The 144,179-nt window shown below is 42.2% G+C and overlaps 5 protein-coding genes across 6 annotated transcripts; 2 read left to right on the forward strand and 3 right to left on the reverse strand.

The window, feature by feature from the left end:
• The first annotated feature begins 1,332 nt into the window (after positions 1-1,332).
• Positions 1,333-2,064, forward strand: LOC139465598 (cysteine-rich, acidic integral membrane protein-like). Its single transcript, XM_071247307.1, has one exon. The coding sequence runs from the start codon at positions 1,333-1,335 to the stop codon at positions 2,062-2,064; it is 732 nt and encodes a 243-aa protein (XP_071103408.1).
• A 36,252-nt stretch (positions 2,065-38,316) lies between these two features.
• LOC139465496 (nociceptin receptor-like) lies at positions 38,317-89,153 on the forward strand. 2 transcript variants are annotated; one of them, XM_071247219.1, is made up of 3 exons: positions 38,317-38,396; positions 65,498-65,599; positions 85,982-89,153. In XM_071247219.1, exon 3 carries the CDS (start codon positions 86,216-86,218, stop codon positions 87,392-87,394), a length of 1,179 nt encoding a protein of 392 aa, XP_071103320.1. In that variant the 5' UTR covers positions 38,317-38,396; positions 65,498-65,599; positions 85,982-86,215; the 3' UTR covers positions 87,395-89,153. The 2 variants fall into 2 exon arrangements, with proteins under 2 accessions (XP_071103320.1, XP_071103321.1); XM_071247220.1 differs by lacking the exons at positions 38,317-38,396; positions 65,498-65,599 and adding an exon at positions 78,231-78,302.
• Positions 44,493-45,212, reverse strand: LOC139465599 (protein LIAT1-like). Its single transcript, XM_071247308.1, has one exon. It carries the CDS (start codon positions 45,210-45,212, stop codon positions 44,493-44,495), a length of 720 nt encoding a protein of 239 aa, XP_071103409.1.
• LOC139465600 (axoneme-associated protein mst101(1)-like) lies at positions 58,027-59,532 on the reverse strand. The gene is made up of 2 exons (XM_071247309.1): positions 59,149-59,532; positions 58,027-58,704 (listed from the first exon to the last, which is right to left on the reverse strand). Exons 1-2 carry the CDS (start codon positions 59,530-59,532, stop codon positions 58,027-58,029), a joined length of 1,062 nt encoding a protein of 353 aa, XP_071103410.1.
• On the reverse strand, positions 59,877-60,284 carry LOC139465602 (axoneme-associated protein mst101(1)-like). The gene has a single exon (XM_071247310.1). It carries the CDS (start codon positions 60,282-60,284, stop codon positions 59,877-59,879), a length of 408 nt encoding a protein of 135 aa, XP_071103411.1.
• Positions 89,154-144,179: the final 55,026 nt, after the last annotated feature.

Raw genomic sequence — 144,179 nt, forward strand, 5'->3', positions numbered from 1 at the left:
TACAATGCGGAAAATACAGACGTTCACGACGTTCAAGATAAGCTCCACAATTCCCTGGAGGTGCGTGGACTAATAGACTAAAAACGCGAAAACTTATTGGCGAGATTTTGCTATTCGTTAAGTAATAGCTATTAAGTTTTATATTGATTGAGCGTCGTTGAAATTAAATTGCTTTTTGCACTTGTTATTGCTTGGCATGGAATCCCGACCCGCGGCATGGGAAGCCGGGCACCGCACTGCCTCTTTCTGTGGAGCGCCGTGCAGCGAGGAATTCACATCTACGGATCATGTCAAACACCTTGTATCAGATGTGTAATGAAGACATGGTGGTTCGTCCGTGCTTTTCAGATGAGCCAGGCGTTTGAAGTTTGATATTTGAAACGGCTTCTTGTTATTGCTTTTGTCTCAACTTTAATCAAAAGTATAATGAATTATGTTTATCTTGGTGATGTCAATAATGACATGTTGTTGTTTTTGATTTACCACTGTATTTTGATTCATAATGAATGAGTGAGTGAGTGAGTGAGTGAGTGAGTGGGTATAGTTTTACGCGGATGACACCAGAAATGTGCTTCACACATTGTACCGATGTCGGGAATCGAACCCGGATCTTCGGCGAGACGAGCGAACGCTTTAACCACTAGGCTACCCGACTGCCCCTTTGATTCATAGCATGATGTATATTGATATATAAGCTTAAAGCTCTGTGACATCAAACTGCAGTGTGGAACTAGCAGGTACTACGGGAAACAGGTAAACAACGTGGACCGAAAACCAATTTGTTTCAACCTGATGTATATCTATGTCTTAATCGTCATCGTCGTCATTGTCTTCATCGTCGTTGTCTTCATGGTCGTCGTCCTCCTCCTCCTCCTTATTATTACTAAAGAAATAAGGACTGTAGGCTGTGTGTTTTGTTGGTGTCCGAGATAACACGGCCCCCATTCTCTCGGTATTATTCCTGCAAAAGTCTGCTCCGTCAACTCGCCATGAACTCTGAATGCCCCTTTATAATGGTTGAAATAAAACCCTACAACAACACTGAAGTAATGGATCCCTACAACAACACTGAAGTAATGGATCCCTGCAACAACACTGAAGTAATGGATCCCTGCAACAACAGTGATGTTATGGATCCCTGCAACAACACTAAAGTGATGGATCCCTACAACAACACTGAAGTAATGGATCCCTGCAACAACATTGAAAGGGTTGGTGAGAGTGCCGTCAGCAGCATGTGTAGCGAGGCCGTGGATCTGGCGTCAGCTAGTTGTTTCCACGTTGGTATTGGATAATGGGGGCTGGTAAACCCATTCAAACCCAACTAAAGTAATGGATCCCTGCAACAACAGTGAGGTTATGGATCCCTGCAACAACACTAAAGTGATGGATCCCTACAACAACACTGAAGTAATGGATCCCTGCAACAACACTGAAGTAATGGATCCCTGCAACAACACTGAAGTAATAGATCCCTGCAACAACCGTGATGTTATGGATCCCTGCAACAACACTAAAGTGATGGATCCCTGCAACAACACTGAAGTAATGGATCCCTGCAACAACACTGAAGTAATGGATCCCTGCAACAACACTGAAGTAATGGATCCCTACAACAACACTGAAGCAATGGATTCCTGCAACAACACTGAAGTAATGGATCCCTGCAACAACAGTGAAGTAATGGATCCCTACAACAACGCTGAAGTAATGGATCCCTGCAACAACACTGAAGTAATGGATCCCTACAACAACGCTGAAGTAATGGATCCCTACAACAACACTGAAGCAATGGATTCCTGCAACAACACTGAAGTAATGGATCCCTGCAACAACAGTGAAGTAATGGATCCCTACAACAACGCTGAAGTAATGGATCCCTGCAACAACACTGAAGTAATGGATCCCTACAACAACGCTGAAGTAATGGATCCCTGCAACAACACTGAAGTAATGGATCCCTGCAACAACATTGAAAGGGTTGGTGAGAGTGCCGTCAGCAGCATGTGCAGCGAGGCCGTGGATCTGGCGTCAGCTAGTTGTTTCCACGTTGGTATTGGATAATGGGGGCTGGTAAACCCATTCATTAAGACATCATGTCCTTTTGTGACACAACGTGTGCTGCGTAGTCACAGTCATGTAGGTCAAGGACAGTCGCACTGTGAAACATTCTGTAGATGACGTTACAGAGTCTCATGGTGGCAGTTTTCAAAAGTAATAACTTCGTATATTCTTATACCTCAAACTCCAATTACACACAACCCGGATAAGTTCTGACAGATGTTAAAGCAACTGCTATCAGTCATTCGTGTCATATATATCGTCGGTATCCACTGATGCCATTACTGGGATTGTTCATGTCGCTGTAACAGAGTGATAATGTCGCTGTAACAGAGAGATACCGTCGCTGTAACAGAGTGATACTGTCGCTATAATTGAGAGACAATGTCGCTGTAACAGAGTGATAATGTCGCTGTATCAGAGTATTACTGTCGCTGTAACAGAGTGATACTGTCGCTGTAATAGAGAGACAATGTCGCTATAACAGAGTGATAATGTCGCTGTATCAGAGTATTACTGTCGCTGTAACAGAGTGATAATGTCGCTGTAATAGAGAGACAATGTCGCTGTAACAGAGTCGTCCTGTTTGTGTCGAACTATCACACTATCAGTACACACCAAGTGTTGATTACGTCGTCCTGTTTGTGTCGAACTATCACATTATCAGTACACGTTAAGTGTTGATTACGTCGTCCTGTTTGTGTCGAACTATCACACTATCAGTACACGTCAAGTGTTGATTACGTCGTCCTGTTTGTGTCGAACTATCACACTATCAGTACTCGTCAAGTGTTGATTACGTCGTCCTGTTTGTGTCGAACTATCACACTATCAGTACACATCAAGTGTTGATTACGTCGTCCTGTTTGTGTCGAACTATCACATTATCAATAAACATCAAGTGTTAATTACGTTGTCCTGTTTGTGTCGAACTATCACACTATCAATAAACATCAAGTGTTAATTACGTTGTCCTGTTTGTGTCGAACTATCACGCTATCAGTACACATCCAGTGTTAATTACGTCGTCCTGTTTGTGTCGAACTACCACATTATCAGTACACGTCAAGTGTTGATTACGTCGTCCTGTTTGTGTCGAACTATCACACTATCAGTACACAAATGCTTCTTGTATTCCATTGTGGCAAATTTAGAGGTAACTTTGTTGGTCTGTGTAGGTCGAACCATCACACTATCAATGCACAAAATATTTCCGGTATTTTATTGTGGCACATATATCTAATATCTAATCGATCGTAATGAATTATTCTGCTTCCAGTATCTGCGCAAGCATTGATGACCCATGTCCTTGTGTGTGTCCTATTGAGGCCAGCGTGGAGCAATGTGATGCCACTTTTAACATCACTTTCAATTATCTCGAAATGGACGCGCTGTAACATACATGCACATTTACCTTCACACAAGCCGGTTTCGTTCAAAGTACTCGGAATCAGATTACCGTTTGTATTTTTAGCCAATCGGAGGGCCACAAAGTAGGTCTTCTAATGACCCTGTATACACAAGTTAAATCAAAAGGCATCCGATGAAGCTTGAAGTACCAGTGGCGTATGGTGAACAATGATACATTAATTCAGGCTTAATGTCTTTGAGAGGCCGTAACTGACATAGCGCTTAGCTTGTTCGCTGACATCGACATAAAAGGGAAAATCATACGCGATGACAGGTAAACCAAGTCCTAAATAGAATCAGTGTTATCTAACCAATGAGCGATTATTCTGGGCTAAATGGAAACATGAAATTTCCCACACTATTCCGTGTGTATTTGTCCTGCTAACCAGCAGAACAGAGTTAATCGAGATGTCTAGACACCGACATTTACACACTAATATGCATACTTCACCCTTGACCAAATAGAAGTTCATGTAATTAAGCCTGGTTTCGCGAGAATGTGTCCGTGGTGTGATGCAGTGTTCGGTGTGAGATGCTGGGGATTCGACCCCACCCACACCCTACCCCTACCCCTACCCCTACCCCTACCCCTACCCCCACCAATACCCACCCCCACCCCCACCCCCACCCCCAACCCCACCAACTACACCAACTGCAACCTGGCATCGGAATATTAAGATCCCTGGACCACCTGAGGACACTAACTGCTCTTTATCAACACACTGACCGGGTTTCTGGACTTCTGGTTGAACCATGCATCACCTCAGTTGACTCGATTCTACAAATCGGGTTGTTGTGCCTATTTCTAAATGAAATAGATATCGGTGAACCCGCTTCATGAATACATCGTAAATTTGACTGCAGCTTGAAAGATGCGGTGATATTGGGTGATGTTGATCTGGCCAATGTAAAGTCGATGGCTTGACGGGATCTCAAGTGAGTTCCCATGTTATCATCCAGGGCTAGTGGGTATACACACAGTGTCGCTTGCAAATTGGCCGGACAGTAACAGATAATGGTCTGTTGTGATGAAAGGCGTCACTGGCCCGTTCTGACAATAAATATACGAGATTTCTTACAATGCAGAATGGCACAGATTGTGAAAACACTGACTATGGCATTCAGTACAAGAAACTGCAAGCTGGATCCCTACAGGCGCGTTGTGGAAACACAAGTTACAGGTTGCTCTATGAGAAAAGTAAATATGTGATAATTGGACAAATGTTTACAATTCGGCAAAAAGTGATTCATGGTCAAATTTGAAATTGAAGACATCTGAAGTTTCCAGTTCACCATGTGTTCTTTTGGTGAAATGCCTGGAAGTACTTTGAATCTAGCCTTGATTAACAACTAAGCATAATTAGGCAACTTCTTGTTAGTATGTAACCTTGTGTAGATACGTAATCTGGTATTGCTAAGTAATGTAGTGCTGGAATGTTATCTTCAGCCCCTTTGGGTGTAGCGTGGTCGTGGGTGGAATCCCAGAGTAGCCCTGATTATGATTCCTTGCCAGAAGGTGCCATACCGCGATTGCACTTTAGTGTGTGAGTGAGTATGATTTTACGCCGCTTTTAGCAATATTCCAGCAATATCACGGCGGGGGATATCAGAAATGTGCTTCACACATTGTGCCCATGTCGGGAATCGAACCCGGGTCTTCGGCGTGACCAGCCGAACGCTTTAACCACTAGGCTACCCGACCGCCCCTGTACTTCTTTAGTAGTTACACTCTAGAACCTGCATCACCGGGAGCCTTCCTCCTCTGACTGTACTCAATTATTGTTCAGATAACGTTAGATGCAACTCACTCACTCACTCACTCACTCACTCACTCACTCCGATGTTCAGGACCTACTCGACGTGTCAAGGATGTTTGTAAACACTGGTCACGACTGCATCGTGAAACCTCCGTCAATCAGTTCTGCTGGCCGGTGTCCCTCCCAGGACATCATGGCCTAATTAGTATTGGTGCGGCGCGTGACTCTGTGTACTGGACACAAATCAAGCGAAAATAAGCAACGTTGGTCGAGGAGGGTAGGTGGATGGGCGACTGTGATCGGCAGCTTGGCGCTTCTGCATTTCTGGGGTTTCGCTCCTGCCCCAGACTGAAGCACGTGTTAAATGTGGTGTTTCCTTAGGCGAGTGACCTTGTTTGAAATGTGACTCTGTTCACCAAGCAGCGTATGGATACCCGGTAAGATGAGATGGTAATGTGACTGTTAACCTTCAAGCGCCTCACAGGCAGCTCGGATTGTATACTCCCCAGGGAGATGAGAATGAAAATTGAGTGCACACAGATCCATTGACCTTGGTTGCGCCATGAACATTCACTTGCTGAACTTTGAACGCTTTTACGTGGATCTGTAACTATAATTATATATTAATTACACTGCTTCCTGCAATGAAAGGGGCGGTGGGGTAGCCTAGTCGTTAAAGCGTTTGCTCGTAAGGCCGGGGTTCGATTCCCCACATGGCAACAATGAGTGAAGCTCATTTCTGGTGTCCCCCGCCGTGATGTTGCTTGAATATTGCTGAACACGGCGCAAAACACAACACACGCACTCTGCAAGACAACAGTAGCATACTTTGGTACAGAATATCCTTTTTTTATCCTATTCTTTTACACGTACTGGTGTAATGTTGTAACTGTTGATTCCGCCATAGTGGTCACGTACTGGTGTAATGTTGTACCTGTTGATTCCGTCACAGTGGTCACGTACTGGTATAATGTTGTAACTGTTGATTCCGTCACAGTGGTCACGTACTGGTGTAATGTTGTACCTGTTGATTCCGTCATAGTGGTCACATACTGGTGTAATGTTGTAACTGTTGATTCCGCCATAGTGGTCACCTACTGGTGTAATGTTGTAACTGTTGATTCCGTCGTAGTGGTCACCTACAGGTGTAATGTTGTAACTGTTGATTCCGCCATAGTGGTCACCTACTGGTGTAATGTTGTACCGAACCGGGACGGAGCGATCCAATTCACGACTGGCTGTGTCAAGTTTGCTTCGTCCAAAGATATTGCGTTTTGCTTATCCTATCGTGGGTAAAGAAGCTTTTGTCAACTGACCTAATTTTCACTACGAGACTAGTTTGACACTGCGATGTTTATTCAGATTCATGTTATGAAATGTCACCGCGCGTCACCGTTATGTGAATTACCATGGTACTAAATTGATAGGATTCTACAGAAATAATACTTACTTATTTATGATATATTGAAGAAATTGGGATGTTAAATGTATCGGACAAAACACTTGTAAAATTGTTAATTCAATTTATTATGCCGTATGAACTATAGATATACTCAAACTTATTACTAGGTTTTCAGTACAAGACTTTGTCTCAGTTTTATCTGCTGGGTTTCACACGCCACTCTGATGAGTCGTTAAGATGAAGTCAACTGCCAATCAACGGGTGAAAGGGACAACAGGTGCACATACTGTTCGTGCAGATCTAGACGCTGGGACAATTGAAAAGCGTGTCAGTTTCATCAAGCTGTGTATTGTCTCTGATGATGTAAATGTTATTTTAGGTGAACGTGATGAATGTACATCAATCGATAGCAACACGTACCTCTAATGTAGCTGAGAGTGTAAATAATCGATTTCTATGATGCTACATCCTCATTTGGTGTTAAAACGGTGATGCCTCACCGCAATGTGGTTTGTCAGACCATGTGAGAATAGTAGGGGGAAATATCACCAGGTAAAAACTATTTTCCCCAGGAACTTTACAAAACAAATTAAATTCTAATAGAGTATCTACGAAAATTGTACTTACAAAGTAAGTTATCCTCCTTGTGGTTAACTGGCACCAAACCTGTTTGGAAAATATTGCGTAAAGATGGTAGAGATACGAGGGCTGGGCAAAAAGTTCTGAACCTGACTAACTTTCAATTATGGGCTATAACAACGTGAAGTAGTCGATGTAGCCAATATACCAACGGAATTCAAGTCTTCAAGATCAGTGAAGAAGGTTGTGGCCACTGTTTTCATGGATGCAAAGCGTGTGATCCTTGTTAATTACTTACATACTTACAAAGTCAAAAGACGATTACCGGTGCCTACTATGCGGATGTGCTTCACTGACTGAGTGCTAACTGCTGCAATTCTGCTATTTCATGACAATGCCTCTTCTCACACCTCTTGACTTGCAAAGGCTGCTGCGCGACAATGTAGATTCGAAATGCTTCATCAGACCTCGCTAGACCTGGTACCGAGTGATTTCCACCTGTTTCCTTAACTGTAAGAACACCTTCGTGGAAACGTTATGACAAAAACGATGAATGGGTGAATGGGTTTTTCAGAAGCTTCACTTTCGATATGAGAAGTGTCTTGAAAAGTAGGGATATTATGTTGAAAAATAATATTAAAACACTTTCACAATTGTTGGTTTTGTTTGTTAGGCTAAAAACCTTTTGACCAGACCCCCTAGTAAAGATTCGCAACAACAACAATTTGATGATTCCTTTTACATATATACTACTCAAAATTTGATAAGGATCACTAGGTGATATGTGTGTAAGTTACCACAAACATAACAAAAGACATGACTCTGACTCAGAAACGTGTTTAATCATGTTATGAATGAAAATGCATGAACGGCATGAACTTGTATCAATATGGAATGTTTGAAATCTGCAAACACCAAAAGGCATTTCATTAAAAAATGTTAACAGCAAACAAGAGAAAGAATTACACAGTTATGAGGGATAGTCCATCATTACACTTAGTCGATGAAGTGTCAATATCGAGTATGACCTCCCCTTGCATCAATGACGGCCTGACAACGTCGAGATATGCTGTCAATAAGCACCCGGATGTTCCCAATGGGAAGGTTGTTCCACTCTTCCACGAGGGCATGTCCGAGCTCTGCCAAAGTCATGGGTTGTGCTCTACGGCGTGAAAGGGCAACCTGCAGCATGTTCCAGACATGCTCAATCGGGTTCAAGTCCGGCGAGCGCGCTGGCCAATCCATGCGGACAATTGTCTCCTGCTCAAGGTACTGCTAAACCATCTTGGCGCGATGAGGACGGGCGTTATCATCCATCAGGATGAACTCAGGGCCAACAGCACCAGCGTAGGGTCTGACGTACACATCGAGGATCTCATCCCGGTACCTCACCCGTCATTGTTCCTCTCTCCAGGACATGAAGATCTGTCCTTCCATCTCTGTTGATTCCACCCCAGACCATGATGGAACCACCACCATAACGGTCATGTTCACTGATGTTGGCATCATGGAAACGTCCACGTTGTCGTCGCCACACCCGCTGCCTCCTGTCTGTAAAGTCCAAACAATACCTGGACTCATCGGTGAACAGAACTGGAACCCAATCGTTCCGTGTCCAAGTGACATGATCTTCAGCCCATTCCAATCGCTCCCGCCGGTGTCGAACAGTCAGGGGGATTCGGACACATGCCCTTCTCGAGTAGAGACCTGCATTGTGAAGACGATTCCGTATCGTCTGAGTGGACACATTCACCCCCGAGGCGTTCAGGAGGTCGTTACGTAGGCTGGTTGCTGTCCAGAAGGGATGACGTCGTGCCTGAAGAGCCACAAAATGATCTTGGCGTTGGGTTGTCGACCTCTGACGACCACCCCCATGTCGGTGTGCTGCTGTACCAAAATTTTGCTGTCGGGACCAGGCCCTGCTTACAACGCTCTGGCTGACGTTTAGTGCATTGGCAACGTCACGTTGTGAATAGCCAGCATCAAGCATTCCAATACATCTGCCCAGTTGTTCTGTCGTCAGGCGACGCCTTACACGTTGAGGGGGCATTGTGTAGATAAACGTAGTGTGAACACTCAATTGAGTTTACAGTTTCACAATGAATCAGACACCGTTGCCTGATTGGAAATCGTGCAATGGTAGCAAAAGCATGCACTGTGATGTGAAACGCATTTCCCATGGCATGAAATGCACGTGCACGTGTGTTGGAGACGTTTTTGATTTCACTTGAACACAATATTGCAGTTATTTTGTTTTTTTTATGAAGAAAAATATCTACGATCCTTATCAAATTTTGAGTAGTATATTTAACACAATTAAAAAGGATGCATATTGATGAGTTCCCCGATGTTCTTCGGAATTCCCTATACATGTGACTAATAGCAACGCATTTAACAAAGAATTTACACCACAAGAAATACAAATTGCTTTTGATAGACTAACAAAATAGGAAATCATACATGAATACATAAAAAACAGCTTGGAAGTTATAATGCCACTATACACGAACTGTTTTGATATGACTATTGACAAATGTTTATTTCCGGAACAGTGGTTAAATGGCATAAATAGACCAATATTAAAGCCGAAAGGAGGTAATCAAAATCCTTAAAATTATCGCCCCATCAGTTTAATATGTTGTTTAAGCAAATTACTCACTAGTGAATTAAGTTTCAGAATTCTAGAGTGTATGGAATATGAAATTATATTTTCATAAGCTCAAGCTGGATTTCAGCCAAATATTCTGCTTGTGATCCTATATTTTCGCAACATTGTTTAATTGATTTATTTAATGCAATGAAAAAAAATGTTTTGTTGTTTAATGGATTTTATGAAAGCGTTTGATAGTATCTGGAGAGTTGCCTTTGGTGCAAATTACTCATTCAGGGAGTTGGTGATTAATGTTTACGGATAATAAAATCGTCGTATAATGGTATTAAATCGTATGTATCTGTAAATGGAGCAACCTAAGACCCATTCCCCTGTTATGTTGGTGTTAGACAAGGAAACACGTGTCTCCAGTTTTATTTTCTATGTACATTAATTGCATTTAATCTTATCTAATTGGACATTTTTGCATTGGTTTACAAATGGATTCGTTCTTTCATGATTTTATAATTGATCTTTCGCTTATATTGTCTGTACTGTCCTGTGCAGATGACTCCGGAGACTTACTCTTTTTGCGATATTGTTGTAAGAATAATTAACCCTACTAATTAACCCTACGTGAAAACAATATCAACTCCGACTTTTCTGGATTAAGATTTAGTTGCCATTTTTCCGCCCCATGTGAGATGTTAACGATAACATACACTGATGTAATCCGCAAAGAGATGTACGTTACTGTTGATACCGTTGATAGTATCATTAATGATTATCATAAATAGTAAGACTGATCCCATGGGAATTCCCGCCCAAACATGTTTTAGAGCTGAGGTATAACCGTCAATACCTCCTTTCCGTTCACTATTTTCGAGTTAGCTACCGTCCATGTAGACTGCCATGGACGCCCCATGCTTCTAATCTTAATAGTATCCATTTTTGTATACTTTATCAGATGCGTTACTGATGTCGCAGGAGACTGTTCTAACCTCCTTTTCATTATCTAATGCATTTGAAATAAAATCAACAGATATGTGAGATGGTATAATCTCTAGGTATGAAGTCAGATTGCAGGTTCGGTAATACATCATTCTAATGAAATTAAACTGTACGTGTTAAAATATACATTTTCAAAACCTTTGGCTAGGCTACATTTAAGTGCTACCGTTCTATAATTTTAACATTAATTTACACTTACCTTTTCATGAATTGGTATCACTGAGGCTTCTTTCCAGATAATGTGAAGATTGCCTTTTGCAAAAAAGACGTGTTACAAGGGAAAGGGCAGGGTGGTTGCAAGTAATATGATAAATCTGTTACTGCGTTTGTCTGACCCTCTGGCATCCGCTGTGTCACCAGACATCAGAATAGCGTTTACTTCTTTTCGAGTAAATCTTATACTACTTTCAATATATTGTTATATTACGAAGTTGTGTATTTTCATTTTACACATTTGCCTGGTCAACAAAATAATCACAAAGTACATTTGCTATTGTTTCGACATCATCGTACAGATACTATTACTGAGTATAGGAGGGAAATATGCTGGGGTTTGCTTTAAAATATTGTTTATCTTATTAGAAGATCTCATCATATTTTTTCATCCAGATTGGATTTATAATTATTCTTAGCCTTTCTCACTTTGTTTCTCTTCAAATATAGATTAACCTGAACATCGTTAGAAATCATGTATAACACTTATGTCACGCCAGTGGTTGTATTATTGTTTATATATGTGGCATAACTGTAATAAAGAACAAGAAACCCGTCTTGAAAATTACATTTAGACGCATTAAGAACTATCTCTCAGAGGCACTCGCCACGTGATGATATACAGGGAGATTAACTTTAAGTCACTAGCTCAAAGAAGAAAGTCTTTATATTATTGCTATGATACAAAATTATTAATAACTTAACTCGGATTCATTTCTATCGGATCTCATAACCGACAGAATTTCAACCTTAAGTACATTGTACTTGCACATTAAGAAATAGTGACAATATTCAGACACCAAGATGTCATCATGAATTTATGGAAAATCGTTCTTACCCGAGACCTTAAAACTCTGGAATCAGCTGTTTGATGACGTTGGTAACGCTGTACATATAGGGACATGTAAAAGCCTAGTACAAATATGCCTTACTTGTTCTTGTGAACATATCTGGGAAAATCCACTTCACTATTTTTGATATGTCCAAAATATAATGAATTATAAAGTCGATTGTTTTATTGTATTGAAGGATTTGTCTAATTAAATTATTTCATTACAAATGTAAACCTTTCTTACGTAAATTCTCCCTAACTAACACACAGGGACGGTTCACCACCCCTTGTATTTCCGACTAAAAAAATAAATATTTAGGGTCACGAACATTCTGTGTCACACATATCGATATGCTTATATACACAATCAAATTGAACAAAATATATTCTTAAATACTACGAGACTGCTGTTGAAGGGAGAAAAGAATACACGCTGGCCAAGTAATAAACATGGCTCTTGGTGAAACGAAGAGTCTCGATTGACGAGTCGAATGACAGTTAACATTTTCAAGAAAATAACAAACGGCATGAAGCGATATTAATTTCAATTAATGGACACTTGTCAGTATTTGGCAATGTGGAACTAACGTAAAAAGGAAGTCAACAGTTTGTGTACGGGCTACTTACGATAAAGGGAGACAATGTTAGGGGAGGTAACTCTTGTATGACAATAGTTCTGTCAAAGTGTTATGGTCACAGCACTGAAATATCAAGTGTTATGTTCACTATCATTTTTCTCAATTTCGGAAAACTCAGTATTTCATACTGAAGAATAGCTATTAAACAGTTCTTTCAACGTTGAGGGAAATGATATCATCATGATGACGCCATAGTGTATGTAGTTACAGTGGGTGAGTGAGTGAGTTTGATTTTACGCCGCTTTTAGCAATATTCAAGCAATATCACGGCGGGGGACACAAGAAATGGGCTTCAAACATTGTACCCATGTCGGGAATCGAACACGGGTCTTCAGCGTGACGAGCGAACGCTTTAACCACTAGGCTACCCGACCGCCCCGTATAATAGACATGTGCTTCGTGAAGACCGGGAGGTCGACAGCTTGAGATTACGCATATTTATGCATTTATTTGTATATTTTTGTAGTCAGATGTCACACAACAGACTACAGTAAACATAAATCACAGAACTATCTGAAACAGTATTGATTTCCAATAATTAAAAACAAAACAAATGTCATCCGAAGTAGGACTATAAAACCAGCGCGTCCAGTAATGGGAATATGATAGATTTGTAATGTTTGTCTTGGCGCTAGATCTGACATTTGTAACGATATCCACCGAACAAATGTTGAATTGTCTCGCATCATCCTGACCACAGGCCTTTCAATTTTCCAAACACAAACATGCACGTTGATTACTAAAAAGACGTGTGTGCAGAAGGAGTGCAACAACGTGATGACTGTAACTTGAATAACATGATAAGATGATGGTTATACGTATCTCATGGACCAGGGCATAACGACGGTATGTGGTCACCAACGCATGCTTTTAGGATTGTTAGTTGTAACATGTGCAGGTCGCAAGAGCTGACTATATTGATTGGATAGTGATTAGAGAATATGTATTATTTGTATACTGAAATTAACACCATCAGGTAATATAATTGAACAAATCTGCACGTGGAAAATGTTACTTTATCGGACATCGTGAGTCGGTGTCTGTTTCAATCAGAGACCTCTACCAGCGGCCGAACAGAGGGCCATGACTCGTCAAGAACGAAAAAGGGACTATGCGTCGCCATTTGAAGGCAGTGGGTCAAATCGTCCACTTGACTTGTGTTTTCTGTTACTGTCCTGTAGAACACCATTTAACTTATTTTCACTGACTTGTCACTTTGCATCGCTCCTGACTATATTCAACAATTGAAATCTGTTCACAAAGCTTAGATTTCTGGTGGCAAAGTTATCACATCCGCAATCACGGGGCGACTTTCTTTTGCCATTCGGTGTATTTTAAATCAGAAGACTGGTAAATTATCTGCTAAAGGAAAGCTTTTTGAGGCATAGATGAATGAGTGATTTTTTTGTTTATGTAGATTGGTCAATTATTTCAAGTCTTGTCTTTGGAGTAATCGGAGGTTTGCCGTTGGATATTTCCCAGGGGCATCTGTTGTTTCTGTATACCAGCTGTTATTAACGTTCCTTAAAGCACAAAATGTCTCAGCATACTACATCGTGAGTCAGCCTCTAAACTGATCTGATTGTTCAACACCAGTTAGCTTACGGCATGGAACAGATATTGTTATCAATTTATCCATGCCTGATGTCATCCAAGTAAGACTCAGTGTAACGTTGTTTATTTATATCTTTCGAAATAAAAAAAGGGGGGTGGTGGTTGCACCCCCCCCCCCCCCCCCCCCCCCCCCCTGTATCCGCCCATGTTAAATAAGCAGACCGATTTATGTAGATGGTAAAGTTTCCTTTGATGCCAGGTTTGATTGTTTCACCGGACTGTGTTGTTGGTCTCTGTGTCATTGGTTGTACTGACCCTGGACACGGCCACTGGTATATCTGTGAGTGAGTGAGTGAGTGTGTTTGGTTTTACACCGCTTTTAGCAATATTCCAGCACTATGACGGCGGGGCCCCCAAAATGGGCTTCACACATTGTACCCAAGTCGGGAAAAGAACCCGGGTCTTCTGCGCGACGAGCGAACGCCTTAGCCACTTGGCTACCAGGCCGCCCCTGTTATATGTGTGGTGGCCAATGCACTGTAGTGTGCTCCACATTCGTTTTATTGACAAAAGAGATATCCCACGTGGTGTTTATTACACATAATTGTATTCATCAACGTTGTACAATTGCGATAATGAAAAGAGCGTGCGTCGCATATTAATGAATCGCTCTACTGACTTCAAATTTAAATAGTGTCAGTAAAATGTGCAACTGATAATTGTGATAATGCACGAAAACATCCCCTTTGGCGTTACTCTATCGAGCAGAATAACGTGTTGTGTGCAGCCCTGACCTCACTGATATTGTGCTGAAACTTATTATGTGATTGTGGGTCAAATTCAGTTTAGTCACGTGCGTTGTTTCGGAAGACATAGGTCAGTCACATCACACGCTGATATCATAGAGGCAGATACATGTATAGCTCACAAGCTATAGCTCAGTGGTAGATATAGCCCAGTGGTAGAAAGGCTCATGTTGGTAGAAATAGCTCACAGTGGTAGATGTAGCTTATAGTGGTAGCCATAGTGTATGAATGAATGAATCGGTAAATTTCTTTTTTGCCCTTGTGTACATCCGAAAACTTACAATATTTCTGATAATTCTCAGATCAAATCCATGGTGCTAGTTTCTACGTAAACAGGTATATGGTCATCATCAGCTTTGTACACAAGTGAGAGGTATTGCGATACAACACATGTAAAGAGGAGGTGAAATAGTGCATGTGTAAATATTTAATAGAATATTTCACAGGAAATTAATGATAGACTTGTCCACAAAGAGTTTCATTACAATGCCAGAGAGTACCTGAGTACGCGTCCTTAGGTTGCTTGAGCATTACTGAGCACAAGGATCTTGTAATGTTAGATTGTACCTTAGTACGAGATCCTTGTAATACTAGAGTGTACCTTAGTACGAGATCCTCGTAATGCCAGAGTGTACCTTACTACTAGACCCTTGTAATGTTAGAGTGTACCTTAGTACGAGGTCCTTGTAATGCTAGCGTGTACCTTAGTCCGAGGTCCTTGTAATGCTAGAGTGTACGTTAGAACACGTGTCCTTGTAATGCTAGCGTGTACCTTAGTACGAGGTCCTTGTTATGCTAGAGTGTACCTTTGTACGAGGTCCTTGTAATGCTAGAGTGTACCTCAGTACGAGGTCCTTGTAATGCTAGAGTGTACCTTAGTACTAGATCCTTGTAATGCTAGAGTGTACCTTAGTATGAGGTCCTTGTAATGCTAGAGTGTACCTTAGTACGAGATCGTTGTAATGCCAGAGTGTACCTTAGTACGAGGTCTTTGTAATGCTAGAGTATACCTTAGTACGAGGTCCTTGTAATGCTAGAGTGTACCTTAGTACTAGATCCTTGTAATGCTAGAGTGTACCCTAGTATGAGGTCCTTGTAATGCTAGAGTGTACCTTAGTACGAGATCGTTGTAATGCCAGAGTGTACCTTAGTACGAGGTCTTTGTAATGCTAGAGTATACCTTAGTACGAGCTCCTTGTAATGCTAGAGTGTACCTCAGTACTAGATCCTTGTAATGCTAGAGTGTACCTTAGTATGAGGTCCTTGTAATTCTAGAGTGTACCTTAGTACGAGGTCCTTGTAATGCTAGAGTGTACCTTAGTACACGTGTCCTTGTAATGTTAAAATACACTTTAGTACAGGAGTACCTGTGATACTTAAGTGTAGCCTTCGATCATTGGGATCCTAGAGGAAAATGTTCCCGGTACAATGTTATCATGACCAATCCTAATTTCCTAATTAGTGTTTCAATAAACAAGATCTTACTGGTTTCCATGGTAGCTTGTCTACTGTCTCTTCCAACTCGGCTGTATTGTCAAGTTTCCTTGTTGTGTTGACTTAATACTCATATAAATAATATAAATATTTCAGTCCATGTATTAAAAGGTGTATGCTTGATGGAAGTTCTGAAAATGCTACACATAATATGGAGAGAAACTTGTACAACTGAAACAAGGCCTGCTACTTGGGTGTGTATTTGCAGGCCGCGCTGATACAGCCGGATACCCGTGAAGATCCGGGGTAGTATAGGCCTCCAGCAACCCATGCCTGCCGTAAAAGGCGACTAACGGTCAGTCTCGCTGTCTTGGTTGATGCCTGTCATCGTTTCCGAATTGCGTGGGTCGATGTTCATGATGTCAATCACTTGATTGTATGGTTCAGACTCGATTATTTACAGACCGCCGTCATATACATGTAGCTAGAATATTGCTGACTGCGGCGTTCAAGAACCTTCACTCACTCACTCACTATTTGAGTAGTACACCATAGGCTGTTAGAACATTAGTTGACATTCACTGAACAACACCAGCTTGTATATTCAAACAAATCAGACGTCTGTCATCTTCCCTTGAGTCACGATTGGTAAACACCTTATCCTCGAATAGAGTAATAATACAAACACATAGCATGAAAGATGAACTAAACAATAAGCAGTTGTAACGCAAGATGCCCATCTCTTCCTTGGACGTCTTCACACACCGGGTCGTTGACAGGACGCTGAAATCAATAGCACATCTCAATAATAAGACATGAAAGACCGCCGACAAAGATGAATTTTTGTCCACGATGACCCTTACTGCATAACGTTCACAACTATCAATTGTGCGTGATTTTATCCGTTTTGTTGGACAGCGATGATGTGAAACGACCAGATGGATGTTCTGATGATCGACGCATGATTGACACGCTATTGATCCTCTTCTTGAGAAAATGTCAGCATCTAAAGCGGCCATTTGATATACTTATTGTATATCGTTGGGCGACAACGGTTCTTAAGCCTGCAGTTACAACTCGGATAAGATGTCTGTCCATTGTATACATTTAAGCATCCGAACGTAGGTAATGACAATGGTTCAGTTTTATGTCTCGCGCCGACGTCAGCCTGTCGTAGTCTCGGTCGGGCTGACGTGAGCTACCAGGAACAGGGGGTTCTGCTTACGTTACTTTAGTAAGATAGACTTAATCCACTGCAAGTACAGATCTTCCTGTGCTGTCAGTACTTGCTACTGAAACTGATGCAGAAGGCTCAACAGAGTCGAGGCTGCTTCTGGGACGGAACCATTGGCGCTAACTTCATTCCACTGTTGATATGTACGTCGACACGTTGACGTGGTCCTGCTGCTACCATTGATATTACAAACACTATTATATATGTTTCTTATATATGTCTATTCGCCGCGAATAACTGCAAAATTGCTGATGCGCCGTCAGTTCATTCATTCATTCTATATATGTGTATGTGTGTGCCTGCTTGATTTTGAAACGGTCACTATTTAGTCAGTAACTTAAACTTTTACGTAAAACGTTTCCGTATGTCCAAGGAATGTGAGGAAAAACCCACTGCCAAAAGGCATGTGTAGTTATTTGACTTACTCAAGATCTTCCCACGCAGAGTCCGACTTCTCTTAAGAGGAGACATTGCAGATCGCATCTGAGAGAACTGCATGTTCACTACACGTAATAAATCATGTTTCTTTCATAGAGTTCCGTTTCCCAAATTTGATGATCACTCAGCGATGTTTAGTATTCAACTTCAGAATCAGTATTTAAAATATTCATTTCCGCGTAAATCTCGTTATCATTTATGTGGAATCCATATTTACAGTTATGTTTCTGTCATTGATAATGTGAAATCTGTAGTCTCAAACGTACTTTCACTATCAGAAATAATCAAAATCATGAATCCTTTACAAGTAGAGGTTCTATGTTTAAATTTGATCTACAGCCAGTCCTATTTTGAAGCAAATCGCAAATGAATGTAACTATAGCAAGTTGGATTTAAGTTGCTGTCAAGGATCCCGCTACCCAGACGGTGGAGGCATGGCCGTGATTGAGTGAAACAATACATCCCTGAAATACATCCCCGACAAATCAATATTAGTTCCATTCGCATCAGTCCTGATACCACAGATGATTGAAGGGAGGAAAGTATCCGCTGATGGGCATCACCTTATAACTGGACATTTACTGATGTATATGGACACTGACTGGTGTAGATGGACACTGACTGATGTAGATGGACACTGACTTAAGTAGAAGGACACTGACTGGTGTAGATAGACACTGACTGATGTAGATGGACACTAACTGGTGTAGATGGACACTTTCTGATGTCGATGGACACTGACCGATGTAGATGGACACCTACTGATGTAGATGGACACTCAATGATGTAGATGGACACTGACTGATGTAGATGGACACTTACTGATGTAGATGGCCACTGACCGATGTAGATGGACACTGACTTAAGTAGATGGACACTTACTGATGTAGATGGACACTAACTGATGTAGATGGACACTTTCTGATGTAGATGGCCACTGACTGATGTAGATGGCCACTGACTGATGTAGATGGACACTGACCGATGTAGATGGACACTTACTGATGTAGATGGACACTGACCGATGTAGATGGACACTTACTGATGTAGATGGACACTTACTGATGTAGATGGACACTTACTGGTGTAGATGGACACTGACTGATGTAGATGGACACTTACTGATGTAGATGGACACTGACTGATGTAGATGGACACTGACTGATGTAGATGGACACTTACAGATGTAGATGGACACTGACTGATGTAGATGGACACTGACTGATGTAGATGGACACTGACCGATGTAGATGGACACTTACTGATGTCGATGGACACTTACTGATGTAGATGGACACTTACTGATGTCGATGGACACTCACTTATGTAGATGGACACTGACTGATGTAGAAGGATACTGACTGATGTAGATGGATACTGACTGATTGAGACACATAACCACATATTACTAAATTCAGTCTACCAGACATAGGATACGAAAGATTTCAAGTGAATCCACAAGTTGTAGCCTTGTATTAAGTGTCGTAATGAGGGAAGCTACTCTATTTTCCCAGCCTGTAACACTGATTTTTGTATAACTATTTTAAAAAAATATAGACACCCACTGAAATGAAAAGAAGTAAGAAACTAAATACCGGTAATACTTGTATTTAAGTCTGTTTGCAGTGAATCTTTCCTGAATTACGAATCCATTACATGGTTGCTGATTTAGGATGGTTTGTGACAACCGCAGATGGATCTCGCCAAGGATGGATAGCTAGAAGTGTTATATCCAGTGCTCCAATACCCCCATGCATCTTCTTGATGTTTCAGATGGAACTATTTGCATTACACCAAGCACAATGTACTTGAGCTTATTAAACCCTTGGGCCCTGTAATTTATTAACAAGGGGAATTGGTAGACACTTGATACACTACAAACACTCGTTTGAGGTTAAGGTCCTAAAAGCCCTTCAATCACTATAAAGTGTTACTTGTCGTTATCACTTCATGTCTACGGTGATGTAATGTCCCCTGAAGTGACAGCTTTAACCAGTGAACTTGGATTGACAACGTGTATTTTGACAACACACAGAAGTTGCAGTACAACTCATCCACTCTTAGAGGATACGTTTATGTCACTGTGAAGAATAAAGAACGATACGTTTCTCCTTACAGAAAGTCTTCAGTGTGCTGTTAGGGGGTCAGTGTTAGGGTTGGATGGAGGGGTCAATGTTAGGGTTGGGTGGTGGGGTCAGTGTGAGGTTGGGGTGGTGGGGTCAGTGTGAGGGTGGGGTGGTGGGGTCAGTGTGAGGGTGGGGTGGTGGGGTCAGTGTGAGGGTGGGGTGGAGGGGTTAGTGTGAGGGTGGGGTGGTGGGGTCAGTGTGAGGTGGGGGTGGAGGGGTCAGTGTGAGGGTGGGGTGGTGGGGTCAGTGTGAGGTGGTGTGGTGGGGTCAGTGTGAGGTGGGGGTGGAGGGGTTAGTGTGAGGGTGGGGTGGGGGTCAGTGTGTGTTGGGGGTGGAGAGGTCAGTGTGAGGGTGGGGTGGGGGTCAGTGTGTGGGGGGTGGTGGGGTGGAGGGGTCAGTGTGAGGGTGGGTTGGGGATCGGTGTGAGGGTGGGGTTGAGGGGTGAGTGAGGGTGGGGTGGAGCGGTTTGTGTGAGGGTGGGATGGAGCGGTGAGTGTGAGGTGGGGTGGAGGGATCAGTGTGAGGGTGGAGCGGTGAGTGTGAGGGTGGGGTGGAGCGGTGAGTGTGAGGGTGGGGTGGAGGGATCAGTGTGAGGGTGGAGCGGTGAGTGTGAGGGTGGGGTGGGGCGGCGAGTCTGAGGATAGGGGGTAGGTGGGGTGGTGATTGTGAAGATGGTGGAGTGGTAGTGTATGAGTGTGTTGGTGTGCAATGGCGAAGGTTGGCGAGGTTTTTTCAGGTGAGGGGGCGATTGATGTGGGGGCGAATCCGTGGCGAATGGGTATGTGCAAGAACGCTGGCGACATCAACATTTCCTGGGACACAGCACCGAGCTTCATGCGTCCATGCGTGATCACAGAGACATGTGTTGAAGTTGTAGAGTTTCTGGTATGAAGTACTTCATGTTAAAGCGGCATCCACTGCAATGAATGGCGTTGTGGGTCGTTGTACAGGGGAAATTAATGGCAGCTGATCCTCTGGTGGCATGATGTACAACCTCCGTTTGATGCGGCAGTTCCCAACAGAATAGGCAGAAGTTAGAAATACCACGTATTCCCATTAAGAAATGGATATGTGACATTGTATCCCATATTTTCCCCCTCGACCTGACAAACTGTGTATGCATGTCAACAACATCCATGGTGCCATCAATATTTTCCTGGAAATAAATTCTGTTTCTGTGACTCAACAAAGCTGTACGTCCTACACTTCGAGCATAATACCATCTTCCCGAGGCAAGGGAGTTAACTGACTATAAAAGTCCAGTTTCCACCCTTGCCGAACTCGGCTGGGATTATTGAGTTACATTTTGGCTGGACTAACGAGTCTTTGCATAGAAATCGAAATCCGGTTCGTAAACTGTCATGCAGAGTTCGATCAATTGCAGAATTTGCAAAGCATGTGCATCGCCAACTCGTTGTCAACAGATATTTTGCAAATCTTTTCATGTTTTTTAATCAAGGTGGTCACGTGATTTGATGTACTTCGCGAAGTAAGAACCGTTTTATCACAAAATAGATCTTGATGGTCGATCAGAACGTCTTGACTGGGAGCCACCATTTTGTTTGAAACAAATGCATGTGATACGAGAGGTGGAATCTGATTGGTACATATGGGAGAGGCATAGAATGGACATAACTCGTAAAAGCCACTGGCAGCGCTACAATCGAGCCCAGGAATTCCAGGCTAGTTCGGCAAGGGTGAAAATTGGACTTGTAAAGACAGTTAACGCTCTTGCCTCGGGAAGATGGTATAATACCTATAGTACCTTGAGGATAATGACTGATACATGTATACACATGAACAAAAGTAAAGCGCCACCCACCATATTTGTGAGCTGTTACTTTTGGCACTTAATGATGACTATTATAACGAGATGTACGATTGTTATAAGCCGTATGTCTAAACCTCATGTGATGCAAAAGTTGTCCCAAAGCAAGTTTATCTTGGTTTCCAAAAGAATATGAGCAGAAAGGAATTTTACCGAAGACCAAAAATTGAAGGATTAGAAAACAGTGAAAAGCTTTTTTTGTCATGTAACTGTCATGATATCAGCAGACCATATCAGGTGTCACATAGACACCCTAGAGAGTGCAGAGTCTATTGCAAGACAGAAACGTCAGTAACGTGTGTATGATCCACGGACATTGACCACAGCTTCAACCCTACGCCTCATACTCATTACAAGTCCTTGAATGCTTCTCTGAGGCAAACGGATCCATTCTTCATGAAGTGCGGCTTCAAGTCCAGCGAGATTTTGAACTAGGGGATCACGATGTCTGATTTTCCGGCCAAGAGATGCTCAATCAGATTAAGATCCGGACTGCAGGCCGGCCAAGGAAGAGTGGCAATAGCTTCTTGACGCAAATAAGCCAAAACTGCCCGAGATCTGTGTGGTCTAGCATCGTCGTCGAAGTAAACAGGTCTTATCTGAAGAGGACGGTTGTCAAAATGATGGACTACCACTGGACGAAGGACGGCATCTTGGTATTGTTGGCCATTCAGGTTTCCACGAATTGTCACCAGTGGAAGTTTGCAGCCGAAGGAAACACAACCCCATATCATGACAGACCCCCCGCCACATGGTAAGGTCTTCTGGATGTTCCTTGGTTCAAAACGAGTGTTACGTTGCCTCCAAACACGTATTCGACCATCAACAGTTCGTAGCAGCATTCGACACCCGTCAGACCAATGGATCCTTCTCCAGTTGGGCAAGTTCAATCGACTACGGGCACGACACCATATCACACCTCTCAGTCAGTTGAGGACGTTTTACTGGCGTTATAACCAGCCGCTCTGAGGCGACGCCTTACGGTCATCGTCGAGAGTCTCTGATGGGTATTCCACTGCAGTCTTAAATCTGTTGAAGTGACAAATGAAAAGACGTCCATCCTCTCTGTTAGAGGTCTTTCTTGGCCTACCAGACCTATGCCTGTCATTGTCATTTGACCATAATTGACAATCAAACGAGGGATTACACTGTGATGACGACCCATTTGTCTTGCAATGGCCCTGCATGACATGCCAGCATTTTCCATGTATATCACTTGCCATCTTTCAGCGTTCGTTAACTTTCTGTTCACCATGGCTGATTTTCAACCTCTATTGGAAGGGGAATCTCACACAGGAGCAAAATGCAAGCACGTGTCTGAAACTTGAATTTCACTATTTATAGGGTAGGGGAACTTCACCAAAAAGGAAAGCACGCTTTCCTTGTGGTATCTGGACAAATTTGGGTTAATGAAACTATGGAAGCCTAATTCAGTCATACATCATCTTATTTCGTATTTCTGATTCCCACGCGTGAAATATGGTGGCGCTTAACTTTTGTGCATGTGTATATATACATATATTGCTCTCGAAAAAAACCATCCCCAAACACACCATCAATACCCTGTGCATTCTGGTAGTCATGTGTCCTCCTTGTTGTGATTTCATTGTATTTTTATTAATAGAATTAATAGAATAGAACTATACCACGCAGTGCCTCTCGGCCTGGTATAACTCCAAGAATACATATGTCAGGTATACGCCTCGGAATCCTAAGAGGGCTCTTAAAAAGTTTCACATTCACATTAAGAAAAAAACATCCCAAAGCAAACCATCAATACCCTGTGCAGTAGTAGTAGTAGTAGTAGTAGTAGTAGTAGTAGTAGTAGTAGTAGTAGTAGTAGTAGTAGAAGAAGTAGTAGTAGTAGTGATAGTAGATAAGTAGCCGTAGTAGTCGTAGTAGTAGGAGTAGTAGTAGTAGTAGTAATAGTAGATTAGTAGCACTAGTAGTCGTAGTAGTAGAAGTAGTAGTAGTAGTGGTGTTGGTGTTGTTGTTGGTGGTGGCGGTAGTAGTAGTAGTAGTAGTAGTAGTGGTGTTGGTGTTGGTGTTGGTGTTGGTGTTGGTGGTGGTAGTAGTAGTAGTAGTAGTAGTAGTAGTAGTAGTAGTAGTAGTAGTAGTAGTAGTAGTAGTAGTAGTAGATTGTAGTCCTTTAGTCGACAGGGGTAGAGTGTCATCGGCAGATGAAATACCTGTACGGTAAAGGACGATTCCGTGCAGTAGAAAACAATCATTTGGTTTATACGTAAACATTTACAATTCTCCAGTTTTTGCCACACATCATTCCGAAAACAAGGAAAGCAGCAGGCGTTAAACCTCACCCTTATTTGCGGGGAAACATTCAGAGGCGGCTGGCGGCACAGAATTGTATATTTATGTAAATGTTTCCGAACCAATTATCCAATATTTAATATTTAATTATTTTTTTCTAAACTGAATCAAAGGATTTTAAAAAATAAAAGCTACAAAACCCTTTTCATGATCGTAAGAAATATGTGCATAGAACATCGTTTTATTTGAAAGTTTTATTTGATTATACAGTGTACAACACATTCTGCTGTAGGAAGCCTTTGCTTCTGACAGGATCTTGTGAATTTAAATAAACCCTGTGCGATGTTAGTCTGTCTATAATAGACGTGTTGACCGATGCAGGTGAGAAGTGGGATGAATGTCGGATGTAAGATTCCTTTATTGGTGTGTATATAGTGATGGTGAGCCTACTTTCAGAATTGAGGAGTACATCAATAAGTGCATTAATAGTTGGGGATATATAATTAGAATAATCACAGTCATTCTAGCTGTTCTGACACGATGGCCAATGCCCTCACATGTTAGAGTACAGATGAATATGCACCACTGCTGGCGCTGTGGACCAGATTTTCCTTGACGAGAAAGTTGGAGTTATCAGGTTTGACGTAACAACGATGTAGCGTTTTGATAGAGTTAATTTTTACAGAGGGACGGGGTTGTTTTCGAAATTTCCTATAAGCTATTACATCATTCTAAACTTTGTACTGATATTATTCTTGTGGATATGGGAGAATTGGATGAATAAAATAATGTCCTTGCATTAGTTAAACATTGTCTTTTTCAAATGGTTTTTTATTTTGTTGAAATACCTTTTGGCCTCAAAACATTTCCGTGAAAAAAAACTTTGTTGACAGCAGGATAATTATACATCAATATTTCACTGGTTGACAAACTATAATGCAGACCTAATCGCTGACGCAAGGCCTGAGCTGGGACAGGTGGCCTGGGGAATTACCGCAATTTATATTGTTTGGGTACATGCATTTGTGTTATTATTTTATATTTTTCTCACATGTTTGTGTTAATTGTGATAGCGCTTTTATGGCCTAGTGCATAGAGCATCTTCCGAAATAGGTTGCAACGTGTACAGGAGTCAGAGTCAGCATAGTGTGTGTGAGTGGGGTATTCCTGTTAAAACTGCGGCATGGTTGGTTTGTTGTTTAACGCCGCACTCATCAATATTCCAGCCATATGACAGCAGTTTGTAAATGATCGAGTCAGACAATCCAGTGACTGACATCATAATGATAATAAGTGCATATATAATGCGCCAGATTCCGATCACCAAGTGGATGCTCATGGCGCTACACTATTATTAGCCCGGTCAATGGAGCAGAGAGTACTCGATTTTCATTCTCAGCTCCCTTGGGAGTATACAACCCAAGCTGCTTGTGAGGCGCTAGAAGGTTAACAGCCATCTCATCCTACCAAGTACCCACTCACTGCTGGGTGAACAGAGGCACATTTCGAAAAGTCACTTGCCTGGTACATGTGCTTCAGTGTGGGGCAAGACCGAAGCCCTAGAAACTCTCAGGGGTCAAGCTGCTGAACGTGGTCACCCATCCAACCACTCTCAGAGACCGACGTTGCTTAACTTCACCTGGTTTGTGATCTGCACGCTGTGCACAGGACCACGTGCCACCACATCATGAGCATCGATCTACGCAATTGGGATACGATGACATGCATCAACCAAGTCAGCGAGACTGACAACCCGATCCAGTTAGTCGCCTCTTACGACAAACATCCTGCGGCATGATATCTCATAGGGATAGCACATGAATCCGGACTAGCACAAACAGACACACGGACACACGGACACACAGACACAGATACTGTACACACACACACACACACACACACACACACACACACACACTTCGCGATATAAGTGAGGAAAAAAACAGGAACGCGATTTTAACCACATTTCACATCACATATGTTTTTTGGTACCTTGCTAAACATTGCGCCACAAAGTGCAAGCTATGTATATTTGATAAGCTGTGTGTTCTGCAAGGTTGGAGCTGATGAGGGATGCTGACTGCTGTAGCTCCATCCCGTCTATGTCCACTTAACGAAAGTACAATGTGTGCTACTTGCTATTCATACATGTATACGCAGATGACACACGGCTTTCATGGTGTTTCATGTATGTTTAACTATTTAACTACACATGTTCTGAATGTGCGACCCTGTGTACCGATTGCCGTAACGCTGCTCCTCGAGACGACGTGCTACTCATCATACCACAACCTCTATGTTCCCGACGCAATGTTGGTCGGCATTCAATGAGACATAATTACATGGTTCATATTAATGTTTCTTAGATTAGAGGAATCGTCAAACTAGGAGGAAAGTGCAAAGGATTCCATTAATATTATAGCTTGATAGCGTGCGTGACTGTTTGTCAAGTGCCACATATACCGCCATGTATTGCCTGGCAGTGCAGCGAAAGACAAATAGTTTAGGGTTGATGAGATACTTACAATTACATCTCACACAAAGAATCCGTTAAAATATCTGATTATAATTATTTGTCCCGAGCCTCCCTCAATGTGTGTCCGTTTTATTGCCACCACACATATTTGTTGTTTGTTCACTCACTAACTGGGAAACCCGATCCCATCGACCCAAGGTGAAACAGTCACACAATTCCAAAGATAGCCACGTAATTCTACAGGTAGCCACAGGCAGACAGACAGACGGACGGACAGACAGACCGACCGACAGACAATATATTTCAGTAACAGGCCACCGGCCCTTAATACATGAATATAGTACGATTAATCGCGCTTGCTTGTAAACGTCATATTGAATCTCATATATGATATAAAGATTACATTGTACATCCTCTCAACAGTCTGTACAGTCGTTGTTGAGGTGTGCTTCACAGCAGATGGAAGAGGACATATATCATTGGCAGCATCGGCGCTTCAAATTACATGCACTCCTTACAGACACTCACACGTAACACACCCAACACACCTGTCCATTTAAGGTAATGCTGAAAGCAGACGACACTTTGTGATGGAAGCTATAGGAACCTTGCTGCAACATCTTAGCGATCAGACGACAGCAACGTGACGCTCGTGGTGCATAACCATGGTTAGCTTCTTAGATACAACATTGCTTCTCCACATGACTGCAGATTAATAATTCAATTAATTCGGCACTGACTGCGAAAATTGCCGTGCAACCAAAAGTACTACATTACCAAGGGTTGACAGAATACAGAGATGAACGTGTTACCAGGTGTATATGATTCCTACAATATGTACATATTTTATTGTGATATTTGTTGTTATGAGAAAACATTGGGTGAGGTCAGAGGTCATTCTGGTATGATCAACTTACAGATGTCATGTTTAAAGAAACTGTTTTTCTGGCTTTAGATGCATCTAAATAAAACTTCCCAGACTGCTAAAAAGTTTCTCCATCTTGGTAATACGTCCTAAATTTATAGGCTATATATACCTTAACATCCCAGAGAATTGTGTCTGATTTCAACAATACACTGACATATTCTTAATTCATTCTGTAATGATGCCTCCTGGTGACTTTGTTTCAGTTTAGACTCAGAGCAGTGAAGTTTAAGAAACGTTGTCTTCTCACTCCCCGTTGGCCTCTATCTGAGTAACAACATTATCGTTCTTGTCAACAGATCGTTGTCTTCTCAATCACCGTTGGTTTCTGTCAGAGTAACTACATTAGCTTTCTTGCCAACCGATCATGAAGAGTGAAAAAACTAAGTTAATTTAGTTTTGGGTGGCAGTTGCTTGGTTAGCGAGGGCCGAGTTAGTTTCTCCGCTCACATTGATTTTAATTCCCGATGGTATGGTTAGAACTGATTTGTCGTGACAATTAACACAATCGTGGTCTTGTTCACTTACCGTTTGATCTAATCTAACTCATGGGAAACACTTCTGTGACATCATGGGTAGCTTGCGATGTTCAGTGTTTTTTTAATTTGTACTTCCGAGGGAAGAGGGTGAGTACTAATTAAATAAGGAACTAGCAGCTGTGAATATCGCACATTGGATGAATTACCAATGTTATTTCGTGACCCGTTGAATGACAACAGTTTTACTCGGTACACGTATTGGAGCAAGGGAGATGGTCACGTATATATGGGTCACTTACACGTGACTAAGTCACCACACCGACAGCAATGCCACATGACGATTTTCGTATAACTTTCTACATTGGTGATTGGTGGTGAGTTGTTTGCGCTTGTTTTCTGATATTGTATTCACCAGGGATGTAGTTATTTGTGTTGCTTTGCGACGCAGTCACCAATATTCCATATCTATATGACGGTGTCCTAAAAATCGATTTCCGACAACAGAGGTTAACACAATGAGCGACGCCTATCTTGTCGGGTGCGAAAACACGACTTCAAACAAGTCACCAAGTCTCGTGCTCAATATGGCCGCCTCTTACGGCAAACAACATAGTGCAGTGGACATAAGCATGACTCTGACAGCATGGGGAAAAGAAGCAGTATCACAATTGTATACACATGGATGCCGACATTGGAATATATGAAATTTTCAATGAATTAAAGTAAACCTGTTGACCGGATCATAGAAATCTCGCTGAAACAGAGTGAGTGTGTATTACAAGGAATCAATTCAAGAATTTCACTGAAGAAGTCGATGTGTTGACGTATTTTGCAAATTAGTATCAACTCAAGAAATTCACTGAAGAGGCCAACGTGTTTTATATATATTGCAAGGTAGAATCAACTCAAGTATTTCACTGAAGAAGTCCATGTGTTCCTTGTATTTTGCAAATAAGTATCAACTCAAGAATTTCACTGAAGAAATCGACGTGTTTCATGTATATTGCAACCTAGTATCAACTCAAGAATTTCACTGAAGAAATCGACGTGTTTCATGTATATTGCAACCTAGTATCAACTCAAGAATTTCACTGAAGAAATCGACGTGTTTCATGTATATTGCAACCTAGTATCAACTCAAGAATTGCACTGAAGAAGACGATGTGTTTCTTGTATTTTGCAAATTAGTATCAACACAAGGATAGAGCTTGCAGGTTCGAGTGTATTAATAAAGCACCATATCACATTAATATACAAAAATAGTAACTTGGCTTGAAATGACATGATATCCACTTTCCTTGATTTCTACGTTCTGATTCTCATAACATACATTATTGTTACCGAAACGACTTCGGTGATGATCCTGTTGTTTCGCTGTACAGAGTTGTGGTTTGTGGATGGGGCAGAATCTGTTGCTCCTGAGTTTGAATCCTCATCAATATTAAACCATTGCGTGTGGGTCTTACCAAAGTCTTCCTGCATGAAGGACCAGCATCATTACGTTCAGGCAGCCAGAGTGCCAGCTCGCAATGAAGGAGGTCATCCCCTACGCAGGTACATGAGGACCACCTTCTGAAATCAAGGAACTTGCTGCTGGAAGCATCAATGAAAATAACACAGGCGTTCTGGGATTCGAACCTAAGAACAGCTGCCCCAGATGCCACTCTGTTGTGCTTCATACAGTTTAACTAAACAGCTCAATCATTGTTACTGTAGTTTTGAAGGCGAGTAAAGCGAGGAAATCTGCCACGTCAACGCTAGACAAAAACCAGGCTCGATTATCCGCCCAATTCGATTCCACTGGGCTGAAAAGGCACAAAAGCGGTAAAATTTATGTGAATGGATCACTGAAAATCAGTGATGACACCAAGTGTTCACAAAAGGGTTAGCATGTCCTGCCCTACCGAAGCACTGTTCAATGATGATGCATGTATCTGATGCAAAAACACCTTATTCACACGACGGCACATCTTAACTCCTACTTTAATACTTCTGAAGCAAACTTTTGTTCTTTAACGAAATCTGCCTCTAAAAAGTGATCATTTACAGCATTACATACAATACAATTTCAGAATATAAAACTGTCCGTCTCATAACACCAGCCTATCACGATGTGACATCCTAGAAAAACCTTCAGCAGTCAAGTGTCATCAATATTCATCACTTGAGCCAATCTTGAAACATCGAGTAGCGTTCCTGGAGGCAGGCCTACAAATGACGTTAGTGTAACCGGATTACGGAACTATCCCCTGATACAAGGAACCTAATAGGGGTGCTCTGATCCGTTGATAACATCGGAACAGGGGCAACGAGCCAGAATAATGCATTTTCAACGGTGGACAGGCCTAGTGTTAGTTACCCAATACTGGATATAACACCACCTTCTCAAGCATGTATTGGTTTATGACTGCTGGGCTACAGTGGCAAGTTTGAGTGCCGTGATTGTATGTAGGCGAAGTGTTGTACGACTGCTGCAAGGCTTGTTGTATTGACTGGAAGAGATGCTAGCAATATTGTGCGGATAACTGATGTGACGGCGTGCTAGTCTGGTATCGCTTATTCAAACAAACCAAGCGATCTCCCATGTGTAGGTACAGAGTCTTCATTCATACGTTGAAGTCAGCGGACGTTCGTGGACAGGTTTTAAGAGTTAAGTATTAACCCTACCTGTATATCGGGAAAGGTATCACATATGTTTTTGCAATGTGAATCCGTAACTCACAATTCTTGTTACAGCGGCAAAGATGTCAGAACATCCACCGCAACATGAACAGCATGTCCACACGCTACATCAACGTCATCAGCCGCCACATTCACCATATTTCGTTAATGCAATATTCATGTGGCTTGTACTGCTTCCAGACATGTTACCAGCTTGCCATTGGGATCTGATTGTCTTCTGTTCACACTGAATGCGTTGATCCGCAGACCGAGCGGTTAGCTGCTTCACGTCCAATAGAGTGGGTACATCTGAGTGTGGAGGAACACAGACCTATGGTGATCATCTAAGCCTTACGAAGACAGGACAACGTAACACTGCCCTATCCGACACACACACACCGACACTGTACTTCATTAATGCGAACTGGCTGTGTTATCAACTACATAGGTTTGGAATATATCTATTCATATAATTTGACCGCTATTTTGCCTCTTTCGCCGAATGGCATCTGATTGAGCGGATAATCTAGATTTTGTTCTCTGGAGTTGACGGTTGAGATCTGTAAGACAAAGATAGCAAACTGTTGACTTGTGTGGCAGTGGCAGGGTGTGTGACATATTTGGTCCACGCTCATGTTGACTTGTGTGCCAGTGGCAGGGTGTGTGACATATTTGGTCCAGGCTCAAGTTGACTTGTGTGGCAGTGGGAGACAATCTAATAATAATGATAAGAAGAAGAAGAAGAAGCTGACACAAACACAGTATCTAAAGCGACATGGTGGTGTGTCTCGATCATTTTGTTGTCGTCTTCGCCATGCTTGTGGTTTTGACACAGAGATCCATCCATGGTACAAACCAGAATATGTAGAGGACGTCATGGAAAATGATAAATACCAACTTCTTTGGAATAGGCCCTTATACAGCCTCAGACACATCCAGGCCAACAAACCTGGTCTTGTCCTTTTTGACGAATCCAATGAAATCATTTATATTATTGAATTTTCTGTCCCTTTTGACACTATTGTGATTGACAAGATTTAGGAAAAACGAGGCAAATATGCGGACCTCGATTTCGAAATGTCACGCTTGCATCCCAAGTACCAAGTTGTCCGCCTCCCCATTGTTCTCGGTGCCCTAGGTTTGGTACCTCCCAATCTGTTGACTGACATTGGGAGAGTACCCTGGTTTGCTACCAGGAATACAGCCCTGACAATCTGGGTAATACTGAAGGCTGCAGTTTTGGGGAGTCTTCACGTGCTCCGAAAAGTTATGGGAGGGTTTGACTAGGCATCACATGCTGGGAGAAATCCCTGGGCTGCGTGTAGAGGGGGCAAGGGCCCTGAGCTGATGATGAACCTTACCAGCCTGACTGCCAGGATCACCCAAACCCCCTTTGCTTCATTTTTTATTTTAATCTGTAAATAATAATAATAATAATAATAATCCGTCAATCCTTTTAGTCCATTATTGCTCTCAGACTAAGAATAGTACGAAACAAATATTAAAAATATTGAGTGAGGGGGGGGGGGGGGGGGGGGGGGGTGATATAAATAACGTACATTATTACAGAGGTATTAATTACCCTTTTAAGCATATTCAGTAAGATACATCTATCATTAACAAGTCAAATACATTAAGCACCAGCTGGATTTAGAGAAGGTATTACAACTATTGATACTATGTTTATGCTACAAACTGTTGTATAAAAGAAGAAAAGGTGGCGAATTCCATATTTTATGTACTTTATGTACGCATGTTCATGATACAGTCGGAATCGTACGACCGACTCCTGTGGCTAAGGAAAGGGTTTTATCGCTTTTATTTGCAAAGGCAGCTGACTCTGTACCACGAAAAGTTATGCTCATTGCTATATTCTCATGGGTGAGTGAGTGAGTGAGTGATTTTGGTTTTACGCCGCTTTAAGCAATATTCAAGCAATATCACGGCGGGGGACACAAGAAATGGACTTTACACATTGTACCCATGTCGGGAATCGAACACGGGTCTTCGGTGTGACGAGCGAACGCTTTAACCACTAGGCTACCCGACCGCCCCTTAATCTCATGAACTTATGTGTGCATTCGATGTGGTATTGATGTAAAGTATGTGTTAGAAACAACCGGGACCTGAGTTGACGTAGAGTAAGGCTGCATGTAAAGGGGTTTTGTTGTCATTCTTTATTAATGAATTAGCAACACAAATTCAAGATAACTGCCTCAGTTGAAATCATTTACATCCTGATATAACGTCATTATTTGGACTTATATTTGCGGACGATATCCTATAACTCCCATATACCATTGGAGGTTTACAGAGACAAATTAATGTATTAGAACAATATTTGGAGGAATGTAAGTTAATTGTTAGCAAAGATAAAACGAAGGCCTTTGTCGTTTTAAAATGGTTGGAAACTTTCTCAAAAAGAACATTGATACTACAAAAAGAAACCCTTGGAAACGATCTCTTTCTCAAATATGTGGGTGCATGTTTTGCAAATCATCTTACTTTGTCTATAAATGCCGAGTATATAAGCATCGGTGCTAGCACAAAAGGTACTAATAGTTGTTTAAAACAAAGGAAATATTGCTAACACATCCCTCTCCAAGATACTTGAGTTCAAGATAAGTCTGAAGCTGTTACATAGAGCGGAGAGTTGGTAAGTTTGATGAAATAGGAAAAGTACATTAATATGTCTGCATGAAATGTCTTGCTTTGAAGGTTAATATACCTAATGTTATGGGATATGGTGATTGTGGCAGATTTCCAAATCACATATTCTCATAAATAAAGGTTTCTAAAAATTGGTAAGATTGTTGAATATGCCGTCGTATATAATGTTATCGTAAGATGGAAGATAAAGATTGCAAACAAAATTGGGCGCCAGATGTAAAAGACTTGCTATATCCCGTTGGTTATGGCTACGTATGGTGGGAACAACAAAGTTTTAAGAAATTACGGGTTTCCTTAGTCGGATTTCAGTGCTGTTCGCATGATCTATAATTTGAAACTGGAAACAACATAGATATCATAAGAGAAGAACGCATTTGACAATCGTGCCCCCTGAATGACATTGTAAATGAATATCACTTTCTTGTTGTTTGTCTATTTCATTATAAATTGAGGACAGGACTATGTCAGAACGATTTTCTTTAAATCTTTAAATTCACAGCTCTGTCAAACAACTTGATTGCTTAATTTCACATATATTGTCGAATAAGTATGTATATTTATCATGCAATGAGATAAAGGGAACATAATATGTTACAGACTCCACTGTTAGGAATGTACTTACGCCTACCTCTTTACGAAAATGTAGAATATCAATTGAGTTCGTTTAAGTGAGGTGAAATGGGGTTTACCGTTGCGTTCAAGATTATTGCAATCATATAGCGTGTGTATGTGTGTGAGGGGGGGGGGGGGGGGGGGGGGGGCTACTTGTACTGGTGCGAACTAATGCCGATTTTATGGTGCTATTCCACTAAAATACCATGCCGCAGTTCAACACCCAGACACAGTATACCCACTGCGAGTCGACCATTCCTTGTTTAAGCCTCGTAATGCCGAGCGCCAGGCATGGTAACAACAAGTACCATATTGTAACGTATTTTGGTCTGACGCGGAGTGAGTTAGGTTGAACTCTGCTTTATATTATGGCGTATCAGTGTTGGGGGAAATCTCAAAGAAATGCTGGGTTTACACGTTGGTCAAACTCTCGGGCAATGGTTCGGTGCTGACAGACTATATGGAAACTAAAAGGAAACTATATGAAAACTAAATAGAAACTAAATGGAAACTACAAGGAAACCATATTCAAACTGAATGAAATCTCTATGAAAACTAAATGGCAACTATATGGAAACTATAGGGAAACTAAATTTCAACAAAATGGAAACTGAATGGAACCTATATGGAAACGCTAAGGAAACTAGACGGAAACTATATGGAAGCTATGCAAAAACTGAAAGGAAACTTAATGATAATTGCATGGAATCGCGAAGGAAACTAGACGGAAACTATATGAAAACTATATGAAAAGTCTACGAAAACTATAAGGAAACTATATGGAAACTAAAAGGAAACCATATGGCAACTAAATGGAAACCATATGGCAACTAAATGGAAACTATATGGAAACTATACCGAAACTGTATGGAAACTATATGAAAATTATATGGAAACTACACGGAAACTGGGTGGAAACTAGATGGAAACTATGTAGAAACGATATGGGAGTGAGATAGTGAGTGAGTTGGATTTAACGCCGCTTTTAGCAGTATTCCAGTTACATCACGGCGTGTCATCTTAATGTGGGAGGAAAGCCCAAGGTGATGCAGGTCTCCGACGAGAAACGATATGGAAACTATAAGAAAACTACATGGAACCGATATGGAAACTATATTGAAACTATATGAAAAGTATACGAAAACTATAAGGAAACTAAATGGAAACTAAAAGGAAACTATATCACAACTAAATGGAAACTATATGGAAACTATACGGAAACTGTATGGAAACTATATGGAAATTATATGGAAACTAGATGGAAACTATATAGAAACGATATGGAAACTACAAGGAAACTATGTAGAAATTATACAAAAACTATATAGAAACTAAATGGAAACTATAAGGAAACGAAATGGAAACTAGATGGAAACGATATGAAAACGATATGGAAACTATAAGGAAACTATATGAAAACAAAATGGAAACTATAAGGAAACTGTATGGAAACTATACGGAAACTATATAGAAACTAAATGGAAACTACATGGAAACGATATGGAAACTACATGGAAACGATATGAAAACGATATGGAAACTATATGAAAAGTCTACGGAAACTATGGAAACTAAAATGAAACTATATGGAAACTATATTGAAACTATATGGCAACTATATGGGATCGATATAGAAACTATAAGTAAACTATAAGGAAACTATATAGAAATTATACGAAAACTATAGAGAAACGTAATGGAAACTATATGGAAACTAAATGGAAACAATAAGGAAACTATACGAAAACTACAAGGAAACTATACGGAATCTATAAGGAAACTACATGGAAACTATATGAAACTATATGGAAACTTAAAGGTAAATATATGGAAACTATACGGAAACTACATGAAAACTAAATGGAAACAATATGGAAACTTTCAGGAAACTATATGGCAACTATATGTAAACTATACAGAAACTATAAGGAAACGATATGGAAACTATATGGAAATTAAACGGAATATTTATTGAAACTATATGAAAACTAAATGGAAACTATATGGGAACTATTTGGAAACTTTATGGCGACTGTTAGAAAACTATATGAAAACTAAATGGAAACTATATGGGAACTTTTTGGAAACTTTATGACGACTGTAAGAAAACTATATGAAAACTAAATGGAAACTATGGAAACTATAAACAAACGATATGGGAACGATATGGAAACTATATGTAGCTGTATGGAAACTATATGAAACTATTTCCAGAAGCTATACGGAAAATATACGGAAACTGTATGGAAGCTAGGATATACATATAGTTGGTGTAAATCCTCACCAAAGCTTTCCCCAAAAAAATATAGCAGACATGTGGAGTTAATTTGACGCATCAGTGACTAATATGATGTCAGATGCAATTCGCCTGTTTGATTTGTGCCATATGTTCCCGTGTTTATCCGGTGAATAATTTACTTGCGTTTAAGCTGTTTGTGACGGGTGACACGAGCTCACCTCGCGAACACCTGGCATCATCACGACTGGATAGTGATTCATAAAAAAACATGCTTCGTTTAGAAATGTGGTCGGAATAGTACAGTAGAGTCTGCTTGTAGCAGAGATTTCCAATGAATATGTAAAGGGTTTTATTGCTTATATGTACACGGACAGACAGAAATACATTTACACCTCAGAAGCGGCGAATGTCCTCATTGATCCATTCCTGACTCCCAGCATGCAGCGTGTCACTGTCATCACGTGTACATCTGTAACGTGTCTCGTTGACATGGTGACAGATCTACGGAAAGTCTATATTATAGTCGGTAAGTATTCATTTCGGCTTTCATTGTTACATTATAGCACATCAAGTCCTTTGTGTACAAGACACACATACAATGTCATGTTTTAACAAGCAGTCTCTTCTCAGATGTAACAGAGACAACCCTTATGTTCTGTGACTTACTTATAAACGGGGTCGTTTTGATGGACAAATCATTTATACGTACCAGCAGAGGCACCATGAAGTGATAACAGCGATCCAGTGCATGCCGTGGGGTGCTCAACACCCCCTGTACTGGAGCGGCTTCCTTGGGACGGCGCTTCATCCTCATCAGGTCGCACTGCACGTGAGCATCCCGTGTACCAGAGAGTTTTTGTTTCCCATTTCTCGGCGATGCATTACAGAGGACTTTAAATTGGGATACCGATACCGTTGTGCTGTACCTGTACGCATGTTGGTATTCGTGGTATTACCATCAGTCAGTTATATGTTTCTTCGTCTAGGTAGCAGTGATGTAAAAAGTAGAACATAATAACACCCGCGTGGTATTGATGTGCTGCCGGGTTTCCAATACCATGACCTCTTCATGACCCTGAACAGTCTCAGCACAACCGGATGATAAACATTCGGTATTTGATGTCATACATGTAGAGATTTGCTACATGTTATGATACAAATATCTGACAAATATACTTGTTTTGATGTATATCTCTTCTTTTTTGTCTGTTTGTTGTTTCACGCCGAACTCAGCAATGTTACAACAATTTGACGGCGGTCTGTTAATAATTGTCTCTGGACCGGACAATCCAGTGATTGACGTCATGAGCATCGAATTACGCAGTTGGTATAGGATGCTATTCATCAACCAAGTCAGCGAGCCTGACCACCCGACCCCGTTAGTCGCCTCTTACGACAACCATGGGTTGCTGAAGACGTATTCTATCCCGGATCTTCATGTATATAGAAGTGCTCAATAGAGTGAAAAGAAGTAGTATGATTACACTTTAATGTTTGTTGTAGTCCACATACTGAACTATGTAAACCACCACTCAAACAAAGAAATACTGTTTGACCAAAACTTTAACTAAATCAAGTAAGCACATCACAAAAATCACATGATATCGGACACAGACATTGCGGCCCCATAGACACGTCAAACATATATAGACATACTAGATAGAAAACGCATCATGTCACACACACACTGGTTAATAAATGCATCAAGGCACACCGACATATTGGTTGTCTGACACACCAAGGCATACAGAAATACAGGTCGATTCACAAGTAAACGTCTTTAGTCACTTCAAAACATTTAGAATAAACGTCCATTAATGATGTCCTACATAAACGATCCATTCATTTACTACACGCAAAATTAATACACACAAACTCACGCAATGTCACATGCTGCCATATATCACCAATCACACACACTAACACACACCAAACAAGTTTGCCCACGAGACAGGTGTTGCTACATAGTTCTCAATCGCGCCAATCACCAGCGGTCTGTGCTCACTGCTCTATGGCTTGCAGGGACTGCACAGATCGCGGCGCGTTCGATTGGACAAGCCTTGCCCGTACGACCACCGCCACCAACATCTCTGTCAGTGCTGTGCAGAAGTCAACGGAGAGAAGGATATTACTTAGAGGCGGGGGTAATAAAGGTAAGGCTTCTTTCTTCCTCATTGACGCACGTTGGGATGAGGGGTCATTGCTGGTATTAAACTTGCCTATCTCGATGCTGTTATAAAACAGGTTATAAAAACCGTACATGTTTTTCTCTAAACCAAAGGTTTTATGACTCCGGTCTCTCTTAACTCCGTTTTATTTTATCATTTGGACTTTGTTTGTATGTGTGGAGTTGACGTAGACATGTTTTATTACTTTCAAGAAACTATTTCTAATGTTCTACATTCCAACTGGAAATATGACGTAGGGCACTGTATGAATCTGTAGAACTCTGTATGAGTCTGAGCAGTGTATTGTTGATAATGTGTCAGGCAATGATTGATTTCCAGTAGCTTTGTCTAGACCAGTAAGTGTTTAAATGCTATAAAAATGACAGAATTGTCTCTCATAATCATAGCCTTTGTCCGGATGTTTGATGATCATAGAGGGCGCGGGACAAACGAAAGCGTTGGTAATCACACATCGGGAATTGAAGAAATATAGTTCATCTGATTTGCTGCAGCCTGGCCCGACATTGAAATGTTTTCCCCTGAGAATCGCGTGAAATACACCTGACTTTTAGTGTTCTTTGGTGAAATTGCTGCTTGTTAGATGCAGTGTGTTGCCGGGTTAACGGTAATTACAAATATATGCCAGTAATAGACGGCCAAAGCAAACACGTTCCAGTAGGCGACAGTAAGCACCTCCCGGGGGGACAAAGTTGGCTTGTTTAATGTTATCATGTTGTTTTATACAGCCGTCTCACGCGATTAACGTAATTGCAGGTGATATCGCTACAGGATCCAGTCTAAACTCTATTGTAGCTGTAACCATGTTTAGGTTAGATCAGTAGAACTAATGAGATTTGTGAGGGTGAAATACGATCCACTGCCAAGCTTCGATCTGTTACATGCCTCGCATACGCCACTGGGTAGTGAGATCGTTCATCATAAAAGTGGTATTTGTATCATGCAGTCCAACTCAGTGTTGGATTCATGTGTAAATTCTAATGAAAAAGAGAACATCTTTTGATGGAAAATATTGATATTTGGTGAAGCTACTATTGAAATATATTAAGCATTTCGTGGAGGAACAAAGAACCTAGATAGAGACATCAATGAAACGTCCCTCAGTCCTACACTTTGTCCTACAAGGGCTGGTCAAAATGTTCTAAGCCTGACTTATGGGCCATAACAAAGTGAGCTGGTCAACCTGGTCCACATTTTGAGAAGTTCATTGCAAGTGCATTTGGTCTGTTGATGCAGTTTGTATATTAGTGATAGCCAGTTGAACTCGATAAGGGTCCAAATGGACACAGAAATGAAAATAGAACGAGTTACGACCAGTCATCAAGTTATTGACTTTAGAGAAAAGTACTCCCTAAGAAATTCATGACCGCATGTCACACGCATGTGGGTATAAGTGCCTAAGCTATTCCAATGTTGCGGCTGAGAGAATAAGCCTGTGTGATGACCCGAGGTCTGGACCTCCCTCAAGTTCCATCAATTAAGATTCAGTCAAGGAGATCGAAAAACCTATCCTGTCAGATAGACGTATTACTATTGCTGAGCTTAAGGAAGACACAGGTCTAAGACATGAATCCTCTGAAACTATTGTTCATAAAACATTTACAGATGAATAGGATATCTGCTCGTTGGGTTACAAAGTTTCTAAATTCGGATGTTAAGGAAAAGAGAACAGTCATTGCCAGAGAAAATGTAGAGCTCATTGAGGAGGATTTCGTCACATTCAAAAAGAGATAAGTTACGGGTGTTGAAACATGGTTCTACCACTATGATCCCGAGTCAAAATGTCAATCCATGGTATGGCACCATTTCATCCCGGCACCAAAGAAGTTTTCAAGATCAGTGTAGAAAGTTATGGCCACTGTTATCTGGGACGCAAAGGGTGTGATCCTCGTTGATTACTTAGAAAATCAAAAGACAATTCCCGGTGCCTACTATGCCGTTTGCTTCATCGACTGAGAGATTCTATCACAGAAAAGTGGGGAGGAATGCTGACAGCTGGATTTCTACTTTTTCATGACAATGCCTCTTCTAACACCCCTCGACTTGACACGGCTGCTGTGCGACAATGTGGGTTCGTTGCGCTTCCTCATCCTCCATACTCGCCAGACATGGCACCAAGAGATTTCCACCTGTTTCTTAAACTGGAAGAACACCTTCGTGGAAAGCACTATGACGACAACGAGGATCTCAAAGCAGCCGTGAATGGGTTTTGCGGGGTGGCTCCAGAAAACTTCTTCCTGGCTGGGATTGAAAAGTTTCACTGAATATTCAACTGCGAGGTACTAATCATCAGCTTTCTTAACCTCAAAGGACAAACATGTTGCGAGTGTTTCACAGGATACTGAAGTCCGCGTACCTGTGTTCCTGGTGACGATTTACAGACACCATCCGTTCTGTCGGCTGCTGCTGGTTGTGCAAGACTAACGCGCACTTTATCACCGCACGTTTTACTCGGCGTTGCGATAAGCAGGAAAATTGCTGAAACACTTTCCTAAATAAAGTGTGATCTTCACATGGCACTAACTCTACATACACATTCTGTGGCATAGGGTTACTTCCCTCGTTATATGATACATTGTATGATGGAGAGAGAGATAACGTTCTGTATTACCACATGCTATATTGTATGAAGGAGAGAGATAACGTTCTGTATTACCACATGATCTATTGTATGATGGAGATAGATAACGTTCTGTATTACCACAAGATATATTGTGTGATGGAGATAGATAGCGTCCTGTATTACCCCATGCTATATCCCGTGATGGAGATTGATAACCTTGTGTATTACCACATTATATATCCCGTGATGGAGACAGATAACGTTCTATATTACCACATGATATATCCCGTGATGGAGATAGATAACCTTCTGTATTACCACAAGATGTTTTGTGTGATGGAGATAGATAACGTTCTGTATTACCACATGATATATTCCGTGATGGGGTTTTATAACGTTCTGTATGACCACATGATATATCCCGTGATTTAGATAAATAACGTTCTGTATTACCACATGATATATTGTGTGATGGAGATAGATAACGTTCTGTATTACCACAAGATATATCCTGTGATGGAGATACATAACGTTATGTATTACCACATGATATATCCCGTGATGGAGATAGATAACCTTCTGTATTACCACAAGATATTTTCCATGATGGAGATAGATAACGTTCTATAAGACCACGTGATACTTTTTGTGATGGGGCTAGATAAAGTTCCATATGACCACTTGAGATATTGTGTGATAAAGATAGATAACGTTCTGTATGACCACAGGATACATTGCGTGATGTTGATAATTAACGTCCTATATGACTACAAGACATTTTAGGTGTTGGAAATAGATAACGTTCGGTATGTCCACAGGATCTATCCGGTGATGGGGATAGATAACGTTCTATATCACAACCTGACACAACACACAATAAACCATTAAACTATAAGCGGTAAACACTTTACTCAATGTGGAATAATTACAAAATAAATGTGCAATGGTAGCAGCTAGTTGGTAGTTGTCGCTCTCCTTGTGGCCGTTGTGTTTGTTGACAATGAGACGGATGGACAAGACACGAATAAATCCCTTTACTGTGTGTGTAATGCAGGGTGTGATGTGAGGAGGACATGGCGTGTGTATTACAGTAGTTATCGATGTATCTTCTCCGAACGCACATTTAACCATTTCAAATTGTCAATGAATCCGATTCCAGAAACTTTTTCCGGCACCGCAGAGACAAGTTTGGGTCCCTCTGACTGCTGTGTCATATAGAAAGTGTCGGTGATTATTCCCTTAGTGCGGGGTTGACGATATGAGTTTAACCTGTGGCTATGTGTCATATACTGCTGTTTAGCATGCATAGGGTGATAACACTGGATTGTGGAATCATGTATTTCAAGTGTGTTGATGAGTCCTGGTACCGTAAAGCAGTTTGGCTTCATGGTCTTTGCATTTCTTCAGAAGATTCAAACGTTTGGAAACTATAACAGTGAATTGCTGAGCTGATGCATTTAGGATGATATGTCGTTAATCGAGTCCATGGAATGCAGTTGAACGATTTTAGTTTCCAATATTATCTAAGGTTTGTATGCTTGGACACGTCGTCAAAATGGCGTCACCTCGTCATCATGGCGTCACATCATCAAGGCGTCATGGCGTTATCATGGCGTCACCCCCAAACCATGCTCCTCCAAATCAATGCTGGTTTTGTTCAAATCTTGCGCGAGGCATTTCTCCCCAAATTGAGGGCATGTTGACGGTGACAGCAAACTATCTGAATCAGTCCAAACATAGGATTATATAGTATGCAGGTTATAGATACGCCATCTACCAAGCTTCATATTAATTGCTGTATATACACGTGGACATTAATTAAGCACCGTCCACGTGCTCGGTTATGTGCAACATTGTTCACACGCCTGACACTACCATCGGTAATGATTTATTGGCTTTATTCGAAGACATCCAAAAACGTTCATTGTAACAACACTGAAATGTATCCCAGCCCACACCACGAATCTGACTGTCACATTATGCAGCGGAAACCCCTGCAATCAGTGTCTGGCTGTATCCCCGTCATGGCTGACATTGGCAAGATGTCTGCTCATGGTGCTGATCAGACGTCTGATTTTCAACACTGAGACCATCTGCTATTCCCGCCGCAGTATCTAGGTCAGTTCATTCAGATTTTGAACTAGGGGGTCTTTAACTCTCAAAAGGTAATCCCAAAAGCGATCAGTTGTGTTCAGATCAGGGTTTGTCATTATGTTTCGGAATTGGATTTTTATCAGGTGGTGCCTAATTAATGCTCACGTGTATATATGAAACATGCAGAAGACGATTAATTGAATATGTTCCTTGGAAACTTGACTTTGACGCTAAAACGTACACCATCGTTGGTGTGAATGTTAAATCTCTGTAAGCCCTTGGGTGAAATGGGAAACATGAGAGACTCCAACTGCAGATGGCATGCTGACAAGCAATTGGACTTTACACCAGAAAAGACCGAAAGGATAAGTGACAGGAGAGAGCTGTTGGGTTTTACAGTCCGTACCCAATTTCATTTGTACAAATGGCAAAAATGATAATTGGATATAATATGGAATATTTCGGTTACAGGGCAACACAAATCTATTGATATGTTTTCTCGCGGAGGGAAAAACATTAATTAGGCAGACGTCAGTGGTGCATTTTAATGATACTGGTATCTATTTCTTAGCTTATTATTACGTTATCCGTGCTCGGTACACATGCACAGTCTGACTTCAATATATTTACACAAAGTAAAAACAGAGTAAGTTTTGTTTGGTTACCTTTTAATAATATACCGGAGAGTATTCGCAAAGACATGGATGTTGTGGCAAACAATTCACTCCAAATACATCTCCGTATACTAGAGTCTTTTATGGATCATTGTTACGTGTCGATTCCCAAATTGAAACACTATGTTATCCTTGATATCTGTACGTAAAATAACAACTGGGGTATACAATAAAAAAAATTGTTGCAAAATTAGTCCATACAAATTACAGCACAGCAATTACAATGACAGCACACACTAGAGTGGCAGTGCAATATTCAATGATAGCAAAAGGCAGTGACAATAATACATATTCACTGAGAGGCGACAGGGATGAAGCTTCCGAGATTAACCAGGCAGGGAATCCAGGCATTTCAGTGATCTTCATACGAAGTGTGGGAGACGAAACGTGTGAGAGATACGAGATGTGTAAGATATACGAGAGGCACGCTCTTGTCCGCTCATATGCAGTCTAACTACCTACTGGAAATTTTCACACAGTGCCATTAAAAGCATAGACTATTCTATATGTTTCTATTACATTCTACCGCAGTCCACGGTGTACCTGAAGTTTACAAATGACACCAGTATCTAAACATAGTAATTACCTCAAAACTGCTTACATGAAACAGTACTACATTTATGGCAACTAATCACTGTCCAAATACAACAATGATCTTCTTCCAAATCTCAACAGAAACAAGTAATATAGTTACAATCATTCTTCAACAATAAAATACATTGTCATATAACATCACGACCCTTCGTTCGACCCATAGTAGTAGCTTTCAACAGCACTAGAACCACAGTCGTAGCCTTCAACAACACTGGACCCACAGTAGTAGCCTTCAACAGCACTAGACCCACAGTAGTACCCTTCAACATCACTGGACCCACAGTAGTAGCCTTCAACAGCACTAGACCCACAATAGTACCCTTCAACATCACTGGACCCACAGTAGTAGCCTTCAACAGCAGTAGACCCACAGTAGTAGCCTTCAACAGCACTAGACCCAAAGTAGTAGCCTTCAACAGCACTGGGCCCACAATAGTACCCTTCAACATCACTGGACCCACAGTAGTAGCCTTCAACAGCACTAGACCCACGGTAGTAGCTTTCAACAGCACTAGACCCACAGTAGTAGCCTTCAACAGCACTAGACCCACAGTAGTAGCTTTCAACAGCACTAGACCCACAGTAGTAGCCTTCAACAGCACTAGACCCACAGTAGTAGCTTTCAACAGCACTAGACCAACCGCAATAGCCTTCAACATCACTAGACCCACAGTAGTAGCCTTCAACAGTACTAGATCTACCGCCGTAGCCTTCAACAGCAGTAGACCCGACACAGTAGCCTTCAACAGCACTAGACCCACAGTAGTAGCCTTCAACACCACTAGACCCACAGTAGTAGCTTTCAACACCACTAGACCCACATATGTAGCCTTCAAGAATCACACATGTGTCAGGCATGTGGCTTTCAAGAAAGTAGCCCACGTCTATGACGTCCTACAGATGCCGCTTTCCTCCCACGTCCCGCTGTGTTATGACCTCCTGTGTATGACGTGAATAGTCCTCCAAGCGTCATTAACCCATTGCAATCATTCTGATGCGTAATGATGGAGTTGTGAACAAGTTATTAAATAATTGTGACGTTACTGCGGAGACTAAAAGTTTTTAGAACCAACAATCTGATAACTAAGAATCTATCAGTAATATTCACACATGGTGCAATTTTATTATTACGCAGTGATGGCCTCATTAGGGTCGTCACATCGATAGAGTACACCCCCATGAATTACGTGTAATGACGCTTAATCCCATCTTTTCCTTGCGGTAATGATGTAGGGCCAAGCGAACACAGCACTGAAGATGTTCTACCGCAGTGTTCTAGACTCTTGCCCATGGGTATAGGAGCATGTACGACCACCATGAGGCTCTTTTCTATCCACGGAATTGATGGTCTGTGAAGAATCTGTAGATGCTAAAGAGCATGTAGATGTGCCTGTCGAAAAAGAGAAAATAAGAACGTGCCACAGTTTTCCCAACCATTAGTCGCCCACTTCCGATAAATCCTTCTCGTATGCCTACATTAGCAGATGCTTAATCTTTTGCTTCATAATGACCCCAGCACAGTGCTCATGCATGGGAGATGAACGTTCTTCTTTCCCATTAGCCTTTCAAATCGGAGTAGGCAAAAAGGAAGAAGACGACCTTACTCGTCGCGTGAAAATGTGTGTCAGTTCCGCAAACGTTTCGTTGACATACTTCCGCTGTACACACACTGTAAAACTCTGTTTAGGTCTGAATACAAACTTAAGCGGGTTACGTGTCCCATAATGCTGACGCGTGTAGATTTCGGATTGTGTTTAACTGCGAAACGTGTTAATGATGTGAACGTGGTTGAGATTTGTACCCGAGTATTGTCCAGGTATATCGACTACATTTTGTTGATTTGTTTATTTGTTTGTTGCTTAATGCCACAATCAGCAATAGTCCAGCCATATGACAGCGGTCTGTAAATAATCGTGTCTGGACCAGACAATCCAGTGACTAACATCATGAGCATCGATCTACTCATTTGGGATACGATGACATGCATCAACCAGGTCAGCGAGCCTGACCACCCGATCCCGTTAATCACCTCTTACGATAAGCATAGACGTCTTATACGGCAAGCATGGGTTGCTGAATACCTATTCTACCCCGGCTCTTCTCGGGTCAAATTCAGTTGAACAACCAATACGTCCAGAAAGGGGGTACAGTCAGACACCTTCACTTGTTTCTGGTTGTTGCTCGGGTAACAGAACATTTGTCTATATAATGATGGTTTAGACCAACATAATCGAATTTCTAAACTAAACTATTCCCAGATGGTCTATAAACGCATGAGTAAATCTGATCCCAGGTGATCTAAAGCATGAGTGCGTTGAGGTGTATCGATACAGTGGAAGACGCCACGTGAGACCCTACAGAGGATAAAGAGTTAAATAAAGAAATGCTAATTAATCCAATCCACTCAGCTTAAGCATCCTAAGTTGTAAACTGACTATAAATACCATATGAAATCTGTTTCTCTCCAGTGTCCTAACGCTATGACAAGGTAATCGAGGTTGTTTGACGTGTTAAAAACACTGTTTGTGGAGGCAGCGATCACAACGAGCAAGGCAGATCTGTCGGAAAACCTAGATTTAATGTACTATTGTACTTAACTTCAACGATCTGGACGATACTGTTAGACACAAAACTATTCTGTTTTTTAAACAGAACAAACCTCTTCAACTGTACTCTTCTTCTTCATTTTCAGCTTGCAAACAGATCGCCTTTGTTTAGGAATAATATTGGCAGAACTTCCGGGAGGGGATGTAACTTCTCCAACTATTAGTGTTTTATAACCATGTTCAAGTCCCTTTTCAGAATTTATTCTATTCTACAAATCTCTTCAACTCGTGAAATATTTCTAAGGTAACTGAATATTATGCTACAGTTACAGACCGTGTACAGATATGTTGTCTCTACTGTAATGTGACTATTTGTATGCGTTCGGGTTTGCTTGAAAATAGTTTGTGACAATGGCAGTGTGACTGTGACAAACATGTTCTAAAATTCAAGAAATCAACGTCTATTTTAATAATTAAAACAACCGTTAGTATTTTCTGTAGAGAAACGTCGGACATGAGTTTTAAGGTCACGACGTTGTTAACCTCATGGCATATCCCGTTATCATAGTGAAGCACCAAGTGCTCACGCAAATCTCCACGCGTCATGCCCTTGCAGGTTACACAAGCCTCCTTCTCCCATCAACAGACGCTCACGTACCTTCATCCACCCACCTGTCAATCCATTCCCAGGTCAGCACCAACGCACTTGATCACCCCTTCCATTCATTCACACCTCCAGTCAGGTAATAATTGATACACCTGTCTAAGTCCCGCGTCCGCCCAGATATTGCTCTTACAATCTATTAATCTATCTCATTTTCTACACACCTGTCTTGAATTATCGACGATATCGGAAGCATTATTCAATAAATTGTTTGATAGGTATTACTTGGAAGTTGGCGGATGACAAAGTAGATACAATTTGTGGATAACAACTTCTTTATTTCCTGTAAAGGCGACGTTGCTGGATATATACTTATACCGTTGTCAAGCAAGGCTGAAAAATGAACATGGAACAGAATATATATAGTAGGTGGTTGATTAACATTCTGTACCAAGTTCATTATTCAGCCTTGCTTGACAACGGTATAAGGATCTATACCGAAACGTCGCCTTTGCAGTAAATAAAGAAGTTGTTATCAATAAATTGTGCCAACCATGTCATTAGGGAAGACAATGTATGGATGTCAACTTCTTTCTTTTGAGGAACACAACATATAAAGCAGTTAACATCCATAAATTCTCTTCCTTATGTGTATCACTTCTAGATGCCCTTCAAAGACTTGATACCGTGCCATTATTCAATAATTCGCCTATATGGCAAAGGGGCATCAACACCATATGCTTGTCCATTGCCTTTGAATCAACAAATAATTTCATTATTTTAGGACGTGCAACTAAAGGTCATGTATGAAAACGGATCATGCTGTGATTGTGGCAGTGGCGGTGAGCAGTCCGTCCTCGCATTGCCGTGCTGACGACGCTTCAATGGTTACCCTTAAGTTACTCTGCCTTTACAAATTCAGGCCTTTTCCAGTGACACCGCTAGGCTACAGGATGCATGACAAGATCAATTGATTGTGAATTACTTGGTGTTTTGGCAGGGCGCGGGGCATGCACCTTGGGGCAGAAATTGAGCGCGAGTTATTTCCATGAATGTGTAGTCTCGATTCTTGAACATCACCTCAAGTCTAGACTGATGCGGAAGAGATCCTATGACTCGAGAAGGGATTTACATATCACCATTTTTTTAGAATCGTCGGATAGTCTTAAAGGCAAATTACCCGCCAACAGTGTGTATTTCGTTAACTTATTCGTAGTGGAAACGTTCAGGTTCAAGTATAATTGTGACCTCTTTCATGAAGGTCCGTGAAACTGATGCCGGGGAAATCTCTCCTTTACGTTTAGAGCTCGAAATTTGATTTGATTTTGTTCAGCTCTTCAGCCAATGGAATCCTTCTGACATCACTATCCCTAACCATGACCCCTATTCCTTGTTATTTGGAAAACATGCACGAGGAGAAAGGGCCTACAAGGCGGGCACTATCTTTTTTCGTTGTAAAAAAATGTGAGATTTAAGGAAAAACTGTTTGCAGTTTATAAGAATATGCATTAGTAATTTATCGTATAATATTCGCTTTGTTATGGATTTAGTTGTGTGAGAACAGTCATGGTCAGTACAAGCGCCTTGGTCAGTACAAGTGACATGGTCAGAACAAGTGACATGGTCAGTACAAGTGACATAGTCAGTACAAGTGGCACGGTCAGTACAAGTGGCATGGTCAGTACAAGTGGCATGGTCAGTACAAGTGACACGGTCAAAACAAGCGCCTTGGTCAATACAAGTGACACGGTCAATACAAGTGACATGGTCAGTACAAGTGGCATGGTCAGTACAAGTGGCATGGTCAGTACAAGTGACCCGGTCAAAACAAGCGCCTTTAGGTCAATACAAGTGACACGGTCAGTACAAGTGACATGGTCAGTACAAGTGACATGGTCAGTACAAGTGGCATGGTCAGTACAAGTGACATAGTCAGTACAAGTGGCACGGTCAGTACAAGTGGCACGGTCAGTACAAGTGACATGGTCAGTACAAGTGACATGGTCAGAAAAAGCGCCTTGGTCAGTACAAGTGTTATGGTCAGAACAAGCGCCTTGGTCAATACAAGTGACATAGTCAGAACAAACGCCTTGGTCGATACAAGTGACACGGTCAGTACAAGTGACACGGTCAGCACAAGTGACACGGTCAAAACAAGCGCCTTGGTCAATACAAGTGACACGGTCAGTACAAGTGACACGGTCAGTACAAGTGACACGGTCAGTACAAGTGACACGGTCAGTACAAGTGACACGGTCAGTACAAGCGCCTTGGTCAAAACAAGCGCCTTGGTCAATACAAGTGACACGGTCAGTACAAGTGACATGGTCAGTACAAGTGACATGGTCAGTACAAGTGACACGGTCAGTACAAGTGGCATGGTCAGTACAAGTGGCATGGTCAGTACAAGTGACACGGTCAAAACAAGCGCCTTGTTCAATACAAGTGACACGGTCAATACAAGTGACATGGTCAGTACAAGTGGCATGGTCAGTACAAGTGGCATGGTCAGTACAAGTGACCCGGTCAAAACAAGCGCCTTTAGGTCAATACAAGTGACACGGTCAGTACAAGTGACATGGTTAGTACAAGTGACATGGTCAGTACAAGTGGCATGGTCAGTACAAGTGACATGGTCAGTACAGGCGCCTTGGTCAATACAAGTGACACGGTCAGTACAAGCGCCTTGGTCAATACAAGTGACATGGTCAGTATACGCGACATGGTCAGGAGAAGCGCCAGGGTAAGTACAAGTCAGTGTTTATTTGCTGGCACTGTGGTTCATTTTTTCACAGAGGTGTATGTGTTGTTGACAACATCTTGCGCACACATATTCAAATTTAAAAGAAACTGTTTGGTATTGAGGTAAAGAAATAACAAAACATGCAAGATATATTTAATAACAAGATGATGCGAAAGGCAGGTTATATCGTCTCTACGCTAAACATGAAAAATAACAAATCGGTTTTAGAGTATGTAACACAAACTAAAAGGAGCCAGATGTCGCATTACACTTGAACAACTTGACACTTTTATAGTGAAGTGATGGTAAAGTGATGGTAAAGCGCTGTTTATTGTGAATCGTTTATCTTTCACGTGAAGTGTTACTACAACAGCTTCATGTTGTTTCGCCCTGCAACTATATTAAGTTCAAGTTTATTGGATCACATGCCGGGGACGTATGTGTTCGTGTCTTATTGGAGGTTTTAGTCCCAAGTTCCAACCAGGTAGGATATTATTTTGGCTTTTACATATGGATCTGTTTCTTGTGTCAACAAGAGTTGTGCTCTCTTGAAACTTCAGTGAAACTATTTGATAACTTTTTGATAGGCGTGATGTTTTGTTATCTATTCTTGGAACTGTTTGATTGGCATAACGTTAGTTATCTGTTCTGTGGAGATATTGCAGTCGGTCTGGTGAACTGAACCTTGATGCAACAACACTTGAACGAATTGTGAGCCACTCAGTTGTATTTAGAACAGGACTAATGACCAGTAGAGATGCTGGTACACAACTGATTACATTGACAATATGTTTGAATCACACCTCATGGAAGCTAGACATCTCTATCGGCTAGGCATTGATGGATGTGGTAGTTGCAAATTAGCCTTCCTTCAACTGCTACAACATGTTTGCTACTGGTGGACAGCTGCATGGGCAACGTCAGATGAATTACTATGGCTGTCAGTATTGCCTAAACAAGAGACACATCATGCTGCATATACACATATGGGGTGTGATGTTTTGTGTGAAATTGACAGCAGGTGTCTCCTTACAGATGTTGATGTGTCAGGATTTAGGTTTAAATCCTCGGAACTTCACAAGATTACCATACTTCAATATGCTCTTTCGTTTATCCTTGGGAGATGATGTATACATGGAACAATGCATGTATCTGAGGTTCATTTATTCTTCCCTGATGAGCTCTAAAATCAGCGTCGATGCACATATGATGACAGCGTGTGGCAGTGCCGTTAGCAGGTTTTTGATGTTTGAGTTCTTGAGAAATATCATTTCAATGAGGATCATGTCAATGTCCTCAATGAGACTTTGGTTACTCTGACATTTACTTTGTCAAAGTAAGAGAGAATTTAATTTGAGGTTATTTGCTTTTATTCGATTTATCAAAAGTCTTCTCTGAGTTTTGAAATCCTTACAAAGACTGTATGCCTTAATGCTTTTTTTTGTATTTTTTTAATGTATTTATTTACTAATATTTATTTCAAGCCAAAGCTTATATTATTGTCAAATTTGGCGGCTATGATTTTCAATAACTGTAAGCCCCATCGACCTGAACAAGTTCAGTCCGGTTTTAAACGGACATTCTGTTCCCCACGAGCGTATAAAAGTTATTTGGACTGCATTATCTCGTTTCAAGACATCAGGTTGTCGGTTAATGAATAAATCAAAAACTCCACATAGTTTTTACTTATCGTGCATCATAATGGGTCACATGTCTCTAGAAAAAACATTATTGTAAATAATTGTTGACATGTAAATTGAAATCCATAAATATAAACCTGAAAGTTTCATCTAGATGTGTGTAAAAGCTAAAGATTAGCTACAATCTATACAACATGTAGCTCATTCCCGAACATAGCTAAGCATTCTCAAAATCGTTTTTTACTGTTTGCTTACTTCAAATTACAGTAATAACAAAATATTATGAACACACAACGGCATTTAGAAAGTGGTCAAATGTAACAAATGTTATATTTGGGATAACTCTTTTTCTTAGTACAGATGCTCGTACTCTTTTGGGTTGAGTCCCATGGATTCGAACGCACACTCCTAGAGTGAGGCACGTATTTGCCTGTACACAAAGTCAGCGATCTAACCTGCTCAGCCAAATAAAAGTCCGACAACTGGTAGTCTAGATAACGTACTTTGTGTCACCAATAACTAATAACTACATGTGCAGTGGTATAGCAATACCTCCCTAACAACTACACGTGCAGTGGTATAGCAATACCTCCCCAACAACTACACGTGCAGTGATATAGCAATACCTCCCCAACAACTAAACGTGCAGTGGTATTGCAATACGTTACCAATAACTACATGTGCAGTGGTATAGCAATACCTCCCTAACAACTACACGTGCAGTGGTATAGCAATACCTCCCCAACAACTACACGTGCAGTGATATAGCAATACCTCCCCAACAACTAAACGTGCAGTGGTATTGCAATACGTTACCAATAACTACATGTGCAGTGGTATAGCAATACCTCCCCAACAACTACACGTGCAGTGGTATAGCAATACCTCCCCAACAACTACACGTGCAAAGGTATATCAATACCTCACCAACAACTACACGTGCAGTGGTATAGCAATACCTCCCCAACAACTACACGTGCAGTGGTATAGCAATACGTCACCAATAACTACATGTGCAGTGGTATAGCAATACCTCCCCAACAACTACACGTGCAGTGGTATAGCAATACGTCACCAATAACTACATGTGCAGTGGTATAGCAATACCTCCCCATCTACTACACGTGCAGTGGTATATAACAACACGTCACAAATAACTACATGTACATGTGCAGTGGTATAGCAATACCTCCCCAACAACTACACGTGCGGTTGTATAGCAATACCTCCCCAACAACTACACATGCAGTGGTATAGCAATACCTCCCCAACAACTAAACGTGCAGTGGTATAGCAATACGTTACCAATAACTACATGTGCAGTGGTATAGCAATACCTCCCAAACTACTACACGTGCAGTGGTATATAACAATATGTCACCAATAACTACATGTACATGTGCAGTGGTATAGCAATACCTCCCCAACTACTACACGTGCAGTGGTATATAACAATACGTCACCAATAACTACATGTACATGTGCAGTGGTATAGCAATACCTCCCAAACTACTACACGTGCAGTGGTATATAACAATATGTCACCAATAACTACATGTACATGTGCAGTGGTATAGCAATACCTCCCCAACTACTACACGTGCAGTGGTATATAACAATACGTCACCAATAACTACATGTACATGTGCAGTGGTATAGCAATACCTCCCCATCTACTACACGTGCAGTGGTATATAACAATACGTCACAAATAACTACATGTACATGTGCAGTGGTATAGCAATACCTCCCCAATAACTACATGTGCAGTGGTATAGCAATACGTCACCAATAACTACATGTGCAGTGGTATAGCAATACCTCCCCAACAACTACACGTGCGGTGGTATAGCAATACGTCACTAATAACTACATGTGCAGTGGTATAGCAATACCTCCCCAACAACTACACGTGCGGTGGTATAGCAATACGTCACCAATAACTACATGTGCAGTGGTATAGCAATACCTCCCAAACTACTACACGTGCAGTGGTATATAACAATATGTCACCAATAACTACATGTACATGTGCAGTGGTATAGCAATACCTCCCCAATAACTTCATGTGCAGTGGTATAGCAATACGTCACCAATAACTACATGTGCAGTGGTATAGCAATACGTCACCAATAACTACATGTGCAGTGGTATAGCAATACGTCACCAATAACTACATGTGCAGTGGTATAGCAATACCTCCCCAATAACTACATGTGCAGTGGTATAGCAATACGTCACCAATAACTACATGTGCAGTGGTATAGCAATACCTCCCCAACAACTACACGTGCGGTGGTATAGCAATACGTCACCAATAACTACATGTGCAGTGGTATAGCAATACCTCCCCAACAACTACACGTGCAGTGGTATAGCAATACGTCACCAATAACTACATGTGCAGTGGTATAGCAATACCTCCCAAACTACTACACGTGCAGTGGTATATAACAATATGTCACCAATAACTACATGTGCAGTGGTATAGCAATACCTCCCCAACTACTACACGCGCAGTGGTATATAACAATACGTCACCAATAACTACATGTACATGTGCAGTGGTATAGCAATACCTCCCCATCTACTACACGTGCAGTGGTATATAACAATACGTCACAAATAACTACATGTACATGTGCAGTGGTATAGCAATACCTCCCCAATAACTCGTTTCACTAGCCTTCGGGGTTTACGGCTAAATTGAAAATGTTGCCATGTAACACTGTAACACTGTTACACTGCGTTATCGGGGTTACAGGAGCTTTGTATCTTTTGAATAGTATTGTGATATTCATTATTAAATCATCTTTGTTTAGCTTGTCTGCAGTAAAATCTGAAATGGAATGCGAGATGGCTCATTATTTCCAGTGTATGCTGGTTCTATTGATCGTGTGGTACCCATTGAACATGGGGCACTCACACAATGCTAACATATATCATTGATGAACGCTGGATGTCAATAACACTGATCCCGATACACAGGATACAATTATAACCTTCCGGGGAAATGATTTAGTAACGGTAAATCATTAAAATGACTGTTAAATTGTATTGATCAACACAGAGGCTTCGTATGTGACGTAATATTGTCATATGTCGTGTCCACTTTTCCTTGTTGCCGGAACGCGGTACCAATCTGTACTGGATGTTACATATATGTAGATTTGTCGTTTTCAGGCCATCGCAGTTTTGTCGCCAGTCGGATATGTCAATAGATTCATACACTTCCCGTTCACAAATATGTAGGAATTGAGCCACCCTAGCGTCGATTAGTCACTAACAAGTAATGTAGGGGCCACACTCTCGTGAGATTCAACCCTTCAACTATTAATTAAATTGACGTCTTATCCTCACTGCAGAAGCCTCACTGCAGAAGCCTTCTGTTCTTACTTTGTGTGTGTAATCCTTTGATAACCAACGACCTACGATGAATTACGGATTATCCTCCCCAAGTGAATAAAAGTTATATTACATTATCTATGACCTTTATGGAAATGGTATACGGCTGTGTAATTTCTTGTTTAACATCTTTTGCTGAATCAGATTCATTCGAAGATCATTGCATTGTATTTGCACAATGAATAGTTGTCAGGACAGAAGTTCTATTTAATATAAGCAGTGGCGAGGAAGTTATTATATTTAGATGTCAAATTATCTTTAAACTTCCGGAATACCTTGATCACTGTTTCGGATAGGTGAATATTATTATCCCTGAACTTTTGCTATCACCACTGTTTCCGTATATGATACTGACCACTGCTATCATATTATATGTTGTCACAAAATATTGTACTACCATTCTATTCTACACTGTCATTGCAATTGTTGTGCAGTCTATTTTATTGATTTGTAAACCGAGTTCATTTAATAATACAATTGTTGATTATATAATATTTGTTGGTTGTTCGTTGGTTTCACTCTAAATTCTTGGTTAATGTATTTTTAACGTATAGGTTAAATGATCCTGTGTAATAATATTCCGAAATTTGTACATATGCATTTTAGCAATTCCCAGTGCTGTATAATTAAAGTTTCGTTGTATTCATTGAAATTTCTGTATTCTGATTAGCCTGAATTGGGCACGTGTTATGTAAAACATTAAGCCACGCCCACCGAAGGGGACTACTTGATTACTACGGAGTGTCGTAGACCCAATATTACCGTCGAGAGAGTTCCCTTTCCGCTCCTGTGTATAGCAATGCACAGAACATTAAGCGAAATCAAGCATTTATTATCAAAGCTACACTTTGAGACTGAAGGCCGAGAAGGAATGAATGGCAAACGTTCAAGTTCGCTCGCCTGTTTTTTGCCCGCTCGCCTGGATTCCACAAATTTCATGTCTTCGGGTTTCATTTTTAACTCGCATTTTTCCATTAATGTTTGAATCTGCCTCAGAATCTGCAACAGCCGCCTTCTCCCGGACAAATTCGTTCCGGTTCGTTACAGTTGAAGTTCTCGCTTTGATTGACGGGTCCTATGAACTTTTTTTTATCCTAATCTCCGTTGACTTGATACTGACTTTGTGGGCAACAAATGCAACGTCATATTTTGTAAAAGACTGTTTTGGTGTTTCCGGGTGAGTGGGTGAGTGAGTTAGTGAGTGAGTGAGTGAGTGAGTTGGGTTTAACAGTATTCCAGTTATATCACGGCGTGTCAGCTTAATGTGGGAGGAAAGCCCGAAGTGATGCAGGTTTCAGACGTTTACCACCTCGGTGAAACCAACGAGTACGGGTTTGGTGCTGACAAACCTAGAAACATAATCGGGGCGAACCGAGATTCGAACCCACAATCATAGGTTTCTGGCGTGCCCAAGGGACGCAACTCTGCACAGCGAATCGCGGCGCCTTAGACGACTGGGCCACCCGCGCCCCCTATTTCGGATGAACAACCGATTCAAGCGATACCGCTTGGCTCTGTATCTTCGCCCAAATACTTCGCAATCAATTTTTTCCTTCCTTCCTTCCGCACAACCCTACTTCCACACACCCTCCTTTCCGCACACCCTTTCTTCCACACACCCGTCTTTCCGCACACCCCTCCTTCCACACACCCTTCCTTTCAAACACCCATCTTTCCGCACATCTTGCTTTCCACACACCCGTCTTTCTCCATACCCCTCCTTCCACACACCCTTCCTTCCGCACACCCCTACTTCCACACACCCTTCCTTCCGCACAGCCCTACTTCCACATACCCCTCCTTCCGCACAGCCTTCCTTCCGCACACCCCTACTTCCACACACCCTTCCTTCCGCACAGCCCTACTTCCACATACCCCTCCTTCCACACAGCCTTCCTTTCACACACCCGTCTTTCCGCACACCCCTCCTTCCACACACCCTTCCTTTCAAACACCCATCTTTCCGCACATCTTGCTTTCCACACACCCGTCTTTCCGCACACCCCTACTTCCACATACCCCTCCTTCCACACAGACTTCTTTCCACACACCCTTCTTTCCACATACCCCTCCTTCCACTCACCCTTCCTTTCACACACCCGTCTTTCAGCACACCTTGCTTTCCACACACCTTTCCACACACCGCATACCCCTCCTTCCATACACCCTTCCTTCCGCATACCCCTCCTTCCACACACCCTTCCTTCCGCACAACCCTACTTCCACATACCCTTCCTTCCGCACAGCCTTCCTTCCACAAACCCGTCTTTCCGTACACCCTTCTTTCCACACACCCCTCCTTCCGCACACCCCTACTTCCACACACCCTTCTTTCCGCACACCCTTCTTTCAAAACACCCTTCTTTACACACACCCGTCTTTCCGCACATCCCTCCTTCCATACACACCCTTCTTTCCGCACACCCCTCCTTCCACACACCCTTCTTTCCGCACATCCCTCGTTCCTCACACCCTTCCTTCCGCACATCCCTACTTCTATACACACCCGTCTGTCCGCACACCCCTCCTTCCACACACCCGTCTTTCCGCACATCCCTATTTCCATACCCACCCGTCTTTCCGCACACCCTTCTTTCCGCACATCCCTCCTTCCTCACACCCTTCCTTCCGCACACCCCTACTTCCACACACCCGTCTTTCCGCACATCCCTCCTTCCTCACACCCTTCCTTCCGCACACCTCTACTTCCACACACCCGTCTTTCCGCACATCCCTACTTCCATACACACCCTTCTGTCCGCAAACCCTTCTTTCCGCACACCCCTACTTCCACACACCCGTCTTTATGCACATCCCTACTTCCATACACACCCGTCTTTCCGCACACCCTTCTTTCCGCACACCCCTCCTTCCACACACCCGTCTTTCCGCACATCCCTCCTTCCTCACACCCTTCCTGCCACACACCCCTACTTTCACACACCCGTCTTTCCGCACCCCCCTTCCATACACACCCCTCCTTCCACACACCCTTCCTTTCACAAACCCGTCTTTCCGCACATCCCTCCTTCCACACACCTTCCTTTCGCAAACCCGTCTTTCCGCACACCCCTCCTTCCACACACCCTTCCTTCCACACACCCCTACTTCCACATACCCCTCCTTCCACACAGCCTTCCTTCCACACACCCCTACTTCCACATACCCCTCCTTTCACACAGCCTTCCTTCCACACACCCGTCTTTCCGCACATCCCTCCTTCCGCATACCCTTCTTTCCACACACCCTTCTTTCCGCACATCCCTCCTTCCTCACACCCTTCCTTCCGCACACCCCTACTTCCACACACCCGTCTTTCCGCACATCCCTCCTTCCTCACACCCTTCCTTCCGCACACCTCTACTTCCACACACCCGTCTTTCCGCACATCCCTACTTCCATACACACCCTTCTGTCCGCAAACCCTTCTTTCCGCACACCCCTACTTCCACACACCCGTCTTTATGCACATCCCTACTTCCATACACACCCTTTTTTCCGCACACCCTTCTTTCCGCACACCCCTCCTTCCACACACCCGTCTTTCCGCACATCCCTCCTTCCTCACACCCTTCCTGCCACACACCCCTACTTTCACACACCCGTCTTTCCGCACCCCCCTTCCATACACACCCCTCCTTCCACACACCCTTCCTTTCACAAACCCGTCTTTCCGCACATCCCTCCTTCCACACACCTTCCTTTCGCAAACCCGTCTTTCCGCACACCCCTCCTTCCACACACCCTTCCTTCCACACACCCCTACTTCCACATACCCCTCCTTCCACACAGCCTTCCTTCCACACACCCCTACTTCCACATACCCCTCCTTTCACACAGCCTTCCTTCCACACACCCGTCTTTCCGCACATCCCTCCTTCCGCATACCCTTCTTTCCACACACCCTTCTTTCCGCACAGCCCTCCTTCCACACAGCCTTCCTTCCACACACCCGTCTTTCAGCACATCCCTCCTTCCACACACCCTTCTTTCCACACACCCTTCTTTCCGCACATCCCTCCTTCCACACAGCCTTCCTTCCACACACCCGTCTTTCAGCACATCCCTCCTTCCACACACCCTTCTTTCCACACACCCTTCTTTCCGCACATCCCTCCTTCCACACACCCCTCCTTTCACACACCCGTCTTTCCGCACACCTTGCTTTCCACACACCCTTCTTTCCGCACATCCCTCCTTCCACACACCCCTCCTTCCACACACCCTTCTTTCCGCACATCCCTCCTTCCACACACCCCTCCTTCCACACACCCTTCTTTCCGCTCACCCTTCTTTCCGCACACCCTTCCTTCCACACACCCTTCCTTCCACACACCCTTCCTTCCACACACCCTTCCTTCCACACACCCTTTTTTCCACACACCCTTCTTTCCGCACACCCTTCCTTCCACACACCCTTCCTTCCACACACCCTTCCTTCCACACACCCTTCTTTCCACACACCCGTCTTTCCGCACACCCCTCCTTCCACACACCCTTCCTTCCACACACCCCTACTTCCACATACCCCTCCTTCCACACAGCCTTCCTTCCACACACCCCTACTTCCACATACCCATCCTTTCACACAGCCTTCCTTCCACACACCCGTCTTTCCGCACATCCCTCCTTCCGCATACCCTTCTTTCCACACACCCTTCTTTCCGCACAGCCCTCCTTCCACACAGCCTTCCTTCCACACACCCGTCTTTCAGCACATCCCTCCTTCCACACACCCTTCTTTCCACACACCCTTCTTTCCGCACATCCCTCCTTCCACACACCCTTCTTTCCACACACCCTTCTTTCCGCACATCCCTCCTTCCACACACCCTTCTTTCCACACACCCTTCTTTCCGCACATCCCTCCTTCCACACACCCCTCCTTTCACACACCCGTCTTTCCGCACACCTTGCTTTCCACACACCCTTCTTTCCGCACATCCCTCCTTCCACACACCCCTCCTTCCACACACCCTTCTTTCCGCACATCCTTCCTTCCACACACCCTTCCTTCCACACACCCTTCCTTCCACACACCCTTTTTTCCACACACCTTTCTTTCCGCACACCCTTCCTTCCACACACCCTTCCTTCCACACACCCTTCCTTCCACACACCCTTCTTTCCACACACCCGCCTTTTCGCACATCCCTCCTTCCACACACCCTTCTTTCGACACACACTTCTTTCCGCATACCCCTCCTTCGACACACCCTTCCTTTCACACACCTATCTTTCCACAAACCCTTCTTTCCACACACCCCTCCTTCAGCACACCCCTACTTCCACACACCCTTCTTTCCGCACACCCTTCCTTCCACACACCCGTCTTTCCGCACACCCTTCCTTCCACACTTCTACCAGTTGAGTCCTACCCGAGAGCAGTGATAGCCTGCTACAGATGTAACGTTCATGAAAGAATAAATATTTCAGTCACGAGTCATTAATATATTACAGTTATTTTACCGAAATTTACGGTAAATTGTTAACCGTAGCTTGTGGACCGATTATTGTAATATTAGGGGGTGGATTTTATCGAAAAACATGTATTATTCCCGAAAATTCCTGAAATATAAAATTACGTAATAATGCTTCAGACCGCTAAAAAATAAGAAAGTGATTGCCGAAAAAAATACATTGTTGTTAATGCTTTATTTCTTTTTAAAATCCAGGCTCATAGTTCAAATAAAAAACATATCTGGTTTTGTAGCTGGAGCTGAAAATTATTTAATTTCGACACAAAATCCCAGCAGGGGCAAAACTGAAATACAATAAATTAAACATGCTTATAACGAACTGACGGATATTCTGAAATATGTTTTGATCTCGTCCATTTGCTGTATATTTGCAGTACATATGCTTATAACGAACTGCGGTTATAACGAACTAAAATGTGTGGTCCCTTTGAGTTCGTTATAACTGTAGTTTACTGTATTGATCAACGCGGCGTTAAACAAAACACACACTGACGCGCGTAAGGGTTGATAGGCAAATGGACGTAAAGAGTGATACTGACATAAAGGGAATTGATAATACTAGATTTCAAGTTTCAAAGGACAACCTCAACGAATACAATCACAACCAATTACTGTGAACTGTTTAACTTCTACAGATTAATCTGTGTGCGTCCAGTGGGATTGGTGTTACATCGCACCCTGCACTATTATCATCCTTCAATGAACATCGGTGTCTATCGATCGCCAGATAGCTCCGGTGGACTGAGATTACATTCTGATAACACACCGCACCCACCCGTCTTGTCATTGCTCTGAAACAGGTGCTACTGTGCGTTTAATACGCTGGATGTGATCAAATGTCACCTGGGCATAATGTCTCAGCGTTAGTTTGGGAATATGAGCCTCATCAGCAGCTGTGCGTCTCCGGCTGCATTCAACAGGAAGCCTCCCTAGATTCTGCCGTACATAGAGTCACGGGTGCGGCTCTAAGAATATCCATCTAATATAGCAAGCGTTGGTTTGTAAGGTCATACGAAGCACAATACCACTCAACTCCACTTTTCAATTTTCCCTCACAATCCCAGTATTACTGAGTCCTAGATCTCACAGCAGGAGCTCTATTCACATTCTCCGTTGTGCAACCCGGGTGATATTTCTCTCTGCAGGAGGGGCATTCACAACATTGATCAGATCAGCCGACTGTGATCGATCTGATTCTCTGATCAATCACACAGAACCAATATCCGATTGGAAGACGAACGTAACACAAATGTTTTATAACAACTAAACACGAAGCCAGCAAACCGCCATCATCTCTTTCAGCGTTGCTGCCTAATCTGAACAATGTGTTTAACATGGTAATTGATGCATTGTCGGGGTGTATGAAACCTTATACAACTAGCGTCATTTTCAATATACCCTGAGTGACAGGCGTGAAATGTTATACAACAAGGGATCATATCAAACTTGGACTAGTCGCGTTTGATGCCAGTCAAGTTTATGGAAAGTACTATCATTATGTAAAGTGGTTACGTTTTTTGTATGTTCCGAAGTATGACATAAGAATAGGTCGCAGTTAGATCATGATGAGTGTATTCTGCACGTTAATCACAACCGGAATAATCTCATCAATGTCTGCGAATGACGAGGCTGCATCAACAGGCCGTAGGCTGAATGTAATCAAAGTTAGATGGAAAAAGCTGTTTCGTTCAATTGCAATTAATTATCCTTTTTTAGAACATATAGGCATTGTATAATGGAGCAATTAATTACTTCGGTAAACTAATACTGGTAGTCAAGGGAACGATTTATATACAGGAAACTTTACTTTTTGCCATTGTTCACCCTATTCAAACGTCACACATACCACTCAGTCTGTACGTCATGTTAAATCACAATGAAGTAAAAAAAGCACGATTGAAAGGCAGATGACTTGCATAATTAATATTTAGAATTGAACAGCCCTCGGGCGATACCAGGCGAACACAGGTTCACATGTATTGGTTTAAGTTTACTGATGACGTCCCCCACGTTGATCAATTGGGAGGTTGTGTTTGGTATTGATACAACCTGGTCACATGGGTCTGCTTCCAACCCTCACCCGCATCGCCGTCCACGTACCACCAGCCCAGCCCTCACTGTACAGCGCCAAATGTCAGTAGGCTGCTTGCTGCCTTTATTGGAAGTAAGCGTGTGTGGTTCACTGATTGGAGCATAATTTGGAGTACGGAGCATTATTGGTAATCTTCCCACGACTTTGATGATTCACTTTGAATTGACGGGTTTCCTTTAGTTACTTAATATATATAAAGCTTAGTTCAAGCTAGACTCATGTCAAGGTAATGAACAGTACTACGGTTTTTTTTCAAAAGGCTGACGAATTCCTGATATCCAGGTAAACCGTAAGCGTGGCATCAACATATTGAGTGCATTTAGAATTCTGACACTGCTTTTAACATAGTATTTTACTACGTGAGAACGAAAAACTTCAGTTTTATGTATTCCATGTAATTGTGTGAATTTGAATATGTTTGAATATGTGTGTGTATCTGTTGTATTGTGTGTATTTTTGTATGTATTGTTTGTATGTGAATGTATTTATGAACGTATCCTTTGTGACAGTCAGTACACATGTTTATTCTTGTCACTGGAGCAGGACATACAATCTGGTCCAGGATTCATTCTGGGTTCTATCACGCTAAACGACTTAACCAGTTATGATGCAGGTGACTTCGTATTGATGTATAATTTCAACAGTGTCGATCAAATATTGATACTCATTCTTATCTTGACCTATTTCAATATTTCACTCCGGGTGTGACTGTAATGCAGGCGTTATCCGTGTGTAGTGCAGGGCTGTTAGCGTTATCCTTGTGTATTGCAGGCGTTATCTTTGTGTATTGCAGGCGTTATCCTTGTGTAATGCAGGCGTTATCCTTTTGTATTGCAGACGTTATCTTTGTGTATTGCAGGCGTTATCCTTGTGTAGTGCAGGCGTTATCCTTGTGTAATGCAGGCGTTATCCTTGTGTAATGCAGGCGTTATCCTTGTGTATTGGAGGGCTGTTAGCGTTATCCTTGTGTATTGCAGGCGTTATCTTTGTGTATTGCAGGCGTTATCCTTGTGTAATGCAGGCGTTATCCTTGTGTAGTGCAGGCGTTATCCTTGTGTACTGCAGGCGTTATCCTTGTGTATTGGAGGGCTGTTAGCGTTATCCTTGTGTATTGCAGGCGTTATCTTTGTGTATTGCAGGCGTTATCCTTGTGTAATGCAGGCGTTATCCTTGTGTAGTGCAGGCGTTATCCTTGTGTAGTGCAGGCGTTATCCTTGTGTATTGCAGGCGTTATCCTTGTGTAATGCAGGCGTTATCTTTGTGTAGTGCAGGCGTTATCCTTGTGTAATGCAGGCGTTATCCCTGTGTATTGCAGACGTTATCCTTGTGTATTGCAGGCGTTATCCTTGTGTAGTGCAGGCGTTATCCTTGTGTAGTGCAGGCGTTATCCTTGTGTATTGCAGGGCTGTTAGCGTTATCCTTGTATATTGCAGGCGTTATCCTTGTGTAATGCAGGCTTTATCCTTGTGTATTGCAGGGCTCTTAGCGTTATCCTTGTGTAGTGCAGGCGTTATCCTTGTGTAGTGCAGGCGTTATCCTTGTGTATTTCAGGCGTTATCCTTGTGTAATGCAGGCGTTATCCTTGTGTATTTCAGGCTTTATCCTTGTGTATTTCAGGTGTTATCCTTGTATATTTCAGGCGTTATCCTTGTGTATTTCAGGTGTTATCCTTGTGTATTTCAGGCTTTATCCTTGTGTATTTCAGGTGTTATCCTTGTATATTTCAGGCGTTATCCTTGTGTATTTCAGGTGTTATCCTTGTGTATTTCAGGCTTTATCCTTGTGTATTTCAGGTGTTATCCTTGTGTATTTCAGGCGTTATCCTTGTGTATTTCAGGCGTTATCCTTGTGTATTTCAGGTGTTATCCTTGTGTATTTCAGGCTTTATCCTTGTGTATTTCAGGTGTTATCCTTGTGTATTTCAGGCGTTATCCTTGTGTATTTCAGGTGTTATCCGTGTGTATTTCAGGCGTTATCCTTGTGTAGTGCAGGCGTTATCCGTGTGTATTGCAGGTGTTGTCCTTGTGTAATGCAGGCTTTATCCTTGTGTATTGCAGGGCTCTTAGCGTTATCCTTGTGTAGTGCAGGCGTTATCCTTGTGTAGTGCAGGCGTTATCCTTGTGTATTTCAGGCGTTATCCTTGTGTAATGCAGGCGTTATCCGTATGTATTGCAGGGCTGTTAGCGTTATCCTTGTGTATTGCAGGCGTTATCCTTGTGTAGTGCAGGCGTGTTCCTTGTGCATTGCAGGCGTTATCCGTGTGCATTGCAGGTGTTATCCGTGTGTATTGCAGGCGTTATCCGTGTGTATTGCAGGTGTTATCCTTGTGTATTGCAGGCGTTATCCGTGTGTATTGCAGGCGTTATCCTTGTGTATTGCAATGATGATAGCGTGATCCTTGTGTATCGCAGGCGTTATGCTTGTGTATTGCAATGGTGATAGCGTTACCCTTGTGTATTGCAGGCGTTATCCTTGTGTATTGCAATGATGATAGCGTTATACCTGGGTATTGCAGGCGTTATCCTTGTGTATTGCAATGATGATAGCGTTATCCTTGTTTATTGCAGGCGTTATCCTTGTGTATTGCAGGCGTTATCCTTGTGTATTGTAGGTGTTATCCTTGTGTATTTCAGGCGATGACATGCAGCTTGTTGCGCTGAACCCACGACTCGGGACGGAGGTTTACCTGGAGGCTGGAGCAAGGTCAAGGACAGCTGAAACGTTACTCTCGTGAGGTTTGTAGAATATGTATTGCTTGATGTCTCACATATGACATTGGACAGAAGCTACTGACGTCACATGACGTGCCTCACATGATGTTCACTACGTATCAGGAAAAGGCTTCTTTGCTTCAATACCCCTTAGCTACATATCAAACAAGAGATACAATTTGATCTAAAATATCGATATAACAATATTCTTTCTTTGAACCAATGCTTATCAAAAGGAAAATCTATTTTCACTTCATGGACGCTAGTATTGAATGAGTGCAAGATTGACGAGTAGTGTCAGATACATTTTGCCTTAAGGATTCTGTTTGTGATATGCTGGTACCCGTTTAAGAAATGTTCACAGTTCTGCTCTCGGGTACTGAGTTGATAAAGGTGAGAGAACATTTCATCCATTTACAGGCAACAGCTTTCAGTTCCAACAAACCTATTCAGGCCACACATGTACATAGTGGAGGCCTGATGTAACGTTTTTGACCAGCCAAGAGTTTAGAGACATTGCTCACATTGCAGCTGCACGTGCTAATCTTACACTCAAGCGGCAAAACCATTTCCATAATAATGACATATCGCTACTTCCCGCAGGGTTCATTGTACGATTCCGACAGACAGGGTGGGTGTCAGGTGTTCGCAACAGGTGTTACTTTACTGAGGCCTTGAATATCGGGCCTAGTTTATCACTGGCAGGGGTTCCTCACACTGTCGTGTGGTGTGCATAGAATGTACAGTACATAATGTACAGTTTGTTAATTCCACCCAATCACTGAGGGGTGTCATCTGATTCCCTTGTTCCGATTAGTTTTAAACATCCACATTCCATCCTGATGCTGACAGTGAGGCGCGAGATATGGAACGTGCGGGAATCAGTGTGAAGATGTAAAACTAATTCCCTCCAAGATCCGCAACACGATCACCTTGAGGAGTTCACATGATGGTACCCTGTCAGACGTGGTACTCCGTCAGTTTATACTGTAAGCATATCCGTCAGTTTATACTGTAAGCATATCCGTGTGCATATCCGCAACTCCAGTGCTATGTCCAGAAGTAAATGATCGGACACCAATGTATTCATTTAGCTGACGTCCTTCATGTTACTGTGGAGGTGGTAGCCGTGGTTTATGTATTTGAAGCATGGATCCGAACGATTTAGTTTTCACATACATGTACATTATCATCAGTCGATGTCCTTAAATGGCAATCGTGAGAAGATTCCTTTCTAATGTCTAACATGGCGGGAGAATGTCACGTACTGGGAGCATTGATCTGGATGAGGTGTTTCTTCAACAAACACCAAAGGGAGAAGCAGTGACATTTCCTGGACAAACATCTTCCATCTATTATCTCACCTAAGTCATATTGAAGGGGAGCTTAAACTCGCGACGTAAAATCAATTCATCTCTTTATATAAATGATGTAAATCTCCTTGTGCGTTTCAAAGGTAATTTTTGTGAGTATTTATGAGATTACCCAAACACTTTTTTTTGCAAACAATACCTGAACTGGCATAAAGTACGAATTCCGTGTCTAGATGCAGTAATGAGATAATTTCCTTCGATTCAACTCTACAATTCATTTAACTATCTGCCAATGTTTAACATGGCAAACTATGTTTACTGTTTGGCAGGGTTTGGCGAGACGTTCATTCACAATCCATTCAACCCCGCCATCCTTTGCTGATTCAGATTCAGGGGTTTCAAACTTTTAGGTGGAACCTTTCGGAGTGCCTCTTCATTGCAGAGTTGTGTCCGCGTTCAGAGTGCACAAGAGTTCGGGAATCGATCTGCGTGTAACAAGTGCATGCAACTAGACATACTCAAGCATATCATGTGATGTTTATACTTTATCAATAGGTTTAAACCCTGAGGAGGATGGCGAGCGAGACCTGGAACGCACCAGGGCCTGATATGATAGCCTATAATCGATGTAGGTTCTATGGGGGCATCTAGCTCCTATCACCACAAATTAATTGCCGCATTCAACCTAGTCTACGAGTCTATTTCCAGGATCTCTCAATTACACACACTGTTAAAAGTAGGATCATGTTTCTATAAGATCTCGTCTGCGTTTTAGTTGAGATAGAAGTAGATTCTGTCTGCACATGTCCATTGCTAAATGCTTACAAATAAAACATCGTCCTAACTGCTACAACATCGTCCTCACAGCTACTAAATCGTCATAACTACTACAACATCGTGATCACTGCTACAACGTCATGTACACTGCTAAAACATCGTCCTCACGGCAGCAACATCATGCTCACTGCTACAACATCGTCTTCACTGCTAAAACATCGTCCTCACGGCAACAACATCATGCTCACTGCTACAACATCGTGCTCACTGCTACAACATTGTGCTAAGTGTTACAACATCGTGCTCACTACTACAACATCGTCTTCACTGCTAAAACATCGTCCTCACGGCAACAACATCATGCTCACTGCTACAACATCGTGCTCACTGCTACAACATTGTGCTAAATGTTACAACATCGTGCTCACTACTACAACATCCCCCTCACTGCTACAACATCGTGCTCACTGCTACAACATTGTGCTAAATGTTACAACATCGTGCTCACTACTACAACATCCCCTCACTGCTACAACATCGTGCTGACTGCTACAACATCTTCACTTGGAAACTCATCTCATATTGGTTGACAGAGACGGGCCTCAGTAAATACCACAGTTTGTCAAGGGCAATGAACAGGCAATAAGAGACTTTGGGCACGGAAACATTATGTACAAAGAACTAGTAATGAAAGACGTTGGGTATAGAAACACGTGAACTAGGAACAGGCCATGAGAGACTAGAAACAAACCTGAGGGAAGAGTAACGATATAGTCACACATTGACCATCTGTATCTAACACATACCTCCATGTCTAAATGATGAGATCTGATTAGTTCATCCCTCATACCCCGCTTCGAAGCAAAAAGCCCTACGCTTTTTCCGAGACAATGAAAGTAACTTAGGGGCGTCCCACGTGGTCGGTTTCTCTTATAAGCCGACAGGTAATCCGCGTGTTGTGATTAGAATGTGCTTCTTTGATGTACCGACTATAGTCTATAGGGAATATTTATAGATATACTGAGTCAAATTAAAAACTTCACATTTTTAAAAGTAATCCCATATATGATATACCACGGACAAATGTATGAGAGAAGGTAATTTTTAATCATTAATGTCCAAAGAAGGATTTTAATTAACGGTGGTAACCATAATTTGTTCCAAGCACCTAAGGTATTACGTGATAACATCAACAGTTTAAATCATAAGTCCCAAGCACGAGAATATGATAGCACAAAGGTTCAGTAGCGTGTATGGCCACCATGTGCGTTGACAACTTCCACACAACGCCTCCGCATGGACCTTGTGGTGCTTGTGAATACATGATTGGGAAGACGACGCCATCGTTGCAAAATGATCTAAAAATTCTGTGGTTGGTTCTGGAGAGTTCTGGAGAGTTCTGCAAAGAGCATCCCAGACGTGTTCGATGGAATTGAGGTCGGGAGACCTTGACGGACAGTCCATGACGTTGACTCCCGCATTCTGAAGGAAAAATTGCTGTGTGGGGTCTGGCATTGTCGTGTTGGAAGATCAAACCGGGTCCATGTGCTGCCATAAAAGGCAGAAGTTCTGGTGCCAGTACCTGGTCGCGGTAAGCAGCAGCGTTGAGGTTGCCACGGATGACAAGAAGCCTGGAACATGCATTGCCACAGAAAGCACCCCACACCATGTCACTACCGCCTCAAAATCTGTCAACTTCCTGTACACAACACTGGGCGTAACGTCCATCAGCAAATCGAAGATTGAATCGGGACTCATCACTGAAGACGACATGATTCCAATTCCTCTGAGTCCATCGTAAGTGTCGCTGTGCCCACAATTGACGTTGTCTGTGTAATTGAGTCAGAATCGGCCCGCAGTATGGCCGTCGTGCTTGAAGGTGAGCAGTTCTCAGACGGTTTCGAACAGTTTGCGCACTCAGTCTACCCCTAAACAGTTCATTTCTGGTTGATGCAGCCGTCAAAAATCGGTTACGGAGGTGACATAAGACAATCTGACGATCCTCTGCATGTGACGTCACACGTGGTCGACCTGGCCGAGGGCGATCAGCGGTGGTACCCGTTTGCTGTAGACGCGTGTGTAAATCATAAACAGTCCGTCGACTACAACTCATCGTCCTTGCGACTTCAGCTTCTGCAAAATGCCGATGGCACGTTCACGTTGCACATTTGAAAGGCGTGGCATGACAAATGGCCGTCAAGACTTTTGCTTTCTTGTGTTTTTCTTTTTTTGTTAATGACTGCTGACAAGTATGGCTGAAAACACGTACGGTATTATGGCCACGTGACCAGTTGCACGTGAAAAACCACTTTTGCCACAATAGTGCTGTGCACATGACTTTGGTCGATTCACCTGCACAAAAACGGGTGTTATCTGAAGACAATACGTGGCCATGTTCTTTTGTAACGGTCGAAAGCGAGTTTCAAGTTGTCAGTATTTATTTTTCTTCACATGGCGTGTACCACCTGATTTGAGCTGAAAAACGGTAACTTCAGCGAAAGACTGTTCTGTCTTTATAATGTCTAGAATCTTGAAGAGGTTAGGTGTGGAACCGGATGATTGTGTCAGTTGTTGTAGGTGGTCACTAAAACTAAATTAATCTATAATCAGTATAAAATGTGTTTACTCAGCTTATCGGCGACAGTAATTGATAACCGGCTATCATGAGTTTCACCAGGACCCCTTTCACCAGAATATACTACAGTGGGCCTACTTCCCAGAGTACATCGGGTTACCCTTGCAAAGGGTCCACTGGTGTCTGGGTCATGCACTGATGATAGCACATCTTCATACAGCTGCTGGATGGGGGTTACATCAACTGGCACACGATGTCTGGGCTGCTGGATGGGTGTTACATCCACTGGCACACGTTGTCTCGGGCTGCTGGATGGGTGTAACATCCACTGTCACACGTTGTCTCGGGCTGCTGGATGGGTGTTACGTCCACAGGTACACGTTGTCTCAGGCTGCTGGATGGGTGTTACATCCACTGGTATACGATGTCTCGGGCTGCTGGATGTGTGTTACATCCACAGGTACACGTTGTCTCAGGCTGCTGGATGGGTGTTACATCCACTGGTATACGATGTCTCGGGCTGCTGGATGTGTGTTACATCCACTGGCACACGTTGTCTCAGGCTGCTGGATGGGTGTTACATCCACAGGTACACGTTGTCTCAGGCTGCTGGATGGGTGTTACATCCACTGGCACACGTTGTCTCAGGCTGCTGGATGGATGGGTGTTACATCCACTGGCATACGTTGTCTCGGGCTGCTGGATGGGTGTTACATCAACTGGCACATGTTGTCTCGGGCTGCTGGATGGGTGTTACATCCACTGACACACGTTGACTCAGGCTGCTGGATGGGTGTTACATCCACAGGTACACGTTGTTTCAGGCTGCTGGATGGGTGTTACATCAACTGGCACATGTTGACTCAGGCTGCTGGATGGGTGTTACATCAACTGGCACATGTTGACTCAGGCTGCTGGATGGGTGTTACATCCACTGGCACACGATGTCTCAGGCTGCTGGATGGCTGTTACATCCACTGGCACACGTTGTCTCGGGCTGCTGGATGGGTGTTACATCAACTGGCACATGTTGTCTCAGGCTGCTGGATGGGTGTTACATCCACTGGCACACGTTGTCTGGGGCTGCTGGATGGGTGTTACATCAACTGGCACACGTTGTCTCAGGCTGCTGGATGGGTGTTACATCCACTGGCACACGATGTCTCAGGCTGCTGGATGGCTGTTACATCAACTGGCACACGTTGTCTCAGGCTGCTGGATGGCTGTTACATCCACTGGCACACGATGTCTCAGGCTGCTGGATGGCTGTTACATCCACTGGCACACGTCGTCTCGGGCTGCTGGATGGGTGTTACATCAACTGGCACATGTTGTCTCGGGCTGCTGGATGGGTGTTACATCAACTGGCACATGTTGTCTCGGGCTGCTGGATGGGTGTTACATCAACTGGCACACGTTGTCTCAGGCTGCTGGATGGGTGTTACATCCACTGGCACACGATGTCTCAGGCTGCTGGATGGCTGTTACATCAACTGGCACACGTCGTCTCAGGCTGCTGGATGGGTGTTACATCAACTGGCACATGTTGTCTCGGGCTGCTGGATGGGTGTTACATCAACTGGCACATGTTGTCTCGGGCTGCTGGATGGGTGTTACATCAACTGGCACATGTTGTCTCGGGCTGCTGGATGGGTGTTACATCCACTGGTACACGTTGTCTCGGGCTGCTGAGGAGACGTAGCTGCTCTTCTGACTCCACTCGTGGATGGTTGTGTTCTAACGCTGATCTGATGAAATCGCCAAGACTGGTGCATCGACCTTTAGGCCTTGAATGCACGTGCCTCCAGTGTATTGCAGCCTGACGTCCCACGTGGAGACGGTAACGGTAACCTCCATGGACATCTTTGCTCAGCTGAAGAACTGACTTGTTTGAACAGTGATAAGTAGTTAATTCCTCAACTATGTTTTTTAAGTTACTAACATTTTATACATGAAGCTGCAACAGTACAAGTCTGACTTTACTGGGCAACAGATATTAAAACAGTCAATAGTGGTTCAGTCCATTTACATGAATAGGGATGAAACTGAGTTCCCAATGTGCCTACATTATTTTCTGTAGGCAAATTGGGATGTAGGCACAATGGGTTTGAACCGTCAACGTGGGACTAACCCAGTCACGTGACATATCACAAGTTTACCTCAGCTCAATCGAACAGCTGTTTGCTATCAATTTTGAATTTGTTGTAATTATTTTACAATATCATTTGAACACATATGGATAATATAAATTCGTTGTGGTGGGGTCATTCGGGTGCATGTGGTTTTATGCATTTCTCGTTAGGTTTGTATTGTTCGTTGTTACTCATTGTATCGTGTAGGTCGTTGTCCTGTTTGTACCAGCTGATGGTTTGTGATATCTATCACACTCATTAGAGATTGTAAAAAACGTTACATGACAAAACATTGTGAGACGCGTGAAAACAGCCTGATACTTCCATTCCATGACTCAATACAAAGTCTATCATGCCTGATAAGGAGGCTTCAACAAGAAACTATTTAGGATAAATACTGCATCATTCCTTGGAATGCAGATGTATATTTGACTGGATACTGTGAGGTATACAGATGTATATTTGCCAGAATAATGTCAGGTATACAGATGTATATTTGCCAGGATAATGTGAGGTATACAGGTGTATATTTGCCAGGATGATGTGAGGTATAGAGATATATATTTGTCACGATAATGTGAAGTATACAGATGTATATTTACCTGGATAATGTGAGGTGTACAGATATATACTTGCCTGGATAATGTGAGGTATACATATATACATTTGCCTGGATAATGTGAGGTATACCTGAATAATGTGAGGTATACAGATTTATACTTGCCTGGATAATGTGAGGTATACATATATACATTTGCCTGGATAATGTGAGGTATACCTGAATAATGTGAGGTATACAAATATATACTTGCCTGGATAATGTGAGGTATACAGATGTATACGTGCCTGGATTATGTGAGGTATACAAATATATACTTGCCAGGATAATGTGAGGTATTCAGATATATACTTGCCAGGATAATGTGAGGTATACATATATATATTTGTTAGGATAATGTGAGGTACGCCTGGATAATGTGAGGTATACATATATATATTTGTTAGGATAATGTGAGGTATGCCTGGATAATTTGAGGTATACAGATATATACTTGCCAGAATAATGTGAGGTATACAGGTATACTTTTGCCAGGATAATGTGAGGTATACAGATATATATTTGCCAGGGTAATGTGAGGTATACAGATATATACTTGCCAGGATAATGTGAGGTATACATATATACATTTGCCTGGATAATGTGAGGTATACAGCTGATACGTGCCTGGATTATGTGAGGTATACAAATATATACTCTCCATGATAATATGTGGTATTCAGATATATACTTGCCAGGATATTGTGAGGTATACAGATATATATTTGTTAGGATAATGTGAGGTATGCCTGGATAATGTGAGGTATACATATATATATTTGTTAGGATAATGTGAGATATGCCTGGATAATGCGAGGTATACAAATATATACTTGCCTGGATAATGTGAGGTATACAGATATATACTTGCCAGGATAATGTGAGGTATACAGTTATATATTTGTTAGGATAATGTGAGGTATGCCTGGATAATGTGAGGTATACAGATATATACTTGCCAGGCTAATGTGAGGTATGCAGATGTACATTTGCCAGGATAATGTGAGGTATACAGATAGTTATTTGCCAAGGTAATGTGAGGTATACAGATATATACTTGCCATGATAATGTGAGGTATACAGATGTTTATTTGCCAGGATGATGTCAGGTATACAGGTATATAGTTGACAGGATGATTTGTGATGTACAGATATAAAGTTGCTATGATAATGTGAGGTATACAGATATTGTGTTCATGACGTACTTAGCAACAATGTAGCTGTCTAGTGTGCTGCTGTATTCATGACGTACTTAGCAACAATGTAGCTGTCTGTAGTGCGCTGTTGTGTTCATGACGTACTAAGCCACAATGTAGCTGTCTAGTGTGCTGCTGTATTCATGACGTACTTAGCAACAATGTAGCTGTCTGTAGTGCGCTGCTATGTTCACGACGTACTTAGCAACAATGTAGCTATCTGTAGTGCGCTGTTGTGTTCATGACGTACTTAGCCACAATGTAGCTGTCTAGTGCGCTGCTGTATTCATGACGTACTTAGCAGCAATGTAGCTGTCTGTAGTGCGCTGCTATGTTCATGACGTACTTAGCAACAATGTAGCTATCTGTAGTGTGCTCCTGTGTTCATGACGTACTTAGCCACAATGAAGCTGTCTGTAGTGCGCTGCTATGTTCATGACGTACTTAGCCACAATGAAGCTGTCTATAGTGTGTTGCTCTGTCCATGACATACTTAGCCAAAATGTAGCTGTCTAGTGCGCTGCTGTGTTCATGACGTACTAAGCCACAATGAAGCTGTCTGTAGTGTGCTGCTCTGTTCATGACGTACTTAACCACAATGTAGCTGTCTAGTGCGCTGCTGTGTTCATGACGTACTTAGCCACAATGAAGCTGTCTGTAGTGTGCTGCTCTGTTCATGACGTACTTAGCCACACTGAAGCTGTCTAGTGCGCTGCTGTGTTCATGACGTACTTAGCCACAATGAAGCTGTATGTAGTGCGCTGCTGTGTTCATGACGTACTTAGCCACAATGAAGCTGTCTGTAGTGTGCTGCTCTGTTCATGACATACTTAGCCACACTGAAGCTGTCTAGTGCGCTGCTGTGTTCATGACGTACTTAGCCACAATGAAGCTGTCTGTAGTGCGCTGCTGTGTTCATGATGTACTTAGCCACAATGAAGCTGTCTGTAGTGTGCTGCTCTGTTCATGACGTACTTAGCCAAAATGTAGCTGTCTAGTGCGCTGCTGTGTTCATGACGTACTTAGCCACAATGTAGCTGTCTGTAGTGTGCTGCTCTGTTCATGACGTACTTAGCCACAATGTAGCTGTCCAGTGTGCTGCTGTGTTCATGACGTACTAAGCCACAATGAAGCTGTCTGTAGTGTGCTGCTCTGTTCATGACGTACTTAACCACACTGAGCTGTCTAGTGCGCTGCTGTGTTCATGACGTATTTAGCCACAATGAAGCTGTCTGTGGTGTGCTGCTCTGTTCATGATGTACTTAGCCACAATGGAGCTGTCTAGTGCGCTGCTGTGATGTTCATGACGTACTTAAACAGACTGTAACTGGCTGTGGTGCCCTGCTCAAGATCTTTCAGTAAAAGAAAATTCAGTTGAGCACGACCGATTGACTAAACAGCATGTTGACAACTTCTCTTCTTGCCTGTCACAGGCGCAGTTGCAACATTTGGTCATCCCTGTTATTGTTGCGGTATCATTTAATGATGCTTTAGCTGCGGTTTAATTGATGACGTTATCGCTACAGTATTGATTAATGATATTATTGTTACGACAATAATTAATGATGGTATTACTACGGTATCAATGAATGATTGTATGGCTACACTTATAATTAATCATGGTTATGAGATGTCGGCATTGTGTCACGAGTGCAAGCTTGTGTACACGAAGACGAAACACTACAAAGACAATTCTAAAACCGATGTCCTAGTGAGAAGGCTGTGCTCGGTACTTACAAGGAGAAACGTCAGCCGCCATAACAGATGCGCTTCGTGTTACGAGGAAATCAATGGTTTCATGTCAAGAAAACCAAAGAGATGCCACTCGAGGAGATTCAAAAGAATTGCCCATCAATTAAACAGACAAAACGAATAAAAGCGACAAAACCTTTTCTATATTCATAAGAAATCGTTACTAAAAGCTGAATCCGTTGACGATTCCGACAGAGCAGGTGTTAATGAATAACCATGAAATAGTGATGCCACCAGGTGTTTACGAAAAGGTGAGCGTACCCTGCCCTACCGTCAACCGGCACAAACACATGCAAATCCAAGTCAAATGTTCACGTGAAAAAACTCGGAAACATTTGGTACAAGTAAGAACAAGGAATTGTGTCTGACATAATTTTGGTCACTGATGCGTTAAATTTGGACAACTCCTCACCCTGCCTGTAGTACAACATGTTGAAAGCTTAACTAAGGCCTTGGGTGCTGTAATCTTGCAATCAAGAGTCGAATGCATTGTCCATGTCCCTGCTCCTTCGACAGCATGAATAAGTTACATCAGAAGAGGTTATTATTCTGAAACGTGTTGTGTAACGTGTAGCCTTTTGCTAACGATTGCTGTTTTTCACACACATTTTACGTTTTACGAGTGATCTAATGTCTTATTCAGAAGTCGTTCGAGCCGGGTAGTGCCACGACATTGTTCCGGCAGCAGCAGTGATCAATGACACAATCCTTCAGTGAAAGCATCAATAGTGATTCTGCGCAGCAAACATGACACGCTCCAAGTGAAAGTACATAGGCATACTGTGGCTACACCGGGAGTGTGGATAACAGTCTGTGAGTCTGTCTAGTTTCCAGCATTATCACTCAGGGACACCAAGTGAGTGAGTATGGTTTTACGCCGCTTTTAGCAATATTCCAGCAATATCACGACAGGGGACACCGGAAAATGGGCTTCACACATTGTACCCATGTCGGGAATCTAACCCGGGTCTTCGGTGTGACGAGCTAAGGCTTTAACCACCCGACCGCCACCAGGGACACCAAGATGTAGGACTTCTGACAAGGTGTAACCATGGTTGATACACTTTTGGCGCCAATGTGGGTCAAGAAGTCAACAACTGCACGACTGTTCAGGGTATTGCGACCTTCATCAGTAGTTGATGAATCCTTGTATCACTGAGGGTGGACTTCAAGCCAGAATGTGACTGCATGCAACACGTGGGGTGAACGTTGATGACGTAAGTGAGTGAGTGAGTGAGTATGGTTTTACGCCGCTTTTAGCAATATTCCAGCAATATCACGGCGGGGGACACTAGAAATGGGCTTCACACATTGTACCCATATCGGGAATCGAACCCGGGTCTTCGGCGTGACGAGCTAACGCTTTAACCACTAGGCTACCCGACCGCCCCTTGATGACGTAAGACAGTTTAAGGTTACCATCGACATCGTAGTGTGTCTTCCATAAAGAACGACAAAAGTCACAAGTGTATAGTTAAAGCTGTGTAGGGGTTAAAGCGCAAACGTCGTGTCCTCCAGACAGAACTCTAGCTCTCAGCAGGACGCATGTGCCAAGATGAGAAAGCAGTTGATACGGGTGATAGGGTTTTGCAATGCGGAGTGAAAACGACCCTGCCGACCCTGTTTCAGGTGTAGTTTCTCGGCAGGTACCTAAGTCTTTTCACGTCGCCTGTAAACTTGAAGTACGAAGTGTTTTTGAATCCGACTCTGACCTGTTTAGTAAATCCCTCCCCATCATTCCCCGTCTCCTGGCGTGAAGACCTGAGGGGAGTGCCCAATCACTTGTTGCCGCTTCCCGCCACCATGGGTGACGCATCACCTGCACCCTAAAGTCCATCAGAGTGGGTGGACACAACTAAAGATTCTCACACTTTTCCGAAACCACGCCAATCTCTACTTGACGCCTTTCTACAACCATGTAAAGAAAGACTGCGTTGAGAAACTCGACGAATAAATATAGAAGTCACGCGTCTACCGCCACAATTAGAAATACGGGAGTGTCAAGGATTCTTGCGAGCAGTCTCAACAGTTTAATGGCCGACAGTAGTTAGCTGATCTGGAAATGACAGTCACTCTGTGTCTGCAGGCCTTCGTCAGGTGGCGCTGTCTGTCACTGTCTGTCACTGCTGCCTGGCGCAGATCAAGAACCAAACGACAATGCTCACATCACACCTTGTGCTTGCGCATGCGTGGTAGATCAATGCAGTCCGCCTCCGATACTGGCTGGGTAGAGGTCTGTGATCAATAGCCATAGCATAACATGCCTTGGATGAGACTGGAGCGCTACTAACTAGCGGATTAGTTTGGATTAAGTCCTTTTATAGTGGATCATCCGCCAGTAGACAGAGAAAAGGGAATATCCATGGATTTACTGGACTTACCTGGTGAGGATGATTATAAACTCTTCCTTGTCTAGCTAATGTACATGGATTCACTTGCTACTTAAGTTTGACAGTTATTACTATACTAGGCTACCATTGTCTTGAATCATCACTACTGACTAACAAATCAATACGTTGTGTTGTAAATGATCGTCAACAATGAAAAGATTAAATCAACCCTGAGACTTTGAAAAAAACTATGCATTGTGATTGTTTGCATCCGCTCGGGAAATGCATCACCGAGTCTGTGAGCGATTTGTACAAACATTTCAACAAGCTTTGAATAAAACTGCTCTTGTAGATTTGAACGATATTTCGCCGCTTGTTGAATAACGTTCATTGAATTCTTTTGGTTCACCAAAACGTGTTTCACTTGTGCTATTGATTTGGGGTGAACAAAAAAGTATACTAAACTCTTCGTCAGTGATTACTGCTCACCTTTTAGGACAGCTGTGCAGTGATTTGCACGCGCCAGCAGGGTCAGGAGTAGGCTGGGAGATCGCTCTGCTGTGATTCAACACCTTACCATATACAGCCAGCCTTGTAGGATGGGGAAATCGCTGCGCATCAACTTAGGTGAACATTTCATTTGAGTTAATTAGTTCCACATACATGTACGTGTTCCTGCTTCTAACGCTGCATTCGATCGTCACTTTAACCTGATGTGACTTTACACCGTTATGTAAACATAGTATGTTGCATTTACTAAGTTAGTTTTATCGACATATAGACAGCTATGTAAATATTTGAGTTTATTTCTGGTGAATCTATTGCTGACGGGTTTTACGTAATAAATCATTAACTGTAGGCTCGGTTGAATTACCATCATGACACGATAAATAAATTATATAAATGTAATTCCTTTTTTGATATCTTTTTACAGGCATAACTATGTTGCACGTTTTATATAAATGTTAACTGTGTTCTATTAAATAAACGATAAAAAGACGTTAAAAGATGGTACTCGGCGCTCGGAATTACGGGTCAAACACTAGGACTGGTCGGCTCGGAGTCAGTATCGATGGGGTACACGGGGTATCCATGTTAAACTGTGGCATTGTACCTCAGTTTGCTAGCACTAAAAAATCGGCATTAGTGCGGACTGGAACAAGCAGCCACACACACCTCACCTTTAACTTGTAACAATATTACCATACTCGCATGCCTCATGCCCGGGACCCAGGTGGAATGCCATTCTTAATCTGTTATTTTTAATATATGTCGACGCGCCCTTATTTATTTATTTTGAGAAGCAAGTCCTTCTGCTTCTGGTCCAGTGAACCGTTTCCCCGTCTTGTATATGTAACAGTAAGAACCTCCGTCTTGTGCCTTGATGCATCATGTGGTCCCCCATGTGACACATCGCAGGTTCGCATTATTTGATGAACACAGATAAAAAAACAACAATGCAATATGTTTTTTTTAATTGCACTGCCATGATGGCAGCTCGGCGATTACTCACACACACGCTTTGATATTACGCTAGTTGCGTCCCGGCCCCACACTGTAGGACATTGCGGAGGGGGAGCGAGGGGAGGGGAGCACATATTTCACTGACATGTTTCGGTTGGCGTTGTGTATTGCGATTCGCTGTGCAGAGTTGCGTCCCTTGGGCACGCCAGAAACCTATGGTTCTGGGTTCGAATCCTTGTTCACCCCGATTATGTATCTAGGTTTGTCAGCACCATACCCGTGCTCGTGGGTTTCACTGAAGTGGTAAACGTCTGAGACCTGCATCACTTTGGGCTTTCCTCCCGTTAAACCCAACTCACTCACTCACTCACTCACTCACTCACTCAACAACAGATAAAATTCACCCTTCACATGTCCTGCAAATTCAGTGCTAGCTATCCTAACCATGGATTTCAGAATTCAATGTATCTCTTCGTCGACAATGTCCTCATTCAATCGTTTTTGTTGAGAACTATGATGGTATCAACAGATTGCCGTGATAAACACAGAATTACTGCAAAGAAAAGCGACAAACCCCTTTCCACATTAAATAGAAATCTCTGCTAAAAGCAGAGTCGGTTTACGATTCCCACTATGTCATAAGCATGTGTTTATGAATCACTATGAGGTAGTGATGGGACCAGGTGTTCGCGAAAAGGTGAGCGAATCCTGCCCCACTGGTTGCATCCGTCACAAACACATGCAAGGGCAAGTCATCTCTCCTAAAACAGACACCGGAACATATAGGGTCAAAATAAATTGCATCGGTCATTCTTCTCGTCACTGATGCGTCAAACTTAGACATCTCCTCCACATGTCTACCACAGCATTTCTTGAAGACTTTACTGGGACCTTGAATGTTGTAACCTTGATCAAACAACTTTTGAGTATCATGACGCTCTTTGAAATCTTGGTAGAAAGAGCATGCCCGATTGTATCTTAAGACTTGTGAAAATGTAGGCACCAAAGGCTGGAACTGCTGGAATATTGCTTGACATGAAAGGGAATCTTGACTTTGGAAAAGTTGTAAGCTTGAATGTTGCAATAAAAAGTCCATCCGCTACTTCTGTCGACTTCTTTATTGCATCACGATAATATCATATAATCTTTCGTCCTTCCTGCTGTCGTAACGGTTAACAATGTTTACTAAATACCTTGCCGCCTACAGCTTGTAACCAACACTCTACCACGTGTAACCAATACTCATAGCTGAACCAACAATCTACCACTTGAAACCAAGCATGTACCATTTGTAAAAAACAATGTACCACTTGTAACCAACAGTCTACCACTTGTAACCAACAGTCTACCACTTGTAACCAACAGTCAACCACTTGTAGCCAACTGTCTCCCTCTTGTAGCCAACATTCTACCGCTTGTAACCTACATTCTACCGCATGTAACCTACATTCTACCGCATGTTACCGGCATTCTACCGCTTGTAACCAAAATTCTACCGCTTGGAACAAAACAGTCTCCATCTTGTAGCCAACATTCTACCGCATGTAACCAACATTCTACCATTGTAACCAACATTCTGCCGCTTGTAACCAACATTCTACCGCATGTAACCAACATTGTACCATTGCAACAAACATTCTACCGCATGTAACAAACATTCTACCGCTTTTAACCAATATTCAACCGTTGTACCCAACAGTTTGCGCTTGTAACCAACATTCTACCGTTGTTACAAACATTGTACCGCAGGTAACCAACATTGTACCGTTGCAACCAACATTCTACCGTTGTAACCAGCATTGTACCACTTGTAACCAACATTGTACTGTTGCAACCAACAGTCTCCCTCTTGTATTCAACATTGTACCGCTTGTAACCAACAGTCTCCCGCTTGTAACCTACATTCTACCGCTTGTAACCAACAGGCTACCGCTTGTCACCTACATTCTACCGTTGCAACCAACAGCCTACCGCTTGTAACCTACATTCTACCGCTTGTAACCAACAGCCTACCGCTTGTAACCTACATTCTACCGCTTGTAACCAACAGTCTCCCTCTTGTAACCAACATTGTACCATTGCAACCAACATTCAACCGTTGTAACCCACATTCTACCGTTGTAACCAACATTGTACCTCTTGTTCCCAATATTCTACCGTTGTAGCCAACAGTCTCCCTCTTGTATCCAACATTCTACCGTTGCAACCAACATTCTACCGTTTTAACCAGCATTCTACCGTCGTAACCAACAGTCTCCCTCTTGTAGACAACATTGTACAGTTGCAACCAACAGTCTACCGCTTTTAACCAACATTGTACCGTTGCAACCAACATTCTACCGCTTGTAACCTACATTTTACCGCTTGTAACCAACATTCTACCTCTTGTTATTAACATTCTACCATTTGTAGCCAACAGTCTCCCGCTTGTAACTAACGTCCTACCTCTTGTAACCAATATTCTACCGTTGTCGCCAACAGTCTCCCTCTTGTATTCAACATTGTACCGCTTGTAACCAACAGTCTCCCGCTTGTAACCAACGGTCTACCGCTTGTAACCTATATTCTACCGCTTGTAACCAACAGCCTACCGCTTGTAACCTATATTCTACCGCTTGTAACCAACAGCCTACCGCTTGTAACCTACATTCTACCGCTTGTAACCTACAGTCTACCGCTTGTAACCAACATTCTACCACTTGTAATCAACACTGTCCCGCTTGCTACTAACATTCTACCGTAGTAACCAAAAGTCTTCCGCATGTAACCTTTATAATAGTACTTGTAACCAACAGTCTACCGCTTGTAACTGACATTCTGCCGATGATAACCAACAGTCTCCCGCTTTTAACCAACATTCTACTGCTTGTAACCAACAGTCTACCGCTTGTTACTGACATTCTGCCGATGGTAACCAACAGTCTCTCGCTTTTAACCAACAGTCTCCCGCTTTTAACCAACAGTCTACCGCTTGTAACCAACAGTCTACCGCTTGTAACCAACAGGATCCCGCTTGTAACCAACAGTCTCCCGCTTGCAACCAACATTCTACCACTTGTAACCAACAGGCTCCCGCTTGAAACCTACATTCTACCACTTGTAACCAACAGTCTCCCGCTTGTAAGTAACATTCTACCACTTGTAACCAACAGGCTCCCGCTTGAAACCAACATTCTACCACTTGTAACCAACAGTCTCCCGCTTGTAACCAACATTCTACCACTTGTAACCAACAGTCTCCCGCTTGTAAGTAACATTCTACCGCTTGTAACCAACAGTCTCCCGCTTGTAACCAACATTCTACCACTTGTAACCAACAGGCTCCCGCTTGTAAGTAACATTCTACCACTTGTAACCAACAGTCTCCCGCTTGAAACCTACATTCTACCACTTGTAACCAACAGTCTCCCGCTTGTAAGTAACATTCTACCACTTGTAACCAACAGGCTCCCGCTTGTAAGTAACATTCTACCACTTGTAACCAACAGGCTCCCACTTGAAACCTACATTCTACCGCTTGTAACCAACGGTCTCCCGCTTGTAAGTAACATTCTACCGCTTGTAACCAACAGTCTCCCGCTTGTAACCAACATTCTACCACTTGTAACCAACAGGCTCCCGCTTGAAACTAACATTCTACCGTTTGTAACCAACAGTCTGTGCCACTTGTAACCAACATTCTACCACTTGTAACCAACAGCCTCCCGCTTGTAAGTAACATTCTACCACTTGTAACCAACAGTCTCCCGCTTGTAACCAACATTCTACCACTTGTAACCAACAGGCTCCCGCTTGTAACCAACATTCTACCACTTGTAACCAACAGGCTCCCGTTTGAAACCAACATTCTACCACTTGTAACCAACAGTCTCCCGCTTGTAAGTAACATTCTACCACTTGTAACCAACAGGCTCCCGCTTGTAAGTAACATTCTACCACTTGTAACCAACAGGCTCCCACTTGAAACCTACATTCTACCGCTTGTAACCAACAGTCTCCCGCTTGTAAGTAACATTCTACCGCTTGTAACCAACAGTCTCCCACTTGTAACCAACATTCTACCACTTGTAACCAACAGGCTCCCGCTTGAAACTAACATTCTACCGTTTGTAACCAACAGTCTGTGCCACTTGTAACCAACATTCTACCACTTGTAACCAACAGGCTCCCGCTTGTAAGTAACATTCTACCACTTGTAACCAACAGTCTCCCGCTTGTAAGTAACATTCTACCACTTGTAACCAACAGTCTGTGTCACTTGTAACCAACAGTTTCCCGCTTGTAACCAACAGCCTCCCGCTTGTAACCAACATTCTACCGCTTGTAACCAACAGTCCTGTTTCTGGTACAAATAACGCTACCTTGAATTCTGGGCATCTTCCTCCCGCGCAAGCTGGCCCTCCAGGAAGCTGATGCAATGTGTCCCCCAAAGGGAAACAACCATCTTAATTACTTTTGAGACAAAATTTTATTATGAACAACTTACTAGTTAGTGTATCGATGATATTAATGGAATGTTACTAACTCAAATATTTTTGATGTCACAAACAGACATTTTATTTCATATCAAGTTATCCACTCAAACCATCTGCGCTTTGAAGCCTGTCTAACCGCATAAATTAGGCATGATGGTCATCATGTCCGGTTGTTCCTGTGTTCCGGAGATTGTTCTTGTGTTCCGGAGATTGTTCTTGTGTTTATGCGATTGTTCCTGTGTTCAGGAAATTGTTGTTGTGTTCAGAAAATTGTTCTTGTGTTTATGCGATTGTTCCTGTGTTCAGGAAATTGTTCTTGTGTTCAGGAGATTGTTCATGTGTTTAGGAGATTTTCTTGTGTTCAGGAGATTCTTCTTGTGTTCACGAGGTCATCCTGTCGTCCATGAAGCTGTCGTGTTGTTCAGGGAGTCGTGTTGTGCAGGAAGTTGTCCTGTTGTGCAGGAGATTGAGCTTGTGCCGACGGCTTCTGACTGCACTAGTGTTTGAGTGTATGGACACAAAATTCTCATAATTTAGTGTTAATATTTATTATTTATTGTCAACATTTATCATTCTATATTTTTTAATGTATGAAAAGTTTTCAAACGAGAGGCCGGATACATGACCGCGAAACTGATATTTTGACGTTCATATTTTTTTTCAGGAGTATTCGTGAATGACACTGACAGACGACTTCCACATTCCCAGTAAAACCCCTGTTAATTCCGCAGCAAGAATATTATACAAAAGCCTTGTTTTTGCATACACTGGAACTAGTCTTTGTGAAGAAAACGACGAAATGCACACCCAGTGTATTAACTGGATACATGCATTTAACTCACCGACAAAAGAAACGCGAATACCAAACATGTTGGTTAATATATGAACACTTACTCATATGCAAGAGATATTAAATTGGTTCATACACAAAAGAACATACCTGTTTGTTGTGTGAATCACATTTGACGTGAAAGATCCGTTACTGGAGATGCACCATTTGCAGTATTAGTGTTTAAAGTTTGGAAGTCACGTGCAGCATATCGTGATAATAATAAAGACACTGTGGTTACACTTGACTGATTGTTAGTTTTGTCATTAAGTGGTACGCATTTGAAACATCTCTTCTCAACGCGTACATACTTCTCAATATGATTGTATGGTTCGCCTGTCTTTTGGCTGTGAGTATATATAGACTGCAAGTGACAGTCAGCAATATTGCACATTATAAGGTACTACAAAAAGGGAAGGTAACATGAACATGAGAACTGACATACACTTGTGGGAGTTCACTGGAGTATGAAACTTCATAGAGTGAGGGCCAAACAGTATGAACGTCGGGATACGAGTACGAATAACACTTAGGTTTTGTTTATTTGATTCCTGTATACTGTACGATATCTCAGACCTGCTGACCTACATCTGATCCGCTCTTTGTAAATGGGTTAGGTTCTTCCTTTTGACACAATTCCTGTTGTGTAGAGACACGCTGAGGACAGAACACATTGTTAGCGTAACAATTGCAGGTCAACTCATAGGTCGATATGGTAGACAAGTGGACTCATTCCATCATTCGTGAATATCTGGTGTTCAGTTTCTGTTCTGCCCGTCGTGCTAGAACACCAAGTTTTGCATACCTACAAGCCAACGTCGGTTCCATTTATGTTGATATATGTGTGATAGTATGTTTTATTCATAGAGAGATGCGATGTCAACTGAAACAGATGGTGAATGTTTCCCACTAATGATGTAAAATTCCCGTAAGGTTATGTTAATGCTGTGCCATCCGTGTTTCAGACACAGAACCAGGACTTGATGTGATGCGGCCTCAGATGGATGCCCAGTGCACCGCCCCGACGGTTTCAATCAACACACATGAACACGTGTAAACATATGTTTTGCCGGCTAGGGAACTCGGCCTGAAGCATAACCCATTGGGATAGAGACCCCAGAAATGATTAATTGTCTGTCTTGAGTGGCCTGTGAAAATGTGGTAATCCTACTGTGCCGGAGAGTCATTTGGGTGTGGTTATGGCGGACAGCGGAATGGAATTTACAGACGCGATCTGGCAGAATGTGAGCCATGTCCTCAACTTTACGTCTGATCCCGGAAATGGAACGAATGACAATTCATCCGGGTTCTGCCAAGTGGAGGAGGAACCGGATACGACAAATCAGGAATTCTTCCGAATCGCTCGTCTGATCACTGGTCTTATCTTGTACCCGGCGGTATGCATACCCGGCCTCCTGGGAAACATCCTCACCGTCATCGTGCTGACAAAGCGGAACATGTTGACATCGACTAATGCTTTCTTGAGTGCTTTGGCAATATCTGACGCTATCAAGCTGATAAATGATATATTATACGTGTTGGTGAATATATTCCTCAAGACCGATGACGTCATGGGCAACAGGGCGTTTGGGTATCTATATCCTTACGCGCATTTCATTTTCAATATGTCTGTCTGTGTGTCGTCATGGCTGACGGTGTCAGTGGCTGTGGAGAGGTACATCCTAGTGTGTCACCCAACACGAGCCAGGGCGTTGTGCAGCCGATACCGCGCTGTCGTCACCTGCGTCGTTGTCTATATTATCATGACGGTCGTCGCTCTTCCATCTGCCTTCCGTTATCGGACCAAGTGGTGTTACGACCAGTCCTTGAATGAATCCATGCTAGAAGTCGAGCTTACAGAACTTTATCACAACCAAGTATTTGTGTCGGCCTACACGTGGGCCCAGAACCTCCTCCGGTCTATCATCCCCCTCCTCGTGCTAGTGGCCTTGAATGCTTGCATTATTGGCGCGTTACGGAAAACCCGTGCCAACAAACGTAACTCCTCGCGTCATCGCGTCACGGTGATGATGATTATGGTTATAGTGGTGTTCATGGTGTGTATAACGCCAGACGCTATTATGTCTACTGTTTTTGGTTTTGGCTACCACGAAGCGGGACCTCTCGTCAAAGGAATACGAGAGTTCACAGATACGCTTTTGGCCCTGAACGCCGCGGTCAACTTCGTCATCTACTGCTTATTTAACAAAGTGTTCCGACAGAGCTTCGCACATCTCTGCTGCCGGACAAAAAACCCCAAGAAGCTTCAGACAGAAATGGACGAGTCCCAGTACCGGCGTCTGTCTGAAGCTAAAAACGACAACAAAAATAACAACGTACAGCAAAACAATGAAAACTCTGGTTCCAGTAAGTCATGAAGATGGTGCTTGATTGAACAAGCAACATTTCGAGGACTATTGTGTGAATTAAGTGTAGTATTTGGATTCGAAACCATTATAATGAGTGATTGTGTTCAGGACTAATTGCCAAGTTGCGTGTGTTCCGCGTCCTGCTGCAGGTAGTTTAAAAACTGAAAGACGTTAGACAGGAAGGCCATCAGCTACTAGTTGGACAGTTGTAATGAATGAGAAAACGGGAGGAAGAATGGATTTTAAATGGATTAAAGCCTTGTGATAAAAACACTCCTACTCTAGCGACAGGAAGGATCTTGTGTTCTCCGCAATGCTTGGACAGTTGGATTGGACAGGCACCTGCTATGGACTATGAATGAAGGCTTAGCATTAATACAGTAACCCACATTTGCTGGATTGGTGCACATGGTCCTTCTGTCAGAATACATGTGACAATGTTGATGTCTGATGATGACCTCCACGTAAGTGACCATGTGATTGCTGGCCATATTGGTCTCAGAAGATGCTGGTAGTTTATACTCCACGCGATGCTGTACTTGTATATATGGGTGAATATATGTGTCCTCACCGGAAGCCAGGAAGTAACGATGTAGTGCTTAAGGCACTTTGTGATCCGCAATGTGGGAGGTAGTGTGCTTCTTTTCAAAGTGCTGCGTCAGCTACTTCCGTGTACATTCATGTATCGTACTCCCCTCGTTACCATGCACATATGTGTCTTTGCTGGACATGACAGTATTTTTATGACCTATTGCGGTACAGGTGCGTTACAGTGGTGGGCCGGTATACACGCTAATGGACCACTGTGTAAACATCTTCTGGAACTGCATCAACTAGGTTTAGACGAACCTTCTTTGTGTATATTAATATCCATTTCAGAAATTTATATTTTTGTCATGTCAATGATATGTATATAGAGAAACACAGTGTACAGTTATGATATGTGTGTATATATGTAGAGCGATGTTGATTATTATATTCTTCTAAACTTATTTCTGCCTTCCAGAGATGTTGAAACGACCCCTAAACAGTGTTTGCCCATTAGCGTGTATAACGTTGTGAACACCTCGACCGGATTTATTCATTGTAAATTACGTTTCCTTTTAGTCTTTTTTGTAGTTTGGCGACAGGATTCCCTGTGATCTATAACTCATTTCACACACGTAATGCCACAAAGCAAACACAGAAACTAATTACACAAAACATTCTCCTCTCTCATTTCTACACTGGGTAAGTTAACATTAACAAAGAGTTGCCCTCATTTCGACTGTGGTTAAGTTAACTGTAACACAAAGTTACTCTCATAACGACACTGGTTAAGTTAACTGTAACATAAAGTTGCTCTCATAACGATGCTGGTTACGTTAACTTAATAAGAGGTTGCTCGCATTACGACGATGGTTACGTTAACTGTAATACAAAGTTCCTCTCATTGCTACGGTGACTAAATTTAACTGTAATACAACGTTGCTCTCATAACGATGCTGGTTCGATTAACTGTAATACAATGTTGCTCTCATTACGGCGCTGGTTAAGTTAACTGTAATACAATTTAGTCTCTTTACGGCGCTGGTTAAGTTGACTGTAATACAACGTTGCTTTCATAACGATGCTGGTTTAGTTAACTGTAACACAAAGTTGCTCTCATAACGATGCTGGTTAGGTTAACTGTAACAAAGAGTTGCTCTCATTACGGCGCTGGTTAAGTTAACTGTAATACAAAGTTGCTCTCATTAAGGCGCTGGTTAAGTTAACTGTAATACAAAGTTGCTCTCATTAAGGCGCTGGTTAAGTTAACTGTAATACAAAGTTGCTCTCATTAAGGCGCTGGTTAAGTTAACTGTAATACAAAGTTGCTCTAAATAAGGCGCTGGTTTAGTTAACATTAACAAAGAGTTGCTCTCATTACGGCCGCTGGTTTAGTTGACTGTAACACAAAACTATTTTCAATACTACAGTGACTTAATTTAACTGTAATGCAAAGTTTCTCTCATAACGACAATGGTTACGTTAACTGTAACAAGAAGTTGCTCTCATAACGACGGTGGTTAAGTTAACTGTAATACAAAGTTGCTCTCATTACGGCGCTGGTTAAGTTAACTGCAATACAAAGTTGCTCTCATAACGACGTTTTTTTAGGTTAACTGTAACAAAGGCTAAAGTTAACTGTAACACAAAGTTACTCTCATTACTACAGTGGCTAATGTTAAATGTAACACAAAGTTTCTCTATTCTCACCAAATGAAGAACATGATGCCGTTTGGTAATTCCTTTACAACAATCATTCCTCTTCACAGGATAACTCCAGATAGTAATCTCAATCGGAAAACACATCGTAGATAGCTGCCAATAGGGAGAGTTTGCTATATTTTGAAATTAAACCGATGCATCAATGACAGACCAATATTTGACTATTACTGACATACTGAATGACTTTATACCTCCGTCTGTGCCTGTGTGTGAGCAACTCTGGAAACTGTGCTGTCAGCCTTCTGGTCATGTAAGTAGACCCCGTCTAGACTCTGTGATTCTCTGGGACTGCTCACCGATAATGTTCTCAATTTGACATTCGTTATTACAAAGTTGAATGTACTACAATTAGGTATGTAGCGTTTTGTTGTAATATATTGCAAAGAGAGTCGAGCTTGACGAAGATTAACGACTTAGGGGCAAGTTGTCAATATTCTGGAAAAAAAACTTGAACAATAAGCATTGAAAACAGTTCAAAATGTCCATTAATCAACCACATCAAGATTCACTGAATGTAAACCGGAGATCAAATATTGGTTAACGGTCGTCATTCAACTAAGATTTATACGCCCTGTGAAACATGTCGGAACACGGCGATCGTGTGATTAACAACGTCTAATGACGGCCCTCATTTGCGACTGATATGCTTTGCGAAATACGCTTCATCACAAAGACAGTCTTCTCTATTGAACAACACTTTTGCTTTTGGATACAAACAAATAAACTGAGACTTAAAACACCAGCAGCTGATTGCAGTGGATTCCGTTCTCTGCCTACTGGCAAACACATTTATAGTTCAGTTCTCACGGGAGACACTTCCATCTATACACACCAGTACATGACATCATGATTCAACATGGACAGTTTATGTTTCAGTAGAACATGGACGACCACACATCTATCTGTATTAGGTTCAAGGTCGTAAGTCGATCTGTGGCTTGTTGTGTCCTTCCTGTACTTTCACTTCTGTTTTGATCATGTGATGTCAGATGTTGATTAAATTATTCAAATGTAACACTGATTTGTTGTATTGGTTAGAGAGCTTCGAGAGAACGCATTGCTGTCCCCAGATGTTTGAGTAAACGAGACATAGAGGATACCCGGTGAAAACGTACCATGCATATGACTGTGCGATCTGAAGGCAGTATATGTAACCAGTTTATCTGCACGCCAAGACGATGAGATAGGCATGTACCAGTTGGTCCTAAGATGATGAGAGAGGTATGTACCAGATGGTCCCAAGATGATGAGAGAGGTATGTACCAGTTGGACCCAAGATGATGAGAGAGGTATGTACCAGTTGGTCCCTAGATGACGAGAGAGGTATGTACCAGTTGGTCCCAAGATGATGAGAGAGGTATGTACCAGTTGGTCCCAAGATGATGAGAGAGGTATGTACCAGTTGGTCCCAAGATGATGAGAGAGGTATGTACCAGTTGGTCCCTAGATGATGAGAGAGGTATGTACCAGTTGGTCCCAAGATGATGAGAGAGGTATGTACCAGTTGGTCCCTAGATGATGAGAGAGGTATGTACCAGTTGGTCCCAAGATGATGAGAGAGGTATGTACCAGTTGGTCCCAAGATGATGAGAGAGGTATGTACCAGTTGGTCCCAAGATGATGAGAGAGGTATGTACCAGTTGGTCCCAAGATGATGAGAGAGGTATGTACCAGTTGGTCCCAAGATGATGAGAGAGGTATGTACCAGTTGGTCCCAAGATGATGAGAGAGGTATGTACCAGTTGGTCCCAAGATGATGAGATAGGTATGTACCAGTTGGTCCCGAGAGGTGAGAAAGGTATGTACAAGTTGGTCGCAAAATAATGAGAGAGGTATGTACCAGTTAGTCCTAAGGTGGTAAGGCGGGCATGTGCCAGTAGATACCAAGGTGGTGAGTGAGGCATGTACCAGTAGATACAAAGATGATGAGAGAGACGTGTACCAGTAGGTCCAAAGGTGGTGAAGGAGACATGCACCAGTTGGTCCTAAGGTGGTGAGGAGGGCATGCACCAATAGGTTCCAAGGTGGTGAGGGGGCATGTAGCAGTAGGTTCCAAGGTGGTGAGTGGGACAGATACCACTAGGCCCCGAATATGGTGGGGGAGGCAGATACCACTAGGCCCCGAATATGGTGGGGGAGGCAGATACCACTAGGCCCTGAATATGGTGGGGGAGGCATGTACCACTAGGCCCTGAATATGGTGGGGGAGGCATGTACCAGTAGGTCCCGAATGTGGTGGGTGAGGCATGTAGCAGTAGGTTCCAAGGAGGTGGGTGAGACACGTAGCAGTATGTCCCAATGTTTTGAGGAGGATATGAACTAGTTGGTCCCAAGCTGGTGAGGGAGACATGTACTAGTTAGTCCCAAGGTGTTGGGGAGGGCATGCACCAGTAGGTCCCAAATTGGTGAGGGGTGTGGGGTGTCGGGTGGCATGTAACAGTTGATCCAAGGGTGGTTAGAGGGGCATTAAGTTTTTTCTTTTCAAACCTCTGTTGAAATCTACACGAAAGCATATCCACATTTTTGTCGTGAATTCCTTCCTGCAGACACCTGCCCATACATGTATTTAATCCATCCTTTATAACTTACATCAATATTTCATAAATCGTATTTTACTAGATACATTTAAAGTACAACGAGAGGTTTCACCAAGTATGGCCTTATTTGGTCTTAATTACCAACATCTAAATATCGCTTAAAGAATGTAGTGTGAACATTTTTATTGAATTTCTAAAACCTTTATGGGACTTAAATCATAAAACGTCAACGCCAGTCTCGGGTACCCAACGGAACATATTCCACTGGGCGTAAAGGGCAGAATAGTGGTTTAAAATATGACTAATGGCCTACTCAAAATCAGTGAAGACACGAGGTGTATTAGCACCTGGAAGTATGAAAACAGTCCACCCGAAATTTGTTTTGAGTCATGATTTAACTGATTCAAACATGTTATTTAAACCTGTTCTTTAAACAAATTACCATGACAACCTTATGTAAGCAACAAAATACAATATTTCCTTTCCGTCCACATAGATATTTTGAGAGAGACTTTTACTTATTTATAAATGATATTTAAACTTTTTTACGATTTGCCATGTCCAAATGTTGTTACTAACAATTGCAGTATTTTTTTCTGTCCACATTGTCAAAGCCTCATCTTACTGCTACACACCTTTTAGTCACATTACCACGGGTAACACCTCCATTGTTGGTAATAAAACGTCATTTATTCAAATATGAACCAAAATATCTTGATTAGCCTCCTGTGGGATCACAACTTTGAAATCATTACAGATGCTGTCGAAGGATATAACACTGAATAGGCCAAACCTGACCTGCTGAATGTCTGTCAAAGTGGCTAAGTCAGTGTGTGATTTTGTCGTTGGTGGAATGAACACACTGAAAAAGAGGAAACAGAATTGAAATAAACCAATTTTGTCCAAACCACCAGTCATCCAAAATGTGGCTGCCCTCCGTGAAGCGTTTGCAGTGGTTCCCCCCGACAAGGCCCAAAGTGGCACTACCTTTCCATGTAAGCATAACTATATTAATTGTTTGCCATATCCAATTGTGCCTCATACAAGAACAGGCATCTTCAGCAAAGCATTCGTACTACATGTACTAACTTTTGAATTCTAAACCCTGAAGACATATCAGTTCATCTTGAACCCAATGTACCACCAAATCCCCGTCTCAAACACTAACAAATAATCCTTAGTACAATCAAGAAAGGATTGTCTTTATATTCACAGAAAGTATGTGAGAACAGTGGAATTAACACTATTTGCATTCTAAAAAAATCAAAGGACTTGCTTCAATGTGTACAATTTCAGAAAAGAAGTTTCAATTTTGTCAAAGGATTTCATTTTTCAACTTTGTAAACAACTATACTACACCATCAACGTGAGGAAAAACTTCCTTCCTGGATCTGCGGGGCATTTGTGACCAGACGTGGTGGCCATGAATGTATTTTGTGTAAAAACAACAACGCAAAAGTAGAAAATATCTTAAATATTTGACAGAGTGCCGACATCTATACACAATTATTACGACATATGAATTGGTCATTTCGGCATGGATTGGCACTGATTTGTGTGGAAAGAATGGGATACTGCTTCAGTTTGGTAAAAAGAGTTGAAAATCGCAAAAACACAACCACTTCAGAGCCTGTCGCCGAAACACACCAACATGTCATGCAACAGACATGGTGCAAGTTCTGGGGATTTTAACGGCACGTTCCACGTATAAAGTTTTTCGGCCACACGTCCTTCCAGTTGTGCAACAAGAAAACGCCCGACAACACGGCAAGACTGACAACAGCCCTTTTCAGGAATCACAACATCCAGGTCAGGCCATGGCCCTTCACGTCGCCAGATTTAAACCCTATCGAACATGTATGAGATGCACTGGAAACTTGACAACATCTGTGTCACAGTTTTGGGGTAAGACATTTAGGCAAGGAATAGGACCAAAGTTGGCAAAGTAAATATGTTATTTGTAGTGGAATATTTTGAGCGTAATCTAGCCGAAGTTTCCCATATCAAATCATCTACCTATATACAGGTTCTGACGCGCCTTACCATCCCCGAGGAAAATAATTGCAAGAAATATTCAAAATAGAGATACCTCTATAAATATTTTTGTCCGAGAAGGTTTAACATATTTGTATAAAGTGCGTGAGTGAGTGAGTTGGGTTTAACGCCGCTTTTAACAGTATTCCAGTTATATCACGGCGTGTCAGCTTAATGTGGGAGGAAGGCCCGAAGTGATGCAGGTCGCAGACGTTTACCACATCGGGGAAATCCACGAGCTAGGGGTATGGTGCTGACAAACCCAGAAATATAATCGGGGCGAACCGTGATTCGAACCCACAATCATAGGTTTTTGGCGTGCCCAAGGGACGCAACTCTGCACAGCGAATCGCTGCGCCTTAAACGACTGTGACACCCGTGCCCCATATTTGTATAAAGAGGTTATCACATTAATTTTACAGGAATCTGGGGAAGTATAAAAATAATAATGAATTCACGTGATGACTCAATATATTCCGGCGTCAATCGATCTTCTCCAGCTGCCTCGCCAGCTTTAAGGTCTTCCCTTGCCTGTGTAATTTCTCTTAGTCTAATTTTTTCTGAGAAAATATTTATCGGTAAATGGGAGATGAGTGGGTGTCAAGAAATCGTGCTTCTGATAGATGAAGTCTGTTCCAGGATTGTTAATTGCTGGATTCCATAGGCTTTCAATATAGGAAAAACACACTCCAGGTGCTGTGGTATTCTGTGAGGAATTACTTTGCAATGATTATTTGAGAATATCCTAATATCGTCACAGTCACCATAACTAGTAGTTTCAAATTATGTCCCCGCTCAGTTAAATATTACAGCTTATGTTTTTTTCTGTTCACAAAGTTTGTTATTTTCAGATTTTGCACAAAACATATTGTGTTCGTTCCTATCACACTTATATGTTGTAAATCTATGTACGTTTGTGAGTTCTTCTTAGCACATTCTCTATCACACCATCGTGCCGGTCACATCAAACATTGTAGATTTGGCCATGAACTCACAGCACCTGCATTCTCACCACCGTATGGAAATATAGCTGTTACTTTTTTGACAGAACTGTTTATCTTCTAAAGAAACTACGCATTGTCCATATATGTGCTTTCCTGAAATGCTACACATATATCCTTGGTGAGAAGAGATGAGGAGGACATCTTTACATTGGGGCTGCAGTAACTGAGACAGCATTTCATCACGCTTGTACTATAGCGTTACTACATATAATGTTCTTCAAGGCGCATGTAAAAGGCATGTGTTCGGACCGATCTAACAACGATATGAGGAAATGTATCTGTTGAAATAATAAAATAATATACAGTACCACTTCCAGTGTTAGACACAAAGGTAAACATACTTAGACTATCCAAATGTGTAATATATGGACACCCAGGAACTTATGGAACAAACCTATTCCATAATTTAACACACACACATCAGCTCTAAGTGGAGGACAATAAACCATATCTGATCTGTAATATTTGTCGACAGGTAGATACTCAGACTTGTTGTGAACGATAAAATCTAATTCATTTCCAGCACTTGCATTAAAGTCTCCGAATAATATTGATATTTACACGAATCACCCTAATCCTCCTCCACCTTGTCCACTCTGCTGCCTTCCACATCCCCGTCAACTGGGGCAAGTGGGTGGAGAAACATACCAAACACAACTGGAATGAGACACCGCCTCGATTCTAAAAAACAAAGTACTATCTCACAGGCAAAAAAACTTTTTTGAGAAATGCAGATAAGTTTTGTTTAATATGGGGAGAGTTTTGTCGCTTTATTTAATGCTAACTGAGATAACCCTTGTTGCAGAACGCTTAGCTTTACAGTCAAAATGTTATAATATATATTTCGCAAACTATTTGAAGTATAAACACATTGTTTATATCAAACAGGAGATGGAAACTGCTTGCAGCATTTTGGAAAATCAATGTACCCAACATTGGTTTAAGGCCATGGATATTCTAGTCAAAATGCTGGTGGTAGTTCTGTCAGTGTATTATCACTGTCACTGCCAGCGCCCATAGCGTGTGCGTTACCGTCATGGTTAATGATAACAATTGACTCACAGTCCCCTTCCCCTGCCTGTGTTAGGGGTAATTCTATAACTACTGGTTTATTAGTACTTTGCCTGTCACTGTCGGATTTGGAAAATGACACTTTGTGTAATGGTGCCGATAGAAACTCCACTTCTTTTTGAGTTTTATCTTTTACTTAATGATAATTGGTTGTGTTAGAGTTAGAGCTGAAGACATGGCCATATCCTGACCTAGACCACACATCTGTTGATGGGGAAGGTCATGACTGCGGTCAGTTTGTCTCATGAGATACACACGGTTTCGATGCTGACGCCATCATCCTCATCATCATCAGCCAACATTGTCCTATCAATCAGTACTGCATCATCAGTCCTGTGTACTGGTTTCATCTCATTGCCGCCTTCAAGTAGGGACCGGGCAAATCACTCATTAAAAAGGGGCGGTACGGTAGCCTAGTGGTCACGCCGAAGACCCGGGTTCGATTCCCGACATGGGTACAGAAGACAGACAGAAGCCCATTTCTGGTGTCCCCCGCCGTGATATTGCTGGAATATTGCTAAAAGCGGCGTAAAACCATACTCACTCACTCACTCACTCATTAAAAACATAACCATTGATTCCGATGACACGAAATCTGCCTGCGAAGTGCCGGAATCTATTATTACCCAAGTCACAAAAGGGCTAGTCCTTTAAAGCTACAAGGCAGCTCCAGCGTTTATGGCAATGTTATTTGTACACAGACAAATGAGACATGATTTTCAGATAGCAGAGATTTAAATAAAAAACATGCAGAGAGCTGTTCATCACGTCGGTCGTGAGAAAATGTTCAAGCCAGACAGATGAGTTCAGGTCGTCACCTCTGAAGATATTAACAAATACTGTGGCAAATTGTCCACAGTTGAAGTTTTATATTAAGACTGGATTGAGGTTGACATTTTGGAGCTGTGGATGTGTGTTTACCTTCTGGAGTATGTATCTATTTGCATTATGAACTGACACAGAGCTTGCCACGAAGACAAATAAGATACCGACGACTTTCACCTTCGCCACACAGTCTTGGAGATTTGAGAAGCCTGACTCTGAACAAAAGATCATAGACTTCAGCATTTGCAAGTTAGATTAAAGTATTTCAAGTTATCAACCTCGTACGTTATGTGGAAGCTATTCCATAGCGAGAGAGTTGTTCTGCATTTATGGCAATTAACACAGTTCTGCGTCACAGAATGCGTCTACTATTATACCTGGCAACTATGTTTGATTACGTTAGGATATTAATAAACTAATAGTAATCAAACAAATCTAAAAATATTCCTTATTTCAGATAAAATGGGCTCAATCATTTCATCGGAAATTGAAAAGCATCTTAAATTCAGAGTATTTGATACTACATAGCAGGTATCTGAAACCAGTCAATAAACACATTTCCACTTATCAAACCTTACAATAGGACGCCGTTCACCTGACTTACACGAAGTGGTCTTACATTGTAGAAGTGGTCTTACCTTGTAACAGTGGTATTACACTGTAGCAGTGGTATTACATTGTAGCAGTGGTATTACAATGTAGCAGTGGCATTACATTGTAGCAGTGATATTACATTGTAGAAGTGGTATTACATTGTAGCAGTGGTATTACATTGTAGCAGTGGTATTACATTGTAGCAGTGGTATTACATTGTAGAAGTGATATTACATTGTAGAAGTGGTATTACATTGTAGAAGTGGTCATACATTGTAGAAGTGGTCCTACATTGTTAAAAGTGGTATTACATTGTAGCAGTGGTATTACATTGTAGAAGTGGTCTTACATTGTAGGAGTGGTATTACACTTTAGAAGTGACTCATCCAAACCTCAGTTGATTTGCCAAAAGTGGCAGATATTTTGAAAGTTAAAAATGAACTCTAGACATCTTATAAATATATGGTTAACTGTGTAAACTCTCATAAATAAATATATGGTTGACTGTGTAAACTGTGGAACGAGTGTTCCTTAAAACACAACGTGCAAAAAACACAATGTGTACAAACCACAACGCATAGAACACAAGGCATACAAACCACAACGCGTAGAACACAACGAGTACAAACCACAACGTGTACAAAACACAACGCATACAAACCAAAACGCGTAGAACACAACATGTACATACCACAATGCGTACAAACCACAACGTATACAAACCACAATGCGTAGAACACAACGTGTAGAAACCACAACGTGTACAAACCACAACGCGTACAAACCACAATGCGTAGAACACTACTCGTAAAAACCAAAACGTGTAGAACACAACGTGTACAAACCACAACGCGTAGAACACAACGTGTACAAAACACAACGCTTAGAACACAACACGTACAAATCACAACATGTAGAACACAACGCGTACCAACCACAACGCGTAGAACACAACGTGTAAAAAACACAACATGTACATACCACAATGCCTACAAACCACAACGTGTACAAACCACAATGCGTAGAACACAACGTGAACAAACCACAACGTGTACAAACCACAACGCGTACAAACCACAATGCGTAGAACACTACTCGTACAAACCAAAACGCGTAGAACACAACGTGTACAAACCACAACGCGTAGAACACAACGTGTACAAAACACAACGTGTACAAAACACAACGCTTAGAACGCAACGCATACATAACACAACATGTAGAACACAACGTGTACAAACCACATCGCATAGAACACAACGTGTAAAAAACACAACGTGTACAAACCACAATGCATACAAACCACAATGCGTACAAACCACAACTCGTTGAACACAACGCATGCAAACCGCAACGCGTAGAACACAATGCGTAAAAAACACAGTGCGTAGAACACAACGTGTACAAACCACAACGCGTAGAACACAAAGTGTACAAAACACAATGCGTAGAACACAACGTGTACAAACCACAATGCGTAGAACACAACGTGTACAAACCACAACGCTTAGAACACAACGTGTACAAAACACAACGTGTACAAACCACAACGCTTACAAAACACAACGCTTAGAACACAACGTGTACAAAACACAACGTGTACAAACCGCAACGCTTACAAACCACAACGCGTAGAACACAACGTGTACAAAACACAACGCTTAGAACACAACTTGTACAAAACACAACGTGTACAAACCACAACGCTTACAAACCACAACGCGTAGAACGCAACGTGTACAAAACACAACGCTTAGAACACAACGTGTACAAACCGCAACGCTTAGAACACAATGCGTAAAAAACACCACGCTTAGAACACAACGTGTACAAAACACAACGCGTTGAACCCACAACGTGCACAAAACACAACGTGTACAAACCACAACGCGTAGAACACAACGCGTACAAACAATAACGCGTAGAACACAACGTGTACAAACCACAACGCTTAGAACACAACGTGTACAAACACAATTCGTTGAACACATTATGTACAAAACACAAGGCGTAGAACACAACGTGTACAAACCACAACGCATACAAACCACAACGCGTAGAACGCAACATGTACAAACCACAACGCGTAGAACACAACGTGTACAAACCACAACGTGTAGAACACAACGTTACAAACCATAACGCGTAGAACACAACGTGTACGAACCACAACGCTTAGAACACAACGTGTACAAAACACAACGCGTAGAACACAACGTGTACAAAACATAAGGTAGAAAAAGCACAAGGTGGACAAAACACATTGCTAGCCGGTCAAATGTCGATTCACAATAACTAAATCAGTTCGCCTGCTATGTGTGATACCGACATGACACTACCGCCCCCCTACCGACCATGGTCAAGAATTGTTGCACTGGCATATCGCTCGCCGCTACGTCACCAACAATATTTTCTGCCATCTGTGAATCAAAGGCAAAACTTTGATTCGTCTGTAATCTTGGTGTATCACCATTGGCGCACACCCCGCCCCTGGTGTTACCTAGCCCACCCCAATCTTTGCCAACTACAGTACACCTTAATTTCAGTAGGGCTTCATTGAGTCGTTTTGTACGGTAGATGTAGCAACTTGCCATCACGTGAGATTGAAGATTGTATCGCCTTCCTGAGGATTCTCTATTGATAACAGGAGCAGATTTGAATCTATTGTGTAGTGCAATTCATGTAATGAGACGCAGGCCCAAAGGGACAGGTGTTTTTTGTGCGTGAGGATGAGGGATGGGGTGGGGGAGAGGGGGTCTACTATTTTGATAGTACGTATTTCCTATGATCTATTCTTGGAATGATTACAGATGAGCTATTTCTAGACAGTCAAGACCCCATCACATGTTGAAGTCATTACTCGATATATTGTTTTAAAACACAACAGTCTGGCATTTCTGTGCATGTGTCTAACCACAATGTCTGAGTGTCAATGTTTTAGACCGGTTTACATAATGATCACATGTAATATCAAAATATGGCGGTGACGAAACTATCCTTAAGTGTCACCACATTGTAACCCAATTTCTTAAGAGCACGCTTAAAATCCACATGTATGAACTATGTTTGACTAATCCTAAGTAGGATCATACTGCACAACAAATTCTGGATACAAATGTTGCTCCTCAACAACCCATAAATGAGTCCAATCTCAAATAATCTCAATACAAACACATGTTTCAGCATTTGATCTGCATGATCATCATACAGTTTATGATAGTGTCAATTTTCTCTGTATGTAGCAGATGAGGGGATGACAGTTCCCAAACACGGGCACCAACACCGCACGTTCCTACATACTAACTACATGCTATCTACATGCTAACTACATGCTAACTACGTGCTAACTACATGCTAACTACGTGCTAACAACATGCTAACTACGTGCTAACTACATGCTAACAACATTCTAACTACATGCTAACTACATGCTCACTACATGCTTACTACGTGATAACAACATGCTAACTACATGCTAAATATATGCTAACTATATGCTAACTACGTGCTAACTATATGCTAACTACATGCTAACTACATGCTAACTACGTGCTAACTACATGCTAACAACATGCTAACTACGTGTTAAATACATGCTAACTACATGCTAACTACATGCTAACTACATGCTAACAACATTCTAACTACATGCTAACTACATGCTCACTACATGCTTACTAAGTGATAACAACATGCTAACTACATGCTAACTACATGCTCACTACGTGCTAACTACATGCTAACTACATGCTAACTACATGCTAACTATGTGCTAACTACATGCTAACTACTTGCTAACTACATGCTAACTACATGCTAACTACTTGCTAACTACATGCTCACTACGTGAAAACTACATGCTAACTACATGCTAACAACATGCTAACTACGTGCTAACTACATGCTAACTACGTGCTAACTACATGCTAACTACGTGTTAACAACATGCTAACTACATGCTAACTACATGATAAATACATGCTAACTACGTGCTAACTACATGCTAACTACATGCTAACTACGTGCTAACTACATGCTAACTACGTGCTAACTACATGCTAACTACGTGCTAACAACATGCTAACTACATGCTAACTACGTGCTAACTACATGCTAACTACATGCTAACTACGTGCTAACTACATGCTAACTACATGCTAACTACATGCTAACCACGTGCTAACTACATGCTAACTACGTGCTAACTACGTGCTAACTACATGCTAACAACATGCTAACAACATGCTAACTACATGCTAACAACAAGATAACTACATGCTAACAACATGCTAACAACATTCTAACTACATGCTAACTACATGCTTACAACATGCTAACTACGTGCTAACTACATGCTAACTACATGCTAACTACATGCTAACTACGTGCTAACTACATGCTAACTATATGCTATCTACATGCTATCTACATGCTAACTACGGGCTAACTACATGCTAACAACATGCTAACTACATGCTAACAACATGCTAACTACGTGCTAACAACATGCTAACTACGTGCTAACTACATGCTAACTACGTGCTAACTACGTGCTAACTACATGCTAACTATATGCTATCTACATGCTATCTACATGCTAACTACGGGCTAACTACATGCTAACAACATGCTAACAACATGCTAACTACGTGCTAACAACATGCTAACTACATGCTAACAACATGCTAACTACGTGCTAACTACGACCATGTGTCCTCACACCCTTGTTGTATACTTCAGTTGTAGGTCTTATCTGATACTAGCAGTACATTCGCTGCCCTGTCTGTAGGTGGCATTGTGGACTACACAACTTATATATTCATGAGTGAGAAGGTGTACATATCCTGGTATAATGCCACATGACTAATTACATTAAACAAATGCGGTTATATGGTATAATGTTTCATTGAACTAATATTCCGTAAATAAATGCATGTGTAGAACACATGTTATCTCGAAAAAATATCAACTTCAAATACGTCAGGTCACACAGTGAAATATGTGTGTTGTAACCCCACTGGCTGATAACAAGGGCTGGGATTAGACCCCAGACATTCGGGCGACTTTGGATGTTGGTCTGCCCCCTCTATCGTACTCAGAATCCGCCAATTTGTCTGTTCATTGAGATACCGTGTCATAGGGTTTTTAAGCATGTGCATAGTTCAGCTGCATTAATGATTGTGAGTTCCCCATCAGGCGCACATGCGTTGGCTTCTGTGAGAACGTGCAACACGTGCTGTTCATGCATGATTTGAAATTTCATAGTAATCAAACGCTGCGTTCAGATGCAAAGACATAGTATTGTAAATATACACCTCAACGAAAATCACTTTCAAATAATTTGTTCCCTTACTTTTTGTCGGTAGTATATATGTTGACACCGATTCTTTTCTTTGTCATTTAAGAACCCTCTGATAAAATTGACGTAAAATGACGACACATCTTAACAAGACGCGAATTCTCCTTTATCTGTTCTCATTACACTATCAGCAAAACTGTGGAAAAAACATACATCGGACTTATAATAACCAAATGAAATTGGTGATGAAAAAAATGACACTTTTGATTTGGATTTGAGATTGCGCGAGGAATGTTGCCGTGATGACAATTACAGACCAGGTGCCCTGAGGGACTGACTGCTACCACTGGATCTTCAACCTGCCCCTTCACTTCGCGTCTCGTTGGTAGGACAATCAACTGAATTAAAGCTCTACGTTATTCAAGGGTCATGTCATCTGCAACTGCTCGACATTCAATATTCTGTCTGACGACATTATAATTCCTTCACTATGGCTTTGAACTTTTGCCTGTGTGACAAAACGGCCTCGTTGAATCCTGCTGGATTGACACTGGAGGATGTTTCTGCCATCTCCTGGATATTTGTAGCTGAGACACATGGTGTACAAAACACATGCTCTAGAAACATGTGGTGTGTTCTTGGTCAGTGTTACCAGCCTCTGCTCACCAGAGAAAGGGTACCTGGTAGGATGGGATTGTAATTAGAATGCATTTTACTTCCTGAAACGAGCAAGTAGAATTCTCTGTATACTCTCCGGGGCCGACCATGCAATTAGGCAGACAAAAGAACACTGTATACCTCAAGACAAATTGTATAAAAACACAGCTGCCCCTACCATTTCCATTACCATTTTTTAAAGCTAATCATGGTTTGAGAGCTTGTCTGAAACTAGTTCGAAGCCGACAACGCCTCCATGGGATGGAGTACTATCATGAGACGACGGATGAAGATTGTTTGTTATATAATCCTTGTGGAGAGGGGTGAAGAGAAGGAGACGTGAGACGTAACCGGACCCTGAACTCGCAAGATAATACAGATTCTGTCATACATATAATATATTATTCTATAATAACCAAGTGTCTGTGAGGTAACCCAATCCTCATGTGGAGTATCTTTGACGCCTTTACTGTCTTGCTTAATTACATACATAGTTAATAAAGACAACAAACTCGACTCTCGTGGGATGGAATTACTCTCTCGTGAACAACGTGGGGGACAAACGGAGATACACTACAAGTTCCAACTGTAAATCGTTTCCTGGCGGAGACACGGAAAGTAAAACAATAATGTAAGTCTTGTCCTTACTGAGGCAAGGACATGTTAAGAGTAGATATTAATTCTGGGCCGATGCATATGTGAAATATTACACTTAATTTCAGGTCCGTTTGAGACACTGAAGATAATTACACTAATGCTCTGAGCACTATCGCAGAGTGCCATATGAACATCAGTGAACTTATCGCAATATATGATTCACTTTAACTGCATATAGTATTAAATACATGATCACAGATAGAACTACATGGGCAATTTAGTTGATTTTAGCGATTACACCATTAATCGTCAGGATCATTGTTCATAGTCGAAGGTTTATAACAAAAGGCTTTCCGCAGGTGATATAGACCAAATCCAGAATGTTATTTTCATTTTCTTCAGGCATTGCTTTTCCATCAGTGCTCGATCCATACCACCGTTATTTAGCTGGATTATTACTGAAAGCGGCGTAAAACAATCACTATTAAACAAGAACGTTCACGTGTCATTCATCGTACACTTTGACTGTGGCACATCTCAAATCATGCAGGCGTGCGCAAAACACGTCCACTGTGAACTATCGTATTGTTAACGTCGTGTGTTGTTAACGTCGTGTGTTGTTAACGTCGTGTGTTGGCGCGGCCTGGGAATCGTTCAGCTGGAATAGAATCAGTTCGGAAGATAGGAGGTTAAATACTCATTGTTGTGCTTTCCCTTAACACATGGTAACACGCAAACGTTTATAAGTCAATATTGGAAAGGCCATATAAGAACATGTAGGTACTGAGATTGCGTCAGTACACTAAATAGTGTTTCAGTGATATCGCGACGCCTCAGCTATCGGACAAAGGTGAGGTGAGGTGAAATGGGATTTAACGTCGCGTCCAAGATTATTGCATTTATATAGAGACGTGCATGGCTGTACTAGTCCGGACTGAAGCCGATGTAAAGTGATAGCTCACTGAGATACCATGCCGCTGTTTAACATGAATACCCCACTCAGGCACAGTTAACTGACTCCGAGCCGACCAGTATTTGTTTTAGCCACTTAATGCCAAGTGCCAGACAGGTTAGCAACAAGTACCATCTTATAAATTCTTTTGGTATGACCTTCCATCTCCGGGCGGACGCTCTACCACTAGGCCACGGAGGCGGTCCTTTCGGACGAAGTTTGAACTAGTAACTGGCATTGATCTTTTTGAGACTTTGTATATAATCAACATTTCCTTGTGGTCGATTTGTAGGATATGAATTATTTCACTTCCTGATCACGAGTGTTACGTACAAACACTCCCTGGCGACATAAGCCAGTAAACTGTACGGGATACTACTAAAGTTAAACGGAATATGGTTTAGGAAACATTCGAAAACCCATTCCTTCACGTGACTTGTACCATGTGTTCCCTTTTTTCATTTGAACATTTGACTTGCCTTTGCATGGGTTTGTCGTGGGTGCCAAAAGTGGGGCAGGAAAAGAGCACCTTTCCGCGTACACCTGGCATCCTCCCTATTTGATAGTGATTCATTAACACATGCTCATGATATAGTCGGAATTGTACAATCAACTTCTTTTAGCACAGATTTCTTATGAATGTGGAAAGGGTTTTTTCGCCAAATGCACACGGAAGATTCACTTCCAGTCTGATTTCGAATATGAAGTGTATCTATGCGAAATTATCTCTTCATTTTGAAACAAGAAAATGTCAAATCATTCAATAATATAAGAGAATAATATTTGCATTGCATTTAAAGTGTAAAGTCGTGTTATGATTATATGGTATAACTACAGTGTAACGCTCCAGTGATGGAAATCAGTTGATTCAATGTCAGTCAGTCCAAGTGCCTGAAGAATGAAGTACCCAACACGGACAGGGATATGGTAAGGAAGCAACACTTGTGTTATTGTCTTTGGTCTCAACCAAGGGAAATTAGACTTAATATTGCTGGGTTGGCCTGGGAGAAACGGATGCCTGATGAAGGGGATGGGTGCTGATGATTGTGGCACCTGGAGATGAAGGCTGAGCCGTCTGGCTCGAGGGAGGGTGACACATTTCGTAGAAACCTCACTTCAATCAAACATGTGATCAAGATAAAACGTTTTGCCTCAATTGAGGCAGATGGCGACTCTGCCGTTCACGAGGATGGCACAGAAGCCATATGCATGGCATAGGAAGACGCTGGGATTAAAGAAGCTGATATGTCTTACAAACTGGGTGTGGATTTGACAAGGGGCGAAGCTTAATACTTTATCAAAAGGAATATAAACTATAAACTATACGGCGTGACAAACACAAACGGGTCCGGCGCATATGCATTAAGAACAAGGCACTTAATCGTGACCGAGGGTAACAACTCTGTGGCTTCCACATCTGACGGATCTTCCTGGTCCTAGCTCGACACCGGTAATACATCACGGTGGCTTATTGGCAATACAATGGGGGGATACTGTACTTCCAACTATGGACATATATTTAATAACGGAATATTGATATCAGTTATTTAGATGTAACATCCCACATCATATCAAATACGTGGACGTTATATGTAATATCTACATGTTCATCTCAGATACATAGATGAAATGTCAAATAACTAGACGTTATCCTCAATTACATATATGTTTTATCTAATACCTAGGCGTTATATCGAATATCTAGATGTTATATATGATATATATCTAGATGTTATATCAAATATTGATCGAGATATTGTATCAATTACCTAGATGTTATACCTAATACCCCATTTTTACGTCTTATATCTAGATGTTATATCAAATACCCCATTGTTACGTCTTATATCTAGATGTTATATCAAATACCCCATTGTTACGTCTTATATCTAGATGTTATATCAAATACCCCATTGTTACGTCTTATATCTAGATGTTATATCAAATACGCCATTGTTACGTCTTATATCTAGATGTTATATCAAATACCCCATTGTTACGTCTTATATCTAGATGTTATATCAAATACCAGGTCCCCTACGCAGGCACCAGCTGCATCTTCTGGGCGATAACAGTCTTCAGTCCCAGCCCCCACTAGTTTGGGGCTCGTAAATCCGTTCTCTGTGATGTATATTATTTGCAAGAGAAATGATGGATGATCACACACTACTAACCGAGACTATTGTATGGCTTCAGGACTATAATATCTCACGCGGATAGTTCTAAGATATTTATTGACCTATCTTTGTACTGATGAAAAACTATATTTTCCACTGAATGGTCGATAGGCCCAAGTTTGTCTTGGTACAAAACGTTCCTAGGTCTCTATCTGAATAATAAAACTCCAATATCAGTTAAATGATCGAAAGTATTTTCATTATCGAAACTGTAGGGGCAATGTCCCCCAGAGTACAAGAAGCTAGATATTGTGCACTGCTACTGACTTACCACTGACGTGGAGGGCTGTGATACTGAACAGGATGTAATGGACAGGTTGCGGTACAACATGATTCTGATATAGCATGTATTGATCATATGCCATTTACTGGTATGAAAACGACATTCAAAGTACCAGGGTATGAAATTATTTTTGCTATCAAAAATATCTATAATGCAGGCCTACAAGACACATGGGCTTCATGACAGACTCGTATATCTGGAGAGTAGTTTCTATGTATGGTAAAGGGTATCAAGGTCCTATTAGAGAAAAGGGTATCCGGGTCCTATTAGAGTAAAGGGCATACAGGTGCTATAAGAGTAAAGGGTATCTTGGTGCTATAGAGTAAAGGGCATCCGGGTATTATTAGAGGAAAGGGTATCCAGGTGCTATAAGAGTAAAGGGTATCCAGGTGCTATAAGAGTAAAGGGTATCCAGGTGCTATTAGAGCAAATGGTATCCGGGTATTATTAGCGTAAATGGTATAAATTTGCTATTAAAGTAAAGGGTATCCAGGTCCTATTACTGTAAAGGGTATCCAGGTGCTATTAGATTAAAGGACATCCAGGACCTGTTAGAGTAAAGGACATCCAGGTGCTATAGAGTAAAGGGTATCCAGGTGCTATAAGAGTAAAGGGTATCCAGGCCCTGTTAGAGTAAAGAGTAGCAAGGTTTTATTAGAGTAAAGGGTATCCAGGTGCTTTTAGAGTAAAGGGTATCCGGGTATTATTAGAGTAAAGGGAATACAGGTGCTATTAGAGTAAAGGGTATCCAGGTGCTATTAGAGTAAAGGGTATCCGGGTATTATTAGAGTAAATGGTATACAGGTGCTATTAAAGTAAAGGGTATCCAGGTCCTATTATAGTAAAGGGTATCCAGGTGCTATTAGAGTAAAGGGTACCCAGGTGCTATAGAGTAAAGGGTATCAGGGTATTGTTAGAGGAAAGGGTAGCCGGGTGCTATTAGAGTAAAGGGTATCCAGGTCAAATAAGAGTAAAGGATATCCTGGTGATATTAGAGTAAACAGTATCCAGGCCCTGTTAGAGTAAGGAGTAGCCAGGTTCTATTAGAGTAAAGGGTATCCAGGTGCTTTTAGAGTAAAGGGAATCCAGGTGCTATTAGAGTTAAGGGTGCCCAGGCCCTGTTACAGTAAAGAGTAGCCAGGTTCTATTAGAGTAAAGGGTATCCGGGTATTATTAGAGTAAAGGGAATCCAGGTGCTATTAGAGTAAAGGGTATCCAGGTGCTATTAGAGTAAAGGGTATCCAGGTACTATTAGAGTAAATGCTACCCAGGTGCTATTAGAGTAGAGGGTATCCAGGTACTATTAGAGTAAAGGGTATCAGGGTGTATTAGAGTAAAGGGTATCCAGGTGCTATAAGAGTACAGGGTATCCATGTGTTATTAGAGTAAATGGTATCAAGGTCATATTAGAGTAAAAGCTTGACAGGTGCTATAGAGTAAAGGGTGTCCAGTTGCTAATTTAATCAAGTGTATCTGCCGTGCTAGGTTAGAAAAGAACTCTCAGGTTCATTCAACAGTCTGTATATAGTACAAGGTATCCTAGTAAAGGTTCTAAGCCCTGAGGCGATGAGTCTTTTCCAAGGGATGCGACTTGGGACATGGTACCATAGGGGCATCATAGTGCCAGATATGTCTGTGTGCCAAAACTACCTGGAAGGTCTGTCTCTGCCCCGTCTTATCTGTACATTTACTTACGTCCACTGATACCATCGATAGTGTAGCTGGGCATCTATGTTCATAAACGATAGTTCCACTGGTTAACCTGGAGGGCAGCGCCCAGGGTAGTTGATACGTCAGTTGATGGGACAATGGAGTACGCAAGACACAAGTGCATACTGTAACATGTGTTTATCAGGACGTAGGCTCTGTGACTATGACCACATGGTACTTCGAGGTAACATTATCGGGCCAGTAGGTATTCGAACCAACGATCGTAGGTTTTGGGCTCGCCTGAGGGACGCAACTCTGCACAACGCACTGCGGCGCCCAAGGCATGCTTACCCTTTTTTGTGAACATCTACATGTATGTGTCACAGTTTGTATGTGTCACACTGTGTGTGTGTGTGTGTGTGTGTGTGTGTGTGTGTGTGTGTGTGTGTGTGTGTGTGTGTGTGTGTGTGTGTGTGTGTGTTTCACAGCTTGTATGTGTCACAGCTTGTATGTGTCACACTGTGTGTGTGTGTGTCAGAGTTTGTATGTGTCACAGCTTGTATGTGTCACACAGTGTGTGTGCGTGCGCGCGCGTGCATGCGTGCGTATGCGTGCGTGCGTGCACGTGTGTGTGTGTCTGTTTGTGTAAGGTGTTGGTGTTGGTGTTGGTGTTGGTGTTGGTGTTTGGTGTTGGTGTTGGTATTGGTGTTTGGTATTGGTGTTTGGTGTTGGTGTTGGTGTTGGTGTTGGTGTTTGGTGGTGTTTGGTGTTGGTATTGGTGTTGGTGTTGGTGTTGATGTTGGTTTTTGGTGTTGGTGTTGGTGTTGGTGTTGGTGTTGGTGTTGGTGTTGGTGTTGGTGTTGGTTTTTGGTGTTGGTGTTTGTGTTTGGTGTTAGTGTTGGTGTTGGTGTTGGTTTTTGGTGTTGGTGTTTGTGTTTGGTGTTGGTGTTGGTGTTTGGTGTTAGTGTTGGTGTTGGTGTTTGGTTTTGGTGTTGGTGTTTGGTGTTGGTGTTGGTATTGGTGTTTGGTATTGGTGTTTGGTGTTGGTGTTGGTGTTGGTGTTGGTGTTTGGTATTGGTGTTTGGTGTTGGTGTTGGTGTTGGTGTTGGTGTTGGTGTTGGTGTTTGGTGTTTGGTGTTGGTATTGGTGTTGGTATTGGTGTTTGGTGTTGGTGTTGGTGTTGGTGTTGGTGTTGGTGTTGGTGTTTGGTGTTGGTGTTGGTGTTGGTGTTGGTGTTGGTTTTTGGTGTTTGGTGTTGGTGTTTGGTGTTGGTGTTGGTGTTGGTGTTTGTGTTTGGTGTTGGTGTTGGTGTTGGTGTTGGTGTTGGTTTTTGGTGTTGGTGTTTGTGTTTGGTGTTGGTGTTGGTGTTTGGTGTTAGTGTTGGTGTTGGTGTTTGGTTTTGGTGTTGGTGTTGGTGTTGGTGTTGGTGTTGGTGTTTGGTGTTAGTGTTGGGGTTGGTGTTTGGTTTTGGTGTTGGTGTTTGGTGTTGGTGTTGGTATTGGTGTTTGGTATTGGTGTTTGGTGTTGGTGTTGGTTTTTGGTGTTTGGTGTTGGTGTTTGGTGTTGGTGTTGGTGTTGGTGTTGGTGTTGGTTTTTGGTGTTTGGTGTTGGTGTTGGTGTTGATGCTGGTGTTGGTGTTGGCTTTTGGTGTTTGGTGTTGGTGTTGATGTTGGTGTTGGTGTTGGTGTTGGTGTTTGTGTTTGTGTTTGTGTTTGTGTTTGGTGTTGGTGTTGGTATTGGTGTTGGTTTTTGGTATTGGTGTTGGTGTTGGTGTTGGTGTTGGTGTTGGTGTTGGTGTTGGTTTTTGGTGTTGGTGTTGGTGTTGGTGTTGGTGTTGGTGTTGGTGTTGGTTTTTGGTGTTGGTGTTTGTGTTTGGTGTTGGTGTTGGTGTTTGGTGTTAGTGTTGGTGTTGGTGTTGGTTTTTGGTGTTGGTGTTTGTGTTTGGTGTTGGTGTTGGTGTTTGGTGTTAGTGTTGGTGTTGGTGTTTGGTTTTGGTGTTGGTGTTTGGTGTTGGTGTTGGTATTGGTGTTTGGTATTGGTGTTTGGTGTTGGTGTTGGTGTTGGTGTTGGTGTTTGGTATTGGTGTTTGGTGTTGGTGTTGGTGTTGGTGTTGGTGTTTGGTGTTTGGTGTTGGTATTGGTGTTGGTATTGGTGTTTGGTGTTGGTGTTGGTGTTGGTGTTGGTGTTGGTGTTGGTGTTTGGTGTTGGTGTTGGTGTTGGTGTTGGTGTTGCTTTTTGGTGTTTGGTGTTGGTGTTTGGTGTTGGTGTTGGTGTTGGTGTTTGTGTTTGGTGTTGGTGTTGGTGTTGGTGTTGGTGTTGGTTTTTGGTGTTGGTGTTTGTGTTTGGTGTTGGTGTTGGTGTTTGGTGTTAGTGTTGGTGTTGGTGTTTGGTTTTGGTGTTGGTGTTGGTGTTGGTGTTGGTGTTGGTGTTTGGTGTTAGTGTTGGGGTTGGTGTTTGGTTTTGGTGTTGGTGTTTGGTGTTGGTGTTGGTATTGGTGTTTGGTATTGGTGTTTGGTGTTGGTGTTGGTTTTTGGTGTTTGGTGTTGGTGTTTGGTGTTGGTGTTGGTGTTGGTGTTGGTGTTGGTTTTTGGTGTTGATGCTGGTGTTGGTGTTGGCTTTTGGTGTTTGGTGTTGGTGTTGATGTTGGTGTTGGTATTGGTGTTGGTTTTTGGTATTGGTGTTGGTGTTGGTGTTGGTGTTGGTGTTGGTGTTGGTTTTTGGTGTTTGGTGTTGGTGTTGGTGTTGATGCTGGTGTTGGTGTTGGCTTTTGGTGTTTGGTGTTGGTGTTGATGTTGGTGTTGGTGTTGGTGTTGGTGTTGGTGTTTGTGTTTGTGTTTGTGTTTGGTGTTGGTGTTGGTATTGGTGTTGGTTTTTGGTATTGGTGTTGGTGTTGGTGTTGGTGTTGGTGTTGGTGTTGGTGTTGGTGTTGGTTTTTGGTGTTGGTGTTGGTGTTGGTGTTGGTGTTGGTGTTGGTTTTTGGTGTTGGTGTTGGTGTTTGGTGTTGGTGTTGGTGTTGTGTTTGGTTTTTGGTGTTTGGTGTTTGGTGTTGGTGTTGGTGATGGTGTTTGGTGTTTGGTGTTGGTGTTGGTTTTGGTGTTGTTGTTGGTGTTTGGTGTTGGTGTTGGTTTTTGGTGTTGGTGTTGGTGTTTGGTGTTGGTGTTGGTGTTGGTGTTGGTGTTGGTGTTGGTGTTGGTGTTGGTTTTTGGTGTTGGTGTTGGTGTTGGTGTTGGTGTTTGTGTTTGTGTTTGTGTTTGGTGTTGGTGTTGGTATTGGTGTTGGTTTTTGGTATTGGTGTTGGTGTTGGTGTTGGTGTTGGTGTTGGTGTTGGTTTTTGGTGTTGGTGTTGGTGTTGGTGTTGGTTTTGGTGTTGTTGTTGGTGTTTGGTGTTGGTGTTGGTTTTTGGTGTTGGTGTTGGTGTTTGGTGTTGGTGTTGGTGTTGGTGTTGGTGTTGATGTTGGTGTTGGTGTTGGTGTTGGTGTTGGTGTTTGTGTTTGTGTTTGTGTTTGGTTTTTGGTGTTTGGTGTTTGGTGTTTGGTGTTGGTGTTGGTGATGGTGTTTGGTGTTTGGTGTTGGTGTTGGTTTTGGTGTTGTTGTTGGTGTTTGGTGTTGGTGTTGGTTTATGGTGTTGGTGTTGGTGTTTGGTGTTGGTGTTGGTGTTGTGTTTGGTTTTTGGTGTTTGGTGTTTGGTGTTGGTGTTGGTGATGGTGTTTGGTGTTTGGTGTTGGTGTTGGTGTTGATGTTGGTGTTGGTGTTGGTTTTTGGTGTTTGGTGTTGGTGTTGGTGTTGGTGTTGGTGTTTGGTGTTGGTGTTTGGTGTTGGTGTTGGTGTTGGTGTTGGTTTTTGGTGTTTGGTGTTGGTGTTGGTGTTGATGTTGGTGTTGGTTTTTGGTGTTGGTGTTGGTGTTGGTGTTGGTGTTTGGTGTTTGGTGTTGGTGTTGGTGATGGTGTTTGGTGTTTGGTGTTGGTGTTGGTGTTGATGTTGATGTTGATGTTGGTGTTGGTGTTGGTTTTTGGTGTTTGGTGTTGGTGTTGGTGTTGGTGTTGGTGTTTGGTGTTGGTGTTTGGTGTTGGTGTTGGTGTTGGTGTTGGTCTTTGGTGTTTGGTGTTGGTGTTGGTGTTGATGTTGGTGTTGGTTTTTGGTGTTGGTGTTGGTGTTGGTGTTGGTGTTGGTGTTGGTTTTTGGTGTTTGGTGTTGGTGTTGGTGTTGATGTTGGTGTTGGTGTTGGTTTTTGGTTTTTGGTGTTGGTGTTGGTGTTGGTGTTGGTTTTTGGTGATTGGTGTTGGTGTTGGTGTTGGTGTTGGTGTTGGTGTTGGTGTTGGTTTTTGGTGTTTGGTGTTGGTGTTGGTGTTGGTGTTGGTGTTGATGTTGGTGTTTGGTGTTTGGTGTTGGTGTTGGTGTTGGTGTTTGGTGTTGGTGTCTGGTGTTGGTGTTGGTGTTGGTGTTGGTGTTGGTGTTGGTGTTGGTATTGGTGTTTGGTGTTGGTGTTGGTGTTGGCGTTGGTGTTGGTATTGGTGTTTGGTGTTTGGTGTTGGTGTTGGTGTTGGTGTTGGTGTCTGGTTTTGGTGTTTGGTGTTGGTGTTGGTGTTGGTGTTGGTGTTGGTGTTGGTGTTGGTGTTGGTGTTTGGTGTTGGTGTTTGGTGTTTGGTGTTGGTGTTGGTGTTGGTGTTGGTGTTTGGTGTTTGGTGTTGGTGTTTGGTGTTGGTGTTTGGTGTTAGTGTTGGTGTTGGTGTTGGTTTTTGGTGTTTGGTGTTGGTGTTGGTGTTGATGTTGGTGTTGGTGTTGGTTTTGGTGTTTGGTGTTGGTATTGGTGTTGGTGTTGGTGGTTGGTATTGGTGTTGGTGTTTGGTGTTGGTATTGGTGTTGGTGTTTGTGTTTGGTGTTGGTGTTGGTATTGGTGTTGGTTTTTGGTATTGGTGTTGGTGTTGGTGTTGGTATTGGTGTTGGTGTTGGTGTTGGTGTTGGTGTTTGGTGTTGGTGTTGGTATTGGTGTTGGTTTTTGGTATTGGTGTTGGTGTTGGTGTTGGTGTTGGTGTTGGTGTTGGTGTTGGTTTTTGGTGTTGGTGTTGGTGTTGGTGTTGGTGTTTGGTGTTGGTGTTGGTGTTGGTGTTTGGTGTTGGTGTTGGTGTTGGTGTTGGTTTTTGGTGTTTGGTGTTGGTGTTGGTGTTGGTGATGGTGTTTGGTGTTTGGTGTTTGGTGTTGGTGTTGGTGTTGGTGATGGTGTTTGGTGTTGGTGTTTGGTGTTTGGTGTTTGGTGTTGGTGTTGGTGTTGGTGTTAGTGTTTGGTGTTGGTGTTGGTGTTTGGTGTTTGGTGTTTGGTGTTGGTGTTGGTGTTGGTGTTGGTGTTGGTGTTTGGTGTTGGTGTTGGTGTTGGTGTTTGGTGTTGGTGTTGGTGTTGGTGTTGGTGTTGGTGTTTGGTGTTGGTGTTAGTGTTTGGTGTTTGGTGTTAGTGTTGGTGTTGGTGTTTGGTTTTGGTGTTGGTGTTGGTGTTGGTGTTGGTGTTGGTGTTTGGGGCACTGGGCCTTCAGGCTGTTTAGAAAAAGCAGACCCCTGCTAAAAGCTACAATGTTGCAAGGTGTTTTTGGTAATAATCTCAGGCTTGGATAACAAAAATATTTGGTTTTGTAGATGTATTTGAAAAAATATCTGGTCTCGATAGAAAATGTCAGCACCCCCACTCCAACCCCACCACCCCAAACCACCACAAACCCCACCAACGCCCAACCATCACCCCCACCCGACCATCGCCACACAAACCCCACCACCCTAACACCACCGCAACCCCCACCCCCACCCCCATCTCCCAAACATCAACCTGTCCCTACCTGGGCCAAATCTGAATTTCATATAGTCCCGGGAAGGCCGAACTCATACTTGGCGAGATTCTGCTGTTGGTACCGGGAGTGCCAAATCGACAGATTACCCGTGAGTGCGGTGAACTGTGAATGCGTACAATGTTATGATATAAACGAGGCATACCGAAATACATTAGTAGAAATACACTTCATGATATAAAGTTATTCAGAGTTATTGACTGTGTTTACAGTTGCAGCTGGTAGGTCTACGCAGGTTGCGGATGTGTTTACAGATAAAGCGCTCAACAAGATCAAAACTATTATAGAGTTATTGACTGCGTTTACAGTTGCAGAAATACAGAAATACGTACTTTAGTAGAAATAAACAACGGAAGACGATATGAACAATGGACGACTATTGAAACAATGGGTGACGCTGTCAGCAATGGATAACTATAAAATAATGCAACATATATCATCAATAGATGATTATATAAATAATGTCACACAACCTATTCAATAATCATACGAAACTGCTGCCCAAACCAGAGTTCATTGTACAATTCCGACTATACCATAAACATGTGTCTATGAATCGCTATTAAAAAATAATGTTACAGGTGTTTGGGAAACAAGCTGTTGCTTCTATTACTTATGGACAACCATATAAACAGTGAACGCCCGTCTGATCGGTGCATGATTAAATGAAAATATTATTTCTATCACACAATCTACATTTATATCTGTGAACTTTCACCAATTTTCCTAATACTGAATGTGCAGACCTGAAACGACCTACAGACAAGTAGGATGTTGTATTTATCTTCAATATTTCTACAATAATTAGGGGGATGTTGTTATTCTGTATCTTTTCACTGTATTGTTGGTGAAATCAACCATGACACCTGACGCGTACCGGGCCTAGAATCATTGAGATATCCCCGGCCCATCCTTGCTTGTCCTCGGCTTCATCTAATGTCCGTAATCTAAATTGGTGTTTCCTAGTTGTTGTTTTTCTTTTTCTTATATCATTTGCATTTTCAGCGAAATGATATTTATCATTTTATATCTTATATGTTTTAGTGGATATCGGGAAGGACGCATTGAGACAAGTTTCAGCCAATAAAAGACACGACGTTTTAATGCTGGGATATTTACAAGTTCTCTTCCGCCGGAGTACAATTTCATTACTGTGAGCCGCAAACTCTCTGAATCGCGCTTACAAGCATGTAATTGAATTTCGCCAATTCATAGCTCTCAATGCCCCAAACCTCGATCAGATCCATATGACAGAACTTGCATAATTTTGGAATCGAAAACTTAAAATTATATATGTTGAACTGCTATTTAAAGCCATGTTATTAACTGATAACTGACAGGTTAATTACCTGCAAAATATACCCACATTCATGAGATGCAGTCACCTCCAATAGGGGACTTTGGAAATGAAAAGCGACAAAACCATTTCCATATTCATACGAAGTCTCTGTTTAAAGCAGAGTCGATAGTAACATTCCGACTATATCATGAGCACAATAAAAACACTGGTGATACCAGGTGCTCGCGAAAAGGGGAGCGTATCCTGTCCCACCGGTGGCACCAGTCACAAATACATGCAAAGACAAGTTAGATGACATGAAAAAAAATATGGTACAAGTCAAACTAGGAAATTGCACCGGGCATCAAATTTGAATGTGTCCTCCATGCCCACATGCGTTCCATAAAACGTTTTGAAAGCTTAAGTGAGGCCTTGAATGTTATAACCTAGATCAAACAACTTCTGAGAAATAGTCGCATGACGCTCTTTGCAATTTTCGTGGAAAAGGCATGCTCGATTGCACGCCAAAAGTTATGAAATGTAGACACCAAAGGCATGCCCGACACTTAAGTTAAACCTAACCAAATTACCTTTAGTTGGACTTTGCCAATCCGAGCAGAAATCCCGTTTCATATGCATAAAGAAACAGATCAGCAAGGAAGGGGACACAGTGGTACCCATGGGGATGCCTGCTGGTCCTGTCTCAACCCCAAATGTTACATAGATGTCATCAATGAAGAAGCCCAGCATATCACATATTATTGTCACAGTAAACTGGGGGCACGGGTGGCCAAGTCGTCTAAGGCGACGCGATTCGTTCCGCAGATTGTAGGAAATGCTGTTCGTGAAGTTAAATTAAACTGTTCCTGAAATTTGAAATAATGTGAGATATTTGGATAAAACGAATTTTGCCTGAGAAATCTTTCTAAATCTTATTTTCAGATCTTGAGTGTCTCTCGACATATAGTGATACAACAATTCGTTTTGTTTAAATTTACCTGCAGCGGACCAGGCATCAGGTTAGTACGCCAGAATATTGTCATTCGGAGTCCATCATTATCCTTGATGAATGTGATTGTAGTTTACAAAGGTAAGTTCTGAGACTCACATAGCAGGACTTGCCTACTCATATGGGCATGGGTGGTGTTATGTGTGAAGCCCTCTGGAACTAACTTGAACACTGCACATTCCTCAAGTTTGTCCATTTTCCAAGGTCACAGAACCATGTTTGTGTCACCGCTTTGTCACAGAGAAACAATTTGCTCAACCATTTATTCATTATATGAAATAAATAGGTCTCTAATGCCTTTAATGATTATATGAACAATGGGTGATGACATAAACATTGGGTGACAATATGAACAAAGTGTGAATACACAAACATTAGGTGACAATATGAACAAAGTGTGACGTCATAAACATTGGTTGACAATATGAACAATGGGTGATGACATAAACATTGGGTGACAATATGAACAAAGTGTGACTACACAAACACTGGGTGACAATATGAACAAAGTGTGACGTCATAAACATTGGTTGACAATATGAACAATGGGTGATGACATAAACATTGGGTGACAATATGAACAAAGTGTGACTACACAAACATTAGGTGACAATATGAACAAAGTGTGACGTCATAAACATTGGTTGACAATATGAACAATGGGTGATGACATAAACATTGGGTGACAGTATGAACAAAGCATGACTACACAAACATTGGGTGACAATATGAAGAAAGTGTGACGTCATAAACATTGGTTGACAATATGAACAATGGGTGATGACATAAACATTGGGTGACAATATGAACAAAGCGTGACTACACAAACATTGGTTGACAATATGAACAAAGCATGACGTCACAAACATTGGTTGACAATATGAACAAAGTTTGAATACACAAACATTGGGTGACAATATGAACAAAGCGTGACTGCAAAAAACATTGGGTGTCATGGATGGGACACAGCGGTTTCTGCAACTGTAATGACATTTCTTCAAGGCTCTTCATGAATGGGACACAGCGGTTAATGCGACTGTAATGACATTTCTTCAAGGCTCTTCATGAATGGGAGACAGCGGTTTCTGCGACTGTAATGACATTTCTTCAAGGCTCTTCATGAATGGGAGACAGCGGTTTCTGCGACTGTAATGACATTTCTTCAAGTCTCTTCATGAATGGGACAGTGATGACATTTCGTCAAGGCTCTTCATGAATTGGACATAGTGGTTAATGTGACTGTGATGATATATTTTTTTTCAAGGCTCTTCATAAATGGGACAGGGTGATTTATGCGACTGTAATGACATTTCTTCAAGGCTCTTCATGAATGCGACTGTGGTGACATTTCGTCAAAGCTCTTCATGAATTGGACACAGCGGTTAATGTGACTGTGATGATATATTTTTTTCAAGGCTCTTCATAAATGGGACAGGGTGATTTATGCGACTGTGATGACATTTCTTCAAGGCTCTTCATGAATGCGACTGTGATGACATTTCGTCAAGGCTCTTCATGAATTGGACACAGAGGATAAAGCGACTGTGATGATATTACTTCAAGGCTCTTCATGACTGGGACAGTGATGACATGTCTTCAAGGCTCTTCAAGAATGGGACACAGTGGTTGATGCGACTGTGATGACATTTCTGCAGGGATCTTCATGACTGGGACACTGTAGAGCCGCTGTAGAAGGAGGTAGCTATCGAAGATAATGGAAATCAATATTTATTTGAGTGAAAGAAAGTTAGTGTGATTTGTGAATTGGCAACATATTTTTAACTGGTTTTGAAAGTTTACAATTCAGTTGAGTTCAGTCATGTTGGTGTTTGGTGTAGAAGAATGAGCTGTCAGCCAGTGACCTTTTACAAATTTCACCTTTTACACTTTGCATCACATTTTGGCCGACAATGATTCTATTCGCATGTCTGAAATCAAGGGAATCCTTGTAAGACAGCATGTCGATGTGGAACACCGTTATTGCTGACTGAAGGCAGTCAGATGCGCCTGTTGGTCAGCTATGAGTTGAGATACTCATCAAGGACAGCTGGTACTAACTGTAGACATTAGATTTCTGAATGTTTTAAACTGGCCACACCAAATCAGTGCAACACATCTCCAGGGCTCTTGTTAATTTTGAGTCACAACCTCAAGGACTGGTGACTTTTCATTTGTTAAGTGTCTTACTGGAGATTATACACCCTATATTGATGTGATGCTAGTGTAGGAACCTTTCATGTCTGAGGATTGTACCAGCAACAGCTGCATTACCTTTCATCTGACGCCATCATCTAATTCCCGATCAACCGCTTTCTTTGCTCTTTACGGTGTTCATCAAATTAGCATTATCGTTGTTTAGTGTCACCAGAAAATGGTCGGAAGCCCTTTCCAACTTCTACTCCACATGCACATCCATGTGTTGCAAATGTATTGTAACATAGTGAAATGACCAAATCACGAAGGTACTGTAAAGAGTGAACCAAAGGGTCGGTTTACTGCACAATGTCTGTTGGGACGTGGAAGCCTGTGGGGTAAGTTACTTGTACATATATATATATATATATATATATATATATATATATATATATATATATATATATATATATATATATATATATATATATATATATATATATATATATATATATATATATATATATACAAGTGTAGGGCTTTCAGCTAGTGAACGTTAAGTCAATCTACAAATGCATAGTCACCACTAAACCAAGCTGGAGCAATTAGTTGTCACCTAGAAAGTAGATATGGATATATGAGATTGCATGGATGCTTTTAATAATACTTTCAACATCGAAACCCAATTATCCTCGCACGCGCTGACTGTGAGATACTTCCAGAAGTTGGCTGACGTCAAAGGACTATATATTCCTCAAAGGGTTCAGCAAGAAGGTCATTCTGGGGTGAATCGGTCGACTGTAAACCCCTTGTGATATTAGAGTGAGTCATTAAACAATACCGGTTATACCACACGCGTTACTAATGGTGCACATGATACAGATATCCTAGTAATAGCACTATAGTTGTACCATATTAAGCCATCACGCTACCAGGTCATCACTGTAAACTACCAACACATATTATTAATGATAAGGTTCCTATCATATTCAACATGCCTCTGTTCAACATAACGTTGCCACGCAATCGTTGTAGTATATTTATCAACAACAGAACATTGCTCTTGAAATTCATATAGGGACAGTCTTTCCAAGCAAGGGATTCACATTAACGAAACTGGTCTTGGTAAAGTGAATATGGATCAAGTATGTTTCTGTCCTTTTAGTGTCACTCAATTCAATTCAATTCTTGATTGTATGAAAGGCAACAGGCCCGTGTACAACGGATTTACTTAACCTATTTTATAAGATACAAAGTCAAGGTAACAATTCACTTCGCAACAAACGCATGATGTATGTACAAAGCCAGTTGATGTTAGAAGATCCTTGCACGACAGTAATGAAGATAATCTTATAGCGTTAAAATGAGATAAAGATCACTGCGGTAAATATACATAAAATGGTATTCATCTTCGACAACAATGTCACAGAATGGGCATAACCTTAGGGATTTCTCAACAGATGAAAATCTCCCTGTGTTAAATTTTAGATTATTCAGGCCAAGTCTAAAACGAATAATTATGTTACTAAAATTCATGTACCGTAAGTTTGATAAATAAGATTCTGGTTCAAGCAATGACTTGAACTGGCGGTAAGTATCATATCTTGAACGTTCGTGAATATCTGAATGTCATTTCTGATGAAACATATCAATGGCACGCATGCGAAAGTACTTAATGAAAACATTTGCGTTTATTTTATTAATTGTCTGGGTCAGCCAAATGAAACCAAAGCCATATGTAAAAAGCAATGTAGGTATACAAGAAGCCAATGTATTCTTTCCAAGACTATCGAGGTGTACAAGCATGTTGTAGGCTTTCTTAGGTAAACGGTGTTCGGGCATAATTATTAATTTACACCAAGCAACCAGTGTAAGCTATAATGTACAATGGGAATCTGCCGCATTCTCCATAAACCATTATATTACTTGGTGTTGGCATACCAAAATTCAAAAACTTTTTACAAGCGAAGAGACCTTTTCAATTGTATAGAACTCTTTACAACCCCATATATCAGACCCATACAGTAAAATAGCTTGTATTTGAGAATCAAACAATTTAAAATACATTTTCGGTGAAATAACTCTAAGCTTAGAGATAACAGAGCTTGAGACTAGAATACTTCGATTCACAAAAGAGATTATTCAAAATTACTTCTATCGATAGACTGTGCAGTTGTCTTTTCGCTCTCAATTATACCTATGTGGACATTTGACAATACGATAGATCAAACAAGCAAACATCCAGAATGCAAATAACCACTTTCATGCCGAGGGTATTTCGACAAACAAACACTCGATCCTGATATAATTACAAATAATGCAATGGTTTATGATCCTTGATTACTTTGAAGTGACTATAAAAAGACATTGGTGAATCTGAAAATGGCCTCGCGTACGGCTTGTTGAATGGAAACAGAGCAAATGCAGCTACCAGCCACAATTCTGACGTAAAGACGTGATAACCGTCGAGTATTATGCAGTTGCATTGCTTCATTTATTGCAGGGATCAAAGCAAAGCCACGGTTATGTCCCGATCACTACTGATTTATGCCTGTAACCTCGAATCACAGGAACTTATTGTCACACATTCCGGAGTTCTGAGGCCGCTCATTTCCCACGACGAGGACGAAAACAACATGGATTATATTAAAATGTACTAAAAAGAGTAGCGCTTTCGTTTGTTCCATACAATAACCGAAGACAAAATACGGGAGTCACGAAAATAATCCCTCTTGATACCAGCGACGTATTGGCGACAAAGTGCCTTGATCAAGGGAATTTGTTCTCATTTGGACCTTGCTATAGTCGATGTACGTACGTCCAGACCAACTTTGTGTGCACCTTAACTTTGATATGCATGTATATATTCAGAAAAAAATATTTTGTAAAACATTCTAAAAGTTGATACCTTCATAAATCGTTGAATGCAGTTATAATCTGAGTGGATTTCGACAGACATTATATAGAGGTTATCACGCGAGTGTGTTTGGGGATGGTAAATATCCTGCATTAGGAATAAACATTGTATTTAGCGAGCCTTGGCGAGTTAAATACATAGTGTTTTTCCTATTTCAGGATATTTGCCATCCCCAAACACACAAGCCTGATAACCTCTTTATCATATAATGTCAGTCTTTAATTCTTAGCTTCAAAATCGCTTTCCCTCTCTCAAAACATTACCTAAACATTGCGAGTTTTCCTGGAAGGCGCACATTAATATTTATTACGTGACAGGGTAAGTGATGTGTCAGTCGGACAGTGACAGTAGCCAATATAGTTCCAACTGAAATCTGTTTCTTATACAGTGGCGAAGCAACATATACGCAAAACAACAATTGGTTTTAATTGCCTTTCGCGGCAATCCATCGGTCTGTCCGCTAGAGTAACTGCCCTTTGTCAAAGGGAAGCTACTCTAGCCCTAGTCTATGAGACGCCACGATCACAGTCAGACGTTGACAGTCGATCTGTCCTGTCATAACGTTAAGAAGTATAGTCAGATGTACACACAGCGACAAAACGAAACAAGGTAACAATTCAAACATATTTCGGCCAAATCCAACTATTTTCATTTGTCATATGGCTGCTGGTCCTGCTTGGCTAGGCCTCGTGCCCTCGTAAAATTGTTTCGAAATTTATGTCTCCAAAGTTGCCAAAACTTATAAAATGCCTGAGGTACGTCACATTTAGACACTGATTTTCAGTATATTAGACTGTTCTTATGATAATGATAGCAATTATCCCTGTAGTTTATCCAGATTCCCGATGGTTAATTCTGACTCGGTCGCCGAATGACGAGGGCGACGCCATGTTTGTTTATAAACAGTGAAAGTAGTCCCTACTTGACCTTTGATATTTGCATCTCTATCCGCATATGACCCCAACGGATATCGTTTTTATCCGTTGGCTTTATCCTGCCGAGAAACCTACCCATTGTATGATCAATGTAGTTATTCTATTATGTTTATGTTCAGAACTGTGGTTGGGGAGTTTGGTCTCACGTATGTCCTCTGTTTGTGTGTCATGTAATCTGATTGTGTTTCATGTAATCTGATTGTGTGTCATATTATCTGATTGTGTGTCATGTAATTTGTTTGTGCGTCATGTAATCTGATTGTGCGTCATATAATCTGATTGTGCGTCATGCAATCTGATTGTGTGTCATGTAATCTGATTGTGTTTCATGTAATCTGATTGTGTATCATGTAATCCGATTGTGTATCATGTAATCTGTTTGTGTATCATGCAATCTGATTGTATGTCATGCAATCTGATTGTGTGTCATGTAATCTGATTGTGTATCATGTAATCCGATTGTGTGTCATGTAATCTGTTTGTGTATCATGCAATCTGATTGTATGTCATGCAATCTGATTGTGTGCCATGTAATCTGTTTGTGTGTCATGTAATCTGATTGTATGTCATGTAATCTGATTGTGCGTCATGTAATCTGTTTGTGTGTCATGTAATCTCTTTGTGTGTCATATAATCTGATTGTGCGTCATGTAATCTGTTTGTGTGTCATGTAATCTGATTGTGCGTCATGTAATCTGTTTGTGTATCATATAATCTGATTGTGTATCATATAATCTGATTGTGTATCAGATAATCAGATTGTGTGTCATGTAATCTGATTGTGTGCCATGTAATCTGATTGTGTGCCATGTAATCTGTTTGTGTGTCATGTAATTTCTTTGTGTGTCATATAATCTGATTGTGTATCATATAATCTGATTGTGTGTCATATAATCTGATTGTGTGTCATGTAATCTGATTGTGTGCCATGTGATCTGACTGTGTGCCATGTAATCTGTTTGTGTGTCATGCAATCTGATTGTGTGTCATGTAATCTGATTGTGCGTCATGTAATCTGTTTGTGTGTCATGTAATCTCTTTGTGTGTCATATAATCTGATTAAGTATCATATAATCTGTTTGTCTCGCAGGTATGTTTGTGTGTCATGTAATCTGTTTTATGTGTCATGTAATCTGTTTGTGTGTCATGTAATCTTATTGTGTGTCATGTAATCTGTTTGGGTGTCATGTAATCTGTTTGGGTGTCATGTAATCTGTTTGGGTGTCATGTAATCTGTTTGTGTGTCATGTAATCTCTGTGTGTGTGTCATGTAATCTGTTTTATGTGTCATGTAATCTGTTTGTGTGCTATATTATCTGTTTGTGTGTCATGTAATCAGATTGTGCATCATGTAACCTGATTGTGTGTCATATGATCTGATTGTGCGTCATGTAATCTGTTTGTGTGTCATGTAATCTGTTTGTGTGTCATGTAATCTGTTTGTGTGTCATGTCATCTGTTTGTGTGTCATGTAATCTGTTTTATGTGTCATGTAATCTGTTTGTGTGCTATATTATCTGTTTGAGTGTCATGTAATCAGATTGTGCGTCATGTAACCTGATTGTGTGTCATATGATCTGAGTGTGCGTCATGTAATCTGTTTGTGTGTCATGTAATCTGTTTGTGTGTCATGTAATCTGTTTGTTTGTCATGTAATCTGTTTGTGTGTCATGTAATCTGTTTGTGTGTCATGTAATCTGTGTGTGTGTGTCATGTAATCTGTTTTATGTGTCATGTAATCTGTTTGTGTGCTATATTATCTGTTTGAGTGTCATGTAATCAGATTGTGCGTCATGTAACCTGATTGTGTGTCATATGATCTGAGTGTGCGTCATGTAATCTGTTTGTGTGTCATGTAATCTGTTTGTGTGTCATGTAATCTGTTTGTTTGTCATGTAATCTGTTTGTGTGTCATGTAATCTGTTTGTGTGTCATGTAATCTGTGTGTGTGTGTCATGTAATCTGTTTTATGTGTCATGTAATCTGTTTGTGTGCTATATTATCTGTTTGTGTGTCATGTAATCAGATTGTGCGTCATGTAACCTGATTGTGTGTCATATGATCTGATTGTGTGTCATGTAATCTGTTTGTGTGTCATGTAATCTGTTTGGGTGTCATGTAATCTGTTTGGGTGTCATGTAATCTGTTTGAGTGTTATGTAATCTGTTTGGGTGTCATTTAATCTGTTTGGGTGTCATGTAATCTGTTTGAGTGTCATGTAATCATATACGGGATTGTGGGGCGGAGACCTAATGTTGCGCAACTTGTATGTCAATGTACATTTTCACAGTTTTACTTTTAGTGTTTATAAATTTAGTCTTCCAGCATCTTCAAAAATATCAACTAGCTGGTACTCCATTAGTTGGGACTGGTCGATCAATATATATCTGACATGTGTACATGTCGTGTAGACGACATGCAATGAATTCTATAGCTTGCAGCCATCCCAAAACCGATTCCAAAGGCAATTGATACCAGACACTTGACATACCGCTGGAGTTGATGTGAAACAAGGCTATTATCGATAGACGTTCATCTATTGTGTGATTGACAGTTGTAATTTTCATCCTTTATGGGATCAGATATATTTCATATTGAGCGACATACATTTCATATTCTTCACATTCTCATTTTAAAGTCTGACACTTGACGTGCATCAACTGGGCGGCCAGCCGTATTATGTACCAATATTGTTTAAGTGTCCATATTTACATGCCGTATCTCCTCCGATGTTGAGCTCTACAGAGATGAGAGATTTAAAAGTTTAGATAACACACACACGCACACACGCACGCACGCACGCACGCACGCACGCGCACACACACACACACATTGTTATATGGCAGTGTTATTTTTTTATTGTATTGACTGTGTTACACTCTTTCTGTTGAGATTCGATAGACGCTCATTGCATTGTGTATGGACAGCGATTAGTTGTCAGGAATGTAGTATTATTTTTTGTAAGCAGTCGTCAGAAAGTTATTATATTTAGATGAGGGTGGGGAATCTGTGTAGACCAGTAACTAGTTAGTCGATATATAATGGAGTATTAGCAAGCCTCTCGCATTTCGTCTCTCTCTCATTTTATCACATCAACACAAGCTTTCATGTAAGGATCGCTCATCATCCCTGATTCCCTGCCTAGGCCATCACGGAAGCTTGACCGCTGGGTGAATATATATTTTTGTCACAGACCTTTGCTATCACCACTGTATTTTTATATTTGATCATATTATATATTGCCATTGCATATTGTGTACCACTCTATTGTACAGTGCGACTGTAATGTATGCGCAGTAATTTGAGTTTATTTGAAAACCTAGTTAATTTTGTAATACAATTGTTAATTTTATACCAGGAGTTGGTTGTTTGTTGGTTTCACACTCTAATACGAGGGGCATTCAATAATATGAATAGCTTTTGCACTTTTATTTTTCAATATAATCTCCATTCACCTCAGTACACTAATTCCATTTGTCCTTCAAGCTTTTAATACCACTTTTGTAGAAATCCGCAGATTGGCCTTCTAACCACGCCTCTGTGGCAGCCTTTATGTTCTCGTCATCCTGGAGGCGTCTTCCACGTAGGGCAGATTTCATTTGCCGGAACAGGAAATAGTCACTGGGGGCTAAGTCTGGGCTGTAGGGTGGGTTATTTAACTGTACACCACACACATTGAAGGAGATATGAAATCAGGAAGCCCTTCTACTGCCACTACTAAGGAGCATGATAAAATACAGAATATGATTATGGATGATCGACGCCTCACTATGCGTCACATAGCCAGTACAATATTTCTCATGAAAGGGTTTGAGGAATGAATTAGGCATGACAAAAGTTTCAGCAAGGTGGGGTCAACGGATCCTGACTCCTGATCAGAAACGCTTCAGATTCATCATTTCTCATGAGAATTGGCGTCGATTTGAAGCAGAAATCTGATCTGGTAACCATGGATGAGTCTTGGGTTCACCACTTTCGACCAGACACTAAACATCAGTCACAACATTTGAACAATCTAATGCCTCTTCCACAGTTTGTTCCGTCATGTTGCAAGGTGATGGCTTCGATTTTCTTGGATTTAAAAAAAATCCTACAGGTGGAATACCTCACGTGTTGAAGGTATTCGTGTGAAACCTGGTTGGTGTGGGTGATGACAGTGTGAGACCTGGGTGGTGACAGTGTGAGACATGGGTGATGTGAGTGGTGACAGTGTGAAACGTGGGTGGTGACAGTGTGAGACCTGGTTGGTGTGGGTGGTGACAGTGTGAGACCTGGGTGGTGGGAGTGGTGACAGTGTGAGACTTGGTTGGTGTGGGTTGTGACAGTGTGAGACGAGGGTGATGTGGGTGGTGACAGTGTGAGACTAATGTGGTGTGGGTGGTGACAGTGTGAGACCTGGTTGGTGTGGGTTGTGACAGTGTGAGACGAGGGTGGTGTGGGTGGTGACAGTGTGAGACATGGGTAGTGTGGGTGGTGACAGTGTGAGACATGGGTGGTGTGGGTGGTGACAGTGTGACACATGGGTGGTGTTAGTGGTGATAGTGTGAGACGTGGGTGGTGTGAGACGTGGTTTTGGGTGGGTGGTGATAGACCTCGGTTGTGTAGGTGGTGAAGGACCTTGGTGGTGTGGGTGATGACAGACCTTGGTGGTGTGGGTGGTAACAGAACTGGGTGGTGTGGGTGGAAACAGACCTGGGTGGTGTTGGTGGTGATAGACCTGGGTGGCGTTGGTGGTGACCGACCTTGATGGTGTGGGTGGTGACAGACCTTGGTGATGTGGGTGGTTTCAGACCTTGGTGGTGTGGGTGGTAACAGACCTTGGGGTGTGGGTGGTAACAGAACTGAGTGGTGTGGGTGGTGACAGACCTGGGTGGTGTGGGTGGTAACAGACCTGGGTGGTGTGGGTGGTAACAGAACTGAGTGGTGTGGGTGGTAGCAGACCTTGGTGGTATGGGTGGTAACAGACCTGGGTGGTGTGGGTGGTGAAGGACCTTGGTGGTGTGGGTGGTGACAGACCTTGGGGTGTGGGTGGTAACAGAACTGAGTGGTGTGGGTGGTGACAGACCTGGGTGGTGTGGGTGGTAACAGACCTGGATGGTGTGGGTGGTAACAGACCTGGGTGGTGACAGACCTGGGTGGTATGGGTGGTAACAGACCTGGATGGTGTGGGTGGTAACAGACCTGGGTGGTGTAGGTGGTAACAGACCTTGGTGGTATGGGTGGTAACAGACCTGGGTGGTGTGGGTGGTGACAGACCTTGGTGGTGTAGGTGGTGACAGACCTGGGTGGTGTGGGTGGTGACAGACCTGGGTGGTATGGGTGATGACAGACCTGGGTGGTGATGGTGATGACAGACCTGGGTGATGTGGGTGGTGACAGACCCGGGTGGTGTGGGTGGTAACAGAATTGGGTGGTGTGGGTGGTGACAGACCTGGAAGGTGTGGGTGGTGACAGACCTGGGTGGTGTGGGTGGTGACAAACCTTGGTGATGTGGGTGATGACAGACCTGGGTGATGTGGGTGGTGACAGACCCGGGTGGTGTGGGTTGTGTGGATGGTGATAGACCTTGGTGGTTTTGGTGGTGACAGACCTGGGTGGTGTGGGTGGTGACAGACCTGGGTTGTATGGGTGATGACAGACCTGGGTGGTGTGGGTGGTGACAGACCTGGGTTGACTGGGTGGTAACAGAACTGGGTTGTGTGGGTGATGACATACCTGGGTGGTGTGGGTGGTGACGGACCTGGATGGTGTGGGTGATGACAGACCTGGGTGGTGTGGGTGATGTCAGACCTGAGTGGTGTGGCTGATGACGGACCTGGGTGGTGTCGGAGATGACAGAACTGGGTGGTGTTGGTGGTGACAGACCTGGGTGGTGTGGGTGGTGAAGGACCTTGGTGGTGTGGGTGGTGAAGGACCTTGGTGGTGTGGGTGATGACAGACCTGGGTGGTGTGGGTGATGACAGAACTGGGTGGTGTGGGTGATGACAGAACTGGGTGGTGTGGGTGATGACAGACCTGGGTGGTGATGGTGATGACAGACCTGGGTGATGTGGGTGGTGACAGACCCGGGTGGTGTGGGTGGTAACAGAATTGGGTGGTGTGGGTGGTGACAGACCTGGAAGGTGTGGGTGGTGACAGACCTGGAAGGTGTGGGTGATGACAGACCTGGGTGATATGGGTGGTAACAGAACTGGGTGGTGTGGGTGGTGACAGACCTGGAAGGTGTGGGTGGTGACAGACCTGGGTGGTGTGGGTGGTGACAGACCTGGGTGATGTGGGTGATGACAGACCTGGGTGATGTGGGTGGTGACAGACCCGGGTGGTGTGGGTTGTGTGGATGGTGATAGACCTTGGTGGTTTTGGTGGTGACAGACCTGGGTGGTGTGGGTGGTGACAGACCCGGGTGGTGTGGGTTGTGTGGATGGTGATAGACCTTGGTGGTTTTGGTGGTGACAGACCTGGGTGGTGTGGGTGGTGACAGACCTGGGTTGACTGGGTGGTAACAGAACTGGGTTGTGTGGGTGATGACATACCTGGGTGGTGTGGGTGGTGACGGACCTGGATGGTGTGGGTGATGACAGACCTGGGTGGTGTGGGTGATGTCAGACCTGAGTGGTGTGGCTGATGACGGACCTGGGTGGTGTCGGAGATGACAGAACTGGGTGGTGTTGGTGGTGACAGACCTGGGTGGTGTGGGTGGTGAAGGACCTTGGTGGTGTGGGTGGTGAAGGACCTTGGTGGTGTGGGTGATGACAGACCTGGGTGATGTGGGTGATGACAGAACTGGGTGGTGTGGGTGATGACAGAACTGGGTGGTGTGGGTGATGACAGACCTGGGTGGTGTGGGTGATGACAGAACTGGGTGGTGTGGGTGATGACAGACCTGGGTGGTGATGGTGATGACAGACCTGGGTGATGTGGGTGGTGACAGACCCGGGTGGTGTGGGTGGTAACAGAATTGGGTGGTGTGGGTGGTGACAGACCTGGAAGGTGTGGGTGGTGACAGACCTGGAAGGTGTGGGTGATGACAGACCTGGGTGATATGGGTGGTAACAGACCTGGGTGGTGTGGGTGATGACAGAACTGGGTGGTGTGGGTGATGACAGACCTGGGTGGTGTGGGTGATGACAGACCTGGGTGGTGTTGGTTGTGTGGATGGTTACAGAACTGGGTGGTGTGGGTGATGACAGACCTTTGTGGTGTGGGTTGTAACAGAACTGGGTGGTGTGGGTGATGACAGACCTGGGTGGTGTGAGTGATGACAGACCTGAGTGGAAGCAGTGTGACATCTTGGTGAGGAGCTTCAGTTCGGACAAGATCACGTGTCTTCCTTTGAAGTTATCCTTCGTTGAACGATGTTGGTTAATACTTTGTCGTGTTGAACAACCATTCAAACTAACTGAGCAATATTCACAAGACCATAAGTATTTTTGTTTGTACACATATTGTTACACATATTAGCATGGAAAATCCGACACTTGTTGAGATAAACAAGACAAACAACAGCTGGTGATCATGACAGTATAAGTTCAATCAATAACATCGCTGAGATGAGGCCCTGTTATCCACAACAACATCAAAGGACGAGACCACGCCAGCACATATGTATTTGCTCAATGGAGACGAACAAAGAGTGCAAGAAATAATGGAAGAGCGATGGAGATTATGAATTATAATTCCTTCTCCCATCACGGCGGCACTTAATGGCTCTACAGTCTTCAAGCAGCCAGTGTATTTGATTGAAACTTCCGCATAGTCTGATATATGTTTTGCAATAAATTTAAGTTGCAGTGCCGAGTGGATTTATCGCGTCGTCTGCAGAAACGAGGAGTTAGCAAAGGGACCTGGGTGAGTCATTGGCGGGATCAGAAGCTGAAGACATAATACCATGACGCCATGTAATATCGTGATGTCCTAATACCATGACGCCATACAGTGTCATGATGTCCTAATACTAAGAGGCCATACAGTATCGTGATGTCCTAATACCATGACGCTATAGAGTATCGTGATCGCCTATTACCATGACGCCATGTAATATCGTGATGTCCTCATACCATGACGCCATACAGTGTCATGATGTCTTAATACCATGACGCCACATAGTATCGTGATGTACTAATACCATGATGCCATATAGTATTATGATGTACATATCCCAGTTTCTCAGACACTCGAGGATTTCTCTGACTTCAAAATGATTGCAGTATCAGTAGCGACCTCCATGATAGATCCACTGGCAGAGGAGCGGAGATGTGTGACACTGCTTATATTATAACATGGTCAGTAACAGGAGTATTCCCAGGTTGTTTCATCTAAGTTTGCTATGAGTGGCGTGGAGTTGCCATAGTTTATTAAATACACAGCCCCATTTACTAATTTTGAAATCCTGTGTACCCTGCCTTCCATCACTTAACGAATCGATGAACGAAACACATCTGTCATGTAACTGACACAAAAAACAGCTTTGATGTTTGTGTATAATACATTTTGAATGATTACCCGCGTCACCCGCCGTACGCTGTGTGTTGATAACGCCGATTGTTCGGAAATCCACTTACGGGGCAGACTCCCAACAGAGAGGGGTATATAAAATTTGTCATACATCTATCGGGTCTCATTAAGCTCCGGGACAATGCTGGGTTTAGAACTTTATCGATGTGATAAGATTAAATTCTAGTAAGGGGATACCCAGGAGGTCATTACACATCAGGCTTTGAGACTGATATGATTTTCCATTTTTCTACGAAATTAAGGATGTCCAAACAATCCTTTATTACTCGGCTGGCGGAGACGGTATCCCGTGGAGAACACGTTACCTGGCCTTCGTGGGGGCTTGCGTTGCCTGATATTTGATAAGTGAAGAGGAAATAGTTTATGAGATATAGAGGTAATCCGATTGTGATGAAAACATGATCTGAGAGCATTTCTTCCTTGAGTTTGGCATATCCAGCTGTTAGAAGCGATTACCATTTTTACGTTTTATTAGTGAGTGAGTGAGTGAGTGAGTAAGTGAGTGAGTGACTTGGGTTTAACGCCGCTTTTAACACTGTCAGTATTTTAACAGAAAGCTTGAAGTAATCTTAGATGTTTACCACTTCGTTGAAACCCGCGAGCACGAAACATAATGGTTGCGAACCAGGATTCGAACCCATATTTACAACTTATGACGGGGAGAGACTAAAACAGGTCCTAAAGACACCCCCTCCTCCCGCCCTCGCCCCCATCCTCAATACAATGACAGGAAAATATTCCAGGTTGTAATATGAACAATTTACGAGGCTATAAAGCAGTATGACAGGATCGTATAACCCCAAGGGTGTGTGACTCGCTGGACGATAGCTCCATCATGGTATGCCGTCTCTCCTCCAGCCAGATAATGAGACGCTTTACGGCGAGTTGGAGACTTGGTTCCGTCTGCCTCCCAGATTATGGTCACGTGACATTCAGACTTTTTATTTGCGTGACACTCACAAAGAAGCAGTCCTGAAACTTGTTGTTATGAAAGTCTTTGTGAATGGTTGATACCTCACAGCTGATCTGTGGCTAAACGTAATGGTGTGACTTTCGCCAGTGAGAAACGTATGTTACACCACAGTTACAACCCAGTGTATAACTTGCTGCTGCATGAAGGTGTCGAGCATCACCCCCTGTTGGGTTTACTCCCCAGTGTATAACTTGCTGCTGCATGAAGGTGTCGAGCATCACCCCCTGTTGGGTTTACTCCCCAGTGTATAACTTGCTGCTGCATGAAGGTGTCGAGCATCACCCCCTGTTGGGTTTACTCCCCAGTGTATAACTTGCCGCTGCATGAAGATGTCGAGCATCACCCCTGTTGGGTTTACTCCCCAGTGTATAACTTGCCGCTGCATGAAGGTGTCGAGCATCACCCCCTGTTGGGTTTACTCCCCAGTGTATAACTTGCTGCTGCGTGAAGGTGTCGAGCATCACCCCCTGTTGGGTTTACTCCCCAGTGTATAACTTGCCGCTGCATGAAGGTGTCGAGCATCACCCCCTGTTGGGTTTACTCCCCAGTGTATAACTTGCTGCTGCATGAAGGTGTCGAGCATCACCCCCTGTTGGGTTTACTCCCCAGTGTATAACTTGCTGCTGCATGAAGGTGTCGAGCATCACCCCCTGTTGGGTTTACTCCCCAGTGTATAACTTGCCGCTGCATGAAGATGTCGAGCATCACCCCTGTTGGGTTTACTCCCCAGTGTATAACTTGCTGCTGCATGAAGGTGTCGAGCATCACCCCCTGTTGGGTTTACTCCCCAGTGTATAACTTGCCGCTGCATGAAGGTGTCGAGCATCACCCCTGTTGGGTTTATTCTCCAATGACTGATACACAACGGGGGTTTGTCATCTCGCTTGATTTATCTGGAACTGTATATGATGTACCGTGTCTGAAGTTCAGAATGACAAGGGACAATGTTAGACAACTTGAATATTAAGTTACCATTGGCTGTCATAGTTGGAGAATGTCAGATGGTAGATACCACCCGGCGTATTTCACTAAGTAATTACGTTGGAAACCGGACCGGCGAGGTTCAGTTATGTTTATTATATCACAGTCCCGATTGTGTCTGCAATTAGTGATCGGACTGTAGAACGTTGAACAGGGGATGGCGAGGCTGAATGGTGGGGACTATTTGTTGAGGATAGCAGTTGATTTGACATCTTCGATAAAACTCGCTAATTAACCGATTTCCTGATTGCAAGGTGAATGAGTAAGAGAGGTAGGTTTTACGCCGCTTTCAGCAATATTTCAGCAATATCACGCCGGAGAAATGGAGAAATGGGCTTCACACATTGGAATTATATTAGGAATAGAACCCGGGTCTTCTGCGTGACCAACGAACGCTATACCCATTGATTGTTCCAGTCTTTACAACACTTTGATATTTGTGTTCTTAAAATAATAAATTACAGAGGCTACTCATACTGACTTTCCAAGAAGATGTGTATGCGTAGATGCATATGCTATGTGTACCTTCTATTTGACTTGTCGCCTAATATGCCGCAATTTGCTGTGCGGAGTTGCGTCCCTTGGATACGCCAGAAACCTATGTTCGGTATGTGTGTGGGAGGAGGTGTGTGGGAGGGGTAGGGGGGAGGGGGGTGTGTGACTATTACCATAAATCTGTTTTCCTGTCGGCAAGAATACCTATTAACTATATGTTTCCAGGCATTGAAACTATGCATGATGCTTTGTATAGATTGCCGTAAGGGCGAATTATTTCTATGCTTCCCCAAGACAAATGCGATCTGAAAATTGAGTTATGACGAATGTGAGGGACTTGCCCTTCGGCACTCCCTGTCCTCTTAGGATGAGCGGAATCACCGACACATTTACGGTCGAACAGGCAGTAATTACCACAGTGAGATATATTTCTGATAAAACTGTACGTGAAGAATGAATTTGTGGTGAATTAACGATCGAACTGAGCTATTTTGTACAACATTGAGAAGTTTAACCCTATCTGTGGCAGGATTCTAGTCTACATGTTGAGTAGGCATAAAAACATTACTCCTGAATCTATACGTCGGCTGGTGGTTAATTGGAGAAAACAAACACAACCAGTTAATTATGTGAGATCTGAGCACATCCTTATTCGTCTATTAATGACTTAACCACATGGACCGGTTCCACTGCCATGACACGCCTGCTCGTTTCTCACACGCTCATGGTTGCAAATGGGACGGGGAACTGGCCTCAGCATGTTGCTGATGACACACTTCATAAGACACCTTTTACAATTGGATCCAGTTGCTTTAAATATGAGCGTTTATTTGGACCTTTTTGTCTTTTTGATTACGTGTATGGAAGCCAGGGTCCTATATCTGGTGTGGTATGGAGTTTCTGGGCTTTCCCCTTGCCTCAGAACTGATCACTTTGGTATCATTGCGAGAACTGCTCTATACATACTAGACGTCCACGCCAGTCCCGATTATCCGACGCAACAAATTCCACTGGGCGTAAAAGGCAAAACAGCCTTCACGAAAGTCAGTGATGAGGCCATGTTCACGAAAAGGAGAAGCATGTCCTGCCCTACCGGTAGCACACCCCACTCACACAATTGGCTTGAAACGTTCGTGTGAATTATCCACTTACAGCTTGTGAAACTGGAAATAATATAAGGTTCAGGTGGCTGCTGAAACAGATTCCACTTTGTGTAGATGCTGCGACCATGACACGAACAGACCAATAAACATCAATGATGACACCAGATGTTCGTGGTTCGATGTCCTCTTGGATTCAGCACTCCTTATGTATTTGTGTGTAGGTACATGCAAGCAATTACTATATGGATGACACTTTAAGGCCTGTGGTCTACTGGTATATTAAAGCCAATGTATTTGAGTGCTAGAAGCTAAATATAAGGAAACATCCATGGCCCTGAAAATGTATGATAATGAGGCTTGCTCAACCTCCACCCGTAATCGGAATGTGTTGTACATTTGACCAACCTCCACCCGTGATCGGGATGTGTTGTACATTTGACCAACCTCCACCCGTGATCGGGATGTGTTGTACATTTGACCAACCTCCACCCGTGATCGGGATGTGTTGTACATTTGACCAACCTCCATCCGTGATCGGGATGTGTTGTACATTTGACCAACCTCCACCCGTGATTGGGATGTGTTATACATTTGACCAACCTCCACCCGTGATCGGGATGTGTTATACATTTGACCAACCTCCACCCGTGATCGGGGTGTGTTGTACATTTGACCAACCTCCACCCGTGATCGGGATGTGTTACACATTTGACCAACAACCTCCACCCGTGATCGGGGTGTGCTGTACATTTGATTAATTGGCCACAAACTACATCTTCAGTTGGAGTTCATAAGAAAAGTTCTTCTGCCAACTTATAGCTTATTTCTTCGGCTGAAAACCGGAAAAATCGATATAATTTACATGAATACTGAGAACCATGACATTCTATTCCTCTGTTGAAGAAGAAATGTTGGGTGTCGCTTTCGGCTTTCAGTGACAGGAGTGTTTACCAAGCTTGTAGTCAGCCCAGTGTCCTCTGTAGTGTCTGCGGATGCTCGACTCTGTTGCCGGTAACGAACGAGATAAAATGGCAAAATGCGTTTTATATAACCACTTTTTATTCTGTTTAATGATTCAGAGGCACTTCACCAGCAATTTCCTCAGCGTATGACGACGTCTCTGCGATACTCTCGTACTTTAGCTGGAACGTGAAAAATATGAAATGCCTCCTTATCGGCTAAAGACCAGGAAATGTTCGGAATTTGACAACTTGTGGCTCCACGTGAAAGATTGATGACGTGATAATAAGAATCAGCTTGCGTCACAAGCAAACAGCCTGTGGAATGTTCACTGTTTAGAACATGACCACTATGAGTGACACTTATGTCGGAACTACTGCCTTTGTTCAGGGCGGTGCAGGAGGAGAAGCATGAGCTGCAATGGAGATATTGACAGACACAACAGAGCTGCAGGAGTACGTGCACATGCACGCTGGCAACTGTACGAGATGGTCACATGTTAGCTGTAAATACAAGCATAAACGTCAACGCCAGAGATTATCCCCCTAAACAGATCCCATTAAGCCCCCAAAAGTGGTGAAAACTAGAGGAATCACTGAAAATTGGTTAGGTGTTCTCGAAAAGGGTAAGCATGTCCTGTCCTACCTGCCACTCCCTCAATTTGCATAAAAACGCTAGTGTTATTTATCCACTATAGCTTGTGAAACTGGAAATGAAATGTAATATTTTAGGGTGGCTGACTTGTGCTGTCGAATAATGCGTATTTTGACACAAACTTTTATCAAAAAGTCAATATCAGGTTTCGCTATTAACTGTGAGAGACATACCGCATACTATCAGGCGGGGAGGTTTGGAAAATTGTGTTCAGTCACTGCTTACAGAGATTCATTTTTTATGACAGGAGCCGAATAACCTCAATTTCACAAAAGATTTTGTTCAGGGTGTCCAGCATGTCCCTAAAATAGTTATAATTTTGCTGCAAACCCCGAGGCAAAATATATAAAAAATATTCTTTAATTGGAAAAATCTGAAAATATGCGTTTTTTTGTTTTATTGAATGCTACCAGGTGATGATGGTACCGCGTGTTCGACACAGCAATCAACAGGAGTTCACGAGTACAAGTTTCTCGCCAGTGACAAAAGATTCACTAGTCATTGTCTGTCCTCACTTGCACTGGGACTTCGAGAAAGAAGAGAGTGCAATTTAAAAACTCAAAAGATATTGTAACAGACAAAAACAAAGAGAATCGTTTAACAAAACTTATTGCCGTGGATAGAATTATATCACGTGGAGAGAACTATGTCTGAATGTTCGGGTCGGAGCAACAGCTCATGTTTAGAGCATCCCTACCATATGCAATGAGTCATTGCTCACGAGGGGGCCTCAGAGGCAAGCTCGCAAACGTTGATAATGGAGTGCCCTCTGCTCTCGGGGATGGTGTGAGCAGTGAGAGCTGCTGTCTGGAACCTGTGTCGAAGCTGCGTGGTTCCAATCCATGTCGAGGCGAGGGCCTGTTACGGAAGGCTGTCACAACGGGGCTGTCTCGGACAGGGTTGTTCTGTTGGTAACCTGGCCATGTGGTGGTCTTGATGACGTTGAGTTGACGTGCGACGTGACGCTGCGAAGTAGCAGAATTAGGTATTCCTGTGGCGTGTCATCAATGGTTTGGCATGCTGGAGTTGTCTTTACACAAAATTTCCATTTTCGTAATTTGTAAACACACAAATGCGCACCTCCAAGTGCCAGAACATACCGCAATTCGTTTATAACAAAATGCAACTAATTCTGTTGTTAGGTGAGTGATTTTAATGTTGTTTTCAATTAGAATATAATTGAAACTTAATAGTGCATCCAAAACAAACGTTTATTAATAGTTTGACAGCCGCAAGGCGGTTGTGACTTATAAAATACGCTCTCTCCACAAAAACTGAATGCAAAGTAAAAACAAAAAAAGGCCAGAAAGCCAATTTCGCGACAGAAACCATGAAAACTGATATTTTTGTATTTTTAGTGGTTTGTCAATAGCTAAATCGTCCCTTTTTAATGTGGCACGGATGTGTGGCTTCACCGGCGGTCATCCATACTGTTCGCGATTTGCTGTTCTAAATGCAACATATCCTTTAATCCTCATATAGGTCATTTCAAATTTACAAAGCCAAATAAATCACATGGGCCGTTCGTCTTTTCAAAATGAGTATTTCGTTGTTATATTGTACTTAAAAGATGGCACAGGATTGACACCACAATGTTGATGCCTTCATAATAAACAGAATAAATGCAAGGGAAATTGGAATCCCCGTGACCCTATGGGAGGGAAATATATACCTGTACTGAGAGGTAACTATTTGAGATTCATCCCACGTATTTCAGTAGTGTTAGTGATGACCTATGTAGTCTATGTTCCGCATCGGCATTACTAGGGACAATACGGCTTATTCCGACATAATATTAGACTGAGATTGTCGCGGTCCTTTTTTAACCTACCTACCACTTATGTGTAACGGAGGGGGCGGTAGGCTCTGATACCACCAATGTTCGTCTGCTGATGGGGTGTCTGAGGGCCGTTGCCGCCGTTGACGTCACCGTCACATATCGGACAGGTGGATTGTCCGTATTTAGAGGTCTTCAAGTGGCTTTGTGACCCTTGGTCTTCCAAATCGTGGACGGTCTTGTGTCGGGTCTGTTTGCTGATAACGTCTCAACAAGTTGCTGATACTTGTTTGACTGCAGGTTTTTGCAATATGCCGCTGAGAGGCCCCAGTATCAGCCATACCAATAGCTCTCAGACTGTCGTTCTTCTTGTGTGAGTCTCGGCATTTTTCAGATGGTTTTTTTTATGCTGTATCCTTGCACTGCCCCACATCGGTATTTATGTAACAATTATGCACGAGCATTTTTAACAGTTTTTCAAAAATCATGTTTTTCCTTTTTTTTCCATGAAATTCACTGAATCCTGAATCACTTTCATGTGTGCACAGGGTGTGTTTGGGCGATTTTTTGTCGGATAACGCTCCGTCTTTAATTCAGATAAAAACTAATTTACAAGCTATAAAATTATTTTGCTCGGTAGTTAAGTTGAATCATCCAAATTCGTTAGACGGTATATGTTTGGGGAGATAACAGTTATTGCATTCTGACTGGTCCAGGACCTCCACATTAAATTAGCCAAGTGTCGTGTGTCTCAAGACGTTACGACACAAGGTCAAATCAAAGGTCCTTGCCGAGACATGACCTCGCGGCTGTGGGTTCAACCCCGATGTCTCACTCTGTCCCCAGAGGCTCCAAGAGCTGCTGTGAGTCAATTCCTTTGAATTTCCTTCACACATTTCTGAATGATAACTGTTTCGCACATTCTTTATTGTAAAAAGCGATCGTCCAGTTTTCAACTTAAGAAAACCCCAGTTAAATCAGGGAGTCTATATATGGCAGAGTGGGCGACTTCTCTCATATTTCAAGACCGGTTGTGATACCAATTCGTTCAAAATTATCATACAAATATCACTAGAAACAATTTTGGAATTTTTAAGTTATTTATGAGTACATTTTTTTATATGGCCGTGTAAGTTATTGTTAAATATAAGATAGCTACGCGATAAATATCAAAGAACAGTGAAGCACGAAGTGTTGATTTCACGATAAAACATTATTCTATCTCGACATCATTTCTAGAGATTCGAACATGCGCTCGCAACTTATATTGGACGACGTCATGTTTGAGAAGGGTGTGTGTGTAGTGAGTTGTTCCTCATAGATGTAGCTGCGCAACGCAGAGAAAGCGAGGGTCAAACGATCGAATCCAAAAGCGGGAGAGATTTGACCTTTGTCACTGGGGAAAAGGTACAGGTAGTCGACGTAAGGATTGTGAGAATATGCGAGATGTACCCACCTGTGCATGAAATGGACTTGTCCGACATTGCCGAGGTCGGATTCTATTGACGGAGTCAACATTATGGGAGGTAACTCCAAATCACACTTCCTATTGATATATTGGCAAACTGGAATGTAGACAAATTGGGATATTGGCAAAGTGGGTTGTAGACGAATTGGGATATTAGCAAAGTGGGATGTAGACAAAATGGGATATTGGCAAACTGGGATGTAGACAAATTGGGTTTTGGCAAAGTTGGATGTAGACAAATTGGGATATTGGCAAAGTGGGATGTAGACAAATTGGGATATTGGCAAAGTGGAATGTAGACAAATTGGAATATTGACAAACTGGGATGTAGACAAATTGACATATTGGCAAACTGGGATGTAGACAAATTGGGATATTGGCAAACTGGAATGTAGACAAATTGGGATATTGGCAAACTGGGATATAGACAAATTGGGATATTGGCAAACTGGGATATAGACAAATTGGGATATTGGCAAACTTGGATGTAGACAAATTGAGATATTGGCAAAGTGGGATGTAGACAAATTTGGATATTGGCAAACTGGGATGTAGACGAATTGGGATATTGGCAAACTGGGATGTAGACAAATTGGGATATTGGCAAACTGAGATGTAGACAAATTGAGATATTGGCAAAGTAGGATCTAATAAAATTGAGATACTGGCAAACTGAGATGTAGACAAATTGAGATATTTTCAAAATGGGATATAGACAAATTGGGATATTGGCAAACTGGGATGTAGACGAATTGGGATTTTGGCAAACTGAGATGTAGACAAATTGAGATATTTTCCAACTGGGATGTAGAAAAATTGGGTTTTTGGCAAAGTGGGATGTAGACAAATTGGAATATTGGCAAAGTGGGATTTAGACAAATTGGGATATTGACAAACTGGGATGTAGACGAATTGGGATATTGGCAAACTAGGATGTACACAAATTGGGCTATTGGCAAACTGGGATATAGACAAATTGGGATATTGGCAAACTGGGATATAGACAAATTGGGATATTGGCAAAGTTGGATGTAGACAAATTGAGCAATTGGCAAACTGGGATGTAGACAAATTTGGATATTGGCAAACTGGGATGTAGACAAATTGGGATATTGGCAAACTGGGATGTAGACAAATTGAGATATTGGCAAACTAGGATGTAGACAAATTGAGATATTGGCAAACTGGGATGTAGACTAATTGAGATATTGGCAAAGTAGGATCTAGACAAATTGAGATACTGCCAAACTGAGATGTAGACAAATTGAGATATTTTCAAAATGGGATATAGACAAATTGGGATATTGGCAAACTGGGATGTAGACGAATTGGGATTTTGGCAAACTGAGATGTAGACAAATTGAGATATTTTCCAACTGGGATGTAGAAAAATTGGGTTTTTTGGCAAACTGGGATGTAGACAAATTGGAATATTGGCAAAGTGGGATTTAGACAAATTGGGATATTGGCAAACTGGAATGTAGACAAATTGGGATATTGGCAAAACTGGGATATAGACAAATTGGGATATTGGCAAACTGGGATGTAGACAAATTGAGATATTGGCAAACTGAGATGCAGACAAATTGAGATATTTTCCAACTGGGATGTAGAAAAATTGTTTTTTTTGGCAAAGTGGGATGTAGACAAATTGGGATATTAGCAAACTGAGATGTAGACAAATTGAGATGTTAGCAAACTGAGATGTAGACGAATTGAGATATTGGCAAAGTGGGATGTAGACAAATTGGGCTATTGGAAAACTGGGATGAAGACAAATTGGGATATTGGCAAACTGGGATGTAGACAAATTGAGATATTGGCAAACTGAGATGCAGACAAATTGAGATATTTTCCAACTGGGATGTAGAAAAATTGGGTTTTTGGCAAAGTGGGATGACGACAAATTGGGATATTAGCAAACTGAGATGTAAACACATTGAGATGTTAGCAAACTGAGATGTAGACAAATTGAGATATTGGCAAACTGGGATGTAGACAAATTGGGCTATTGGCAAACTAGGATGAAGACAAATTGGGATATTGGCAAACTGGGATGGGATATTGGCAAACTGGGATGTAGACGAATTGGGATATTGGCAAAGTGGGATGTAGACAAATTGGGATATTGGCAGAAAGGGATGTAGACTAATTGGGATATTGGCAGAAAGGGATGTAGACAAATTGAGATATTGGCAAACTGGGATGTAGACAAATTGGGATATTGGCAAACTGGGATGAAGACAAATTGGGATATTGGCAAAGTGGGATGTAGACAAATTGGGATATTGGCAGAAAGGGATGTAGACTAATTGGGATATTGGCAGAAAGGGATGTAGACAAATTTGGATATTGGCAAACTGGGATGTAGACAAATTGGGATATTGGCAAAGTGGGATGAAGACAAATTGGGATATTGGCAAACTGAGATGTAGACAAATTGGGATATTGGCAAACTGGGATGTAGACAAATTGAGATACTGGCAAACTGAGAAGAAGACAAATTGAGATATTTTCAAACTGGGATGTAGACAAATTGGGCTATTGGCAAAGTGGGATGTAGACAAATTGGGATAGTAGCAAACTGGGATGTAGACAAATTGAGATATTGGCATACTGGGATGTAGACAAATTAGGATATTGGCAAACTGGGATGTAGACAAATTGAGATATTGCAAACGGAGATGTAGACAAATTGAGATATTTTCAAACTGGGATGTAGACAAATTGGGATTTTGGCAAACTGGGATGTAGACAAATTGAGATATTGGCATACTGGGATGTAGACAAATTGAGATATTGGCAAACTGGGATGTAGACAAATTGGGATTTTGGCAAACTGGGATGTAGACAAAGTGGGATATTGGCAAAGTGGGTTGTAGACAAATTGAGATATTGGCAAACTGGGATGTAGACAAATTGGGATATTAGAAAACTGGGATGTAGACAAATTGGGATATTGGCAAAATGGGATGTAGACAAATTGGGATATTGGCATACTGGGATGTAGACAAATTGAGATATTGGCAAAGTGGGATGAAGACAAATTGGGATATTGGCAAACTGAGATGTAGACAAATTGAGCTATTGGCAAAGTGGGATGTAGACAAATTGGGATAGTAGCAAACTGAGAAGAAGACAAATTGAGATATTGGCAAAGTGGGATGTAGACAAATTGGGATACTGGCAAACTGAGAAGAAGACAAATTGAGATATTGGCAAACTGGGATGTAGACAAATTGAGCTATTGGCAAAGTGGGATGTAGACAAATTGGGATAGTAGCAAACTGAGATGTAGACAAATTAGGATATTGGCAAACTGGGATGTAGACAAATTGAGATATTGGCAAACTGAGATGTAGACAAATTGGGATATTGGCAAACTGGGATGTAGACAAATTGGGATTTTGGCAAAGTGGGATGTAGACAAATTGGGATATTAGAAAACTGGGATGTAGACAAATTGGGATATTAGAAAACTGGGATGTAGACAAATTGGGATATTAGAAAACTGGGATGTAGACAAATTGGGATATTGGCAAAATGGGATGTAGACAAATTGGGATATTGGCATACTGGGATGTAGACAAATTGAGATATTGGCAAAGTGGGATGAAGACAAATTGGGATATTGGCAAAGTGGGATGTAGACAAATTGGGATATTGGCAAAGTGGGATGTAGACAAATTAGGATATTGGCAAACTGGGATGTAGACAAATTGAGATATTGGCAAACTGAGATGTAGACAAATTGGGATATTGGCAAACTGGGATGTAGACAAATTGGGATTTTGGCAAAGTGGGATGTAGACAAATTGAGATATTGGCATACTGG

Source organism: Haliotis cracherodii, unplaced genomic scaffold (genome assembly GCF_022045235.1).
Source record: "Haliotis cracherodii isolate W230 unplaced genomic scaffold, xgHalCrac1.p SCAF_18, whole genome shotgun sequence".
NCBI lineage: Eukaryota > Metazoa > Mollusca > Gastropoda > Lepetellida > Haliotidae > Haliotis > Haliotis cracherodii.

What these genes read in the sequence shown, in the direction of transcription:
- LOC139465598 (XM_071247307.1), top strand. Translation starts at nt 1,333, where the DNA reads ATGGATCCCTGCAACAACAGTGAGGTTATGGATCCCTGCAACAACACT.
- LOC139465602 (XM_071247310.1), bottom strand. Translation starts at nt 60,284, where the DNA reads ATGTGCGGAAAGAAGGGTGTGTGGAAGGAGGGGTGTGTGGAAGGAGGG.
- LOC139465600 (XM_071247309.1), bottom strand. Translation starts at nt 59,532, where the DNA reads ATGTGCGGAAAGAAGGGTGTGTGGAAGGAGGGGTGTGTGGAAGGAGGG. An exon ending in AGGGATGTGCGGAAAGACGG is followed by an intron (nt 58,705 to 59,148) that starts GTGTGTGGAAGG and finishes GTTTGCGGACAG; the next exon opens with AAGGGTGTGTATGGAAGTAG.
- LOC139465599 (XM_071247308.1), bottom strand. Translation starts at nt 45,212, where the DNA reads ATGCCTGACACATGTGTGATTCTTGAAGGCTACATATGTGGGTCTAGT.
- LOC139465496 (XM_071247219.1), top strand. Translation starts at nt 86,216, where the DNA reads ATGGCGGACAGCGGAATGGAATTTACAGACGCGATCTGGCAGAATGTG.